The 144,179-nt window shown below is 47.9% G+C and overlaps 1 protein-coding gene across 1 annotated transcript; it reads right to left on the reverse strand.

Moving 5' to 3' along the window:
• Window positions 1-41,556: 41,556 nt before the first annotated feature.
• On the reverse strand, window positions 41,557-106,502 carry MB21D2 (Mab-21 domain containing 2). Its single transcript, XM_035133041.2, has 2 exons — window positions 105,977-106,502; window positions 41,557-46,594 (listed from the first exon to the last, which is right to left on the reverse strand). The coding sequence occupies exons 1-2, from the start codon at window positions 106,236-106,238 to the stop codon at window positions 45,330-45,332; spliced, it is 1,527 nt and encodes a 508-aa protein (XP_034988932.2). The 5' UTR covers window positions 106,239-106,502; the 3' UTR covers window positions 41,557-45,329.
• Between the last annotated feature and the right edge of the window lie 37,677 nt (window positions 106,503-144,179).

A 144,179-nucleotide genomic window follows, 5' to 3' on the forward strand; every position in this document is an offset into this window, starting at 1 on the left:
GGATTTGAGCAAAAGAGCAGCTCTCTCTTCCTGTGGTTTCCAGAAACTGGGATTCAGAAACATTGCTGACTGTGGCTCTGTGGAGGCAGAGCAGAGCCATCCTGTCTAGGAGCCACCGATCGCCCTCTCCTCCTCCTCCTCCATGAATTTGTCCCATCCTCTTCTAAGCCATCTGGGTTGCTGGCCACCCCTGCCTCCCGTAGGAGCACGTTCCATCGTTCAAACTCTGCAATGCATGAAGAAGGACTTTCTTTGATCTGTCTTGAATCCTCCAACATTCGGCTTCACCAGACGTGCACAAGTTCTAGTGTTATGAGGGAGAAAGGCTCACACACACACCCGCTACACTCTTTCTCCATGCATAATCTTACAAACTTGTCGCCTCTCCCTCGCCTTTTGCTCTAAGCTAACAAATCCCAAACACTTCAACCGTTCCTCACAGGGGAGCCGCTCCATCTCCTCGTTCGTTTTGGTGGCCCTATTCTGAACCTTTCCCAACTGTGCAATATCTTTTTTTGAGGTGAGGCCAACCAGACAGAGGCCTCTGCGAAACCCACAAGAAGGATTCGAGCACAAGATCCCACACTCTCTCTGTCCTTTCCAGCAAGCGGGCCGTTTGCTCATTGCTTTGCAGGGATGTGAGGGGTCATTGCACAGGGTTGTGCCTGGGGGAGTCTGCTGGACTTGAATATGCCTCAGATACACTGACTGTGGACTAGTGTGATCTCCTGCCATGCAGGGCTCCTAAAGCAGCAGCAACAATGAGCCCTCTGAAGGATCTTGCCCTTCTTCTGAGCGCATGATGCATGACTGCAAGATCAGCCACTGGGATCAGGCTGGAAATTTGACTTTCTGGCTCCATGCAGCCCGCCTTCCTTCCTTCCTTCCTTCCTTCCTTCCTTCCTTCCTTCCTTCCTCGGGCCAGTCATTTTTTTTATTGCAGCCAAAGGCCGTGGCCAAAGGCCAAGGCATCCCTAATCTCCAGTGTTAACTACTGTTAGCCTTGGCAAAGCTGAGCCCTCGGGATGAGTGAGCTAGAGCTGCATTCTGCTCCATCCCAGCAAAAAAAGCTGCTGTTAAGAGTGAAGAGTGAGCAGAAAAGACAGAGCGGTGCCAAGTCTTCAGAGATTTTGCTGGAGTCCACCGAGGGGGAGAGAGAGAGAGAGAGAGAGAGAGAGAGAGAGAGAGAGAGAGAGAGAGAGAGAGAGGGGGGGGGGGGCAGAAAGTGCAGCCCAGCTGACACATGCTTTTGGCGTGGTCTTTTGTGTATTGCGACTTTGCTGTTGTTTTTACTGATTATAGCCTAGTATTTGGTTCAGGAAGTTTATCGTACTAGCCAGAGGCCATGACAATTGCAAACCTGCAAACATAGTATTAATATATAGTAATACTATAGAACATGCATCCAGAATATAAAGAAGGCATTATGTGATTAATCGGTAATGATTTATTGTAATAGTTGAGATTCACATGACTGCTGCTAAGATATACTGGTTTTGGCTCAGTTTGATGGTCATGTTTTCTCCCAAAAGCAGGTTTATAGCTTTTCCATTCTCCCCAGAGGTCTATAGAGGTTGGGGTGGCACAGCAAAGATCCCTAACACAAGGAGCCTCAGAACCCTCCCCAAACTGGGAACTCCTTGTGTTAGGGATCTTTGCTGGGGAGAAGGGAAAAGCTATAAACCTGCTTGCAGCGTAACTTTAGAACCAGCTTCAGAAAACTGAAGGGGCAGCAGAAGTGTCACACCCCAAATCTCCTCCTTCAACCCCCTCCAGGGCCACCTTCCAGATTTCCCAGGGAAAGATACCTTTCTAAAAAGCAAAGTGTATGTTACATTTCCGAACACAATTCAAAGTGTTGGTGCTGACCTTTAAAGCCCTAAATGGCCTCAGTCCTGTATACCTGAAGGAGCATCTCCACCCCATCGTTCTACCCGGACACTGAGGTCCAGTGCCAACGGCCTTCTGGCGGTTTCCTCACTGCGAGAAGCCAAGTTACAGGGAACCAGGCAGAGGGCCTTCTCGGTAGTGGCGCCTGCCCTGTGGAATGCCCTCCCACCAGATGTCAAAGAGAAAAACAACTACCAGACTTTTAGAAGACATCTGAAGGCAGCCCTGATTAGGGAAACTTTTAATGTTTAATAGATCATTGTATTTTAATATTCTGGCGAAAACCCAGCCAGATGGGCGGGGTATAAATAATATATTATTATTATTATTATTATTATTATTATTATTATTATTATATTAATTTAGCCTGGGGACCACGCTCTTTGCCCTGAGAGCTTTATCCTTAAAACCCCTGGTGTGTTAGAGAGGCACATCCAGACTCATCAGTACTCCTGGGACTCTCCCATTCTTGCATGAACAGACAGGGGAGATATGTATTGAAATGCTGCTATTATTGACAAGGCATGTAAAAAGTGAATAGAAAGCTCAAAATGGAAGGTTTCCCTTCCGATGGAAAAGGAGGCAATGAGGAGCGCCCAACCCAGTTCTGATCTCCTAGCTTCCCATGCAAGGCCCCTTCTCGCCCACCTGTGGCCTGAAATGGTACATTCCGCACAAGGAAGGCAAACTGCAACACCGGCATCATCTGCCTTCGTGTGAAGGGCTGGACAGGTAACCCGCGCAGGATCGACAGGGCCAAAGGTGAGGCCGGCGCAGGCCTGCGAGGCGACTACCCAGAGGGTAATGTGTTACAGAGGAAGGGATGCTGTGGAAACTGCAAGCACTGAAGTTTTGAAATTAATAAATCAATGTACAAGGGAGGTTCTCCTTAAAGAAGCACGAGAACGCTGTTGCTGAAGAGCCGTTCTTGCGCCCTGAAAAATGAATGATGATACAGGGATGATAGGCTGCAACCGAGGAGGCGGAATTCAGTCCTTACAAACACCGCTTTACAGGTTATTAGATGAAACCCCCTTTTAAGTGCATGATCAATCATAGATTGGTCTCTGTGCATGAAATTTGAGAGAGCGAGAATGGAAATTCACCAAAATTCGGGCTAGTCTGGGGCAGAGGTGAGCGCTGTATAGATCGCAGGATTGCCCTGATGTCCTTCTGGGGATCTCACCAGCTTTCATGGTTATTATTCCAACAAGTTGCTAGCCCTTGAGGAGGTCCATTTGAATATGCTATGCGGGAGGGGGTTTCAATGTGGTTGTCAATCCTGAAACAGCAGGCCATCACTTGTAGGGAAACCTGCCTGCTGAAAATAATTGGTCTAGATCCTGCAACCTCCAATCTCTGCTCCAGCCCTAGCCTAACCCTTCAATTCCCCCTCTGATGTGCTCTGCCAGTTCCCACGGGGGCCGGAGAGACGAATCGAGCCCACCCAGCAGACAAAAGTGTCCTTCTTGGGCCTTCCCTTTTGGAACCGCCAAGAAGAAACCAGCAGTTGCTGCCACGCCGAATTCTTTCTTTCTTTCTTTCTTTCTTTCTTTCTTTCTTTCTTTCTTTCTTTCTTTCTTTCTTTCTTTCTCTTTTCTTTCTTTCTTTCTTTCCTCTCCCCTTCCTTCCCCAACGTCCCCGTCCTCCTCGAAGGCCTTATTGAGCCTGTTTCGCACTGAAGATTCTGGCAAGGCGACCCCGCCACCTCCGGGAGAAAAACATACAGTATCGGAGTACCCAAAGCCAAGGATCCCCACCACCGAGCCTTCTCCGCCAAGCCAAGGGCTCCAAGAACTTCTTCGACTGCAATAAAGCGCATCCTTACAAGTCGTGAGCACCGAATTAGGATGGCCAAGCAGAAACCTCGGCCAGATGGCTCCCTCCCTCTCCCCCTCCCTGCTCAAGATACAAGAAGACGAGGGCTATCGCACCACGCCACGCTATCGCAGAATCTCTGGTAATAGCGCTGTTTTGGCTGCCAACGCGAGGGACGAGGCTGCTCGCCTTCCTTCCCGAGGCTGCCTCTCGCTCGCTCGCTCGCTCGCCTGCCCGCCAGCAACACGGAGAGGCATCCATCTGCTTCTGGATGCATGACTATGCATATAATGGGTTATTATGTTCCCCCACCAAACCCACGATTTTTTATGGCATCCAACGTGCAGACGAGCAACACACCTACATCACAACAGGGGAGGAGGGAGCAGTCTGCTTTGAAAACAAGCCTTCATCAAGGTGTTGGAGTCAGTGAGCTTCCCTGGTGCTGCTGTGTTTATATATAATAGAAACACTCATTTTGCGGGGCCTGTTCTGAACCTCAGGTACATCTCCCTTGCCGCTCCAGAGGGTGCGATCCCTCCGTGGGATTGAAGTCGCCTATAATCAGATATCCCCAAACTGCCCTTGATTGACAGGGCAGTTATTAAAACGAAGCCAGGGGTTTCAGAGGCAGCCTCCGTCTTAAAGGAAACCCTGCATACACCAGGTCCTCATTCTTGCTGTATCAGAGCTTCCCAGTCACCTTGTGTAATAAAGGGGGGGAGCATGAGACGGGGGGGGGAGGTGTTAAATAAGAGCAGCGTCTCCCTGCACGCTTTTTTTCCATTGGCCGGCGGGATGGGCCACCAGCAACGTCAATCAGTAATTAATATTTAGAGATTTGGAGAGTTCACGTACTTATGCAAAACGAGCAAAGCAAACCGAATCAGATGCAATTTCTATACGCCTGTTTGGATGCAGGAGACACGATCCCCATCCCCCGTGCGCCCCCAAACCTGGGTGGGTCGGGGTGTGTGTGTGTGTGAAATATTTTATGAGCAAGGATGCAATAATGCACTGCCGGGGGAGGAGGGAAGCTAGATCAAGGGGACTCTCCTTAAGCAGCCAAAACAACATTGCACAGCTTCGCCCTTTCTGGAAGGTGGGGTGGGGGTTCAGCAGTGCCCTCTCCCCCACATGGCGCCCCTGAGTCCTGCATGCAGCAGAAGGCTCGTCGCGTGGGGGTAAGGACCGGGCTTGCACAGCGAGTCTCTTCCCAGCAGAACGAGTCGCCCCGCAACCCTCCTATGACACACGCCCCACAATTTACAATTGCATTAAAAAAATTTAAATAAATCGTTCCCCGGCTCCAGAGCCAGGGAGTCGCCCCGGAAATCCACCTCCGGGAGCTAGCCTCGGCGCTCGGGGCGAAGGCCTTTCCCCGTTCTCGCCCCCTGGCCGGCGTGCAGCCTCCTTCCAAGAGCCCCGCCGCCGCCGCCGCTGCTGCAATGGGCTCTGCCCAGCCTCGACCTCCGCTCGCACTGCGGTGCTCGGGCAAGGAGGAGCCGTGGGCGCCCGCCCGCCCGCCCGCCGCCTTTACCTTCCATGGCCGGGCTGTGCGGGCGCCGCGAAGTTGCCGGGAACTTTCGGGAGGGCTGGTGGGCTCGGGTGCTGGTCCTCCTCCTCCTCCTCCGGCTTCCGCAGCTCCTCCAGCCCGGATCCGCGTCGGGGCTTCCTCTCGGCTTCTTCCTGCTCGGCTCCGGCTCCTCCTCCTGCTCCTCCTCGGCGAAGGCTTTCCCGGCACCCGGAGGCTGCAAGCAAGCAAGCACTGTAAGGGTGAGCGCCCGCAGGGAGGGAGCCGCGCGCCGCTGCGCAACCCGCAGGGACCCCGGGATGGATGGATGGATGGAGGCAGGGATGCAGGGATGGAGGCTGGCGCAGGAGGCGAGCGTTACCTGGCGGCGGAGGCGGCGGGCGGGCGGAGCGCAGAGGAGCTGTCCGCCAGCGCTGGTGCTGCAGGTACAACTGCCGGCTCTGCCCACTCGGCAGCCTCTGTTGTACGCACGGCACAGGCGCCGGGGAGCCGGCAGGGCGCATGCGCCCCCGCCGCCGCCTCCCTTCCCCTCCTCTTCGCTCCGGCCGCGCGCTCGCTCCCGGAGCCGCCAAAAGCGCTTGGCGCGGCGGCGCTTTGGTCCCAGGGAGGCCGCCTCGGCTGGGGAGAAAGCACGGACTGGAGAGCGGAATCCAGCGGGACGGGGAGTGGCCGGGCACTCCGGAGTTCTCCGCGCCCCGGGATGAGTTTCTGTTCGGAGAAAGAGCTGCTGCTGCTCCTCCGGCGAGGCATTTGGCCTCGCGTGCCGGGAGCGTTTATACTACTCTTTTCACGGCGGTGCTCTTGACTTCAGCCCCTGGGGGCGAAGCTCGGCGCTGCCTCAGCATCGCGGCGTAAGAGAACGGACAGCGCTGAGCGGGCAGGCGAGCGAGCGCCACCGGATTGGCATCCGCAAGAGGGCAAGTCGCGGCAGGCTGTGGAAGGAAGTCCTTTCCTTGCTCTGCGAAATAGGCCAGAAGGCGGAATTTCTCGGACAACCAGGCCCGGAGGAAGGAGGGAAGGGTCTTTCCTTGCATTCTTACAGCTGCCACTCTCAGGAAGGCAGAGATGGGCTTCCACAGCTCGATCGAACCGAACCAAGCTTCCAACCGAACCCATTTGCAAGCTCCGCCTCGTCCCAGCATACTGGGACCTCATTGCTAAACTGGAGAAGACAAAACTCCAAAACAGATGCAAGGAGGCTGGAACCAGACTTAAGAGGGGTGGGCAAGGGAGGGGCTCCACCATTCTAACCCAAATTAGCAGTCTAGGCCTGGGGGGGGGATCTGGTACTAGGTTTATTATTATCATCATCATCATCATCATCATCATCATTTAAAGAATTTATATTCCATTTAACTGCAGTTGGTGCACAAGAAATAAAATGCAGAAAGAGGTTTTTAAAAAACCCAGTCAAAACCTGAAGGAGCGTCTCCACCCCCATCATTCTGCCCGGACACTGAGGTCCAGCACGGAGGGCCTTTTGGCAGTTCCCTCGTTGCGAGAAGCCAAGTTGCAGGGAACTAGGTAGAGGGCCTTCTCAGTGGTGGCGCCTGCCCTGTGGAACGCCCTCCCAACAGATGTCAAAGAGGAAAACAACTACCAGACTTTTAGAAGACATCTGAAGGCAGCCCTGTTCAGGGAGGCTTTTAATGTTTAATAGATTACTGTGTTTTATTTTTCTGTTGGAAGCCGCCCAGAGTGGCTGGGGAGACCCAGTCAGATGGGCAGGGTATAAATAAATTATTATTATTATTATTATTATTATTATAAAACAATCAAACCAGAGTTCTGTTAAGATGCCTGATAGAAGACGAAAGGTCTCCCATAGGCCCCAGAAGATCAACAGGGAGCAGGCCGGTCTGATCTCCACTGGAAGAATTTAAGTGGCACACATACCGAGGATGCTCAGTCTGGCATTGGTGTCACACAACCTGCTTGTAGCTCCCAATGAGCATTGCCTCTGGGTGCTCACATGCACATGTTCCCCCCCCCCTCCATGTCCATTTTGTTGTGCTTTCATGACAGTTTCTGTTCATGATTATATGGGGGCAGCCAGGGATCAGGGCAAGTCTATGCCAACCCCTGGTGCATGGCAGAAAAATGGCAGAGTTGTGCCCGCTCATGCTTTGTTGAGGCTGTTTGGACAGTGGGCTTCGGGGGACAGCTGCCATAAGAGCATAAGGATAGCCTGCTGAATCAGGCCAGTGGCCCATCCTGTTCTCCCAGTGGCCAAGCAGTTGACTGTGGGAAGCCCACAATCAAGATTTGAACACAAGAGCCCTCTCCCCTCCTGTGATTTCCAGCAACTGGGATTCAGAATAATTATTGCCTGCAACAGGGGAGGCAGAGCACAGCCATTGTGGCTAGCAGCCATGAATAACCCTTCCCTCCTCCATCAATTGGTCCAGTCCTCTTTTAAAGCCATCTCAATTTGGCGGCCACCACTGCTGCCTCCTGTGGGATAGAGTTCCCTAGATTAACTATGCACTATGTGAAGAAGGACTTAAGTCCTTTTATCTGTCCAGAATTTTCCAACATTCACCTTCATTAGATGTCCATGTGTTCTGTGTTATGAGAATGGGGTAAAAGCTCCCCTGTTCCACCACTAAGTCTCACGCCCTGTGGCTACAGTGTGGCCTTTGCACAAAGGAGAAGTCTCATGGCCCTTTGGACCATGGCTCTCCTGCTCTGCCTCCAGCATCCTGGCTGAAGACTCCTGCAACTTTTCAAGATCCTGCATAGTGAAAATGAGCAGCCATGGTGGCAGCTGTGCAGGTATAGCTCCTCCTCTCTGTCCCTTTCCCCTTGGGTGGGTGGGTGTTTTAAATTGTAAGCCTGTGGGTAGGGACCGTCTTGTTTTAATTGCTGGGGTAGCTCAGTCAGTACAGCATGAGACTCTTAATCTCGGGATCATGGGTTCGAGACCCACATAGGGCAAAAGACTCCTGTGTTGCAGGGGGTTGGACTGGATGACCCTCAGCTTTCCTTCCAACTCTGCAATTCCATGTTTCTATGAATCGATTATTGGCCACTCTGGGAGCCCTTTTGGCTGAACTGAAGAATGGGGTACAAATGCCCGAAATCAATCAATCAATCCTACAGCGATGTTGGTTTAGTGGTCTCTTCAACCCCTCCATCTACACCTGATTCCTTGGCTCTAATTACAGGTAGGTAGCCATGTTGCTCTGCCGTAGTCGAAACAAAATAAAATGAAAAATCCTTCCAGTAGCACCTTAGAGACCAACTAAGTTTGTTGTTGGTATGAGCTTTCGTATGCTTGCCGATCAGAAGGTTGGTGGTTTGAATCCCTGTGACGGGGTGAGCTCCCGTTGCTCTGTCCCAACTCCTGTCAACCTAGCAGCTCGAAAGCACATCAAGTGCAAGTAGATAAATAGGTACCGCTACAGCGGGAAGGTAAACGGCATTTCCGTGCGCCAATCTGGTTCGCCAGAAGTGGCTTAGTCATGCTGGCCACATGACCCAGAATCTGTCTGCAGACAAACACTGGCTCCCTCGGCCTATAGAGCGAGATGAGCGCCGCAACCCCAGAGTCATCCGCGACTGGACCTAACAGTCAAGGTTCCTTTATGGTGCTACTGGAAGTAATTTTTTAATTTTGATTCCTTGGAAAATCACTTGCACGGGCCATGTTTGTAAGAACAATAGAAAAATAGTGTGGAAAGGAGAAAGCTATCAATGGCTAGTAGTCATAATGGCTGGAGGCATAAATGCTTGGGAATACGGTAGCAGTTGCTGGAAACAGCAGGAGGGGAGAGTTGCTTTTGTGCTTGAATCCTGCTTGCAAAAGAACATCTGGTTGTCCACTGTGAGGACAGTATCCTGGACTAGATACTGTATGTCTTAAATTCTTCTTCTTCTTCTTCTTCTTCTTCTTCTTCTTCTTCTTCTTCTTCTTCTTCTTCTTCTTCTTCTTCTTCACAAAAATTCACTAATAAATTATTCTTATAGCAGTAAGTTGCTGCAGTAAGCGCCTATAATACTGCCATGATTTTCTCTCCAGTCATTTACAAAACATGTCCTCCACCGCCATTTCTTTTCTGAATAAAGTTTCTGCAAGAGCCAAATGCTTCAGTAACCATTCCCATGAAGTTGGAAAGTGTGGATTCTTCCACTGAAATGCCCCCAGGATTTCTGATGAGATTAGTAGATTCTTTATTAAAGGTTTCCTTTCCTCTGGAATAGCAGCCTCAATCCAATTAAACTGTATCAACACAGGACTTCATTCCACGGTTATTGCAGCAATTCCTAACACCTATTATTCCCTTCCAAAAATGATACACCACCCGACACCCTCACCAATCGTGAAGTAAGCTTGCATTTGCAACTCAGCCCTTTCCAAGACTTGAAATGTACATCTGAGCAGCTTTTATTAAGTCTCACAAGTGTCAGGTAGGAGAGATATTTTGCCCTGAGCTTATTGTACTGGATCGTGGCCCATGATGCTGTGTAGCCCTGCTTCAAACTGCAGCCTTAGAAAAATGTAAATTGTGATGACACAAACATGGGCATCACACACATCAGGGTGCTGGGATTGGCTGCTTCTCTCTGCTGAGAAAAATGTGTGAAATGACCATGGGATTCATAGCTGGACACTGATTCATAGTCTAGGGTCAAAAAAAAAACCTTCAGAAGGAAGAGAATTATTAAGACTTCATTACAAATTCAACCCAAAGCATGGAAATTATACATTCAGGCACCAAACTTAATGGAAGGTATAGGAGACCCACATCAGGACCTGGGCAGCACAAAATTACTCGCCTTTCCTGTGGTTTCCAGCAGCTCATATTATTATTATTATTATTATTATTATTATTATTATTATTATTATTATTATTATCCTGGCTGGGAGCCACTGACTGCCTTTACCTCCATGAATTCCATAGGATCATAGAATGGCAGAGACCCCCAGTGCCATCTATTCTAACCACCTACAGTTCAGGAATCCTGCCCACCACCCTCCCTGGGTGGGCTCGAACCACTAACCTTCTGCTTAATGACCTGGTGCGCCAATCCACTGTGCCACTTGAGGGTGGAAGTCTCAGGATGGGAGAGTGTAGATCTTGTGCTGGGAGTCTGCCTGCGGTTTTCCCACAATGGGCATCTGATTGGCCACTGTGAGAACAGGATCATGGGATAGATGGGCCACTGGCCGGATTCTGCGGGCTCTTCTTCTTGTCTTAAACAATCCATTTCTGAAGCCGTCCAAATTGGTGGCCATCACTGCCTCTTGTGGGAGTGAATTCTTCATCTTCTTCTTCATCATCATCAATTATTACATTTGTGTCCCACCTTTCCTCCAAAGAGCTTGGGGTGGTCTGCATAGTTCTCCTTCTCCCGACAACAACCCTGTGAGGTAGGTTAGGCTGAGAGAAGGCAGGAACTGGCCCTCAAGGTCACCCAGTGAGCTTCATGGCTGAGTGGGGATTTGAACGTAAGTCTCTCCCAGGTCCTGGTCTGTCGCTCTAACCACTACACCACACTGTGTTTATCATGAGGAGGTGCTTCCTTTCTTACGCCCTGGATCTCCCAGCATTCAGCTTCATTCCTTTCCCTTCCTGATCAGAAGAAGGCCAGCAACTGAAGGCATCTTCCAACGTCTTCCCTTGGGCTTTAACTGGGATTCAGAGTGAGACCAGTTAGAAGATGAGCTGCAGAATGAAGGAGGGGACACTCACACACCCCCCCACACACACACCTTGCTTGACGCCAACTTCTTGTATCTAGGAACAGAAAGTTGTGGACTCTCTTCTTCACGGCCACCTGTCAGGGATTCTTTCACTGTGATTCCCATATTGCAGCAGGACTAGATGACCCTTGGGGGTCCCTTCTGTGTGAATGTTCATGGTGACAGGAGAGGATATATTGTTTATTAATATCGTTCCTAACTTGTGCTAGCAAGTTCCTTTACTTAGCAGAATTTTACAACCCCCTTTTAAATGCACAGCGGGTAGCTGGTTGCAGGCTTGTGTAAGCCTCTCACTATTCGGTTCCTGGTAAGTTCCCTTATATTCCTCTTAAAAGAATAAACACGCCACAATCTTGTCTAAAGTATATAAAAGACGTTTACTCACATCATCAGTTCACGGTTGGATCACTGAAGGCGGACTTAGTTACAAAGTATATATATGTGTGGATCTATCCCATATGGGGATAATCCCAGTGTCCTCTGTTGGCTGGAATCCAACAGAGCATTTCTAGCTAAAAAGCTGCTGGTCCAATGGCAGAGGAAGCCAGAGAGAGAGAGAGAGAGAGTGCTGCGTGCTTTGTCCTTTTGTTACCTGGGCTGGTAAGGTCACACCCACCTCTAGTCACACGCAAAAGGAAGTATGTCCCAGTCAGGAGGAAACAGGAAGTTTTTGACTGGCTGGACCAAACATCCCCCTGCATGTCCACTCTAGGGAAACAAGGAATGTTGTACTTGACTGCTCCTTATGTATCACATCCCAGAATGTTGGGAAATGGTCCAGGCTGTTCACCCTGAAACTTCTGCAAGAGCAAACGGTATTGAAAGCTGGATTGCATATATCTGCCCTAACAACATCATGAGCCCAAATCCTCATAAGGGCACAAATTAAAAGATGTTCGAAGGGGCCCTGACTCTGTGGACCTTGGAATGAGATTGTCTCCCTCCCTGTCTTGGTTCCACAGCTTTTAGGCCGTGCTGAGAAGAGGACCCTTGTGTGTTCCCTTCATGAGCCAGCTGTGATTCCTGCCTTGCAGGGGGTTGGGCTGGATGACCCTTGGGTGTCCCCTCAAACCCTACATTCTGTGATTCTATGACAGGTTTGGGAACTGTGCCAAAGCTACCAATCTCGCTTTCGTCAAGGCAGACTTGGGGAGGGCTTTTTTTAAAAAAAAAAGAGGGGAGGAAGGGGAAGAGCATGGGAATGTGATCTCATTCAGCACCGTGTTCAATCAATGCCAGATCTAAAAGGGGAGAAAATCCGGAAGCATCGAGTCACAGTGTGGTGTCATTTGAGACTGACAAGTGCCTCTGAAGGTGACCCTGTGCTTCTAAGTGCCAGGGGACTCTCTGGATCACGGCAGAGCGACACCCCCCCACCCACCCTACATAAATACGTTTAACTGCAAATGTTTTATGACCATTGTGGCAGGTCAAGGGGCCTGTTCCAGCTTTCCTCAACCTGGTCCCTCGTGGAGGTTTTGGACTACAACTCCCATCAGCTCCCAGGGTGCAGGGCCATTCTATGCTGGGGCTGGCAGGAGGTGGGCACCAAAACTGGTGCTGTGCCAAATAGTTCTCCTGCCTTCCCTGCTCCACAAAATGTTCTCCATCACTAAAGGAGAAAATAAATGGCATTCAAAAATTATCAAGGGGAGAGAGAACTTTGGTGAAGTTCTTACGGGTGTGGCGCAGGGTCTTAGTTGTACTTGCCTTCCTTTTTAGGTGGTTAAATCGTAGAATCGTAAGGTTGGAAGGTGTGCGATGTAATCCACTGGGAGCAGTCAAATACAACATTTCTTGTTTTCCTAGAGTGGACATGCAAGGGGATGTTTGGTCTAGCCAGTCAAAACTTCCTGTTCCTCCTGGCTGGAGCATCCTTCCTTTCCTTTTGTATGTTATAGAAGGTGGGCGTGACCTTACCTGTCCAGGTAACAAAAGGACGAGTCACGCAACACACCTCTCTCTTTTTGACTTCCTTCTTTCTTTGACCAGCTTTTAGCTAGGATTGCTCTGCTAGCTCTCAGCTAGCAGAAGCACTGGGATAATTTCCCCCATATGGGGTAGATCCACATGTACATATTTGTAACTAATTCTGCCTTCAGGGTTCCAACTGTGAACTGATGTATGTAAACTTCTTTTATTGACTTTGGATAAGATTGTGGCGTCTTTATTCTTTTAAGAGGGATTCAAGGGAACTTACCAGGAACGTACAATTCAATCTGAGACAGACTGAATCGTATAATAGTGAGAGGCTCACACGAGCCTGCAACCAGCTATCTGCTGTGCATGTAAAAAGGGAAATGTAAACTCTGCTAAGTAAAGGAAGTTGCTAGCACAAGTTAGGAAGGATATTAATAAACAATATATCCTCTCCTGCCACCCTGAACATTCCCACATGCATCCCGTAGCTTTCTGCTGAAATCCTGTTGCTTTTCCTACTGCAATTAGTTCCTCCAGAGAGCAATGATGTGGGAGTGCCACAGAACAACTAATATAGCAGAATCAATCTGCCTAGACTAAATGCACTTTTATTGTGCAAAGAACGTGTTGCAGAGGACACCCGCAATGAACCAACACTTGATGAGGCCTCCAGAGAGCAAAACAGTGAATAGACTCAGGGGCCTGGGTCTCTTACCCGGGGTCTCTTACATGCCCCCACTTTAAACGAACAAGCAAACGGAGATGTTAACAGAGGTGTTTTCCCTCTGAAAGCCAGCTGATATTTGCAGATGTCTCCATCACCCTCCCTAGCAAAGAGTCAAGCCATTAAAATACCCTCTTTAGACAAGCCTACCCAGATGCTTAGAAAGTTGAAGTAAATTTCATCTGCTTTAGTATTCTAACTTTTGTATGTTTTTAAAGTATAGTTGGGGGGGGGAATCTTGATTTTACTGTTTTATCTTTTGTATACTGCTTGGAGGTTGTTGTTTTGTTTTGTTTTTTTACAATTGAGCTGTGTATACATTTTACAAAATAAATAAACATGTGGCTTCTGTTCTGGTTTATTAGAATTTCTTACCTTTCTGTACATCCCTGAATATTTTACATGAATTCAACCATTCAGTAATCTATTGTTACACCCATCAAAACTTATTTACACTGTGGAATATATATCTTAATGCTACCAGCATTTTTAAATAAACACAATTTTCACGTATATATTCAGTAAACATTTTATGCAAAGTGAACCATGGAAGGAGAAAGGAAGGGAAGTCATTGATTTATGGTTGTTTACATGAATATTTTGAAATGTAATTTAGAAAAATTAATAAAATTTATTTTTCTTAAAAAAAAATATTCTTAACTTTCGGATTCTGTTGATTCAAACAACATGATTTTTTTTAAAAAAAATGCTCAACCACTTTTCCAACTAGGCCAGATACATCTTCTCAGCTGCTGTTCTTAAACTTCTTCCTCATTTATGGCAACTTCACTAGAATAGGTGTGAGAGGTCTCTGCCCCAAGGCTCTTACAGTCTAAAGTGAAACTCTGCAAAATGTGAAATGGAAGCCGGGATAAATAGGCAAAAGAATAAGAATGTAAGAAGAAACCTGTAGCTGGATCCAGCCAATGGCCCCTCTAGTCCAGTGTCCTGTTCTTACATTGACCAAGCAGGGGCCCCCATGGGAAGCCCCAGAGCAGGGTCTGAGCAGAGCAGCTCTCTTCCTTCCTTGCAGCTTCCAGCAAGTGGCATTTAGAAGCCTCTGACAGTGGGATTATTTAGGTACACTTACATTGATACCTTGGTTCTCAAATGCGTTGGTACTCAAACGCCTTGGTTCCCAAACGCTGAAAACCTGGAAGTAAGTGTTCCGGTTTTCGAACATTTTTCGGAAGCTGAACGTCCAATGCAGCTGTCAGCTATTGTTTCCAGACTTCCGGAACAGATTAAGTTTGGCGCTTTTGTTCTTGCCATTTATTTTGCATTTTTGTTTTTGAGGCTTTTTTTGGTCCTTTTGTTTTTGTGACTGTGTGGAACCCAATTCAACCACTGATTGATATTGATTGATTGATTGATTGATTGATTGACTGCGGAAATGGATAAAAGCTCCCCATCCAAACAATGACTATCATTAGTGCAGGTAAGAAAAAAAAATTATTTTTATTATCTACAATACTGTCTTATTTATTTTATAGTATAGTACATTGATTATTGCTTTCATTTAATGGATCAAAGGTCTTGTTGGATATTAAAATTCATGTTAAATTGCTGTTTAATGGTTGTTTTTAAAAGTCTAGAACAGATTAATCTGTTTTGCATTACTTTCTATGGGGAAGCACGCCTTGGTTTTGGAACGCTTTGGTTTTGGAACGGACTTCTGGAATGGATTAAATTTTGGAACCGAGGTACCTCTGTACTCCAAATTAGTAACATGAGGATGATGAAGCATAACTCCTGTAGAATGCATATGAGAATGAAACATTTATCTTAAGGGGGGGAAGTGGTTTATTTTAAAACATCATTTGCATGCATTAATCCTGCATCTTGTCAGCCCTGGCCTTGAATGAATTTCACACCCCCAGCTCCAAGCCACACGCCCTCCCTATGTTGACTGGCATAGCAGGGCTGAAAACAGTACTTGATAAGTTTAAATCTCATTATTGTTGTCCCCACCCCACACCCAGCTCACTTTCACTGAGATTAGGCTCCCTTAAGACATTCTGGAATTCCCACATTAAGGAGGCACAGTTGATGAGAACTCATCTGAACTGGAGTAAGATTTTGGGGTGAGAAGAAATATCCTTTCGAATTCAAAGTTCACCTAGCTTTTCAAATAGGACGGTGCAAAAACGGTTCCAGATTTTCACACTCATTGAAAACTGTCACAGAGAAGGGGTTAGCTGTGGTTACCAGGGGTTGGACTAGATGACCTTTGGAGGAGCTCTCGACTCTATGCTTCTAGGGTGAGGGAAGTCAGCAAAGGCAGAAGAAGCCAGCATGTTCTCTAAAGAGCCAAGCCAGAAGAAGGATGCAGCCAGCACGTAATGGATGTCATAAAAGCAGTAATTGATCCAACAGCACAATGAATCAAATAATGCTGGCAGAAAGAGGGGGTGCCAATCAATGGGAGCCAAATTTTACCAAAAGACAACACACAAAAAGATTTGGGGAGGTAGGGGAACGAGCAATGGAGATGACAGAAAGGATCACCCAAATGATGAAGCGACTCCGGGTCCCTCCAATTCTGATTTCCCTATGAGGAATGGTTGTACCCTTTGGGATTTCTTTTAATGGTTATTGTATTTCCTAGCAGTATTCAAAGTGTTGGTGCTGACCTTTAAAGCCCTGAATGGCCTTGGTCCAGTAGACCCGAAGGAGTGTCTCCACCCCCATCGTTCTGCCCGGACACAGGTCCACCTCCGAGGGCCTTCTGGCGGTTCCCTCCCTGCGAGAAGCGAGGTTACAGGGAACCAGGCAGAGGACCTTCTCGGTAGTGGCACCCGCCCTGGGGAACGCCCTCCCATCAGATGTCAAAGACATCTGAAGGCAGCCCTGTTTAGGGAAGCTTTTAATGTTTGGTGTTATATTGCATTTTTAACATTCTGTTGGGAGCCGCCCAGAGTGACTGGGGAAACCCAGCCAGATGGGTGGGGTATAAAGAATAAATGTATTTATTACCTTGGTTCTTGAACTTAATCCGTTCCGGGAGTCTATTTGACTCCCGAAACAGTTCAAAATGTGTGATGCAGCAGCTAAAAAAGCCAATGCATTTCTGGGCTGCATCAATAGGAGTATAGCATCTAGATCAAGGGAAGCTGGGTATGTTTAGCCTGGAGAAGAGAAGGTTAAGGGGTGATATGATAGCCATGTTCAAATATATAAAATGATGTCATATGGAGGAGGGAGAAAGATTGTTTTCTGCTGCTCTAGAGAAGCGGACACGGAGCAATGGATTCAAACTTCAAGAAAGAAGATTCCACCTAAACATTAGGAAGAACTTCCTGACAGTAAGAGCTGTTCAGCAGTGGAATTTGCTACCAAGGAGTGTGGTGGAGTCTCCTTCTTTGGAGGTCTTTAAGCAGAGGGTTGACAGGCATATGTCAAGAATGCTTTGATGGAGTTTCCTGCTTGGCAGGGGGTTGGACTGGATGGCCCTTGCGGTCTCTTCCAACTCTATGATTCTATGATTCTAAGTAATAGTACCACTGTATTCTGCTCTGGTCAGACCTCACCTGGAATACTGTGTCCAGTTCTGGGCACCACAGTTCAAGAAGGATACTGACGAGCTGTAACGTGTCCAGAGGGCAACCAAAATGGTCAAAGGCCTGGAAAGAATGCCTTATGAGGAACGGCTTAGGGAGCTGGGTATGTTTAGCCTGGAGAAGAGAAGGTTAAGGGGTGATATCATAGCCATGTTCAAATATATAAAAGGATGTCATATAGAAGAGGGTGAAATGTTGTTTTCTGCTGCTTCAGAGACGCGGACACGGAGCAATGGGTTCAAACTACAAGAAAGAAGATTCCACCTAAACATTAGGAAGAACTTCCTGACAGTAAGAGCTGTTTGACAGTGGAATTTGCTGCCAAGGAGTGTGGTGGAGTCTCCCTCTTTAAATTGGAGGTCTTTAAGCGGAGGCTTGGCAGCCATCTGTCAGGAATGCTTTGATGGTGTTTCCTGCTTGGCACGCGGTTGGACTGGATGGCCATTGTGGTCTCTTCCAACTCTATGATTCTATTATTCTATTATTCTAATATTTTTCCAGTTTTCCTTAGAAACAGCTTTGAAAACGCAACCTTTATAAAATATCTAGCAGTCTCCATGAGAGGCTTGTCCTGTCTTTTTTCTTGAGAATGCTCAAGGCGGGGAGAAAGCAAAGCCAGCTTGTTCCATTGCTAAGATGCTCACTTAAAGGATTAGAAGAACAGAGCCACTTTTGCAGGAACAGCAATGGACCGGGTGCATCAAGAATCAATTCAAGGGAGCCACACATTAAAAACACATGAAAGCAGCAGGGAGGGAAGAGATACAAGGCTTCCATCTCTGAAACTACAACAGAAAGGTACTATTGCTTGCCACACCCTTGTTGATGCTCGCTGCAAATACCTGTGCAATGCATTATGCAACTGGCTTAAAAGTCAAGTCATCAGCCAGCCTCCATTAAACTCAATGGGATTCTGTGCATCTGCTGTAATTGCAGCTGGATCTCATCCATTCTGCATACTTTGGAACGCTGCCGGAGAAGTGTTGGGCAACCACCGTTCCTTGTAAAACTCACGAGAGCTGAGCTTGCTGAGCACCTCCCAGGACAAAGTTGCTCTAAGGCTTGGAGAGAGGCAAAGATGAGCACAAGGCACGTTGAAATGTCACTCCAACCCATCCATTGAGATCCCTTCCAAACATCTGGCCAGAGGATACTCTCCAGCACGGCAAGAGATTCTGGGGAGCTGATCTTGGACCCTATCCGGTCCCCTAAAACTACTGCCAATTGTTGTTGTTGTTGAGTCGTTTAGTCGTGTCCGACTCTTTGTGACCCCCTGGACCAGAGCACGCCAGGCACTCCTGTCTTCCACTGCCTCCCTCATGTTGGTAGCTTCGAGAACACTGTCCAACCATCTCATCCTCTGTCGCCCCCTTCTCCTTGTGCCCTCCATCTTTCCCACTCCCGAGGGGTGTGTGGTGCAGAGGGTGCCCTCCCAGGCATGGGATAGCTGCTCGGGTGTCTGGAGCGGCACATGCGCCTTGCAGCCACAGATGGAGCGAGCCGCCCATGGCAGATGTTCGGCACGACACCCACCCGTGACTCCCAAGCCTCCCCCAAGCTGTCAAAGCAAATGGGGAAGGGGGGAAGCCCCCGGCAAAGCGACACAGCTCCTCCCCTTCCCCCGATGGCTTGGGGTAGCCTTGGGAGTCGCGGGCGGGCGGGGCGCCGAATGTCACCCCCCTCAGTGAGGGCACCTGGGGCAGTCCGCCCCACCACCCGCCCCCTTCCTACACCCCTGCGTGTCCCTGGAGGGAATTTGCAAGGATGGTTTACCCTCTGCCATCCTTGTTTTTCATTCGCCGATGCTCCCTTGCTGTCGGTGGTGGTGGGGGCTGCCTCCATTAAGGCAGGCGCGACCAGAAGCCGTGTCAATCCAATTTGGAAGGGATAAAAAGGAAGCAAGGCAGAGACTCTGTGACTGCTCAACTTTCTCTGTTGATGGACCATAGCTTCACTGCTTTGGGAATGACACAAGACTGTGTCTGTGGGACTGACCTCAGGTTTCCCTTTGAACCTTGCTCATTGTGTTTGGCCATTTGGACTGTCTGATGCTCTCTGCTGTTGCCCTCGGGACCAGGGGCACTCTTGGAACCTACCTCTGGCTCTGCCAGGGTTTAGGGCAGCCACCCCCCTTCTGCCACCTCCGCTCTTCACCATCTCTTCATCTAACACTTATGCAACCGACATTTTTGACTGCATGAGCAGAGCCGCCCTTGTACCTTACCTGAAGTTGTTTTTAACTCTTAACCTTCGGCATGAGGTTCCTCCTAAACTGGGTTCTGAGCAGCTTTGTGGTCAGACTGCACTGCAATGCCGGTATTGCTGAGAATGGCTCTTGCATAATTTCTTTCTCACAAGTAAGCATGCCCAATTAAAAGAACCAAGAACAGCCATGCATGCAGGTAGGTAGCCGTGTTGGTCTGAGTCGAAGCAAAATAAAAGCACACGAAAGCTCATACCAAAATAAAAACTTAGTTGGTCTTTAAGGTGCCACTGAAGGAATTTTTTTATTTAGCCATGCATGCAGATAGCCATGGAGGCGGAGGCTTCTCGGTGCATTTTGCCTCATGCCGGAGGGACGTTGTGGAGGTCGTGGGGCAGCACCCTGCTCGCTCGAATGGACCAGCCTCAGTTGTGACAAGTGGGTAGAAAACTCACTTGAACAAACCCACCTTAAATGGGTGCAATAAATATTTTTGAAAATGAAAGCGGGGCTGAAGCTGCCATGAAATAAAGTTTCACAGCTAAAGCACAAGCACAGGAAAAGAGAGCTTGACCAGGAGAGGGGAGATTGATGCGCAGTGAGGCTTGGCATAAAAATTGGGGTACTGCTGACAAGCTTGTCCCTACTCACTTCTGCTTGCAAAATGTTGGAGGGGAGATGGGCCTTTGGCTACCTACATAAGAGGCAGAGTCTCAAGGTCCCGCTCCATCAGATAGGCTCTTCTAAACTCCAGCTGCCTACTGGTAAAATGGAATGGCCCCCACTATCCCCATAGAGTCATCGTGGAGCTGAGAAGAGCAGTAGACACCAGCCTACAATTCTAGGAACCTAAAGGTAAAGGTAAAGGGCCCCTGACCATTAGGTCCAGTTGTGACCGACTCTGGGGTTGCGGCGCTCATCTTGCATTATTGGCCGAGGGAGCCAGCGTATAGCTTCCAGGTCATGTGGCCAGCATGACAAAGCCATTTCTGGTGAACCAGAGCAGCACATGGAAACGCTGTTTACCTTCCCGCTGTAGTGGTTCCTATTTATCTACTTGCATTTTGACGTGCTTTCGAACTGCTAGGTTGGCAGGAGCTGGGACTGAGCAACGGGAGCTCACCCCGTCACAGGGATTCGAACCACTGACCTTCTGATCAGCAAGCCCTAGGCTCAGTGGTTTAACCCACAGCGCCACCTGGGTCCCTTCTAGGAACCCAGATGGCTCTAAAGGAGCCATTGGACAAATTCATGGCGAGAAGGATATCTATGGCTCCTAGCCGGGATGGCTGTGCCCTGCCTCCACAGTGGGAGGCAGTAGTACTTCTGAATGCCAGTTTCTGGAAACCATAGGAGGAAAGAGTGCTGCTCTCATGTTCAAATCCTGCTTGCCAATTTCCTGCAGGCATGTGGTTGGCCACTGTGAGAAGAGGATGCTGGGCCAGATGGGTCATTGGCCTAATCCTGCAGGCTTCCCTTACATTCGAAAGAGAAGATGAGTGGCAAAGTATTTGCAGGTACACGTTTTCAGAAGGAAAGCATTTTGCAGTCCTGTGATGCCCAGAACCCCTCACTTGCTCAAATCCCAGAAGAAACTGGTGCTTTTCGAATGTAGAGAATCTCAGGGATGAGAGTCAGCCCCTGGCACTCTACGCCCCCTTTGGCACATCACTCAGCAGCACCAGAAAGAAACCGCTGCTGGAAGCCCCCCTTCCCAAGGCGCCAGATGTACAAGGGGGCAGTGGTCCATTATTGCTGCCTAATCCCGGGCTCTCCATCTCTGTGCTGATTAAATTACTGGGCCAGGGTGCGGATTATCAGCAAGATGAATAACCAGATGCCATGTTTTATCTGGATAAACCCACATTAACGGGCCACGCAACACAGGATTTGACTCTGGCACCGAGTCTGGGCACGTAAGGGAAAGCGCAGTCAACATGCAAGAAGGAATGCAAGCAAGCTCTGAGCATTCATCAGAGATTGCTCAGAACTGTCGGGTTGGAAGGTACACCCAAGGGGCATCTAGTCCAACCCCCCTGCAATGCTGAGGTCACATCTCAAGAATCCTTGACAGATGGCCATCCAACCTCTTCTGTAAAACCTCAAAGGAGCGTCCACCAACCTCAGAGGGAGTCTGCTCCACTGTCAAACAGCTCTTGCCATCAGAATATTCTTCCTAAGGTTTGGTTGGAATCTCCTTTCTTGTAACTTGAAGCCATGGGTTCGAGTCTTACCCTCCAGAGCAGGAGAAGACCAGCTTGCTCCATCTTCTGTGTGACAGCCCTTCAGATATTTGAAGATGGCTATCATGTCCCCTGTCAGTCTCCTCTTTTCCAGGCCAAACATGCCCAGCTTCATCAACCATTCCTCATCAGGCTTGGTTTCCAGACCTTGGATCATCTCGGCCGCCCTCCTCTGAACACACCTCTTGTATCTCTGTCTGTGCACGGGAGCACCCCATCCCAAATTCTGCTACCACTTGGGGAAATGACTAAACCTGTCCTCCTCTTCAGATGTGCTGTTTCCAGGCTGGGGGGGATGATATGTGGGGGTCAGTGAATCACAAACGGTGGACCATTTGTGCACAGTTTGAAATAAGAGGGGGGAAATCAGAGCTCACGTGAGCCCAAAGCTTTCCTGCCCTGCATCAAGTGGAGACCGTTGGGTGACCAGTTGATAAGCCGTGGTTTTCATGTCAATGCTGATGTTCTGTCTCTTTTTAGGCTTTGTACGTATATATATACTGGTCCCATCACCTCCTGGCAAATAGAAGGGGAAGAAATGGAGGCAGTGAGAGATTTTACTTTCTTGGGCTCCTTGATCACTGCAGATGGTGACAGCAGTCACGAAATTAAAAGACGCCTGCTTCTTGGGAGAAAAGCAATGACAAACCTAGACAGCATCTTAAAAAGCAGAGACATCACTTTGCCGACAAAGGTCCGTATAGTTAAAGCTATGGTTTTCCCAGTAGTGATGTATGGAAGTGAGAGCTGGACCATAAAGAAGGCTGATCGTCGAAGAATTGATGCTTTTGAATTATGGTGCTGGAGGAGACTCTTGAGAGTCCCATGGACTGCTAGAAGATCAAACCTATCCATTCTTAAGGAAATCAGCCCTGAGTGCTCCCTGGAAGGACAGATCGTGAAGCTGAGGCTCCAATACTTTGGCCACCTCATGAGAAGAGAAGAATCCTTGGAAAAGACCCTGATGTTGGGAAAGATGGAGGGCACTAGGAGAAGGGGACGACAGAGGACGAGATGGTTGGACAGTGTTCTCGAAGCTACGAACATGAGTTTGACCAAACTGCGGGAGGCAGTGCAAGACAGGAGTGCCTGGCGTGCTATGGTCCATGGGGTCACGAAGAGTCGGACACGACTAAACGACTAAACAACAACAACAACAACGTATATATACCGCCTTGAGCTCCTTGGATATAAATCACAGAACCATAGAATTGTACAGTTGGAAGGGACTCTGAGGGTCATCTAGCCCAACCCTCAGAAATGCAGGAATCAATAAAGTCAGAAGTAGAGTAGGCAATATTGGACTAGAAGAAGCAGTCAACCAAAATCCAGAAATGCCTTCATAGGTCCAGCTAGAAATTAGGAAGATCTTTTTCTTGCAAAGGGGTGATGAGACCTACCTTGATTTGGAGGGGGGGACCCCTTAAGTTAGGGAGGAGGGGGGGAAGTCATATTTTGGAGCTGCTCGGTGGTGGGAGGCTCCAGGGCAGAGCAGGATCTGCTCCTGGGCCTCCAGGTTGTCAGGATCCCTTCACTGGGAGTCTGTGGCACGGCATGCACCTTGCAGAGAGGAGGCGCTGACCTGCCTGGGATTTAAAGAGGGAGGGGGTCCCCCTCCCCTCTGCTCACTCCTGCTCTGTTCCAAAAGTGAGTCATAAAAAGGACTTTGGTTGTAGTTTTCCACCCTCCCCGCTTTCCCCTTTGATTTTCCCCCCTCACTCCCTCACTCCCTCCTCCTCCTCCCAAATTCACTCAGAAGCAAAGGCGAGTTGTTCTCATTGAGCAAATCTGTGCTGCAGGGTGGGATCAGGTTGCCCTCCTCCTGGCCCCTGGGTCCTCCCGGCTGGAGGCTATCAATAGCTCAAGTTTTCGGTACTGGCAACCTCTCTTGCAACACTACCTGGTGTGTGTGTGTGTGTGTGTGTGTGTGTGTGTGTGTGTGTGTGTGTCCATCCTTCAGAGAAGGGATCCAGGCCCAGCTTGCATTTTGGACAATGGAGACGTCTGGGGCTTATCTCCAAAGCCCACAAGGGTGAGCTGGACAAAGAGATGGGAATGGAAATGTACAAACTGGGTAATGATATGTAGCATTGCGCCATCGGCCATCCGTCAATGCCTTGCAGCCAGCCAGAGGATGCAAAGCAGGAGAGAGGAGGCCTTATTCCCTTTGAGCATGTCACTTGAAGGGCACTTGGTGGATCTGAGCAGGGGTCTGTTGGGGTTAAAAGCAAAGTCAGCAGAAACTGGTTGAGAAACTTACACATAGAGACCAAGACTTAAACAAATGCTTGGTTTAATGGAGAAAGGAAAAATTACAAAAATTAAATTAAATTAGGCTTACACAAAATACCCACACAACCAAACCACCCACCAAGAGCACACTGGGAAAACGCCCAGTACAGAGGCAACACACAACACCCCTGATATACCCTGCATCATCAGCTTCACAGCAACACCTGTAGAGCTGCTCCACAGCTGCAGAGCCCCAGTCTTTAAATCTTTCCTGACTCTTAAAGGTACAGTGAAACAATAATGACACTTTTACACAATCATTCAACATATCCCCTGCAGTTCATTATTGTGAAACAGAGACAAACTTTGTACATGTTTTCCATGCGCAACTTTTGGAAGTGCTTTAGTAAAGATGTCTGCAACTTGTTTGTCACCTGGAACATATTCAAAAACAATTGTTTTGTCAGCAATCAAATTCTTTACAAATTGTAAACGTAATCTCAACACTCTAGTGCGCTGTGTGTTGGTTTCTGAGCACAGAATAGCAAGTCCACTCTGGGAATCGAGATAAACTTTTACTGGGAGTGATACTGGCATCTTTAAGTCTTCAAATATTTGTAAATACCACTCTATATCACGGATGGCCTGAGTACAGGCATATAACTCACTTTCAGTTGAAGAAAGACAATTAATCATTTGATTCTGTGCTTTCCATTCAAAAGGACACCCATTATAAAAATAAACCATACCAGATGTACCTTTGTAATTATTTTGCTCTACAGCATGAGATGCATCACAATATATTTCAAAACCTTTGTCAATAGATGGTGTAAATTCCAATCTGTAATGTTTTGTGTGTTTGAGGTACATCACCACTCTCTTAAGAGCTTTGAAGCATTGAGTAGTGGGTTTTTCTACAAATTTTGCCAGAAAATGAAAAGCATAAGTTACATCTGGCCTTGAAACTCTTTGAATAAAATTGAGCTTGCCTATGGCAGAGCGATACAAAGTTTTGTCAGAGAACGTGTTATTGCCATCTGTAAAAGTAAAACCACATACCATAGGCGTTTCTTTCCCATTTGCATTCTTTAAACATAACATTTCAACAAGATCATCTATTTTTGCAGTTTGATGAATCAGATAAGAACCATTTTTGCCTTCATCAATTTGCATGGATATATAGTTTTTAGCTTTGCCTAAATCTACCACATCAAATTTTTCTTGTAACAGTGACACTATCTGTGTATATTCATGTTTAGTTTTTGTAGAAATATATCATCTACAAACACACATAATTTGGTCACAGAATTTCCATTTTCTTTTGTAAATACACAGTTATCTGCCTTGCCTTGTGTAAAACCAAAATTCAGCAATTCCTTCACTAAAGTCTGATGCCAGTTTTTACCACTCTGATGCAAACCATAAAGAGATTTATTTAGTTTGCACACTACTCCTTTAGTGGCGATTACGCCATCAGGGACACGCATAAAAATTTGTTCTTCTAAATCTGCAAACAAATAGGCAGTTTTTATATCTACATGATAGACAGAATGTCCACGCTGGGATGCATCTTTTAACAAAAGCTTAACAGATTCATATTTTACGCTCGGTGAGTAACACAAATCATAGTCTTCACCTGGGATTTGCTGGAAACCTCTGGCTACTAACCTAGCCTTGTACCTTACAACTTCGTTTTTATCATTCATTTTCACTTTATAAACCCATTTTGAATCAATAACTCTCATGTCTGGGGTTTGTGGTACAAGAGACCAAGTGTTATGCTCTTTTAAAGAAGCTATTTCAGCATCCATAGCTTTGTACCAATTTACAGCTTCATGCAAAGGTAATTTTTGAACATCGTTGTAGCATTTTGGCTCAAAAACTACTTTATTGGCATACACAGTGTATAACTGCTCTTTTGAAAACCGTCTTGGTTCCTGTCTCTTTCTGTCTGAACGTCTTAGTCCTGAAGAAGAGCTAGGCCCTTCAGAATCAGTAGAACCATTTGGACTTCTAGCTTCAGACTGTAAATTGCTATCATCAGACTGATGAGACTCTTGTGGGCTTTTCTTACTTTCAGAAAACTCAGAAGAACTTAACCTTTCTTTAGGTGTCTGTGTCTTTAAATTTTCAAACAAACCACCAGACACAACAGGCTTTTCGTCTTCAGATTCACTAGTATCCCCTGCTCCAGCTTCTCCCTCTTCTACTTCTACTTCCTCCTCATCAGCATTATCTAAACCATCACTATCTTGAAAAATAGCAACTCTATTCCAATTTACAGTTTCAATCATGCTTCTGGTAATATGAAATTTGCCAGTTGCTGGTACATAAACTCTGTACGCCCCCTGCTGGTAGCCCATAAACTTTCCTTGAACACTACGCTCATTCAACTTGTGTCTAGCAGGGTAGTGAATAATAACGTCTGACCCCCAAATTCGTAGGTATTTCAAATTAGGGCGTTTTTTAAACAACATTTCATAGGCTGTAACATTTAAACTAGAATGATAGGATCTGTTTTTAACAAAAAGATAGGCATGAAGAGATTCCGCCCAATATTCTTTCCCCAAATTAGCATCATGCAGGTAAGTTTTAACACCTGCCTGCAAATCACGTTGCACTACTTCTACAATCCCATTCTGCCAAGGACTTCTAGGGCAGGACAACTCGTGAATAGTCCCCTGCGCTTCCAGGAAATGTGAAAATTCCTCAGAAACAAATTCTCCCCCCCTGTCAGAAAACAAATGCTTTATAGGTTTGTTAAAGTGGGTTTTTACCCAGTTGCAAAAAATCTTGTACTTCTCAAGTGCTTGTGACTTTTCAGCAATGGTGTAAACAAAACAATATCTGCTGTACTGATCAATAAGAGTAAGCCAATATTTTGAATTTCCTAAAGAAGGAGGGAGTGGCCCTACTAAATCACAATGCACACGTTCAAATGGCTCTGTTACTTTCCTGCCTGAGCATTTACCCTTTCTTGCAACCTTAATCTTATTCTTACAACAAGATACACATTGCATATAGTATTTACATGGCTTCAAGTTTAGTCCATCAACAATCTTCTCTGTCTTTATCACATCTGTGAAATTTAAATGTCCCAAAAGTCTATGCGCCTCATGAATACATCCGGAGTGAGGTTTTACATTTCTCAGCCCCTGACTTGGCTGGGTTACTCTACAGTTCACAGGTGGCTGTGAATGCTTTTTAAAATATAGTCTATATAAACCTTCAGACTCTCTGGCATACAATACACGCTTTCCCCCTTTGTAGAACTCACATAGTGATTTTGTGAAGCACACAGTTACTCCTTGGCGTGCAAAGCAACTTACTGATAATAAATTGTCCACTGATGGGCAGTAAGTGCAATTTGCTATTGTGATGTTCAAGGAGTCAAGTTTCACAGTACCTCTGCCAAGCGACTGTAGAACGTCGGAGTTGGCCAGATGAATGGTGCCAATTTCCTCTTCGAAAGAAATAAACAGACTTCGGTCGTTACAAAGATGAATTGACGCCCCAGAATCTACTACAAACGATTTCCACGTGTCATCTTTAATTACTTTACGACCTAATTCACGAACATGGAATGCTCGCGGCTCATGTCCATCTTTACAATGTGCTGCCGACTGCTGGGTTGCTGTCTGTGATTTACGAAATGGAACGGACCCTGAAGCATTTTGCTTTTTAAATCTGCAGTCCCTCGCAAGGTGCCCCTGCTTTTTACAAAACCAGCAATGCTTGGAAGTTTTGAAAGCAGATGAATCACCACAGACTTGCATACGGCGTTCCTCATTATTTTTAGAAATAGGAGTGCTAATCCCACAAGCCTCCCTTCTGTCCAGCTCACCCATCAATCTTGCTGTTACCCCTTCCACAGTTAATTGTGCTGGAGGTACAGCAGATATCTGGCTAGCTATGGCAGACGCTGACTCCTTTCTAACGTGCACTGCCGCAAGACTGTCCCACATTTCTTTGGCAGTCTTCTTATTTCTTATATACACAACTTGCTGATCACTAACAGACAAGTTAATTAATGCCCTTGCTTTAGCATCACCTTTCGACCAGGCATCGGTCATAGGAGCAGGAGGGTCCTCGGTCACGTACTTCCACACATCACAGGAAGTTAGAAGTGCTTCCATTCGAAAGGACCATAGACTGTAGTTCTCGGCCGTTAGTTGCGGGAATGTCAAAGCCTTCTCAGCCTCAGCAACACGGTCTGCCATGCTGGAACTTTTCAACCACCAGCCCACAAAACCGTTGCAGCAAAAAGAAGGAAAAAACCTTTCTAAACCTTTCTCCAAAAACTAACATGTGCAGTTCCACACTCAACCGCTGGGCCCATAACCAAGATGTTGGGGTTAAAAGCAAAGTCAGCAGAAACTGGTTGAGAAACTTACACATAGAGACCAAGACTTAAACAAATGCTTGGTTTAATGGAGAAAGGAAAAATTACAAAAATTAAATTAAATTAGGCTTACACAAAATACCCACACAACCAAACCACCCACCAAGAGCACACTGGGAAAACGCCCAGTACAGAGGCAACACACAACACCCCTGATATACCCTGCATCATCAGCTTCACAGCAACACCTGTAGAGCTGCTCCACAGCTGCAGAGCCCCAGTCTTTAAATCTTTCCTGACTCTTAAAGGTACAGTGAAACAATAATGACACTTTTACACAATCATTCAACAGGGTCTCCATCCAAACATACTCACTTGGATGGGAGGGAGGGAGGGAGGGAGGGAGGGAGGGAGGGAGGCCCACTGAGTTTGGAGAGGGTCGTTGTGTGCCATTGAAACAGGCTGGGGAGGGCAGTGGGGTAGAAATTCTGCAAAAAACCATTATCAACGAGGCGAGCGTCACTCTGCGGCAGTATGGCCTGACCTCAAAACTGGTAAGCACCAGTTCTGGAGGAGCCTAATGCTGGCAGCGCGGGTGGCGCTGTCATCTAAACCACAGAGCCTAGGGCTTGCCGATCAGATGGCCGGCGGTTCACAATTGTATATAATAATAATAATAATAATAATAAAGATTATATGTATTGGGAAAAGTTTGGGGAAACAATACGCAGGGTGAACAATATGGAAATAAAACAAAATGGGAGTGTGAGGGAAGTCCAGGGGAGGGGGTAGGAAAATACGGAAAACTGTTAGAGAAATATTGTTAGAGGATGTATATATGGAAAAACCAATAAAAATATTTTTAGGAGGAGGAGGAGGAGGAGGAGGAGGAGGAGGAGGAGGAGGAGGAGGAGGAGGTTGGCAGTTCGAATCCCCATGACAGGGTGAGCTCCCATTGCTCAGTCCCTGCTCCTGCCAACCTAGCAGTTCGAAAGCATGCCCCAAAAGTGCAAGTAGATAAATAGTTACTGCTCCGGCGGGAAGGTAAATAGCGTTTCCATGCGCTGCTCTGGTTTGCCAGAAGCGGCTTAGTCCTGCTGGCCACATGACCCGGAAGCTGTTTGCGGACAAACGCCGGCTCCCTCAGCCTATAGAGCGAGATGAGCGCCGCAACCCCAGAGTCGTCCGCGACTGGACCTAACGGTCAGGGGTCCCTTTACCTTTTTAATGCTGACTGCCAGAGCAAGTCCAGATAAGGAGCAAGGAGGGCTCTGCATGTACAGTAAAATCCACTGTGTTGGGTAAGTGTTTTCAAGGGCTGTGGTTGCCTGAGAGATGGTGAGGTGCTGGGGTGACAAAAGGCGGCTAGCCAAAAATACACGGCCAGGATGATGTATTTTTCTTATCCTGGGTGTGTGCTAATGGAAACGCTCTCGCTCTGGACTCTGTCTAGTGATGCATTACTGAATAAAGTCTGGCTGATTGGGAGTTTGGTGTGGGTCTCTGTACTTCAACCCCCAAAGGGAATTTCCCCCCACACTAGAGACGAGCTTGCAAAATAAAATAAAAAATTCAACCAGAGGACATTAGCACACACTTGGAAACCCTCTTAAGCATATTGGTGGCAAGCATAGAGAGATTGCCCAAGTTTGCCAGGAGACCTTCAGACTCTCCTCCACTCCACCAACCGCCTGAATCCAAGGCTTGCTTGATTGCCTTGCTGCAAAATGAATGAATGCTTGTGGAGAGTATTTTGATGGGCACCTGCCCACCTTCGCTTGACAAACTCACCTTTCAATTATTTGATTTCAATTCTCCAAGGAGCTGCTTTTAACCTCACAACAACCCCATAAAGTAGGTTGGGCCGGGAGATAGTGACTGCCCCAAGGTCAGTGCGCTCCGTGGCTGGGTGGCATTTGATCCTGGGTCTCCCTGGCCTTTGTCCCACAGCCCTCTCCCCTCCCTCCTCCTCCAGCTTCTGGGTGCTTTGCCTGCTTTTGCTCAGTGGTGGAAGGACCAAGCACTGGGTGGGTGGGTGGGTGGGTGTGGTGAGGGGTGCCTCAGGGCCTACCTCACAGGGTTGTGGGGATTAAATGAGGAGATGGATAAAAGCACTGACACCACCGCACATTCATTGGGGGGCAAGGTGGGATATTAATGCAATCAATCAATAAAACACACACATACAATGCTGGCGCCGTCTTCCCCAACAGGGTGTGTTTGTTGTGGAAGACTGCACACAGTGAACTTGTTTCGGCTGCTGGATTCAGCTCCCTCTGCTGGGCCAAAGCAGCACTAAAAACACACACACCAAAAAATAAAAATACAGTGGAACCTCGGTTTATGAACACCTCGGTTTATGAATTTTCGGTTTATGAACACCGCGGACCCATCTGGAACGGATTAATCAATTTTCCATTACTTTCAATGGGAAAGTTCACTTCAGTTTATGAACGCTTCAGTTTATGAAGAGACTTCCGGAACCAATTGTGTTCATACACCGAGGTACCACTGTACATGAATCATGGAATTGTAGAATCTTAAAGTTGGAAGAGACCCTCCAGGGTCATCGGTCCAATCCACAGCAATACAGGAATCTCAGCTAAAGCATCCTTGACAGATGGCCATCCAACCTCTGCTTGAAAACCTCCAAGGAAGGTGATTATGGTTAACGGGTGGCACTGTGGGTTAAACCACAGAGCCTAGGCTAGGGATTGCCAATCAGAAGGTCGGCAGTTCGAATCTCTGTGACGGGGTGAGCTCCCGTTGCTCGGTCCCAGCTCCTGCCCACCTAGCAGTTCGAAAGCACGTCAAAGTGCAAGTAGATAAATAGGTACCGCTACAGCGGGAAGGTAAACGGTGTTTTCGTGCGCTGCTCTGGTTCGCCAGAAGCGGCTTAGTCATGCTGGCCACATGACCTGGAAGCTGTACGCCAGCTGCCTCAGCCAATAATGCGAGATGAGCGCCGCAACCCCAGAGTCATCCGCAACTGGACCTAACAGTCAGAGGTCCCTTTACCCTTTACCTAGTGAGGTTGTCAACTAAAGAACAATGGCAAGAAATATAGAAAATACAACTTAATGTTAGAAAGATAAGAGGATAATAACATTTAAGTTAAAAAAATTAATATTAAGATTTAACAAAACAAGCAGGGGAAATTTGTATGTTAAGAAACCAGAAGAGGAAGTTGAGGGAAGTCGGGGGGGAGAGCGAGAGAGAGAGATTTGGGAAATATATGTTTTGTTATTTGATGTTATTATGATAAAAATGTGAAACTTAATTTAAAAATTATATTTACACACACACACACACACACACATGTGAGGGGCTCATCCAAGAAGAGAAGACCCCCCCCCTCCACCAATAAACTTTGCTGTGTCAAGCCCTGGAGTGAGTGGGAGACATTTGTGTGACTCCCTCCTGCCATTTCCATGCCAGGTGGGCTGAGGGTCAGGGCCTCCACCAACTCCTTTAAATTCCTTAATTGTGCTTCAAATTCCTTAATTAAATCATTCGAGGACAGAGGTCCTCTGGCTGGGTCAGGATGGTATAAGGTTGGGGGACCAACTCCCTTCTCTTGCAGGGGCTCAATTAGTGTCAGTGCCTTCCGTTAAGAGTTTGGGTGTAATCCTTGACGCCTCCCTTTCCATGGAGGCGCAGGTTGCAGAAACAGTCAAGGCAACATTTTTCCATCTGTGCTGTATCAAGCACTTGGTCCCCTACCTTTCCCGCCCCGACCTGGCCACAGTGATCCATGCAACTGTCACCTCCAGGCTTGACTACTGTAACTCGCTCTACGCGGGGCTGCCCTTGAAGCTGTCCCAGAAACTCCAGCGGGTGCAGAATGCTGCAGCAAGGCTCCTCACGGGGAACTTGCCACGGGAGCATATTCACCCAGTGCTTTACCAGCTGCACTCATGGGTGTAGACAGGGGGGGGCAGGAGGGGGCAGCTGCCCCCCCCTAGAAGCAAAAAATTATTGTATTTTACAGACCATAACCAATACTTTGCCCCTCCAAAAACTGAAGTGGAAAGGGCTTTGCTTTAGCAAGAGCAGCTCTCCACTTGCTGGGGGCGGGAACACAGCTGTAACAAAAACACATCAAATAAATAAAGCAAAGTGGCTACCAGTACTTAAGCACTGGTATCTGAAGAAGTGTGCATGCACACGAAAGCTCATACCAAAATAAAAACTTAGTTGGTCTTTAAGGTGCTACTGAAGGAATTTTTTTACAGTACTTAAGCAGTTAAGACAAGGGAGAAGAATATCCCTTCAGGCAAGGTCCACCCTATTCACCCTATTGTTATTCAGTGGGAGTTGTTAATGGGCATTCAGGGATCGCATTAACAGTTCTATTGGCGATTTAATGAGGGTGCAGAGGATTCAATTTGACTAAGGTGGCCCTGCAAGGCTAAAAGGAAGTGAATAAGAAGGGGGGGGCTGTAGCTTTGATAGACACAGTGATGTTTATAAAAAGCATTGGTGTTCCAGTCTGCCCCTCCTCCTGCATCTGTATACTGTAAATCAGGGGTGGCCACCTCCCAAGAGACTCTGATCTACTCACAGAGTTAAAAACTGGGAGTGATCTACCCCCTTTTGGGGGGTTCAGGTCAAAGCTGTTGAGTTTTTTTAAGGAAGGGAAGCCCTGTTTTGGGGGGGGTTAGGTCAAACTTGTTGAGCTTCTTTTAGGAGGGAGGGAGGCCCATTTTTGTTTAGGGCTTCAGGTCATAGTTCAGCTTTTTTTAGGGAGGAGGAAAAATTTGGGTGAGCTTTTTTTAGGGGTGCCAGTGATCTAGCAGTGATCTACCACAGACATCCAGTGATCTACTGGTAGATCACAATCTACCTGTTGGACGTGCCTGCTGTAAATCAAGCAGAGAGAAAGCTGCTTACAAGGCTCCTGTACAGGTGTACCGGTATCTTCCTCTTGCTGCAGAGTTCTAGCATCACAGCGTCACCCAGAGGCACCCACAAATGTGAGTTATCCCTCTCTCTATTTCTTCCTTCCTTTCCTCCCTCTTCCATCCTCAATAAAATACTGGGGGGGGGGGCAGATAAGCCCCACATAGAAAGCCCATCAACATGGGGGGGGGAGGACTCTTTAAAATACAGTATTTACCAGTAATTTCTTTGGGGGGGGAGGCACCTAGGCCTCTAGGAGTTGGCTGCTATGCCTAGGACAATTCAAGAAAGCAGAATCATGCATATGCTATGGTAATATATCAATAGAATCATGGAATTGTAGTCGGAAGGGACCACAAGGGTCATCTAGTCCAACCCCCTGCAATGCAGGAATTTTTCCCCAATGTGGGGCTTGAACCCACAACATGGTTGAAATATTATGCAGCAACGCCTCGGAGCCATCGAGACTGCGGCCCTGTCTTGCCTCGCCCTCGCCTGCCCTGCCACCCCCTCTCCCCTGCCCGACCCTCCCATCCTCTTGCTGCAGAGTTCCAGCTTCACAGCATCACCCAGAGGCACCCACAAATATGAGTTATCCCTCTCTATTTCTTCCTTCCTTCCCTCCCTCTTCCATTCTTAATAAAATATGGGGGGGGCAGATAAGCCCCACATAGAAAGCCCATCAACATGGGGGGGATGACTCTTTCACATACGGTATTTACTAGTAATTGGGGGGGGGAGGCACCTAGGCCTCTAGGAGTTGGCTGCTATGCCTAGGAGTAGGACAATTCAAGAAAGCAGAATGATGCATATGCTATGGCAATATATCAATAGAATCATAGAATTGTAGTCGGAAGGGACCACAAGGGTCATCTAGTCCAACCCCCTGCAATGCAGGAATTTTTTCCTAAGGTGGGGCTTGAACCCACAACATGGTTGAAATATTATGCTGATATGCAGCAACGCCTCGGAGCCGTCGTGACTGCGGCCGTGCCTTGCCTTGCCCTCGCCCACCCTGTCACCCCCTCTTGACTGCCCGACCCTCCCGTCCTCTCCAGCCAAGCAGGGTAGCCGCCGCCGTTGCCAGCCCCAGAAGCACAAGGTGGCTGCTGCCGCCGCTGCCGCCACCACGATGACGCCAGGCCAGCTGGCCCTGTAGCCCCGCCCACGTTCCCACTTTGTGGCCCCGCCCCTGAATGATCATGGCTTGCCCCCCCCCTAGTTTTGATCCTGGCTACGCCCTTGGCTGCACTGGCTCCTGGTGGAGTACCGGGTCAGGTTTAAGGTACTGATTTTGACCTTTAAAGCCCTATGTGGCCTAGGACCCTCGTACCTATGGGACCGCCTCTCCTGGTATGCCCCGCAGAGGACCCTAAGGTCCACGAATAATAACAGCCTAAGAGTCTCCGGCCCTAAAGAAGCCAGATTATCCTCCACCAGGGCCAGGGCCTTTTCAGTGATGGCTCCGACCTGGTGGAATGCTCTGTCCCATGAGACTAGGGCCCTGCGGGACTTGATCTCCTTCTGCAGGGCCTGTAAGACAGAGTTATTCCGCCTGGCCTTCAATTTAGCCTGATCCACTGATTACACCCCACAGAAACTTCACTCAGAGACCTCCTTTTGAGGAAACATTGCAACTAGGTTGGGGTAACACAGCCAAGGTTTTTGTTTTTTGTTTTTGAGGGAGGGATCATGTACCAAAAACACACACTGGAATGTCCCCCATTATGGGGCATTTGGGTGATGCTGCTACTCAAGAGACCATATTCTTTGTTGACTCCTGGACGGCTCCATCACTCGCAGCTTCTGCCAGAGAGAAACTAGCAGGAGTTGCTCAGATCTGCTGCTTTGAAGCTCTGAAGGACACAGCCTCTCAATGAAGAACCCAAAGCTACCAGGCCTCTCAAAATGCTGCTCTTGTTAATCAATTAAGCCTGCATAAATTTGCATAGCAACATAAGAAGCCAAGCTAAGCTGCTGAGCCACTGAGATCCTTATAGTCTCCAAAGACATGCGGAGGCACCCAAGGGGTTCAGACCAGGGGAGGGGGGGGGGTCTTTTCCAGCCTTCCTTGCAGATGCTGCTGGGGATTTCATAGACTTTTAGAGTTGGAAGGGCCATCTAGTACAACCCCCAGCAGTGCCCCACCTGGGGCTGGTGGGAGTTGTAGTCCGAAACCTCTGGGGGGCACCAGGTTGGGGGAAGGCTGCAGCCAGAGAGGAGAGGAGCTGGACCACCTGGAATAGGGAGTCCCATCGGATGGGCACCACCACAAAGAAGGCCCCGTCCCACCAACTGCACTTTAGGCAGGTGTGTAGCCAGGGGGCAGGGGGCAACTGCCCCCCATCAAGTAAATAAATAAAAAATACTTAACTAACTGATCAATGAGGTTTCTCACACCCCCCCAACATAAATCCTGGCTATGCCCAGTGCTTTTTTCTGGGGGGAACGCAGGGGTACGCATACCCCTAAGCATTTTGTGAATCTAAGTTTGGCCTCATTGAGGGGCAGTATTTCAATATGAGCAGGAAAATGAGAGTACCCATGAACATTTTTTTAAGGAAAAAAAAACACTGGCTAGTCCCATGACCTTAGACACCAATTGACCTTTAGAAGACAGGTCGTGGCCTTTTGTCTGAAACCCAAAGTGCCTGGGCAAGATCGTAGAGGAGGCAACCAATGAATATCCAGGTCCCAAATAGCTTTTAAATCAGGTAACCTGACTTAAAAATCAACAAAGGTCCAAGGTACCCGAATGTGGCACCAAGACCCTCCAGTGTCTTGTTCCCTGCAAGACTGCTGCGCTGGGCCAAGGTCTATTGCACCCGCTTGCAACTATTCCAGAGGGCAGTTTTCACATTTTATTCTATTTACTCCCTTTATACCCCACCTCTCCCCCAGGGAGCTCAAGGCGGCATTGCATGGGTCTCCCTCTCCCCATTTCATCCTCACAACAACCCTGTGAGGTAGAACTAGGCTGAGAGGCAGTGACTGGCCCAAAGTCATCTAGTAAGCTTCCTGGCAAAGTGGGGATTTGAACCCTGGTCTCTACCAGTTCCTAGTCTGGCACGCTAACCATTATGCCACATGTCCAAGGAAGGTCTGTTTTATTTTCTTCTGCAAAAACAAACAAACCACCACTTCCTGCTTGGGGGGCCCTGGACAGCGGCAGCCCTGAAAGCCACGGGCAAAGCCCAGAGGCCAGCAAGGCTTACCTGGGGCCACATTCAAGTATCTGAAGAACTGCCACATGGAAGGTGAGGAAGCGTGTTTTCTGACGCACCAGATGGCAACAAGAAAGAGTTCGACTAAACATCAGGAAGAACTTTCTGATGGTAGGAGCCCTTTGAAAGTGGAAGGGATGCCCTCAGAAGGTGATGGACTCTCCTTTCTTGGAAGTTTTTGTGGGAATGTTGAGGGTGGTAGGAGAGGACATATTGATTAAATATTATCCTTCCTCTCTCATGCCAGTGAACTAGTAGCAGAGCACATTCCCTAGTACATAGCAGGAAGCAAGTTGATAGATTTGTTAGAACCATTTGAGTTAAGCAATTCAGACTGGCTTGTCCAGATTGGGTTGTTCCTGGTAGATCCTTTTAAAGGTAAAGGTAAAGGGACCCCTGACCATTAGATCCGGCGTACAGCTTCCAGGTCATGTGGCCAGCATGACTAAGCCGCTTCTGGCAAACCAGAGCCGCACACGGAAACGCTGTTTACCTTCCCACCGGAGCGGTACCTATTTAGTACCTATCCCCTTTAGCTCCCTCTTAAAAACAATAATGACACAACAGTCTTCTTTCAGAAAGTAACAAGTTTTACATACATTCAGTCCACAGTTTGTTCCTGAAGGCAGGCTTGAGTTTTTAGTTACAGTTACAGGGAAAGGGTTTGTCCTTTTGTGAGGAGTGAGCCCATGTGCTGCTGGCTGAGAGCCAGCACACAGCAAAAGTATCAAGATGGCAAAAGAGAAAGAAAAAAAAGGCAAAAGAGGAAGATGGTTGTGTGACTAGCCCCTTTAGGGGGTCTCCCAGGGTCTCGCCCATCTACCTGGTCACACACAGGGGGAGGATGCTCCAGACCAGGTGTGGCTGGGGCAACATTCCCCTGTGAGTCCACTCTGAGAAAACAGGAAATGTTACATTTGACTGCTTTTGTGATGTTACATCCCACTGTTTTAAAGCAGAGAGTGGATGGATGGCCATCTCTCAAGGATCCTTGCACTTTACTTCATACATGATAGTAGCAGTAGTAGTAGTAGTAGTAGTACCGTAGTAGTAATAATTGATCATTTATTCCCCAGCCACTCTGGGCGGATCCCAACCGTATATTAAAAACACAATACAGCATTAAACATTAAAAGCTTCCCTAAACAGGGCTGCCTTCAGATGTCTTCTAAAAGTCAGATAGTTGCTTATTGCCTTGCCATCTGATGGGAGGGCGTTCCACATGAGAGGCAACTGAGGGGATGACACCCTTCCAACGCCACAATTCTGTCATTCAGGCGGTTGCATGGCCACCTGAATGCGAGGGATTCTTTAGCTCTGCTTCCTGCATTGCATGAGGTCGGCCAGCATGGCCCGCATGGTTTCCTTCAAACTCTACAATTCTACAATTCTAGGACCTCATAAGGGAATCTCTTTCACTGGGGATTTTTAAGCAGAGGTTGGGTGGCCAGCCATCAGGGATTCTTTCCCTGCAATTGCAGGGGGCTGGACTAGAGGACCCTTGGGGGTCCCTTCCAGCTCTGGAATTCCGTGGTTCTATGGGAAATTCCGTGGTTCTATGCCTTGATCTCCTTTCTGCCGAGTCACTGCTATTCCCAGCGCCCTGGAAGCCGCCAGGGGAGAGGCAGCGAGGCAAAGAAGTTGCATGCCATGACTTTAATGAGAGGCGACAGGACGTTTACCGAGTCCCTCTCAGCTGCGGCATTTTACTCCCGATTAGCTCCGCGTGGTGCAGGCGCGCACGGACTTCTGCCACCAGCCTTCCCTTCCCAGCCAGTGCTTCCACAGAACAGGCAGGGGCCGGCGCCAGAACAGCTGCAGGGGCGCAGGGGCTGGCAAACTGCCGGTGCTCAGGGGGATTCAGCCCCAATGGCTTTCTTCGAAGACTGGGAGACATTGTGGCCGCCTCGCCCTGGGCTTGCGCCGAGGGAAGGAGACAGCTGCTGGCAAGGCAGATCGTGGAATCCTAGAATCATAGTTGGAAGGGCCACCCTGCCCCAGGGTCACCTGGTCCAAACTCCCTTTGGAATCGCAGCTAAAGCATCCCTGACAGATAGCCATCCAACCTCTGGTTAAAAGTCTCCAAGGAAGGAAGGAAGGAAGGAAGGAAGGAAGGAAGGAAGGAAGGAAGGAAGGAAGGAAGGAAGGAAGGAAGGAAGGAAGGAAGGGGAGGAGGAGTTTGGATTTGCTATCCCGCTTTATCACTACCCTAAGGAGTCTCAAGGGACGCGGGTGGCGCTGTGGTCTAAACCACAGAGCCTAGGGCTTGCCGATCAGAAGGTCGGCGGTTCAAATCCCCGCGACGGGGTGAGCTCCCGTTGCTCGGTCCCAGCTCCTGCCAACTTAGCAGTTTGAAAGCACGTCAAAGTGCAAGTAGATAAATAGGTACCGCTACAGCGGGAAGGTAAACGGCGTTTCCGTGTGCTGCTCTGGTTCGCCAGAAGCAGCTTTGTCATGACCTGGAAGCTGTACGCCTGCAGACAAATGCCGGCTCCCTCGGCCTATAGAGCAAGATGAGAACACAACCCCAGAGTTGTCCGCGACTGGACCAAACTGTTAGGGGTACTTTATTACTTTACCTTTACCAAGGAGTCTCAAAGCAGCTAACAATCTCCTTTCCCTTCCTCCCCCACAACAAACACTCTGTGAGGTGAGTGGGGCTGAGAGACTTCAGAGAAGTGTGACTAGCCCAAGGTCACCCAGCAGCTGCATGTGGAGGAGCGGAGACGCGAACCCGGTTCCCCAGATTACGAGTCTACCGCTCTTAACCATGACACAACACTGGCTCTCCACCACCTCCTGAGGGAGTCTGTTTCACTGTGGAACAGCTCTTACTGTCAGGAAGTTCTTCCTGGTGTTTAGTCAGAATCTCCTTTCTTGCAACTTGAAGCCATGGGTTTGAGTCCTCCCCTCTGGAGCAGGAGAAAACAAGCTTGCTCCATCTTCCATGTGCCAGCCCTTGAGATATTTGAAGATGGCTCTCATATCTCCTCTCACATTTTCTCTCTCCCTGGCTAAACATGCCCATCTCCCTCAAATGTTCCTCATAAGGCTAGGTTTCCAGACCCACCTTCATATTGGTCGCCCTCCTCTACACACACCTCTTGCATCTGTTCCAAGAACTCTGTGTATGAACAGAAGCATCGAATCCCAAATCCTTCCATCATTTGGTGAAGGAGGCTAAACTGGTCCCCCCTCTTTTATCTGCCCTGAATGTCATGTCCATTTGTACATGGCCTCAGCAAGAAATCACCACCACATTTGGACTAGACACTGGTTCAGGTTTGTAACACACTGAGGTTCTTTCCCACACTGAGCTTTGTGTAACGCAGAGAAGCCAATGCTGTGGTCTCCAGAGGTGGTTGAGCTCCCTCCCTCATCAATCCCAGCCAGCAAGGCCAATGGTGAGAGAAGAAGGGCTCCTGTATCTGTCAGTCAATAAAATTATTAATTAATTAATTAATTAATTAATACCCCACCCACCCACTCTGGGCAGCTCCCAGATTAAAAGCAAATAAAACATCCAACATTAAAAACTTCCCTAAACAGGGCTGTCTTCAAATGACTTCTAAAAGTCAGATAGTGGTTTATTTCCTTGACATCTGATGGGAGGGCGTTCCACAGGGTGGGCGCCACCACCAAGAAGGCCCTCTGCCTGGTTCCCTGTAACTTCGCTTCTCGCAGGAACTGCCAGAAGGTCTTCGGATCTGGACCTCAGTGTCTGGGTAAATTGATGGGGGTGGAGATGCTCCTTCAGGTATACTGAGCCAAGGCCATTTAGGGCTGTCAAGGTCAGCACCAACACTTTGAACTGTGCTTGGAAACATACTGAGAGCCAATGTAGGTCTTTCAGGACCGGTGTTATATGGTCTTGCTGGCCACTCCCAGTCACCAGTCTAGCTGCCGCATTCAGGATTAGTTGAAGTTTCCGGGTCACCTTCAAAGGTAGCCCCACGTAGAGCGCATTGCAGGAGTCCAAGCAAGAGATAACTAGAGCATGCACCACTCTGGCTAGATAGTCTGCAGGCAGGTAGGGTCTCAGCCTGTGTACCAGATGGAGCTGATAAACAGCTGCCCCTGGACACACAATTGACCTGCAAGCTACTTCTTCCACAGTTGCAAAACCAGTCGCTGGAGAGACCATAGTCAAAGTTTTGCTTTTTAAATGGGTGGCGGGGGGAGAAAGGAATAAAGAAATGCAGGATGGGAAACAGGGAGAGGTAGAGAAGGGGAGCAGAGAAGTGAGTTTCTGCTTTTCCAGCTGCTCTGGGCCAGGGCCTCGTGCTTTAGATTTTAGGGAGATGTGAGTTTATATATAGCACACCTTGGCCGGCGAGAACAAAACATCACCTGCCCAGGCTTTTTCAGCGCGCTCAGCAACAGCGACCAAAGCCTGACCTGCCGCTGCCACGCTTCCTGGGGCACAGCCGTTTGTTAAAACTGTTCTGCTGGGGTTGCTCTGAGCACCTTTTTGGAGAGGTTTTGTTCCTGGCACAACAGCAGGGGCTCGGCTACAAAGGCCGGAGAGCAAGTCTTACTTCTACAGGCCCTTGCGGCTGGCAGGTGTGTGTGTGTGTGTGTGTGTGTGTGTGTGTGTGTGTTTCTCTCCTTTGATCTCTCTGACCTTCCGATGCCATGTTCTTCTGTGTCCCTGTTTGACCTCCAGGTGCGCACAGATGCCTCGGAGGTGGGAGCCAAGGAGAAGACTTTGCAATTCCAACAATCCTCCCACCCCCTTTTCTATTTTTAACGAGATTAATGAGCATTCTCTGGGAGAGAATGTGGGGTGGAAGGGCCCCAACGAGGGAGGCTGGAGATCTCAGATTTCTTCCGGGGGGTGGTGGTGGTGGTGGAGAGAAACCTTTAAAAAAACCAATAGCATTGCAATGCGAATGGGGTCGGTATTAAGGCTGCCCCTGGGGATAGAATCATAGAGTTGGAAGAGACCACAAGGGCCATCCAGTCCAACCCCCTGCCAAGCAGGAAACACCATCAAAGCATTCCTGACAGATGGCTGTCAAGCCTCTGCTTAAAGACCTCCAAAGAAGGAGACTCCACCACACTCCTTGGCAGCAAATTCCACTGTCAAACAGCTCTTACTGTCAGGAAGTTCTTCCTAATGTATAGGTGGAATCTTCTTTCTTGTAGCTTGAATCCATTGCTCCGTGTCTGCTTCTCTGGAGCAGCAGAAAACAATCTTTCTCCCTCCTCTATAAGACATCCTTTTATATATTTGAACATGGCTATCATATCACCCCTTAACCTTCTCTTCTCCAGGCTAAACATACCCAGCTCCCTAAGCCGTTCCTCATAAGGCATTGTTTCCAGGCCTTTGACCATTTTGGTTGCCCTCCTCTGGACACGTTCCAGCTTGTCAATATCCTTCTTGAACTGTGGTGCCCAGAACTGGACACAGTACTCCAGGTGAGGTCTGACCAGAGCAGAATACAGTGGTACTATCACTTCCCTTGATCTAGATGCTATACTCCTATTGATGCAGCCCAGAATTGCATTGGCTTTTTTAGCTGCTGCATCACACTGTTGACTCATGTCAAGTTTGTGGTCTACCAAGACTCCTAGATCCTTTTCACATGTACTGCTCTCAAGCCAGGTGTCTCCCATCCTGTATTTGTGCCTTTCATTTTTTTTTTTTTGGCCCAGGTGTAGTACTTTACATTTCTCCTTGTGAAAATTCATCTTGTTTGCTTTGGCCCAGTTGTCTAATCTGTTCAGGTCATTTTGAAGTGTGATCTTGTCCTCTGGGGTATTAGCCACCCCTCCCAATTTGGTGTCATCTGCAAACTTGATCAGGATGCCCTCAAGCCCATCATCCAAGTCATTGATAAAGATGTTGAACAAGACTGGGCCCAAGACTCTCGTTCCCCAAAAAGTACTGTTTGCAACACTGGTGCTCTCCAGGTGTTTTGGACTACACCCCCAGGCAGCACAGCCGTATTGTTGTGAGGTGTGTTTTTCTTTTTTTGGGGGGGGGGAGTCAGTTCGGATGATGCCCTGAGTCCCTTCCAATTATCATGGTCCTCTACCCTGCAATTCCTGCCTTGCAACGGATTAGATTATACGACTCTTTGGGTCTCTTCCAACTCTACAGTTCTACAATTCTATGACTAAGGAGGTCTCAGGCTCACCTAAAGGGTGCTGACCTTTTTGAGGCAAAGGTGCAAGCGTGGCATGGGGGGTAGGAAGAAGAAACAATGTTGGGGGGCAGACTCAGGTGCGCTGGAGAACGCAGAGGGGCCTGGGGGGGGATAAGGAGGGGAGTTTGCATAATGCAATGAGGAATTGCACAGTTCTAATCTTTGCACAGTGAGGACCACTGCAGTCTTCCCTGAGCCTTCCTGGGAGGGGGGGATAGTGACCTACCTTTCATGTGTGATGGAGATCAAACAGATGAGTCCCTTTGTCTTTCCAAAGTACAGAAGAAGCTGCCTTTTCATTTATGAAGGAATTTATTGAAAGCCATTTTGACCCTCTTTCTTCTGCCGAAAAGGCTCCCAGAGAGGCGTACAAAAGATCGTTTAGAAAAACAGCGAGACAGCCCCTGCCCGCAGGCTGACAATCTAAGAGACACAGCGCAGAAAGGAAGGAAATGCCTGCACCAGCCATGGCCAGCCGGCTGCTGCTGCCTTGGACTACAACTCCCATCAGCCTCAGTTCCACGTGGCCAGGCTGGCTGACGAGAGCAGCTGTTCAAAAGCAGCGGGGAGGGGGCACATGGCCAGGTGAAAGGCCGGCCTGCTCTGACGGGCAGCAGCTCTCCAGCCTCTCAGGACCAGAATGGTCTCCGCTGCTCCCCATCACAGGATTGCCTTTAAGTGGAGGTCTTGTTGGACGGGCTCCCCCACTGAGTGACGGGGTGGCCCCTCTACGGAGGGACTCTGCCAGGTTGAAATGAGAGCGGGGAACCTCAAGCAGCCACAAAACAGGCCCCTGTGGTCTGCGGCACCCAAAGAAAGCCCTCCCACCCCCCAGCCAGGTTCTGGTATTTCCTGGGGCTGCGGAGCTGGTTCTGCCATTTCTTGTGGTCCTTCTGAGACATGGCCCTCCTTGCCTGAGCCCTGTGGAGTTTATGAGGGCACTTCCTTGGAACTATGTGCCTATCAACACTATAAATGAAAAGCCGGGGGGGCTGTCGTGGCCTTTGGTACCTCCGTGGTCCTCCTCCCCATCTTATTAATCTGCAACTTCAAGGCTAGGCTACACCACTGCCTGCTCCAGGCCAGACCAGACGGCCCTTGAAGGTGCAACGCACAGGAAACTGCCTTTACAAAAATGTATTTTCTGCCATCCTGGGGTCCTTGAGGAGGAAGGGAGGATATAAATTCATAATAATAATAATAATAATAATAATAATAATAATAGCATAAGAGGTTGCCAATGGCCCATCCAGCCCAGCATCCTGTTCTCACAGTGACCAGCTGATGGGAGGCCCCAAGCAGGATTCGAACACAAGATCTCCCCTCCTGTGGTTTCCAGCAACTGGGATTCAGAAGCATGGCTGTCTCCAGCTGTGGAAGCAGAGCAGAGCCAGCCTGGCTAGTGGCCATTGATACCTCTCTCTCTGCCTGCTGCCCTATTCCCAGCCAGGCCTGTTGGGGGGGGGAACCTATCTAGCTCAATATTGTTTGCACTGGCTGGCAGCAGCTTCTCCAAGGGTTTCAGGCTTTTCTCCGAGATCCCAGTGAGGTTTGAAGTCCAGGCCTTCTGCAGACAGATCAAATGCCTGCAGCGACAGCCGTTCCCCTTAATGCAACGCAAGGTTCTAGTCCTCATGCTTCCGAAGGGCTGGTTGACACAGGAAGCCATGGCTCTGCACTGTAGGCATGAATGGCAGCTGCATTGCCAGAGATGCAGTTGGGAGCTGAACTCAGTCCCTTTGGCTCTACCACAGAGCTGGGCTGGGTCTCCCGGGTCAAAGCACCCCAGGCCCCCTCTCTTCCGCCAGCAGGGAGGCCCCCAACGTGGATTCTCTGCGGCCAGAATGGTGAAGCTGCAGAGCAGGAGCTGTTGGTACCGAAAGGGGGCTTAGGAGAAGCTAAGCAAGGAGGCGATTTTATCCATGGGCTCTGCTGCAAAGCCTTTCTAGCCAGGCCACGGGGTCATCCGCCAGCTGGGAGCCAGCAGCCTCCCTCAGTGGATCCAGGAAAGCAGCAGGGACCGAGCACCTGGCAGAGGGATCCCCACCCTCCCCCCAGATTCAAAATCCTTAGAAGAAGCCAGAAGCCGGCAGATGATGTCATTAGTGCAAATTAACATTTATAATGGTACGTTCTTTAATAGCATTTAAATAAGGCTTTGAATAATTACACGCACTAAAAACTAACATTCCAGAACCTTTCCCCCTTCCCCCGCCTGGAAGATGGGCCGAGGCGCTTTTCCTTATGCCGTGAGAAGTCCAAATCTGAGCTATTACATTCAAGAAGAAGTGACTTGGGGGGGTGGGGCTGTGTGGGGGATGAAACACCCCATCGTTTTGGGAAGTTTCATCGCGGTTTGCAAAGCCGCCTTGGTCCTTCTGGGTGAGCAAAAGAGGAAATGCAGCAAATGAAAATGGGACACCCCCCCCCCAGCAATGGAAAGGAAGCCACAACACCCCCACCCCACCCCCCAAAAAAATCCCCATCTGGAACTCCTCACACTCCTGACCTTGGAGTAAAGGGAAGGAGCTCCGGCAACAAAAAGCAACAGAAGATCAACAGGGAAAAGAAGGTTGCAAAAGGAGGAGGAAGAGGGGGAAGCCAGGAAGTGTGGCTTCAAGTTTTCCTTAAAAGCTACACACAGGCCAGAAATGGGCAGGAAAGGGGGAAATTAGCAGCAAACGAAACAGTAAGAAACTGCCCCATCCTGCAGAACCAGGAAGAAGTCTGTCTTTTGTCCTCCGCGAATCCAATCTAAGCTGGATATGTTTTTTTAAAAAAAGATTCCAAAAGGGGGAGTGGGAGGGAGAGGGGCTTGGGGTGGCGGTGAGCCAAAGCTCGAGTCTGAAATTGGGGTAGGGTGGGAGGCCGACCCTCAGAAGAACTTGTCGTCGATCCGGAAGTGCGGCCGCGTGACATCGTCCGGGTTGATGAAGACGGAGATGGACTTGCCCGGGTTCTCGGTGACCAGCTGCTGGAGCTTTTTGGCTAGCCGGTCGTCCGGCTGGCTGGGGTCTCCGCCGTCCGACTGCGGGGAGGGGATGCTGGTGGCGCTGCCCCTCCGCTGGAGCTCCAGGGTCAGCCGGTTAGCCGCCTTGACGTGCTCGATGGCAGTCCGGAGGTGCTCAGCCGGGTCCGAGCGCACCGAGGAGAGTTTGCGGGCGTGGAGCATGGCCGTCTCCTCGGACAGGTGCTCCAGCATGTTGCACTGGGGGATGAAGTAGTTGGGGCACATCTTGTTCACTAGGCAGTGCTGCAGGTCGTCAATGAGGCCCAGGAGGAAGTGGGCCGCGTAGTCCTCCTGCGCCAGGTAGCTGGCGGGCAGCCGGTCGCAGGCCCAGAGCATCATGCTGCGCAGGTGGTAGGGGCTGATGGCCTTGGGGCGCGAGAGCAGCTTGATGATGATGGCCTTGCACGCCTGGTAGGCCTGCATGAGGCTGCCGGAGATGCACTTCTTCAGCTGGACCTCACTGCGGGCAAAAGACAGCCGCCACTCGTTGTCCTTCCGCCCTTTGTAGGAGCAGGCGGGGACCAGGTAAAACCCGCTGATGACCTCCTCCTCGGTGATCTTCCCATCCCAGAAGTGGTTCTCCATCAGCCAGCTCTGGGCCACGGCCGGCCAGCCTTTGAAGGACACGACGGGGACAATGTCGTAGAGCATGCGGCTGCTGCCCACCCCCAGGATGATGGAGATGATGGTCCCGTTCTTCTCCACCTTCTCCACCCTGGGCATCCCCCTTTGGGGCTTCTTCTGGATCTCGGCCAGGACCACGCTGATGGAGTCGTGGAACCAGTCGGCCACCTTGGTGGGGGAGAAGAAGTAGTTGGTGGCGCCGTTGATGTGGTCCACGATGGTGCAGCAGTCCTTCCACTTGCTGATGGTGCCCTCGTCAAAGAGCCGCAGGCTCAGCCACGAGTGGCACAGGGCCGAGTGGCGCATGTCCAGGGTGACGGGCTGGTTGCGGTCGTGGAGCTTCAGGGCTGGCACCAGGAGGGTGAAGTCCATGTCGTAGTCGGTGCCGCGGGCGTAGATGTTCAGGTCATCCAAGTCCAGGTCCACCACGCCTTCCCGGACACCCCCAGAGAGGAGCAAGTACTCATTGGCAACTGGGAGCTTTTGGTCTAGTTTCTGCACCATGCCTGCAAAGAGAGAGGAGGAGGAGTTCAGAAGGAGGTAGAGCAGGGCATCCTCAGCCTAAGATGGCAGCGGAAAGACCTGATGCCTTTCAAGAGCTCACCCTTGTAGGGAGAATTAAAGTATGTCATGGGAAAGAAAGTAAGAAAAGGTACCATGGAAAGGGGAGAAGGGGAGTCAATGTGAATTGTGTATTTTTTTATTTGAAATGTTACTGTTTCAAGTCTAAATGAAAAGGAATTTAAAGGAGAGAGTTTTAACCCTTATGCTGGAGAGGGTGTCTGCCTAAAGGCACATTCCTCCACATGGGGTGGGAATGTCTGCTGCTCAAAGGTTGCTGGACCCAATTTTTCCCATTGTCATCCACCATTAAGGGGCAACCTCTTCACCTAATCCCATGTGAATGGGAAATGGTAGCAACCTAAGCATTAAGCGCAAAGAGTTACAGGAATCGTACACTCTACAGATGCTGCAACGTTTATAGGGATATTAGATCTTGTCTTATCTCACCAGTGCTTTCTCTACAGCTGGGGAAGTCGGGTGGTTTTTAGGTCTGTTTTTTTCATGGCAAATTCCTATCCTACGATCCAGCCAAGTTCCTTGCTGTAGTCATCAAAACTAGGTCACCATTATTAAAGGGAATGTGAGCTCCAAGTTCCAATCGCCTGTATTTTTAAACTATTTACAGATGCACGGAATTGTAGTCCATCCCCTGCAATGCAGGAATTCCAGCTTTAGTATGTCTTAAATTATCACAGTCAGCTTTTTTGGGGACAATTTTATTGTTTTCTCCCTTTTTGTAAACCGCTTTTATACAGCGGTGTGTAAATTTTATACAACAAATCAATAATTGGCAGCATTGGGGAACTCCTGGCCTGCTGGCCAAATTAGGCTGTAAAGATGGGTGCTAGTCTGGACTGCATGCCTGTTTCATTTCGGCGGGTCATGGCATTAGTTCCGGTGGTACGCATCAGATCTATTAGATCAATCTATCTCTCTATCCCGGAGGCACTTTAGCCCCATTTACACACACACCCCAAAAAAAGTCCAAATGAGAACACAGGAACACACCCTCTTCTCACAGTGGCCAAACAGACGCCCATTATGGGAAACCCACACGCACGATTCAAACACAAGAGCAAAATCCTCACCTCATGCGGTTTCTACCCAGTGAAATTCAGAAGGATTTGCTGCCCCTGACAGGAGAGCGAGAAGCCAGCCCTGAGAGCTAGGAACCTTTCTCTCCTCTATGAATTTTCCGCATCCTCTTTTAGAGCCATCCAAGCTGGTGGACATCACTGCCTGTTTCTTCACACGGTGCCTGGTTAAACTCTGGAACTCCCTCCCACTGGAGGCAGTGGTGGCTGCCAACCTAGATGGCTTTAAAAGAGGATTAGAGAAATTCAAGGAGGAGGAGGCGGCTGCCAAGGGCTCCCAGCCAGGACGGCTCTGCCCTGCCTCCACAGTCAGAGGCAGCGATGCTTCTGAATCCCAGTTGCTGGAAGCCGCAGGAGCGGAGAGTGTTCGAATCCTGTTTGTGGGTTTCCCTTTGGAGCATCTGGTTGGCCCCTGTGAGAACAGGATGGTGGACTCGGTGGGCCACTGGCCTGATTCAAAGCAGGCACTCCTGATGTTAGGATAATAACTCAACTGTGCCTTCTTCAGAAGGCGCTGCCACCGTCACCCTCCTCTCTCCCAGGCTGGGCGTCTGAGCAGCATCCACGTGGAGAGTCTGAAAAGCTTGTCAAGAAATCCACCCGCAGAGCTGGAGCTTTGATCATCTGGGACGCTTCCCCTCCCTGCTTTTTTCAATTTGCAGGGAATTAAATCTTCGAAACCAGGGCGATTTCAGGCTCAGAGCTCCACCGATCGATCACAGGCACCCGACTCCAGAGGCCAAGGCCACATGTCAGTTGCATTTAAAACCTGCTCTCTCTCCAACCCATTGACCTAAACTATTTTCTGCAGAAGATTGCCTTACAGGGCGCCACGACCTTGCCCCCTCCCTTTCATCCTCCTCCCTTTCGTCCTCTCGGACAACTTCTGCCAGCTTTTTAACCAGAGCACAGAGCACCAGATTGGTGTGTGGAAAGTCCTGGGTTCAAACGCCGCTGGCAGCATTTGCAGGAAGGGGCCGGGAGAAGAAATCTCTCCCTTGTGACCCTGCAATTCTATGATTCAAGGTGAGCTGTTTTTTGCCCCCTCCAGAGTAACTCAGAAATGACTATTGAAATCTGATGCTCAGGAGTCAGCCTTGCACCTACATGAGAACAGTGCACATTCAGTGTGTAATAATAATAATAATAATAATAATAATAATAATAATAATAATAATAAAATTATGACACCTGGCTTGAGAGCAGTACATGTGAAAAGGACCTAGGAGTCTTGGTAGACCACAGACTTGACATGAGTCAACAGTGTGATGCAGCAGCTAAAAAAGCCAATGCAATTCTGGGCTGCATCAATAGGAGTATAGCATCTAGATCTAGGGAAGTAATAGTACCACTGCATTCCGCTCTGGTCAGACCTCACCTGGAGTACTGTGTCCAGTTCTGGGCACCACAGTTCAAGAAGGATATTGACAAGCTGGAACGTGTCCAGAAGAGGGCAACCAAAATGGTCAAAGGTCCAGAAACGATGCTTTATGAGGAACGGCTTAGGGAGCTGGGTATGTTTAGCCTGGAGAAGAGAAGTTTAAGGGGTGATATGATAGCCATGTTCAAATATATAAAAGGATGTCATATGGAGGAGGGAGAAAGGTTGTTTTCTGCTGCTCCAGAGAAGCGGACACGGAGCAATGGATTCAAACTACAAGAAAGAAGATTCCACCTAAACATTAGGAAGAACTTCCTGACAGTAAGAGCTGTTCGGCAGTGGAATTTGCTACCAAGGAGTGTGGTGGAGTCTCCTTCTTTGGAGGTCTTTAAGCGGAGGCTTGACAGCCATATGTCAAGAATGCTTTGGTGGTGTTTCCTGCTTGGCAGGGGGTTGGACTGGATGGCCCCTTGTGGTCTCTTCCAACTCTATGATTCTATGATTCTATTTATACCCTGCCCATCTGGCTGGGTTTCCCCACTCTGGGCGGCTTCCAGCAAAATATTAAAATACAAATATTAAAATTGCCTTTAGAGACTATGTGTACGTGAAGAACCCTGCACAAAGGTGTGGGTTGTCAGGCGACAGATCAAGTTTCTAGTCCCTCTTAATAGGTGAGTTATCAAATTAACCGAAGCCTCCCCATGCCACCTAGATGGAGGGCTGGGTCTATTCTAGCGCCTTCTCTCTCCTCTGCCTAACCTATCTCGAACTGGAAAGAGAGATTGGCGTGTGCCCCTCACAAGGACTCTCCTCTCTCTCCCCCCCCCCCCATCCCGAAAGCGTATCAATCAATGCACAGACAAACCAGCCCAATACAAATGGCACAAGGCCACCGACCACAATTCACAGCCAGCTGCATTTGGGAAGTATTAAGCCACGAGCCAGACAACTGCAGTTTTAAATTAAATTCATGTTGCTGTCATGTTGCTTGTGCATCTTATAACATTTAGTTGTTTCTCGGTCCTGTCTACGTGGCTTTGTAATTTATTTCTTTTATTTCTTAAAATCTATACATTGCTAGACTGTAACGAAGGCAAACCTCAAAGCAGTTTGCAAAACCATAAAATCAAGAAAAAATGACGACAGAACTTTTCGTATGTTGCTTTCCTCTGTTTATTTTTATTACTTTGTTCCCTGCTCTGGGACTGGAAACACTCAATGAAGAAGAGACTATAAATACTGCAAATAAATTAATACATTGGGGGGGGGAAGGGTGTTGGTTTCTCTGGAATGTCATCCTTCCAGGTTAAAAAACAAAACTAAACTAAACCAGAAGTCTGCTGTGGAAAAGCAGAACTTGGAAGGGGAGGGGAAAGGCATTCTGAAATTTCTCACACAAGAGCAGTGTAGGAGAAAGGGGGAAAGCAGGCAGGCAGGCAGGAAGGAAGGACTCCTTTCTAGGTTCCTACATTGCTGTCTTGGATTATTTTTTTTAAGTGCTGTTAAATAAACATGCCTCTGGAAAAAAAAGAGCCCTATGGGATGGTTTGAAGTTATTTTTGGGAAACTATTTTTAAAATCACATGCCCAATGAATGTGACGCTCTGCTCCCTGCCGGAGATTTTCAAGATGTAACAAAGGGAGCGCTAACACTTGGGCCAGAGGGGGGGGGGGGAATCCTGCCAGCATCCTTCTCCCGGCCCTCAAACCCCGTCCCAAACACACACACACACACACACACACACACACACACACCTCCTGTTCCCACCAAATTCTTCCATTCAGGGGAAGTCAGCAATTTTGCAATGATTTTTTCCCCTAAAATAGCAAATGCTGTTCAAGGTCTATCTTTTTTTATTAAGCCCCATTAAGCAGAATACTCAATGCAAAGCCAAGCACAGGCAGCCTGTTATTTTAGGACAAATAGCCGACAGCAACTTTTGCATCTGGAGGGAGGGAGGGAAAGTTGGCACTGGACCCTCCTGTGTTTTAGGAGGTCAGAAAGCTGTGCTGTACTTTGCAACCACGCCAGGGACCAGTTTAAAGCAAGCAGAATATTTCTCTTGCAGCCTGGTGCCTTATGAGGAACGGTTGAGAAAGTTGGGGTATGTTTAGCCTGCAGAAGAGGAGACTGAGAGGAAAGATTAGTGTCACCCTCAAATATCTCAAGCGCTGTCACATGGAAGAGAGAACAAGCTTGCTTTCTCCTGCTCTGGAGGGTAGGACTCGAACCAAGGGCTTCAAGTTGCAAAGAAAGGAGATTCTGACGCAACACCAGGAAGAAATTTCTGACAGTAAAAGGTGTTCCACAGTGGAACGGTCTCCCTCGGGAGATGGTGGACTCTCCTTCCTTTAACCAGGGAGTCTTTAGATGAGATTCCTGCATTGCAGGGGGTTGGGCTAGATGAGCCCAGGAGGTCCCTCTCCAACTCTACAGTTCTACACTAGGCTCTTTAGACATGCAGCAGAACCAAGCCAGGAGGGTGGAGGACACTATTTCAGGCCATAGATTGAAGTTTGGCATATTTGAACGCTCCCTCGTTGCAAGAGGGGGTGCTGTGGGGAAACAAAGCTTTCTTTATCCAAAAACCGAACACCACCGAGCCTGTTTTCCTTCCTGACATAGAGCTCTCCTCTCTTCAGGGAATTTCTCTATGCACACCCAACCCACCATGTATGTATGGGCACCTAAATCTATGTGTCGCACACAAATGGTGGAGAGAGCCGTCAAGGAGGTGACAAAAGCAAGCCAGAATGTGGTTGGTATGAAGCGACGGGATGCAACTATAAAGGCATCAGTGGGAAATCGGGCCAAATACCCGAAACAGGAATCAAAGGAGGATTTTGTCCCAAAATAGTTCACATTCACAGCTTTATTTTTATTATTTGTTCTTGAAGTAATGTAAATGTAACTTTGCATGTCATTATTAGTATTAAGTTAGTAAAAGGTAAAGGTACCCCTGACCGTTAGGTCATAATAAGACTGGGTATTCAATATTCACGTATCCAGTTGCTTAAATGTAGAAATAATAATTGTCGTAGGATCGTATGAGTCACATTTTGATTTAAATGTCAATACTATCATCATTGGACAGTGTTCTCGAAGCTACAAACATGAGTTTGACCAAACTGCAGGAGGCAGTGGAAGACAGGAGTGCCTGGCGTGCTCTGGTCCATGGGGTCACGAAGAGTCGGACACGACTAAACGACTAAACAACAACAATCATCGTTAAAAGTTTTTTTTAAAAAAAAAAGTACTGGTTTTTGTTGTATCAATTTGTATTCTGCATCTTTTATTGTTCTTTTTTAAAAAATGCAATTCCTGCAAAATAAAGCTGAACTGGTCATAAAGTGACAAAAATAGCTGTTTACTTGGCCGTTTTCCTATGTCGCGAAGGCTGAAATTTCGATTCATTGGAGGAGGGTCAAGATAATAACTGATAAGCATGGAATTTTAGATATAGTTATATAATCCCTATTGGCGTAAGGTAAGACCTTTGGAGCAGGCATTTAAAAAATAAGTTTTTTTATGAACCGCCCTAATGGGCAGCACTCAGGTCTCCCTCTCACGCCACAGGGACAACCCTCCCACTGAATCCTGAATTTGCACCTTGACCACAGATGTGGTCCTCAGACATTCCTGTCGAGAAAGACCTTTTGCCTGGCTGGGGCAGTGCAATTCACGTCTCCTCTGCATGCGGGCTGTGGCTCCTGTCTAGGGGCGAGCGTGGATTACCCTCTTGCGACTCAGTCCCAGGACATCCCATAATCCCTGAAAAATCCCTCCCAGCTTGGCTTGTGCTCTTCTCTGATGCCACCCAAGCCTTGCCCTGGCAGCTTGGGCTGGTTTTCCACATGCCCCCCCCCAATTGCTAACCCAGGCACACGGGTACTTTCTTTTCTTTTTAAAATAATGTTTATTGGTTTTTCCATTTAATAATATACATTCACATCATTCTTATCCACTTTGTCCCTCTGGCTCCTTAGAGCCAATCTACTTCCTCATGGCTTTCAGAGTCAGCCTTTAGATCCTTGCATATTATACATTTTCCAATTCTAATTCGCTCATTACTTAGGACGTTAAAATTTACATTAAAATAAAAGGGTAAAAAAAAACTCCTCCTTACGAGTCTTAAGACAACCCTGCAAGTGATGTTACCTGTTTACAGTGATCTTTCAAATATCGAATAAATTTGCTCCAGTCCTTTTGGAATACTGGATCATGCTGGTTTCTTTTATGTTGAGCACACTCTAAAGCTGATCCCTTAAGGCGCAAGACCTTATACATCCACCCCCATAAAAACTCTTGCCAAGGAAGACAGTTCCCCCTCTTGCCAGTATCATGGCAGACGCTTCTTTCTGCTTCTGCCCCAAGCCAAACTGACTCCTTTCCAGGTGATTTATTCGTGGGAAAGCCAAGCATTATCGGAGCATGGCGGTCAAACACCTTGGCCTGCAGGAAGCGCTGACCAGAAGGAAAACCACTTCCGTATCCAGTGTGTGGACATACATTGACCAGCGCAGAAACAGGTGTCTCTCATTGGCGTCTGACTCGCAAGCCCCTCAGCGCCATCTTGTGGCTTCCTCTCTGAACAACACCCCAAAGGGGTTCGGGGGTGGGCGAGAGAAGAGAGATTTTAAATAAAAAAATTCATTCAGTAGCACCTTAAAGACCAACTAAGTTTTTATTTTGGTATAAGCTTTCGTGTGCATGCACACTTCTTCAGATACATTAAGATTCGGTATCTGAAGAAGTGTGCATGCACACGAAAGCTTATACCAAAATAAAAACTTAGTTGGTCTTTAAGGTGCTACTGAAGGAATTTTTTTATTTTACTTCGACCCAGACCAACACGGCTACCTACCTGTAACCAGAGATTTTAAACTTTGCTAAGATTTTTTGTGTCTCGTTCTAGGTGTCCGCAATCAGAAGGCCTGGCTGCACAAGTGCTATGCTAGATAAAAATTTAAACGTAAACATGCACTCTTACAAAATCTCCAACCCCTTAATTCTTCTCGCCAGGGACCACCTTTCTTTGCCTTTTTTCACCGTCTACTCAGGTTTCTAGTCCCTAAAGCGAGAGGGATTTAGGGGCTGGCAAAAGCCCTGCTCAGTAATCCTGGAAGCTCAGGAGGATCCTGCTCACCACTTTGGGGCAGAAAAGGCGTGGGCAAATAAATAACTAAGAGGCAGTGTGGAATAGTGGTTAGGGTGTCAGGAGAGGACCTGGGAGAGACCAGGGTTCGAATCCCCACGCAGCTATGGAGCTCCCTGGGTGACCTTGGGAGCTAATCGCTGCCTCTCAGCCGAGCCTACCCAACAGGGTTGTTGTGATGATAAAGTGAGGAGGGGAACAGCCATGTTACCACCTTGAGCTCCTCAGAGGAAAAAGTGGGGGGATATTAATGCAATAATAATATTTTTTTAAAAAAAACCAGTAGCAGGCATGTCCCATCCAGAGACAAAATCCCAGTAGTCCTTAATGGAGCAGAGGCCAAAACACATGGCCTCAGGGCCTGGAAACTGCCGGGTCTCATCCTGAATGTCCATCCCTTGCAGGCCTCCATCTCTTTTCAGGAGCATCCAAGCAGCCGACACAAGCCCACCCCTCCACCAGAGGAACTGACAAAACTCACATGATTAAAATAGGACAAAATCACCAAACAGCAGCCTCCTTTTTATCTGTGGGAAACTTCTGCACAGACAGTTTTACTTGGCGCTTTATTACTTTCCGCTGCTGAGGCAGCTTTTCTTCTTTCTTTCATTCTGAGGGGGCCTGGAATTAAATCTGTGATATTTTAAGGGTTTTGCTCCCCCCCCTTGTAACAATATTTATTATTGGCTGCGGTTTAGTGCAGTGCACTAAACTCGCCGAGTGGGCGGCTCGGTTCGGGGGGGGGTGTTCGTGGGCCGGTTAAACGATTCCTGTGGCCCCTGGGCCTTAGGTTGCCGACCCCTGGTCTGGCCGATGGCTTTGGCTGACTAGCTAAGTGCCAAGATTCACATAACCACAGAGGTTGCTCTGTGCCACGGAACAAATTGGGGTGTGTGGGGAAAGAGACTTTCTCTCTCTCTCTCTCTCTCTCTCTCTCTCTCTCTCTCTCTCTCTCTCTCTCTCTCTCTCTCCTCCCCCCTCCCCACAGCCTCAGGGTAGGAGAAGAGTAGCCAGCACTGGAGACAAAGAGACCTGCATTCTCTGTTCTGGATCCCAAGCCAATACTATCACAGAATTGCAGAGTTGGAAGGGATCCCCAAGGGTCATCCAGTCCAACCCCCTGCAATGCAGGAATCTCAAGATGTGGTCTGCCATCCAATTTGAAACCATACCGGACCCTGCTTAGCTTTGCAAATGCGCTAGCAGTTTTATCGCTGGACCATTAGGAGCTGACGAATGGAGAAGCAAGATCTTTGGGGGTGTCGACGCTGTGAGTGTCATTGTGCGCAGGTTGCACGTATGTGCAAATAGGACCCTATACCCTAAAAACACCATAGACTCCGCTAACCTTCATCCCAAGGAAACCGAACCCCAAATAAGCAAAGGAACCCCTGGCCTCGCACCACTCGGGAGACTGAAATGGGGTGTCACAAGAATGCAGGCTTGCCTTCCTGGAGGGTTTTAAGCAGAGCTTGGATGGGCCTTTTTTGTGGAAGCTTCAGTTGCAATTCCTGCATTGTAGGGGGGCTGGACTGGATGACCCTTGGGACCCCTTCCAACTCTGGGCTAGGGAGTCTAGAGTCAGGAAATAATAACACCCTGGAGTAAGGCGATTATAGAGCGTGTGTGCAGTGAGAGAGCGTGTGTGCAGTGAGAGATTTTACTTTCTTGGGTTCCTTGATCACTGCAGATGGTGACAGCAGTCACGAAATTAAAAGACGCCTGCTTCTTGGGGAAACAGCAATGACAAACCTAGACAGCATCTTAAAAAGCAGAGACATCACCTTGCCGACAAAGGTCCGTATAGTTCAAGCTATGGTTTTCCCAGTGGTGATGTATGGAAGTGAGAGCTGGACCATAAAGAAGGCTGATCGCTGAAGAATTGATGCTTTTGAATTATGGTGTTGGAGGAGACTCTTGAGAGTTCCATGGACTGCTAAAAGATCAAACCTATCCATTCTGAAGGAAATCAGCCCTGAGTGCTCCCTGGAAGGACAGATCGTGAAGCTGAGGCTCCAATACTTTGGCCACCTCATGAGAAGAGAAGAATCCTTGGAAAAGACCTTGATGTTGGGAAAGATTTTGAAAGGATGGGGGAGGAGGAGACCGAAATCCTGGAAAACACTCCTGGGTCCAGCTCTACACCCCATATAGGAAGGCAGTGGTTTTCAACCAGTATGCTGTGGCACCCTGGGGTGCCTTGACGGGTGGGCCCTCTTTCCTTCCCTCCCTCCTCTGATGCCCTCTTGTGTCTCTGCCTCCCAAAGGCTTGCACATCTATTTCTTGCAGCAGCCCTGGATACAAGCTCCCCAGGCGAATGGTGCCTCTGGGGCTGGCCAGGGGTTGCTTCCCAGGCCCCTGTGGGGCAATGTGAGGAGGCACCTCTCTTTGGGGTGAGGTGGGGGGCAGCTCAGAGACCAGGGGTGGCAGCAGCGGCTGCCTGGAGGACTCCCAAGGAGAGGGGAGAGGAGAGGAGGCTGTGGGACCACTCTACAAGGGAGGATGTCCGAAAAGGGTGAGGGGCTGCCTGCTCTGCAGGCAAGGGGTGGCATAACTGGGCTCCTGAGCCCCATAGGGGAGCCGCAGAAAGATGGTAGTTGGTCATGGTAGACGTGAACCCAAAAAACTTGAAAACCTCTGTAGTAAGGAGAAACTGGAGGATGAACAGGGGAATGCCGTTGGGACAGGGAGGGAGTCTGAAAACCACAGGGAGGGGTTGATAGAGCCACATAGGTATGTTTGATCAGCCATAAAGAAGGCTGATCGCCAAAGAATTGATGCTTTTGAATTGTGGTGCTGGAGGAGACTCTTGAGAGTTCCATGGACTGCAAGAAGATCAAACCTATCCATTCTGAAGGAAATCAGCCCTGAGTGCTCCCTGGAAGGACAGATCGTGAAGCTGAGGCTCCAATACTTTGGCCACCTCATGAGAAGAGAAGAATCCTTGGAAAAGACCTTGATGTTGGGAAAGATTGAGGGCACTAGGAGAAGGGGACGACAGAGGACAAGATGGTTGGACAGTGTTTCTCGAAGCTACGAACATGAGTTTGACCAAACTGCGGGAGGCAGTGCAAGACAGGAGTGCCTGGCGTGCTATGGTCCATGGGGTCACGAAGAGTCGGACACGACTAAACGACTCAACAAAGAGCGTGTGTGCAGGGCATTGCAGCTCCACCCTCCCAGAGAAAGGGCTGCCCCAGCTTCCTCACCGGGCGACAGCCTACCTGCTCAAAAGGTGAACCTGAGAAAGGGCTCGTCCTCAGAGATGCTGAATGCAGCACAATGAGCTTATCTCGTGCTGCCAGAGAGAGAGAGAGAGATCACAGGTGTGCAGAGAGCATTTCGCATGGCTCTTCAAATTCCTCATTAACAAGCTGATCCTACGGTCTGTGATCCGGCGAGAGGAAAGGGGTGTGCGATCTGCAGCAGAACACCCTCTCACAACAGGGCAAGGGGGTTGAGCAAGTTTCGAAACCAGACAGAGGTTGGGAAAGGGCATGTGGGGACAGGAGGCAGCAGCGCCAACAGGAAAGCACAGGTGTAACCACGTGCCACCAACCAGCCACGGATCTCCTGTGTCGGTGCAACGGTGCCACACCAAAGGATGGCGTGCCAAGGCCCCAAGATGCCCAGGAGGAGGCACAGCTGGCTGGCCCTGATGCCACAGAGGGCTGGTGGGCAGCTACTGCAGCAGCAGCCCCCCCCCCCCAGGGACCAACCCCAAAGGGTGGTTTTGCACTGCAGGAGGAGGTGTGGGGAGCATCCGGCCCTCCCCAGGGCGCTGAACTACAATTCCCACCAGCCCTGGCAAACATGATGATGAATTGAAGGAAGGTGGGTAGATATACAAATCAATAAATGTTGAAAGAGCATAGCTATGATTTCTGCACTGCAGGAAGTTGGGTCTCTTCCGACTCTACAATTCTGTGATTCTATGAGAACATCAGAAGAGCCTGCTGGATCAGGCCAATGGCCCATCTAGGTCAGCATTCCTGTCCCCAGAGCATAGCCAGCATGGCTAGTAACCTTTGATATAGACTTTTATCCTCCACGGATTTCTCCAACCCTCAGCCACCCACGTTGGAGACCATCACTGCCTCCTGCTGGAATGAGTTCCACCATCTAACTATGTCAGCGTTTCTCAACCGCCGTTCCGCGGCACACTAGACGCTGGCTGGTGTGCCGCGACGTGCGGCGACGAGAAGGGCGATTTGCATTGTCCCGCCGGAAAGGAAGCCGGCCGGGTCACGATGCGGGGCGAGCGCAGCTCTCAACAGCCACCACCACGGGAGGGTGGTTTATTTAGACAAACTTAAAGAAGCTGGCTGGATGAGCTCAACCTGAAACTTGCTGAGCAAAGGATTGTGCTGGCAGAGAAATCAGCGACTTGTGAAGCCTTATTACAGGAGATTGCAACCAACACAGCAATTGGCAAGTGTTTCTTACAGTCATAATTATATAGTCAATATAGGGCGGCACAGAGTTAAAATTTTTAACTTTTTTAATGGTGGTGTGCCTCGTGATTTTTTTCATGGAACAAGTGTGCCTTGGCCCAAAAAAGGTTGAGAAACACTGAACTATGTGATGAGGAGGGCAAATGTTGTCCCTATTTTCAAAAGGGGGGGAAGAGAGGACCCAAACAATTACCGCCCAGTCAGCCTGACATCAATACCAGGAAAGATTCTAGAGCAGATCATTAAGCAAACGGTCTGTGAGCACCTAGAAAGGAATGCTGTGATCACTAAAAGTCAGCATGGGTTTCTGAAAAATAGGTCATGCCAGACTCATCTGATCTCATTTTTTGACAGAATTACAAGCCTGGTAGATGAAGGGAACGCTGTGGATGTAGCCTATCTTGATTTCAGCAAGGCGTTTGACAAGATGCCCCATGATCTTCTTGTAAAGAAGCTGGTAAAATGCGGGCTAGACAATGCTACCATTCAGTGGATTTTTAACTGGCTGACTGACTGAACCCAAAGGGTGCTCATCAATGGCTCCTCTTCATCCTGGAGAGTAGTGACTAGTGGGGTGCCACAGAGTTCTGTCTTATTCAACATCTTCATCAATAACTTGGATGATGGGCTTGAGGGCATCCTGAGCAAGTTTGCAGATGACACCAAATTGGGAGGGGTGGCTAATACCCCAGAGGACAGGATCACACTTCAGAATGACCTTAACAGATTAGACAACTGGGCCAAAGCAAACAAGATGAATTTTAACAAGGAGAAATGATTCTATGATACATGAAGAAGACCTTCCTTTTATCTTTTAAGGTGTGCAGAGGAGGGCAACTAAGATGATCAAGGGCCTGGAAAGCAAGCCTGATGAGGGACAGTTGAAGGAGTTGGGTATATTTAGCCTGGAAAGGCAGAGAGTAAGAAGAGATACGATAGCCATCTTCAAATATCTGTCCCCTTAAATCTCCTCCCAGGCCTCAGAGCAGCCAGTCTGGGTGTACAGTCCCTTCTTTAAACAAGACCAGTGATTAAAGGGGCACAGAGAGAAGAAATGGCATGGGGCATCTGCAAAAGCCCCACTGGACACCTTCCTCTGCCCCGGCTGCAACAAAACATGTCTCTCCCGCACTGGTCTCTATGGCCACAGCAGGTGCTGCAAACTTCCAGCGGTTTGTCTTCTCTCCTCCATTGTCTCCTGAGACAGATGCCAACCATGCTTGCTGCCACCGCCGTCTCCTGTCTCTCATCCAGCCAGCCAGTTGTTAAATGCCTGAGCTCAATGAGACCCAGCAAAAAACCAAACAAAGGGGCATTCATTTTTACAGATCAGAAACCTAGAGCCTTGCAAATGACCATCCCTAAACTTCCCAACCTGCAAGTCACAGCAACCTGGTGCGGTCCGAGGCAGGAATCGGCAGCCGCCCTTCCATTTTCAGCCAGATGGTGGTGCCAAGAGTCCAATTTATATTCTGCACTCACCAAGGAAAAGGAGGTTCTGCGGGGATTGGACACCGAGAGGATGCAGTTTGGGACCCAAAGGCAGGAGAAACATTCATGGGATTAGGGCAGGTCCAGACCTTCAACTGCCAGGTAACTATTCCCCTTGACCAGGATCCTGCCTGCAATGGAATTAGCTTCCCACAATCACCATCCAGCAACAGCCTTAACTACAGAGCAAACTTCTGCACAGCCTGAGCCAATATTACTGTACTCCTGACCGAGGCTCCCTGTCTTAGCCAGGACTTGAAAGCAGAGCTGGATGCTTTCAAAAAGCTTGCAGTCCCTCTTAGCATTAACTATGGTTAAGAGCTGGACCATAAAGAAGGCTGGTCGCCGAAGAATTGATGCTTTTGAATTATGGTGCTGGAGGAGATTCTTGAGAGTCCCATGGACTGCAAGAAGATCAAACCTCTCCATTCTGAAGGAAATCAGCCCTGAGTGCTCCCTGGAAGGACAGATTGTGAAGCTGAGGCTCCAATACTTTGGCCACCTCATGAGAAGAGAAGACTCCCTGGAAAAGACCCTAATGTTGGGAAAGATGGAGGGCACTAGGAGAAGGGGACGACAGAGGACGAGATGGTTGGACAGTGTTCTCGAAGCTACGAACATGAGTTTGACCAAACTGCGGGAGGCAGTGCAAGACAGGAGTGCCTGACGTGCTCTGGTCCATGGGGTCATGAAGAGTCGGACATGACTAAACGACTAAACAACAACAACATTAACATGAAGCACTTTCTGAAACTGCAGGAGCACAGAAACATATCTGAGAGTTGAAGTGTTTCACTCTAAACAAAAAACCAATTGCGGTCGTTAACAGTCGTCCACAGGTTTACCACACCTATCAGCCAATCACCCATTCCCACCACCCTTCTGAGTAATACCCCTCCCCACCCTCTCACTATATATAAGGGTCTGGTGACTTCTGTTTCAGTGTATCTGAAGAAGTGTGCATGCACACGAAAGCTCATACCAATGACAAACTTAGTTGGTCTCTAAGGTGCTACTGGAAGGATTTTTTTTTATTTTGTTTCAAAAACAAAAGGAGTTCTTAATGTAATTGCAAAACACCACATTGGCCAATGGTTCTATGAAGCTGCATCTTTCAACGGGAATGTTAGCTGACTTAACAGTGTGCAAGCCTTGTTTCTGGCCAGTCTCATCTCTTGGCTGCTGAGCTGCCACCAGCACCCACGGGTGAATGAGCTCCGGCAGCTGCTGCTTCTGTGCCGCCCCCAAGTTCCCCCAAGTAGTGGGAAGTTCCCGGGACAGCAAGAGCCGGGTTTGGCTCCCTTTAGGAGGAAGAGAGTGTTCTGGAGACTGGTGGGATTTTGCAGTACTAGATTTGGTTTTTTCGTAAATGTTTGACTGCAGAAATGCAGGCAAGCGGGAAGAAGGCTCCTTGCAGGCTGCAGGTATCTTGCCCAACGTCAGGTCTCCAGAGAGGCGGAGACTCTTCCACCCACCAGGTAACTCTAAGGTCACTACTCTCTGCCTCCACAATGTGTTTCCAAACACCTGCACAGGTTTCATCAAGGATTCTCCCCCTAAGTTAGGCATGCCCATGTCCAAAGTCCGGCCTGCCGGTCAGTTTAATCCAGCCCCTGTGGCAGTTGCTCAACAACTACAATCCTAAAAAAATGCTCAACAACTTCGGTTGGCCCTCACACATGTTCACTTCATTAAATCTCACCCTCTTTGGAAAAAGTTTGGGCACCCCTGCCCTAAGTGAAATGGGCACCTTCTAAAGCTCTGCTCCTCTGTTGAATGTACTCAGGACAGATCTCCAGCATATTGTCTCCCGCCATTTGCTCCCACTGAAGCAACATGAGCCAGTCATTCTGTGCCATAATATCCATAACAAAGGAAGGCTGCCCAGTCGCCTTTGTTGTTGTTTAGTCGTTTAGTCGTGTCCGACTCTTCGTGACCCCATGGACCATAGAACGCCAGGCACTCCTGTCTTGCACTGCCTCCCGCAGTTTGGTCAAACTCATGTTCGTAGCTTCGAGAACACTGTCCAACCATCTTGTCCTCTGACGTCCCCTTCTCCTAGTGCCCTCAATCTTTCCCAACATCAGGGTCTTTCCCAACGATTCTTCTCTTCTCATGAGGTGGCCAAAGTATTGGAGCCTCAGCTTCACGATCTGTCCTTCCTGGGAGCACTCAGGGCTGATTTCCTTAAGAATGGATAGGTTTGATCTTCTTGCAGTCCATGGGACTCTCAAGAGTCTCCTCCAGCACCATAATTCAAAAGCATCAATTCTTCGGCGATCAGCCTTCTTTATGGTCCAGCTCTCACTTCCATACATCACTACTGGGAAAACCATAGCTTTAACTATACGGACCTTTGTCGGCAAGGTGATGTCTCTGCTTTTTATGATGCTGTCTAGGTTTGTCATTGCTTTTCTCCCAAGAAGCAGGCGTCTTTTAATTTCGTGACTGCTGTCACCATCTGCAGTGATCAAGGAGCCCAAGAAAGTAAAATCTCTCACTGCCTCCATTTCTTCCCCTTCTATTTGCCAGGAGGTGATGGGACCAGTGGCCATGATCTTGGTTTTTTTGATGTTGAGCTTCAGACCATATTTTGCGCTCTCCTCTTTCACCCTCATTAAAAGGTTCTTTAATTCCTCCTCGCTTTCTACCATACTAATTTTTTTTTAAGTCTGTGTGGAAGAACAAGAAAAAGCCTGATGAATCAGGCCTGTTCTCACAGTGGCAATCCAGATGGATCTGAGCCCAAGAGCACTCTCCTCCACCATTACTACTCGGAACAGTTCTCTGCATAACTTTAGCAAGAGTTTCAAGACCACGTAGAAACCCAGCTAAAATAAAGGGGGGGGAGTCTGCAGTACTTGGGGCGGCCACTAGAGGGCAGGCCTCCCCTGGGATTAGACAACTTTGCCATAAAAATATATACTGTACTGTATTTTCCGGTGAATAACATGCCCCCGTGTATAAGATGCCGCCTATTTGGGGGGAATCAAAATTAAGGAAATGGGGGGAGATTGTCCTCATGTATAAGACTACCCCCCCCTTTTAACATTATTTTTAGTAAAAAACAACAACTTGGTCTTATACAAGGAAAATGACGGTATATTTCTGCACGTGGTGAGCGCTTCTCTTTTGCACCCTTAGGCTTCTTTATTTTAGAAGTTCAGCAATCAAAGCAAAATGGTTTGACATTTCCTAAAGATGCTGGCTGGTAAATGAAAGGTTTGCATCAACACTTATTTATAAACCCATTTTTAAGGAAAAAAACACCACCAGATGCCACGGAAAAGGAAAAAAAGAGAAGCTGCCTACAGTTTTGAAGTCTAATGGAAGGCCAGATCCCTTAGAGAGGAAAAGGGAGGAGGGTCAAAGCTTCTCCAGGAAGACAGAACAGGCATGGAGATCAGCGGTCACATCTTAGAAGCAAGAGGCCTAAAGCAGGGAGTCATAGATGAATAGAATTGCAGAGCTGGAAGGAGACCTCAAGGGTCATCTAGTCCAACCCCCTTCCATGCAGAAAACACAGCGAAAGAATCCCTAGCAAAAGCCTCCAACTCCACTTTCCAGGGGAGTCTGTTCCACTGTCAAACAGCTCTGGAAGAGCAGAAAGCAAGTTGCTCCATCTCCCCTGGTGCAGACCTTCAGGTATTTGAGGATGGCTATCGGCTCACCAGGTGGCACTGTGGTTAAACCACTGAGCCTAGGGCTTGTTGATCAGAAGGTTGGCGGTTCGAATCCCTGTGACGGGGTGAGCTCCCGTTGCTTGGTCCTAGCTCCTGCCAACCTAGCAGTTCGAAAGCACGTCAAAATGCAAGTAGATAAATAGGAACCGCTACAGCGGGAAGGTAAACGGCGTTTCCATGTGCTGCTCTGGTTTGCCAGAAGCAGCTTTGTCATGCTGGCCACATGACCTGGAAGCTGTACGCCGGCTCCCTCGGCCAATAATGCGAGATGAGCGCGCAACCCCAGAGTCGGTCACGACTGGACCTAATGGTCAGGGGTCCCTTTACCTTTACCTATCGGCTCACCGCTCTGTTTTCTCTTCTCCGGGCTAAACATCCCCAAATCCCTCAACCGTTCCTCATCAGGCTTGGCTTCCAGACCCTGGATCACCTTGGTCGCCCTCCTCTGCCCACCTTCCAGCTTGTCAACATCCTTCTTAAATTGTGGTGCCTGGAATTGGACACAGGACTCCAGGCAGAGCCGGATTTACGTATGAGCTAAACAAGCTATAGCTCAGGGCCCCACTCTCTTGGGGGGCCCCCAAAGAATTAAAAGGAAAAAACCCTGGATGTACATTTCCAAAATGTAAGATAAATAACAAATACAATTAAACCTACATCCAGCAACAGGGTTTTGTGTTGTGTAGGCTCCTAGGATGTAAGCCATGGGCCCCGTCTGCCACCCTGCTCCCTAAAATATCACTGGTTTGCTCCTTTCTATATATAGGGTGCCGACTTTCTGCACGGACTGGTATGTACTTCTTAATTGTACTTCACTATTAATATACTCCTTCTTAATTGTATTTCAGTTCAACAGTTACTTTGAAAATATACATATGTGCAAATGGCTTGAGATACCTATGAGGTCCATCAATTACCATCTAACATATATCCAACACAAAAAAACAGCGACAAAAACATCTGGACATATAAAGGGCCCCATGACCTTTAGGAGCCGAGGGCCTCATCAAACCTCAATCCGGCCCTGACTCCACATGAGCCTGACCGAGGCAGAATAGAGTGGGACCATCACTTGTTTTGGTTACCCAGTGAGCTGATCTGCACCTAAGACAAAGGCAAGCAGGTTGCAATCACTTTGTGCTTCTTGCCGCCCTGCTGTCACTGCACAGCTGTGGGTTAAACCATGGTATGTCTTAACACTATGTCTGAACCCAGCTTGTTTCTCGTCTCCCCGAGACAAACCACAAGTGGGAAACCAAGAGCAAACCATATCTATAGTTAATAGCCCCTCTGGAGTGAGAATGATGGTGCTGGAGGAGACTCTTGAGAGTCCCATGGACTGCAAGAAGATCAAACCTATCCATTCTGAAGGAAATCAGCCCTGAGTGCTCACTGGAAGGACAGATCCTGAAGCTGAGGCTCCAATACTTTGGCCACCTCATGAGAAGAGAAGACTCCCTGGAAAAGACCCTGATGTTGGGAAAGATGGAGGGCACTAGGAGAAGGGGACGGCAGAGGACGAGATGGTTGGACAGTGTTCTCGAAGCTACCAACATGAGTTTGACCAAACTGCGGGAGGCAGTGGAAGACAGGAGTGCCTGGCGTGCTCTGGTCCATGGGGTCACGAAGAGTCGGACACGACTAAATGACTCAACAACAACAACAACAACAACAACAACAACAACAACTGGAGTGAGACAAAGCAGGAGCCCCGGGTCCAGACAAAATGCTATGGTAAACCGTGGCTTGCACCTAGAGTCTATAAAATTATATTGAAGAAAATACAGGAGAGAAATGGTGTTGGCTGTAATATAACAACAATCTTTGGGAAGTTTCTGCACTAGAATGGGTGATTAAACCCTGCTTTTCATATACCAAACCACTGGTTATTTAAATACAGTAAAGATTGAATAGTATACTTACAAAACAGCATTTGTGGTGTAAACAATGAAAGAAGCTGCAAAACTAGTCAGGCCATACATGGTTGATTCTGCAAATGGGACTTAAAACCAGGTTTTGCATTTTGCATTCTTTTAAATCTAAGGAAGAGACTGCATTGCCCAGAATGCCCAGAGGGCCGGATGCCCCCCCCCACCCTGTGCACCCTCTGGCAAAGGGCAGGCCTATTTGTGAAATGCCTTCACATGACTCCACCCACAATTACTGAGCTCCTCCTCAATTACTGAGCTCCTCCTCCAGCCTTTCGCACTGTATTTTATATATATATGGAAATTTTGCAACCAAGTTTAACATAATCACTGCTAATAAAAAGAATCACAAATTATATTTTCAATTCACACACACACACACACACACACACACACACACACACCCGGTGACTTCCCCAAACTTCCCTTTCTGGTTTATAACATATTCATTTCTTCTGCTTGTAATTTTATATCCCTTATATACTAAAATTGAAATTGTATCTTATTATTCTGTTCTTAACATTTTAAACTCATATTTATGTTTTGTGTTTGCTTGTTAATTGTAAGTGTCTTAATCAAATCCTGCAAGGGAGTCCATTTCGCCACATTGTTTGTGTGTGTGTGTGTGTGTGTGTGTGTGTGTGTGTGTGTGTGTTGTTGTTGTTGTTGTTGTTGTTTAGTCGTTTAGTGGTGTCCGACTCTTCGTGACCCCATGGACCATAGCACGCCAGGCACTCCTGTCTTCCACTGCCTCCCGCAGTTTGGTCAAACTCATGTTCGTAGCTTCGAGAACACTGTCCAACCATCTCGTCCTCTGTCGTCCCCTTCTCCTAGTGCCCTCCATCTTTCCCAACATCAGGGTCTTTTCCAGGGAGTCTTCTCTTCTCTTTTTTTTTTTTTTTTTTTTTTGATGGTTAAAAAATAAGCTTTATTTCTTTTCTTAAAAACATAACAAATTCATAAACCGTAAACAATTATAAACAATTATAAAGACAAAAACAAACTAACCAACAAACAAAATTATACAAATCAACAATACTCCACATCAATACATTTACATTAAAAAATCGTTCTTCCCAACCAATTATATATCGCTTTCCTTATAAACTCTCTCTTACTTGCAATATCTTTTCTTATTTTCTTACTAAATCTATTTACCCATTTTTATAGATCCCTTACAAATTTAAGTATAAATTTCCCCCCATGTGAATCTAATCCCAACAGATCGCTAACTCAGTCTTAATATTATTTTTCCTAAAATAAAATTCCACACACTCCCATTCTAGTAATAATTTTTGTTTAGATATGTTCCTAATCGCTGCCGTCATTCTTGCCAGATTAACAAACTCAATTAATTTCACCTGCCAATCCTGGACCGTGGGCACCTCCTCTTTTTTCCATCTTTGGCCAATTAATAATCTAGCCGCTGCGCAGGAGTAGAGGAAAATATTTTTCTTCCCTTCCGGTATATTCTCCGGTAAGATGCTTAACAAAAAATATTCTGGTTTTTTCCTGAAGGTGATCCTTAACATTTTTTTCATCTCTTCATATATTTCATTCCACCACTTATTAATCTTTTTACATCCCCACCAGCAATGAAAATAATCTCCCACCTCATTTTTGCATTTCCAACAATTCTTTGATTCATTTTTATAAAATTTCGCTAATTTCTTTGGCGTTAAATGCCATCTATACATTAATTTCAGCATATTCTCTTTGATGCCCACACTGGCTGTGAATTTCATTGTTTTTCCCCATAATATATCCCATTGCATTTTAAAAATCGGTCTACCCAAATCCTGGGCCCATCTAATCATTACACATTTAGTCTCTTCATCCTTTAATTCCCATTCCAATAAATATTTATACATTTTAGATAATGATTTTGTATTGTCGTCAATTATAATTTCCTGTAATTTCGATTTCTCTTTCCCAAATCCAATCTCTTTATGTTTCTTGAATAGACTTTTAAGTTGACAATATTGAAGCCAGCTGGCGCAGGATGTTTTGATTTCTTCATAAGATTTTAATACTAAATCATCACCTTCTTTAACTATTAGTTCTTTATATGTCAACCAACTCTCCTTCTTGCCTTTTCCTCCCATCGCAGTCATCTCTAGTGGGGAGGCCCACCAAGGTGTCCTAGGTTCAATCAAATTTTTAAATTCATTCCAGATACCAAAAATCGATTTTTTTATTACGTGGTCCGAGAAATGTTTAAATTTCCCTTCATTTTCTGCTAAGAGGTAGGCATGCCACCCCATCGTGTTCCTAAACCCTTCTATTCCTAGAAGTTCTTTATCTTCTAAGGAGATCCACTCCCTGAGCCAACAAAGACAGGCTGCCGCATAGTAAATCCTTAAATCTGGGGCTCCCCATCCTCCTCTTTCCTTAGTATCCGTTAATAATTTGTACTGAATTCTCACCTTCTTTCCAAGCCAAATAAAATTGCTCATGTCTCTTTTCCACATGTCAAAGACCTCCTTCTTCCCGATCACTGGCAGCATTTGAAATAAAAATAAAATCTTAGGTAATATTGACATTTTAATTGCGGCTATCCTACCTGTAAAAGACAAATTTAGGCCCTTCCACCTTTCCATATCTCTTTTAGCTTCTTTCCATACCTTTGCGTAATTATTTTCAAACAACTCTATATTATTGGCAGTTATCACCACGCCCAAATATTTGACTTTTTTCACTATTTCCCACTTCACTGTTTCTTTCAATCTTAGCAATTCATTTCCCCTTATATTTTTAATTATTATTTTTGTCTTATTTTCATTAATTTTAAGCCCTGATATCTCTGCAAAAAATTTTAATACTTCTTTTAATTTTATTATTGATTCTGCCGGTTCTTCTAACATTAATACCATGTCATCCGCAAAGGCTTTTATTTTGGAGGTAATACCTTTCACCCTTATGCCTTGTATCTCTTTGTCTTCTTGGATATCCTCTATTAGTAATTCAATTGCCAGTATAAATAATAACGGGGAAAGGGGACATCCCTGTCGGGTCCCTTTCTTAATTTCAAACTTTTCTAATATCTCCCCGTTAAAAATTAATCTAGCATATTGTTTCTTATATATTGCTTTGATTCCCTCCATGAATTTCCCATTAATACCCCTTGCTTTTAATGCTTTTTCCATAAAATCCCATGACAAATTATCAAATGCTTTCTCTATATCTAGAAATATGAAAGCAGCTTTCTTCCCCGGGGCCCAATCTAAATATTCTATTAAATCCAAAATAATTCTTACATTTTTAACCATTTTTCTGCCTGGTAGGAAGCCTTGTTGGTTCTGTCCAATGATTCTATTTAAAATCCTCTTCAATCGATTAGCTAATATGTCTGTAAAAATTTTATAATCTACATTGAGCAAGGATATTGGCCTGAAATCCCCTACCTGTCTGATCTGATCTTCTCCCTTCGGGATTAGGGTTATATACGCTTCCCGCCACGATTCTGGGAATGTTCCTTTTTCTATAATTTCATTTATTAATTTCTGGTAGGCATCTCCCAATTCTTCCCTAAAGGTTTTGTAATGCTGGCTTGACAGCCCATCCGTTCCAGGTGCTTTCCCTAATTTTAATTTCTGGATGGATTCCAATATCTCCTGCTTAGACACTGGTTTTTCAAGCCATTCTTTTTCTTCTTCTGTAATCTGTTTTCTTTCTTTTTTGGAGAAGAACTCTTCCAATTTCCCCTTATCTATATCCTTTTTTTCATATAATTTTCTATAAAATCGCATTATGCTTTTTTGTATTTCCTCTGATTTATTCAATTTTTTACCACCATCCATAATTTCCGTGATTAATCTTTCTTTTTGTTTTTTCCTGAGCTGCCAAGCCAACAATTTACCAACCTTCCCTCCCCACTCAAATGTTCTTTGCTTTGCCCATCTTATCTTATTTTCAACTTCATAACCTATCATTGCTGATAGTTCTTTTTGCAAAACTTTTAACCTCAATATCAGCTCTTCTTTCTGGGGATTTGCCACTAATTCTTTCTCTTTTTCTTCTATTTCTTTCTTGATTAGATTCATATTCTTTTCTCTTTCTTTCTTAACCAAGCTTTTTTGTTGAATATATAAGCCCCGAATAAAGGCTTTGCCAGCGTCCCATATCGTTGTCAGCTCTGTTTCTTGCACAGTATTATTTTCAAAAAACTCTTTTATCAATTTCTTAACTTTCTTAACAAATTTTTCATCATTTAGGATTCTCTCATCTAATCTCCATCTCAGACATTTATTCTTTCTCTGTTCTTTTATTCTAATCGATATCGGATTGTGATCTGATATTGATTTAGCTAAGATCTCACTTTTTACTAAGTTCGTTAATAGCCCTGAAGTAGCCCAAATCATGTCAATTCTGGAAGCTGACTTCCTTGCTCCCGAAAAGAATGTGAATTTCCTATCCTCTGGGTTGTTTTTCCTCCAAACATCCTCCAAACCGTAATTCTCTGTTATATTGAAAAAAACTTCTGGCAACTTCCCTCTGTCCCTCCTCCTTCCATTTGTTCGATCTAATTCAGATCTTATAACCCCGTTAAAGTCTCCCAATAAAATAATCTCTTCATCCAATATATTTTCTCCCATTTTTGTTTCCAATTTTCTGAAAAATTCTCTTTTACATCCATTTGGTGCGTATATATTTACCAAAATTACATTTCTATTTGGCAATTTTAGCCGTAACCCCACCATTCTTCCTTCATCATCTTGGAACAATTTTTCAGCTCTGATATTTGGCTTGACATAAATAACTACCCCCCTTTTCTTTTTCTTATTTAAAGATAAAAATTCTTCCCCCAATCTTTTATTTATCAATACTCTTTCATGATCTCTACTTACATGTGTTTCTTGTAAACACATGATATCCCATGCTCCTTTTTTTAATATATGTTCAATCTTATTTCTTTTAAATTTATCATTTAATCCATTAACATTCCACGAAATAACATTCAAATTAGAATTCATTCTTTATTATATATTTAAAATTTCCCAATTAAAATGAAACAAATTTTATTTTATTTTATTTTTCCGAAAGAAAATGGGGGTTGTTAAGAAAATCCAATATTCCGGGGATACTCTGTGAAAGTTAGGACAAAGGGGGAGGGGGATAAGAAAGGTGGAAAAACAACAACGCACAAAAAAAAAAAAGACAAAAAAACAAAAAACAAAAAAAAAGGGGGAGGGGAGAATTTAAAAAATTTTTGGGAAGGGGAAAACGAAGGGAAATGGGAAAGTAGGTTATATATGTTGGGGAAGAAAAGGAGAAGAAAGGAAAAAAGGAGAGAGAAAGAGGGAGGAAAAAGAAAAAGAAAGAAAAAAAAGGAGGGGGGGAGGGAGGGGAGGGGAAAAAAAAGAAAAGAGGGGAAGAAAGAAAAGAAAAAAAAAGAAAAAAAGAAAAAGGGAGAAGAACAAACAAAACAAAACAATCAGGGTAAGCAAATCAGCCTCTTATACTTCCATACTTGCTATATTTACTACACTGAGCAGTGACAAGTTGGTCTACCACTGGGATAAAAACACACTATCGAACTTTAAATTTGAGATTTGGTATTTGAAATTTAACCAGTCACTTGGGTCTCGTCGTCCTGTTCTTCTTCCCCCTCTTTAAGCACTTCTTTCTTATGTCTGGCCCAAAATCTTTCCGCTTCTTCCGCAGATCTTAAAGTCTTTTTCTTCCTTCTAAATTCAAAGGTGATTCCATTGGGGTACTCCCAAGTGTACCACACTCCTTGTCTTCTTAGGGCGTCTGTCAATACGCTATACGCTTGCCTCTTAAGTCGGAATCTCTTGGGAATTTCTTTATATATAGCCACTGTTCTCCCCTCGATGGTTAGGCTCTCTTGTTTTTTCTTCTGTAGAATTTTATCTTTTAAGAGCATGGAATTCAAAAAAATCAAACAATCTCCTGGTCCCTTGATGTTACGCGCCTTGTCTATCCTCACTCTGTAGATTTTATCTATATCCATCAATAATTGTTCTTCTTTTACTTGCAGCCATTCAGACAGTCCCTGGATTATTTTCTCCTCAATTTGTTCACCTGCTGTTTCTGGGACGCCCCTTATTCTGAGAATCAGCTCCTTCTGTTTCATCTCAATCAGTCTTCTCTTCTCATGAGGGGTGTGTGTGTGTGTGTGTGTGTGTGTGTGTGTGTGTGTGTGTATAGTAAAAGGTTCCCAATCTTTTTTGAAGTCTCTATTGTCCTTATTTTTAAGTCTTTCAGTCAGCTTTGCCATTTCGGCACATTCCATCTATTTTTCTTGCCATTGTTCTTTCGCTGGCATTTCATCGCTTTTCCATCCTTGAGCTAATAAAGTTCTAGCTGCTGTTGTCACGCACAGCACCAACCCCACACAACCACTTGGCTGCCACTGAATCCTACAGATTCTGGAGCTAGAAGCCTCCTAGGAGGTCTGTGCTGGTGGTACAGTCTCTTCTTCAAGGGGATGTGGTTGTGTCAACACTGAGGAATCACAGCTTCCTCGGCTGTGGGCTTCTGGAAGTGTGGGGGCAAAGCCAGGCACTCTTCCCCTCCTTACCCGGTCAAACATGGAACCCTCTATGCTTCAGGTCCATCGGGAGACGGACGGCCGCCAGGCTTGTCACACTGTGGTCATTCACAGAAAGCCTTGGCTGACTCCAAGCGCACTTGGATTTACAAGACAGACGCACTGAAGAGGGAGCCAGGCCAGCCGCTGTCCCTCGCCAAGGCCAGCAGCCAAAGGGGGGGGGATCCCAAAGGAACAGGGCCAGCAGCCAAGCAAGTGGGAAGGAAGGAAAGGACTCCGTCACCTGCCTGGCTCAACCACACAGAGCACAGCCCATCTCCCTGGCTGCAAGGGTGCCGGCTGTGAAGTCCCAATGGGGCAGCACTCCTGCTTGGGCTACTGCAAGGGGATGCACCGTGGAATCTACTGCAGAGAAGGAGGAGGAAGAGCGGTGCCTCGAGGAAGAACCCAAACAGGAGAAGAGGACCAAAGAAGCATCCTTGTGAGAAGGGCAGGTGAGCAGCCGGCTGCCAGGCAAACCTTTCCCCATGGGCTGGGCTCACCTGCCCCTAGGCAGTCATAGAATCATAGAGTTGGAAGAGACCACAAGGGCCATCCAGTCCAACCCCCTGCCGAGCAGGAAACACCATCAAAGCATTCCTGACAGATGGCTGTCAAGCCTCTGCTTAAAGACCTCCAAAGAAGGAGACTCCACCACACTCCTTGGTAGCAAATTCCACTGCCAAACAGCTCTTACTGTCAGGAAGTTCTTCCTAATGTTTAGGTGGAATCTTCTTTCTTGTAGTTTGAATCCATTGCTCCGTGTCCGCTTCTCTGGAGCAGCAGAAAACAATATTTCTCCCTCCTCCATATGACATCCTTTCATATATTTGAACATGGCTATTATATCACCCCTTAACCTCTTCTCCAGGCTAAACATACCCAGCTCCCTAAGCCGTTCCTCATAAGGCATCGTTTCCAGGCCTTTGACCGTTTTGGTTGCCCTCTTCTGGACACGTTCCAGCTTGTCACTATCCTTCTTGAACTGTGGTGCCCAGAACTGGACACAGTACTCCAGGTGAGGTCTGACCAGAGCAGAATACAGAGGTACTATTACTTCCCTAGATCTAGATGCTATACTCCTATTGATGCAGCCCAGAATTGCATTGGCTTTTTTAGCTGCTGCATCACACTGCTGACTCATGTCAAGTCTGTGGTCTACCAAGACTCCTAGGTCCTTTTCACATGTACTGCTCTCAAGCCAGGTGTCACCCATCCTGTATTTGTGCCTTTCATTTTTTTTGCCCACGTGTAGTACCTTACATTTCTCCTTGTTAAAATTCATCTTGTTTGCTTTGGCCCAGTTGTCCAATCTGTTAAGGTCATTTTGAAGTGTGATCCTGTCCTCTGGGGTATTAGCCACCCCTCAAATCTGATCTGCCTCTGTTTTACAGTCCTGTGGTCTCTCCCCTTCTGGAATGTTTAAGGTTTATTTTGACTTTCATAAGGACCTAAGCACAGCCGGCTGGATCAGACCAAAGCGGGGGGGGCATCTTGTCCAGGATCCTCTCCTCACAGTGGACAATCAGATGGGAATCTCGGGGGGGGGGGGTTGGGGAACATCCCTCACCATTTTTTCAAGCACATTTTCTAAACTTCCTAGCTGCACAGCCGGGGGGAGGGCCTCTGCCTTTCCACACCTCCTACCTTCACATTTGTTTGTGCGCATAAGCGCTGAGGAATGTGCAACCGCTCTGCGGAAACCCAAGCCCTCGCCACCTGCAGGCCCCTTTCACAGCTGCTGCTCCTTCTTCTTCTTGGTCCACCTGCTTGATCCGGCCCACAAAGCAGGGACCCACCCAGGGAGAGGCAGGGCTCTCTAAACCCATTAAGAGCAGATTTCACCGTGACTAAGGCGGAGAAGGGGATTACGGACGGGGCTGGGAGGGGCAGGCGGATCGCGGAGCAGAGGGGCTTTGTACCGGGATCGAGGCAGTAAACCTTTAAAGCGGAACAGGGAAAAGGAGGCAAAGGGAGAGAGAGATTGGTGCCTCTGGTCTGGGCAATGGGGCCAGCTGCCCATTTTCCTGTTCTTGCCTGATTCCACGGCGGCACGGCGCTCTCCCAGAAATGAAAAGGCCCTTTAATCCTCTGGTGCAAACAGCGTCACAAGAAGGCATCCCGGGCCATAGCTGAGGGTGTCAGGCCCAGCAAGAGGGATTTCAGGGGTCTTGCAAGGCCAGCTCTCCCCAGCCTCAGTCAGCGACTAGTTTGGCTCTCTCCTGGCCTGAACTGCCCTGCAGGGTTGTTGTGAAGGGGAAGGACTTTGCACAAACCACTGTGCTGCTTGGAGGAGGGAATAGATACCAATATAATTGCTTTAATTCACCTGAAGCGATCATTTTTATGCCATCTCGCCCACAAACATGCCCAGCGCGTGATCTAGCAGCAACATGAATGAATTCCAAAATACTGTAATGATTTGGGGGGTCAGTCTGGATGACACCCCGAGTTCCCTACTGTTCTTGGGATGAAGTAGAAGGTATGAGAGGAAATTTGCCAACCCAGCCCCTTTGTCCAGCTGTTTGGTTATGCGCCACAATTAGCATAACAAAAGAAATCGCTCTGTCCCATACAACAATTTTTTGGGGGGGGGTTCCTCTACCCACCTCATCTCCCTCCATAGCAGAAGAACATTGGCCAAAGAGGTGTGAGAGAGCTGAGCTGGAAGACTCAGCGCTGGAGACACAGTGATGTGCTTGCTATGGACCAGATTCATTGCTGGAACTAATGAAGAAGGAAGATCTACTGGGGTGTTAATGCTGTGAGTCCCTCCAGCTTATTCTCAGCTTATATATGTGTGCAAATAAAACCATACACCCTAAAGACACCACAGTCTCCACTGACCTCCATTCCAAGGAAACCAAACCTGGGCAAGCGCCTGGAACCCCTAGAGCATCTCAACTGCTTGGAGACTGGGGTGCACGCAACAGTGGTGTCAGAAGTGGGATTTCCCATAGGAGGAAGTGTGAGCCCTTCTATTCTACGTTGAGGCTGTATATACGTGTAAAGAAAACCATAAAGCCTAAAAACTGCCATACATCACATCGAAGATGGAGCAAGCTTGTTTTCTCTGGCTCGGAGGGTGGGACTCAAACCAATTGTCATGGCCCAAGAGTCAGCTTCACCTGTTGAGCAGCAACCTGACGGAGCAGAAGGCAGAGTGACTCTACCTGCTGCTGATCAACCTTCTTGCTCCTGATGAGAACCAGCTGGCTCCAGCTTTCTTAAGCAGCATTTCCAGCTTCAGTCAGTTGTTGGATACAACATTTGTTGTTCCTGGCCAGACCTTGTTGCTTCTTGCTTCTAGCTCAGTGCTGACCTCCCTGGCTGGCAGCAGCATCTCCAGGGTTTGAAGGCAGGGAGTCTTGTTCCCAGCCCTTCCTGGAGGTGCGGAAGGGGACTGAGCCCGGGTCCTTCTGCAAGCAGAGCAGCCAAAAGCCTCAAGACCAAAGAAGCAAAGCTCAGCAAGCCCTCCACAACTCAGTTCAGTCTCCAGGGCGCCTGCAAAGTGCAAATCCCTCTAAGGCGGACAGCCTTCCTCCAGCTCAGCCCATGCATTCGCCAGGGCACCTGTGACTCCGCTGCATTGCACAGAGCCCTCCCTGGCCCCCTGAGCCCCCTCTCCTGGGCAAGGTAGAAGGGATTCCTGCTCCCAGCTACCCCCCAGTCCTGGGCCTGGCCTGGGTTTGGGGGCCTCTTCAACAGGCAGCCGGCGACACATTTGTCACTCAACAACTGGTGATTAAGAGCGACTTCACAACAGCCGCCAGCCCAGCCTCCATCTCTGGGCAGAGTTTTATTGCCAGCGAAGGCAGGGAGAGGGTGCAAAGGAACAGATGTCCTCATTGTGCTCCGTTTGTGGGGGGAGGTTGAAGGGGTGCAGGGAACTGGACTAGGGTAGGAAAGAAGAGCGGGGAAGAGCTGTGCGACCCTCTTGCACACCTTCAGCAGAAAGACACACAGACTGCAACTCCCCAGAGTCCGCTTGCATGGACAGAGGGTGGGGGTTAGTGGCAACCGCAAACAATGGCGTATGCACACCCCAGGAAGTCCTGCTCAGGCCAGTCTAAAATCCACCCAGAACAGGATTCCATGATGCCCTTTTACAGGTCTCTGGGGTCCTACCTTGCAAGCGTTGACTGGCCCTGCAGGTCTTGAACCCATGCTAGAAACTCCTATATACAGGTGAAACTCTGGAAATTATAATATCGTTGGAAAGCGCATTTATTTCAGTAATGCAACTTACTATTTTGTATTTGTCTTTTAATTTTTACAAATGCTTTCTTTTGGAAATTCCACAGTAATAAAACAAATAGTTACAATAATACAAAAGTAAACATCGCTGTTACATTTCATTAATTACTTTCCATTTATAATTGACCCGCTTTTCCATTTATAATTGACCCGCCTAATGACAAATAATTACAATTACAACAAATAATAATTACAATTACAACAAATAAAGGCTTGACATATCTTGCTTTGCATGTCATGCATCTATCTCATATATTGGTTTCACCTTTTAAGTTGCATTACTGAAATAATTGCACTTTTCGACGATATTCTAATTTTCAGAGTTTCACCTGCATAAGCTAGACACAAAGTGGCAATTTAAACCTGTGTTGTGGTTGCCACAACAGAATGTCTCTTCACCAGGGGGTTGGGCTAGATGACCATCGGGGTCCCTTCCAATGCTACGATTCTACGATGTTATGCTCTCAACTACATCGCTCGACTGTAGCTCGCTCTTGCAACAAATCGCTTGTCCCAACATGCAATAAGGAGAAACACGCACTGTGGAAATGGAAATGGCATTAACTGTGGACTAAGGCAGAGGTTTTTAAACTGTGGCTGCCGATCTGGCACCCAGAAATCTCCAGGTAGTCGCAACTGGACCCAGGTCAGTAGCAAGATGCACCTGGCACCTGGGGAATTTCAAACACAGCCTTGAACATAAGGTTAGAACCAGGGTGGATAAAAATTAATTATTTTTAAATTAAAAAAATAATTTAAAAAATCTGGGTTTTTTTATTTAACATTGGAATTTTTTAAAATTTAAATTGGTTTTATAAAATGAAATGCTTTTGGAGGGAAAGTCCTTCTAAAGATAGTTTTCTATTTAAGTTATATTATAGTCCAAAGTTTATTCATCAGGAAACAAGGATTTGTTTTAGGTTTTTCATGTGTGCTAAAACTCAGTCTAAGGTTTTGTTTGTTTGTTTTAATTGTTTAACCACATCAGTTAACAAACATGGATACCGTGTTTCTCATATTATAAGACGTGTCTTATATTTATTTTTTCCTCAAAAAAACACGCTATGGCTTATTTTCAAGGGATGTCTTATTTTTTTCCTCCTCCTCCTGCCGCGGCCGGCATTGCTGCTGCGCCTATCACTATGTCTTATTTTCGAGGTATGGCTTATATTCCTTGAATGCTTAAAAATCCTGCTATGGCTTATTTTATGGGTATGTCTTAAAATATGAGAAACAGGGTACATATGCTATAATGTTTTTGATTTAGTTAAATAAATTGTTTAAATTGTTATTAAGGAAATGATCATTTTTCTCCTTCCAATAAAGTACAGCAGAAAAGTGGTCCAAATATAAACAGTTAACTTATTAAACCCCACAATAATTTCATAATTATCTGTCTATGCATTTCTAATAGTATAACCAAATCAGTGATTTTTCATATAACTGATGGATGGTGGCTAACAGATTGAGGTTGAATCCTGAAAAGACAGAAGTACTGTTCGTGGGGGACAGGAGGCGGGCAGGTGTGGAGGATTCCCTGGTTCTGAATGGGGCAAAGGGGCAGGTGCGCAGCCTGGGAGTCATTTTGGACTCACAGCTGTCCATAGAGGCGCAGGTCAATTCTGTGTCCAGGGCAGCTGTCTATCAGCTCCATCTGGTACGCAGGCTGAGACCCTACCTGCCTGCAGACTGTCTCGCCAGAGTGGTGCATGCTCTAGTTATCTCCCGCTTGGACTACTGCAATGCGCTCTACGTGGGGCTACCTTTGAAAGTGACTCGGAAACTACAACTAATCCAGAATGCGGCAGCTAGACTGGTGACTGGGAGCGGCCGCCAAGACCACATAACACCGGTCTTGAAAGATCTACATTGGCTCCCAGTACGTTTCCGAGCACAATTCAAAGTGTTGCTGCTGACCTTTAAAGCCCTAAATGGCCTCGGTCCAGTATACCTGAAGGAGCGTCTCCACCTCCATCGTTCTGCCCGGACACTGAGGTCCAGCACCGAGGGCCTTCTGGCAGTTCCCTCGTTGCAAGAAGCCAAGTTGCAGGGAACTAGGCAGAGGGCCTTCTCGGTGGTGGCGCCTGCCCTGTGGAACGCCCTCCCAACAGATGTCAAAGAGGAAAACAACTACCAGAATTTTAGAAGACATCTGAAGGCAGCCCTGTTCAGGGAGGCTTTTAATGTTTGATAGATTATTGTGTTTTATTTTTCTGTTGGAAGCCGCCCAGAGTGGCTGACATAGCTGCCAAGTTATCCCCTTTTTTAAGGGATTTTTCCCTTATGCTGAATAGGCTTCCTTGCGAGAAAAGGGAAAACTTGGCAGCTATGGTGGCTGGGGAGGCCCAGCCAGATGGGCGGGGTATTATTATTATTATAAAAACTACTCTGAAAATTTATTATTCCAAAAATGAAACCTTCATCTGGTTGTAAATATTAAGATTATACAAGCAAGAATGAGCCTTTCTGTAAAAAAAGAAAAAGAAAAAAAGATTTAAATCAAGTCTTACTGACTAGTGATTTGAATTGATTTGATTTAAATCAAATCCACTCTGGTTAGAGCAAAAGAATAGAGAACCAAACGCCTACGGGAAGCCAGGGGGCAGAAAAGCAGCCCAAGCGCCCTCTCCCCCCCTGTGGTTCCCAGGAACTGGTATTCAGAAGCCTCACTGCCTCCAAGGGTGAAGGGCAGAGTGCTGCCCCCCCCCGCTAGTAACCATTGACCGCCCTCCCCTCCATGAAACAGTCCAAGTCCTCTTTTTAAGCCATCAAAGTTGGTGGCCATCACTGCTTCCTGCAGCAGCAAGTTCCACAGTTTAACTCTGCAAGAATAAGTAGAATTCCATGGCAAAACTTCTGCTCTGCAGGCAGGTAGTGAATCCTGGGCCCTGATCGGCTCAGTCAAGTCTCCTGTTCGGTTTCCATGCTCTGTCCCTTAAACCTCCTGCCCCCCCCAACCCCCCACTTGCATGAAGGTTCCCTGGCAGCAGAGGGCACAGCAAAAATCTCCAGAGCCTTTTCCACCTCCCACCGGCAGAAGGGAGCAGGATGGGATAAATTTGGGAGCAGTGACAGATGATGCCCTTCCTGGAGTCAGGAAAGAACCCCCCCTTGCCCTACCCCACCCCACAATTGGCCAGGTTTTGCAGGCACTTTCCCTTTTCGTGGCTGAGGGTGTTGTAAAACGAGTGCAAAACAGGAACCACAGCATCCGGCTTGGAGAGAGCTGGCCTCACAAACATTTTCTCTGCAGGGGCTGGTAGTAGTTATTCTACACCTACTTATCATTATTTATAGCGTTTAATATCCCACAGGGATGCGGGTGGCGCTGTGGTCTAAACCACAGAGCCTAGGGCTTGCCGATCAGGAGGCCAGCGGTTCAAATCCCCGCGACGGGGTGAGCTCCCGTTGCTCTGTCCCAGCTCCTGCCAACCTAGCAGTTCGAAAGCACGTCAAGTGCAAGTAGATAAATAGGTATCGCTCCGGTGGGAAGGTAAAAATGGTGTTTCCGTGCTCTGCTCTGGTTCGCCAGAAGTGGCTTAGTCATGCTGGCCACATGACCCGGAAGCTGTACGCCGGCTCCCTTGGCCAGAAAAGCAAGATGAGCACCGCAAGCCCAGAGTCGGTCACGACTGGACCTAATGGTCAGGGGTCCCTTTACCCTTTACCTATCCCACCTTTTTTCTCCAGCTAGTTCAAGGTGGCAATAGGGTCCTCATTTATCATAGAATCATAGAGTTGGAAGAGACCAAAAAGGCCATCCAGTCCAACCCCCTGCCAAGCAGGAAACACCATCAAAGCATTATTGACATATGCCTGTCAAGCCTCCGCTTAAAGACCTCCAAAGAAGGAGACTCCACCACACTCCTTGGCAGCAAATTCCACTGCCAAACAGCTCTTACTGTCAGGAAGTTCTTCCTAATGTTTAGGTGGAATCTTCTTTCTTGTAGCTTGAATCCATTGCTCCGTGTCCGCATCTCTGAAGCAGCAGAAAACAACCTTTCACCCTCCTCTATATGACATCCTTTTATATATTTGAACATGGCTATCATATCACTCCTTAACCTTCTCTTCTCCAGGCTAAACATACCCAGCTCCCTAAGCCGTTCCTCCCCCCCCCAACAACCCCGTGAGGCCAGTCAGGCTGAGAGGCAGTGCGTACACACACACACACACACACACACCAGGTCTCCCCAGGGAGCTTCAGGGCAGAGCGGGGGATTCGAACCCTTGTCTCTCCCTGGTCCTAGTCCAACACTCTAACCCAGGGGTTGTCAACCTGGCCCCTACTGCCCACATTTCAGGATTCTCGATGGGCGGTAGGGGTTTTTATGGTACAAGCTGAATCCTCCTTCTATTGAGCACTGGTGGGCGGTAAGGAAATTCTACCATCAAGAAAGATGCATTAGTGGGCGGTAATGCTCTAACCACTGCCCCACACTGGCTTTCTCTCTTCTGCGGTGAAGGAAGCATGTGCAAAGGGCTTCTGCCTTGTGGCACTGAAAAGGGATCTGCAAGAGACAAAGGGGCTTTCACAGCCTCTGCCCGCCTCTTTCAGGCTTGCTTCCTGCAAGCAGAGAAGAAGGACGGCTGATCAGGCACCAGCAAATGTTCAACTGGGGCTGGGGCTGAAAATTCCCTCCAGTTGCAATCCAAAAGTTGCAGTCCAGTTGCAGTCCAAGGAGAAAGTCCAACCACAGCCACTCTTGTGGACTTGTTCATCCCCCCCCCTCTCTCACACACACACACAAAATCCGCATGCTTGCCTCCACTCTCCCAGCCAGAAGCGCCCAACTGGGGCTAAGAGAAGCTCATTCAAGCTGCCGCTGGAAGATTTCCAATTTGATTAAAAGAAAAGGAGTTCACTAATCAAGTTCTTATGAGCAGAAGCTAAAAGAAAACACTGAGAGGGGCTTGAGAGGGGAGGGAGAGCAGGGCTGGCAAGGAGAGTCCCCAGTTAAACTCTGCCATGTCGCCATGTCCCGTCCCCATTCAGTCCCACAGGGAAATTCAGGCCTTGAAAAGGACTATATACAGTATTTTAAAGGGGGTTGGGGAGAGACACAGACAGGCAGAATGCCAGGAGCACCTGTTGCCAGCTAGACTACTGCGCCCGGCTCCACATGGAGTTGCCGACGAAGACCGACTGGGAAATTCAGCTTGTTTTGTAGACCTCTGTGGGCAGAGACCTGGCAGCTTGAGCACCTCTCGTCCCCAGCCTTGGCAAAAGGTTGCTTTTAACCTTTAAAAACCAAAAAAGGGCTCTTGGATTGTGTGCAAGGAAACCCCCCCCCCCCCCGTGCTCTCCAGTCACTGGTATTCAGAGAAATTGCTCCCTCCCACTGTGAAGACAGAGCAGAGCCATCCTGGACAGGGCAGCCCTAAACAGGTAAGTTTTTAACATTTAATTATGCTTATATATTTGTTGCAAGCCACTCAGAATGGCTGGGGCAACCCATTCAAATGGGTTGGGGATACTACTACTACCGGTACTATTACAGTGGACCCTCTGATTACAGATTTAATTCATTCTGGGGGTCCGTGTGCACCCTGAAAAATCTATAACCAGAGGCCTGCTTCTGCGCATGCGCACATGGCAAAGTCCGGAAGAATACACTTCTGGGTTTGCCGCGTTCGTAACCTGAAAGTTACGTAACCAGAGCGGTACGTAGCTGGAGGGTCCTCTGTATTATTATCCTGTCAAGTAGCTATCAAAAGCCTTCTCCTCCTCCATGTGTCCCATCTTCTTTTAAAGCCATCCAAGTCAATGGCCACCATTGCTTCCTGTGGAAGGGAGTTCCACAGATTAACTCTGTGCTGCGTGAAGGAGGATTTCCTTTTTGTGCGTGCCTTGAATCTTCCATCTCTCAGCTTCGTTGGATGTCTGTGGGTTGCAATGTTATTAGAGGGGGGAGAACATTTCTCCACCCACTTTCTCCACGCCACGTCTCATTTTATAAACTCCCACCGTGTCTCCTCTCAATACCTTTGAGTACGGCCGTCTCCACCACGAACTACAACTCCCCCTGGGTGCCCCAGCCAGCTCAGCCACGCTGCTGGTCCAAAACATCTGGAGGGCACCAGGGTGGCATTTGCAGGCGCTGCTGTGTGGCCCAAATGCACCCGAGGTGGCTGTTCCAAGGTTTCTGCAAGTCTCTTCCTTCTGAGCACGAGACAGATATTCTGGGATGCGACGCTGTGCCAGATTTGGCTGACTCATCCGGTATAATAGAAGCACATCTGCTCCAGCCTCATGACCTGGAAAAGCATCTTTTGCACAGCAATTGCACAAGAGGAGGCGGAGGGGGGGGGGAGTTGACACAGAAGCGGTGGTGGCAGCAACAGTCTCTGCATGCCGGGCCCAACAGACAGAGGAGGTCAACATTTATTTTCGAGGCAACAGAAGGGGAGAGGGGAGGAAGAATAAAGGGAGAGAGAGCTTTATTTCCTGAAAAACCACAGGCTAATTCTGCGGTGGCCAAAGCAAAGGGAAGAGGAACAAATGGAAGAGGCGCAGCAAAGGCTGGCAGTTGCCTGAGTTGCAAAGGGTGAAAGTGATTTAATTATCTGGAGCTGCAAAGGGGGGGCGGGGGGCGGGGGCATCAAAGGTCAGGGCTCTGGGAGAGTCACATGACAGGCACCCAAATGTCTTCTGGGGCAGAGACGCTTACCCCACGGCTGCGGCCAGCCCCACTAAAGTCTGACAGCTGGCCGGCTCGGGAAAAGGTTGCAGCGTTTGGGACTTTTCAGGCGACAAAGAGATGTTGATAAAATTGTGATAGCAGGGGGAAAGTGGGTAGAGGTTGTTGTTTTGTCCCCTCCCTCTCTCAGACTAGAACTCATGGGCATCCCAGGAAGCTGAATCTTGGAAGATTTGGGACAGGCAAAAAGAAAGTCACTCTTCGAGCAGAGTTAAACTCTGGAACTCCCTCCTGCAGGACGCAGCGATGGACGGCCACCAACTTGGAAGGAGAGTTCTGGGCCAACAGAAGCCAGTGTGGGAAGAGAAACTGGGCTGAAGGCACCAGTGAGCCACAAAAAAGTCACACCGATTTGGAAGGAGTTGGCTGTTGGGTGCTCGTAGCTTCCCTGCCAGACCAAGGTTGGGTTACAAGTGAAAATAAGGCCTTGTCATCACCAAACAGCTGTGCTCAGAAGGTCTGCCCTGGTTGCCAATTAGCCGCAGGGCAATGCTCAAGGTGGCACTTGTTGTTGTTGTTGTTGTTGTTGTTGTTGTTGTATAGTCATTTAGTCATGTCCAACTCTTCGTGACCCCATGGACCAGAGCACGGCAGGCACTGGTCTTGCACTGCCTCCCGCAGTTTGGTCAAACTCATGTTCGTAGCTTCGAGAACACTGTCCAACCATCTCGTCCTCTGTCATCCCCTTCTCCTTGTGCCCTCAATCTTTCCCAACATCAGGGTCTTTTCCAAGGAGTCTTCTCTTCTCATGAGGTGGCCAAAGTATTGGAGCCTCAGCTTCACGATCTGTCCTTCCAGTGAGCACTCAGGGCTGATTCCCTTCAGAATGGACAGGTTTGATCTTCTTGCAGTCCATGGGACTCTCAAGAGTCTCCTCCAGCACCATAATTCAAAAGCATCAATTCTTCGGCGATCAGCCTTCTTTATGGTCCATCTCTCACTTCCATACATCACTACAGTGGTACCTCTACTTACGAATGACTCGACTTACAAATGTTTCTACTTACGAATGGAGCTCCATCCGCCATCTTGGATGCTGTTTAGATAGGATTTTTTTCTACTTACGAATTTTTAGATAGGGTTGCTTCGACTTACGAATTTTTTCTCCCAATGCATTCCTACGGGATTCGACTTACAATTTTTTTCGACTTACAAATGTATGTTCGGAACGCATTAAATTCGTAAGTAGAGGTACCACTGTACTGGGAAAACCATAGCTTGAACTATATGGACCTTTGTTGGCAAGGTGATGTCTCTGCTTTTTAAGATGCTGTCTAGGTTTGTCATTGCTTGTCTCCCAAGAAGCAGGCGTCTTTTAATTTCATGACTGCTGTCACCATCTGATCAAGTGATCAAGGAGCCCAAGAAAGTAAAATCTCTCACTGCCTCAATTTCTTCCCCTTCCATTTGCCAGGAGATGATGGGACCAGTGGCCATGATCTTGGTTTTTTTGATGTTGAGCTTCAGGCCATATTTTGCACTCTCCTCTTTCACCCTCATTAAAAGGTTCTTTAATTCCTCCTCACTTTCTTCCATTAAGGTTGTGTCATCTGCATATCTGAACTAAAAGAACCCTTAATTTGCCTGCTCATGTTTTTATTGACTTGGGGCCAGAGGGAGGGGAGACAGCTCCTCTTGCCATCTACAAAGCTTCCTGTTCTACTTTTTAAACCATTTCCTCAGAAGAGGCAGCCCTCCCCCATGCCAGGAGCCTATTTCAGAGGGCTGCTTTCTACAGCATTAAGACAGTGTGTGTGTGTGTGTGTGTGTGTGTGTGTGTGTGTGTGTGTGCGCACGCGCGCCCAGGTGGTTGAGAGAAGCGGCGAAGGAAAAGATGTGGCGAGGGTGGAAACATCCACAGGGGGCATATTCCATCTGGCAGATTTAATCTGACAGATTCCATCTGGCTGGAGAGACTGGCATGTGTCGGCTGCGAAAAACCCAGCAGGCTGGGCTCCCACCAGAAGCCATTTGCTAGCAATGATCCCCACTGGGAGATCCTGCTTTCACCAAGGGCTCACCCATACTCCCACCAATGCCACTGCTTTTCTTCTCTTTGCTGCTGAATTGGAGCAAATGTCTCCCTGGTTTTGCTGTTTGCTCCAATTCAGCAGTAAAGAGCAGGTTTTCCTGGGGAAAACAGCAGGACATTTGCAGAATGTCCAGAAAACAGAAAAGCCATTTGCAGCTATGCCCAGAAAGAATGCAGCAAGAAGAAAAACCGCTTGTTGTTGTTGTTGTTGTTGTTGTTGTTGTTGTTGTTGTTGTTGTTGTTGTTTTCTATACTGCTTTATATTTTTAAGGGGGAGGGATCTCAAAGCAGTTTACAACCTACATTAAAACATCAAATAAAACAATCCAGAATAAAGCATTACTGAAGGAAGTCAAATACAAAGTATACCTTTAAAGTCAATTAGCATTCCTTCAAACATAATTAACAAGAAACTAAAATAGTATCCTAAACATTAAAAAAAAAAAACACTACGCAGGGAGGTCTACTGCAGAATGCACATTAAGCAGAGCAAAGTTAACAAAATGCTCCCTCCCAGCCCATAAAATAACTGATCTGTCAGTTGAGGACAGCAGCAGAACAACGACTGGTAGTACTAGGGACCCCCCCCCCAAAAAAAATCTGGAAACCTCTTACGGTGCCCAACAGCGAAGCAACTCAACCCAAGCAAGACACTCTCCTGGCAGGAGGGGGGTCGCTCAGAGCAGGCCTGGTTTGGGCTAGAAGCATCTACTGGACTAGATAAGAATCTTTATTTACTGATTTTCTCCCACAACAGATGGCATGGGGGGCGGGGGGAGGGAGATTGCTGCCAGGTGGGCATCTGCCTTACTCAGGATGGTGCAAAGTTTTGCAGCTCAGCAAAGACTCCCGCAGGGAAGAAGCTGGAAAGTCCCCATAGCAGACGGAAGCTGCTGCAGCCCAGCCATCTCCAATCTGGCGCCCTCCGGATATTTGGAGTTCAACTCCCGCCAGCCCCCAGGCAGCACAGGCAGCAACAGTCGCCTTCATCCGAATGTCAGAGCATCGAAATGCACTTGTGGGCAAAGCACGCAGGGAAACAAGAATCTGCCTGGTACTGAACCTGTCTAGCTCTATACTGCCGGCACTGGCTGGCAGCAGCAGTTCCCCGGGGTTTCAGACAAGGAGATGCTGCTGCCACTGGGGATTGAACCTGGGGCCTTCTGCATGTAAGACAGGTGTCCTATCGCTAAGCTTTGTCCCTGCTCACCATTTCCCAAGACCGCATTTGTGCTGGGCTGGGCTTGACACTGGATTAGAGAGGAGGGGGAAAGATGCCAAGACAGGACAAATGAGGCAGGATTTGAACTCTAGTTGGAACCTGCTCTTTCAGCAGAGACCTCAAGAAGCCCAGTGCGAAGACTCACAGGCAGCAAGAACATACATGACCAGCCCCGTAAAAGCTCCACAGACACACTTTGAGGAAAAACACTCTCCTACATGTTTCCCTAGCCCATAGTAGCGCATATTGTGCCACTGCTTCAAAGGCTGGTTGTGTAAATCACCCATGTTAACAAGCAGGACTAAAGAGGTGGCACTATGCCCGGAAACCTGCTTGGTTAGAAGCAGGCCCCCAAACTTTTGGGGCCCACCCTGCCCCACTTGGTTCCAAAAAAAACCTCATCCCCAGAGACCCCTTGCTCTATAAAAAGCATTTTTCAGAACAGTAGTTTGCACAACCCACTGAGGAAGGCAGCAATACAGAAAAATTCAAAATGGTAACAACAAACGGCACACTTCTGTTCAAAATCCAATTAAAACTATGTGGCTTAATTAATTCAACAAAACTCATGAGCTTGATCTAGTGGTATATGCGTTTTGTTACATAAAAGGGACCCAACAGAAAGAACTTTCTGATGGAGAGAGCTGTTCGACAAGGGAACAGTCCAATCCCCAGTCAGACAAAGCGGCCTTGCCCAGAGAGTCAGCTGTGGCTGGGTAGGACTCGAACCCGTGGCTTGAGGTTACAAGAAAGGAGATTCCGACTAAACATCAAGAAGAACTTTGTGACAGGAAGAGCTGTTCAGCAGGAGGAGGAACTCCCTCAGGAAGCGGTGGATTCACCTTCCTTGGAGGTTTTTAAGCAGAGGTTGGATGGCCAACTGTCAGGGATGATTTAGGTGAGATTCCTGCATTGCAGGGGGTTGGACTAGATGACCCTTGGGGAACCGTCCAACAAGTCTAGGGTTCTAAACTCTGTATGGACTTAGCTGCTCATTTCAATACGGAACTTGGAGTTGCATGTTACTATTCTTCTTCCTCCAAAGCCCAAGATGGAAAATTCTGCCCCCCTCCCCCCCCAAAAAAACTCTCTGCTTTCTTCAGGCCCTGGCAAAGCAGTTAAAACTCAAATACAGTGGTACCTTGGTTTACGAACTTAATCTTTTCTGGAAGTCTGTTCTTAAACCAAAGCGTTCTTAAACCAAGGCATGCTTTCCCATAGCGGTGAGGGACTCAATTTACAAATGGAACACACTCAACAGGAAGCAAAACATGTTCTGCTTCCAAGGCAAAGTTCACAAACCAAAACACAGTTCACAAACCAAAACACCTACTTCTGGGTTTGCAGCGTTCTTAATCCAAGTTGTTCATAAACTAAGCTGTTCTTCAACCAAGGTCCCACTGTAGTTGTTTTCCAGGCAAAGCACAATACCAGTTTTCATTCTCCCCACCCACTTACCCCTCACTGCTCAAATGAAACTCAGCCTCCATTGCTACATATCCTCCCTCAAGTATCCTTGGGCGCAACCGCTAAGCGCTTTCCCTGAAATTCGTTATGAGAGAGGGAGAAAGAGAGAGGGGGGGGGAAGTCCCCCTTCTCCTAAGCAGCAGCAGAACATGAATCCAGCAAATCTGCTTTCCTCCCTCTCTAATCCGCCTCCCGTTTGTGTGTGTGGCACACAGCAGACGGCAGAAGGCTTGCCGGCTGCAAGGAAGGAAGAAAAAGCAATAAGCGGAGGAAAAACTGAGCAAGAACAGTAATATTAGGCAACAGAGCAGCTGACCTTCAAATATTACCATTTCATCTCTCGTTTGTTTGTTTCATAAAATTTATCCACCGCTTGACTGTAGAAAAAGCAAAGTGGTTTACAAAAAAGATAAGCTCAAGAGGAATGCACAAACAATAAGCTCAAGAGGAATGCACAATGCTTTAAAACATACAAAAAGTTAAAACACTAAAACAGATTGAACTTCACACCAGCATTTCTATGTGTCTGGCTTTTACGTCGGCTTGGTATCAATGGGCAGGGAGCTCCAAAGTGTAGTTGCTGCCACGCTAAACGACTGAACTATTGCCAATGCAGAATGGGCATCGTGCGGCACCTGCAGCAGTGCCAATTCCGCTAACCAATGCGACCGTGTGGGCACACATGGGGTTGAGATGACGGGGGAAAGACAGGTGCAAGAGGGAGTACATCATGTTTATTCCCTTCCCAGTGCAGCCCCATTGCAAAGGCAACCCGGGAGGAAGGAAAAGAAAAAGAATCAAATGCTTCCACGGCACATGAACAGCTCCCCTACATTATTATTATTAATTATTATTATTAATGTAGCCACCTTCATCCGACTCTCACGATCCTAGAATCATAGAATGATAGAGTTGGAAGAGACCACAAGGGCCATCCAGTCCAACCCCCTGCCGAGCAGGAAACACCATCAAAGCATTCTTGACATATGCCTGTCAAGCCTCTGCTTAAAGACCTCCAAAGAAGGAGACTCCACCACACTCCTTGGCAGCAAATTCCACTGCCGAACAGCTCTTACTGTCAGGCCTCTTACTTCTTGCAAGGCTAAGCAAGGCCACTTTGGGTCTCAGCATCCGTCAGTGGAGGTCTGCCTTCCCCCACCTGCCTTCCGGACGCTCCACAGCTGCACCAGCCCCAGGCATGTCTCTGGCCTGATCCAGCAGAGAAGGGTGCAGCAGGTGGTGTGGGGGCTTCTGAAACACCCTCTCCCCCCAGATATGGAAAGGCTGGCAAGAAAGATTCCCCCCCCCCCAAAGCGTTGCACCGGAGGAGACTCTGGCAGTCTTTCCTGCCCCGTCCTGAGCAGAGATGGCAGCTGGGGCGGAAGAGGGAGCCATTTCTGAAGAAACAAGTTCAGGAAGTGAGGCCTGGGGCAACCCTATCTATATTCTCTTTGGTTTATGGCTTGATTGTTCTACATATGTTGTATTTGTGACGTTCGGTCATGTTGCTGTTATTTACTGTTTGTGAGCTGCTCTGGGATTCATCTGAATCAAAATCAACAGAGAAAGACAGCAACCCAGTCCAACCCATCAATCCCACCTGCCCCCCCCCCGCCCCGTGCCCTCCCCCATCCTCCTAATCTGGCATCTTCTCTGGGATGGGGGCTTAAGCACGGAGAAGGCTGCCGCAGCAGCGGACCAGGGGAACTGGCGCCAGGGCATGGTAGGGTGATGTTCAAGGAGGGTCAAGGAGCACCAAGGCAGGATTGGCCCAGCAGAGGGGCAACGAGAGGGGCCACAAAGGAGATGCCCGCTTCCACAGCAGGAGGAATGTGCCTTCAGCTCACTTTTTCAATTGCTGCCTTTCAACATTGTTTTATAGATTATAAATGTTTTCTTGATGATCTGTTAATCATATAACGTATGCTGTAACTGTGATGCTCAGCTTTTTACTTTTTTGTTGAGGGTTTGTTCACTGTGCTTTACAGATCATTAAGTGTCTTGCTGGTGTTTTGTTAATTATATAAAATGGCTTGAGCTGTACCTGCGACTCTGGTGTAACTTGGAAAATATCGATCACTTTACACATCACTTGGGAAGACAGGCGAATTAAAGCCAGTGTACTGGCTGAAGCAAAGATCACCAGTGTCGAAGCAATGATTCTTCAACATCAACTTTGTTGTACTGGTCATGTTGTGCGGATGCCTGATGATCGACTTCCAAAGCAACTACTCTATTCCGAACTTGGAAAGTGTAATGCTGGTGGTCAACAAAAGAGGTTTAAAAACTGTCTCAAGGCAAATCTTAAAAATGTAGTATAAACACTGACAACTGGGAAACACTGGCCTGCAAGCGCTCCAGTTGGAGAACAGCCTTTACCAAAGGTGTCATGGGCTTTGAAGAAACTAGATCTCAAGACGCAAGGGAGAAACGTGCTAAGAGGAAGGCATGCTTGGCAAACCCTCACTGTGATCAACTCCTGCCCGGGAACCAATGTCTCCACTGTGGAAGGAGGTGTGGGTCCAGAATTGGCCTCCACAGTCACTTACGGACTCACTGTTAAAACTGTGTTTATGGAAGACAATCTTACTCGGCTATGAGGGACCGCTAAAGAAGACCTGTGACACTATTACGCTATTGCCATTTGTTGTTTCTAAGCAGCTTCAGGATTCGTTTGAAAGGAAAGCAGCACAGAAATGAAATCTCTCTCTCTCTCTCTAAAATCCTTTTTAAAACTAGAAACAAAAAAAATGGTTGAGGCAAGAGGGAGGAGGAGGAGCCGTCAGGACTCTTCCCATCCCAAGTGATGCTCTGATGCTGCCCCCTCCTGCTGCTCTAATGGGGCTTTCACCAGGCAAATAAATCTTTAATTAAATAATGCCGCCAAGAGGGCACAATGAAGGAACTGGCCCACAGAAGCCCTGATGTGCTAGCCCCGCCTCTTTCTCTGGGAAAAGAAAAGGGTGACTGTGACTTGTCAGAGGTCACATTCCCAAAATGCCACAGCAGGGCAGCAAAGGGAGGGGGAGCGTGGAAGGAGGGGCAGCTCTCCCTCCAAGGGAAGCCAGTGGTTTCAAGTTAAGAGGAAGAAGAAGCAGCCACAGGGACTCCCACTCCTGGGTTACACATCCCAGAGGTTGTTTCCTAAGAAGAGCCATTTCATCATCAGGGGAGGAAGGACACAACCCCCACCCTTACAAAAATTCACTTGTAAGGGTATCACAAAGGAGAGGGGCATCTCCAAAGCGCCACACCACCTGAGCCAGGGTGAATGAAGGAGGTCTGCCCACAAGCAGCAAACCTCTGTTCCCAGAAAGAGACTTTGATCTCAAGTGCAGAACCCAAAGAGCAAGGCTTCCGCTTCGTCAGCTCAAGCCAGAGACCCTTGATCCCAAGGAGAGCTGCCGTTTGATCCACGCTGTTCCAGTGGGTGAAAATGAGGGGGGGGCAATTTCACAGTCGCAATCTACAACCACAGCGGGGAAAGCAGGTGTGTGAGTCTGCATCAGCCAGATCTAATAATAATAATAATATATATTTTTTTTATACCCCGCCCTCCCCAGTCAAAACCGGGCTCAGGGCGGCTCACACCAATAAAATTACAATAAAACATAAAAAGCAATTAATTAAAATAAAGATTAAAATACAGTATTAAAATTTAAAATGCAGCCTCATTTTAAGTAGTCCATAAATCCAAGCCACGAGGGAGGAAAACACAGGGGTCAGACTAAGTCCAACCCAAAGGCCAGGCAGAACAGCTCTGTCTTGCAGGCCCTGCAGAAAGATGACAAATCCCACAGGGCCCTGGTCTCCTGTGAAAGAGCGTTCCACCAAATTGGGGCCAATACTGAAAAGGCCCTGGCCCTAGTTGAGGCCAATCTAACCACCTTATGGCTCGGGATCTCCAGAGTATTGTTGTTTGTGGACCTTAAGGTCTTCCGCGGGGCATACCAGGAGAGGCGGTCACACAAAAAGGAGAGGGAAGGGACAGAGATTTAATGGACAAAACCCTCCATGCACCCATTATCCTCACTCCCAGATGTTTCTCTCCCCAGGCAGCCTTGCTCCTGGTTATAGGTGCCTGGTTGTGGGGGGAAGTCATAGAAATGTAGGGTTGGAAGGGGCCCCAAGGGAGCAGGCAGCAGCCGCAAGCATCGCTGGGTGACAATTGCTGGCTTCTTCAGATGCCTCCTACTGTTTGAGGTTGCACCTCCAAGATCTCCCTTTTAAGACACTCCCATCCATCGCAGACGCCCTTCTCTTTGTGCACTTCCATCTGGAATTGCCTCTATCTCAGTGGAACGTGTGAGTTAAAACTATGGAACTCACTCCCACAGGAGGTAGGGGACTTAGAAAGGTGCCAAGACAAATGCACCAAGGAGGAGAGGGCTCTTGTAGGCTGCTGGCCAGGACGGCTGTACTCTGCCTCCGCGGTCAGACCCAGATGGTCCAAGTCTCCCCAGGGAGAGAGAAGAGGCCAAGCATTCCAGGACCAGAACTTAGCCTCAGCCCTTCTGTTTTTTCCAGAACCTCAAGAGTGAGGAGGAACAAAGTTACATAATTCTAGTTACAGGTAGGTAGCTGTGTTGGTCTGCCGTAGTTGAAACAAAATAAAAAAAAAATCTTTCCAGTAGCACCTTAGACTGGAAAGAGAAGTTGCTGAATTACAACTTATTACCAAACTTAAAACCATGGAGAGGGCTGGTCTGAATAGAGACATTGGATTCTTATCTCATTTTACACGATAAAGCTATTTTAGCCATCTCACCCCTTGCTTTTTCCTGTAAGACCAATTGCAGTCGTTAACAGTCGTCAACAGGCTTACCACTCCTATCAGCCAACCACCCATTCCCACCACCCTTCTGAGTAATACCCCCCCCCCCATTCTTTCACTATATATAAGGGTCTGGTGACTTCTGTTTCAGTGTATCTGAAGAAGTGTGCATGCACACGAAAGCTCATACCAATGACAAACTTTGTTGGTCTCCAAGGTGCTACTGGAAAGTTACATAATGTCATCCTTCTTTTTGCTCGATCACCTTGTGGATTCAAGAATGAGGGACCTCAACCCAGAAGCTTCAGAGAGGTTCATCGGTGGAGCAGAGAAAACAAGCCGGACAGTAGACAACAGGACATGAGACAAGAGTCCCTGGCAGAATTGGAAGGCTCGTCAAGCCCTAAATGGCCTCGGTCCAGTATACCTGAAGGAGCGCCTCCACCCCCATCGTTCTGCCCGGACACTGAGGTCCAGCACCAAGGGCCTTCTGGCGGTTCCCTCGTTGCGAGAAGCCAAGTTGCAGGGAACCAGGCAGAGGGCCTTCTCGGTGGTGGCGCCTGCCCTGTGGAACGCCCTCCCATCAGATGTCAAAGAGAAAAACAGCAACCAGATTTTTAGAAGACATCTGAAGGCAGCCCTGTTTAGGGAGGCTTTTAATGTTTAATAGATTATTTTATTTCATTTTTCTGTTGTAAGCTGCCCAGAGTGGCTGGGGAAACCCAGCCAGATGGGTGGGGTATAAATAATATATTATTATTATTATTATTATTATTATTATTATTATTATTAGGCTCATGTAGTCATAGATCCCAACAAGAAATCCTGTGAGCAGTAGCTCACCACTCAGAGAGCTGCAATTCTCAGCCCCCTTCACAAACCGCAGTCCTTTTGTTCTGAAAGCCAGAGTGGAAGGCAACTTTTTGCCCTGTACGCTCACGAAATCAGAGCAGCGATCGACCCGGCACAATTTCCACTTCTGAGCCACGGCCCTCCTGGATGTCCAGCCACGGTCCTTCCTAGGGCTGCTTCTCAATAATCTCTGGAGCAGAGACAGGAGCCAGACAGTCCACCCGCAGAGCACAGGCCCTCCTACTGAGCTGTCATCGCTCCCCTTGTGGCTCAGAGTCGCCTGCTCCTGTCTCGGCCTGGCACGCCTGGTCCTTTCCCCCTGCCAAACCGGGAAAGAGTCGCTGAGCTAAGCTGGCCACGTTTCCTTCCATATGCGAGGGAGAACAAAATCCTGAATGTAAACGCAGGTCGTGTTTGCTCTGCTACGTGCAGCTCAGTTACAGAAAAGGCAGGGTCTTGCTGCGCTCCCAGCCCCCTCCTCCCCTGCTCCAGCCACCACCAAACTGCAAATCCAGAGGCCCTTGAAGTCAAGTGTCTCTAGGGCTTAATCTGCTCGGCGCTTTGTCAGAGATTAGAGGTGCTGTTGGGAAGGACGGAATAGGACACAGCTGGAAGATCCAGCATGGCAGACCAGACAGAACCGCAAACCGAGGGGGTCTGCCTGCCCCCCTGAACCAAAACAAAACCTCCTAAACACAAGATAAGCTCCCAAAAACCTGATATTGGGGTGTACTCGCTGGCCACACCCCAAAGGCATCATGCCACATCTAGACTCTTCCTTAACTATGAAGATCTGGGTGGAGGAGAGATTAGATTAGCAACATTCCTGTGCCAGGCAGAGAACATAAGACCATCAGGAGAGCCTGCTAGTCCAGTATCCTGTTCTCACAGTGGCCAAGCAGATGCCTCAATGGGAAACCAGAATGCAGGATCCAAGCACAAGAGCCCTCTCCCCTCCTGTGGCTTCCAGCAACTCGTACTCTGAAGCACTATTCTGCCAGTTCTGGGCACCACAATTTAAGAAGGATGTCGACAAGCTGGAGGGTATGCAGAGGCGGGCAAACCAAGATGATCAAGGGTCTGGAAACTAAACCTTACGAGGAGCGCTTGAAGGAGCTGGCTTTGTTTAGCCCTGAGAAGAAACGATTGAGAGGAGATATGAGAGCCATCATCAAATATCTCAAGGGCTGTCCCATGGAAGAGGGAGCAAGCTTGTTTTCTCCTGCTCTGAAAGAGTAGGACTCGAACTCATGGCTTCAACTTACAAGAAAGGAGATTCCGACTCAACATTAGGAAGAACTTTCTAATAGCAAGAGCAGTTCAACAGTGGAGCGGGCTTCCTTAGAGGGTGGCAGTCTCTCCTTCCTTGAAGACTTTTAAGAAGAGGTTCGTTGCCCATCTGTCTTGGATGCTTCAGTTGAGATTCCTGCGTTGCAGGGGGTTGGACTAGATGACCTTCAGGGTCCCTTCCAATTGTGCAGCTCTGTGATTTTATGAAGGATTGCTGCCTCCGACTGGAGGCCGAGCACAGCCATCATGTCTAGTTGTCTGCTATAGGCTCTTCCAAGAGTGTCAGTGTCAAAGTGTCAGAGCAACTCCAGTCTCTGAAATGGCCGTTGTTGGTGAAGAAACCTCACCTTGACAAACCTTTGATCTAAAGAGCCAGTACATGCCTTGCTCACCCTGAGACCGAAGAGCGCTCACTATGGAGAAAGACACGTCTGTAAGGGGTTCTTCAGCAACTTGCAGAGTCCTAGACAACGCAGAGAGCTGCAAAACCTCTGTATCACAGCTTAAAGGTGGGAATCTGGCATGTCAAATCATGCAGGGGTTCTTAATCCGGAGCTTATAAGGTTTTGAATCATATTAGAAAATAATAATCTACCAGGGTGTCCTTGAATTCCTCTCCACCCACCCCAGTCCACACCACTGGCCTACGCTCAATTCTCCTGTACACGCAGTAACCTTATCTGACTAGAACATTTTGTCATTTTACACCAAGGCACTGTTGCACCCTTAGGACCTAGAATCATAGAATCATAGAATCGGAAGAGACCACAAGGGCCATCCAGTCCAACCCCCTGCCAAGCAGGAAACACCATCAAAGCATTCTTGACACATGCCTGTCAAGCTTCTGCTTAAAGACCTCCAAAGAAGGAGACTCCACCACACTTCTTGGCAGCAAATTCCACTGCCGAACAGCTGTTACTGTCAGGAAGTTCTTCCTAATGTTTTGGTGGAATCTTCTTTCTTGTATTTTGAATCCATTGCTCCGTGTCCGCCTCTCTGGAGCAGCAGAAAACAACCTTTCTCCCTCCTCTATATGACATCCTTTTATATATTTGAACATGGCTATCATATCACCCCTTAACCTTCTCTTCTCCAGGCTAAACATACCCGGCTCCCTAAGCCGTTCCTCATAAGGCATCGTTTCCAGGCCTTTGACCATTTTGGTTGCCCTCTTCTGGACACGTTCCAGCTTGTCAGTATCCTTCTTGAACTGTGGTGCCCAGAACTGGACACAGTACTCCAGGTGAGGTCTGACCAGAGCAGAATACAGTGGTACTATTACTTCCCTTGATCTAGACGCTATACTCCTATTGATGCAGCCCAGAATTGCATTGGCTTTTTTAGCTATGGGACTGCCTCTCCTGGTATGTCCCACGGAGGACCTTAAGGTCCATAAATAACAACACTTTGGAGGTCCCGAGCCTCAAGGAGATTAGATTGGTTTCAACTAGGGCCAGGGCCTTTTCAGCACTGGCCCCGATTCTGTGGAACGCTCTGTCACAAGGGACCAGGGCCTTGCAGGATTTGACATCTTTCTGCAAGGCCTGCAAGACGGAGCTGTTCCGCCTGGCCTTCGTCTTAGACTCACTCTGACCCTTTATGTGGGATCTGGTATATAAATTTTCCATTGGCTTTTTTGCTGGCCCATGTAGGACCAGCATGGATAGCTGGCTCGGGTGAATACCTGATGTTTCCTCCTTTTTGGTCTTGATTTATGAGCTACTACTAAAATGAGGCTGCATTTTAAGCTGTGTTTTAAGCTGCATTTTAAGCTGTGTTTTAATTAATTAATTAATTCATATTTGGTGTTAGCTACCCTGAGCCACCCTGCTCTCCCTGGCTGGGGAGGGCAGGGTATAAATATTTTTTTAAAAAAATTGTTGTTGTGGCATATGCAAACTAGCATTGAATTTTGAATAATCATTTACGTGTTTCCAGGTGCGCCCCAGCTGAACTGGTTACTAAACTTCTACCGACCAAAGTACAACAGAACTGCCACCCTACCCAAATTAAAAAACACCTAACACTGAACCCAGCGCTGCGAATTCCAACCTTAGTTCCCAGTTAAATGACCACCATAAGATGCAGAAGTTGGTTTTACAGGAAGAAGAGTTGTCTGTGCCTCAACTTACCCATCCATAAGAATGGGAAGAAATGGGGGTTTAACCAAAGACCCATGAGCTACCCATGTGCAGCACCTTCAGGCCCAAGTTTAAGAAACAGTTGACTCTGTGCAGGCAATTCTTCGCCTCCAGCCAGGGGGAGATACCGTTAAATCCCCGTCAATCAGCCAGAAGCTGCCACGTGGATAGACAAGGCCAGTGAACAAGGAACATTTGCTAACTGCCAAGGACAGCTTCCTACTGTCTCAGCACACTCCCAACAGCAGCTCTTCCCACAAAAGCCCTGGGGAAACCAACAGGGACTGTACTCCAGGCTCCTTTGGACAAGAGAAAAATTACTATATTTCCCCTCCCAATCCACGTGGGCAAGTACAGACAAAAAACACTTTAAAAAAGCCAGGATTAATTGTTTAAGTGCAGAGCAGGGAAAATATTAAGTTGCTGAGAACCAAAATGTGACTTTCTGGAACCCAGGCAAGGTGGCCCAGGGGATTTCTCCAGGGCCAGCACCTACCCAGTGGACTGGGGTCCAAAGGAAGGAGGAGGGAGGGAGAGAATTCCACTGCAGGCATAGCATGAATCCATGCAAGGGTCCCATAAACCTCCTCTGGTCTCTCTTGGACGCCCTCAGAAGACGGTAGACTCTCCCCTGCACTGGATGCTTCAAAGCAGAGGTTGGATGGCCACCTGTCAGAGATTCTTTCGCTGTGATTCCTGCCTTGCAGGGGGTTGAGCTAGATGACCCTCGGGGTCCCTCCCAACTCTGCAACTCTATTATTTTCTCAAAGGGCCACTTCACACATTCAAGTGCATTGCAAACACAAGATTGTTTACAGCTGAAATGCCCACCTCCTTTTGAGAAGCACCGGAAAAAGCTCACAAGTGCCGCTTGCCGTGTGATGAGCACAGAGTGGGGACTCAATGCACAAGGCGTAGATCCACAGATCTGTACTGCAGCATTGTAAGGGACCCCAGGGGTCATCCAGTCCAACCCCCAGCCATGCAGGAATCACGACGAAAGACGTGGCAATTGCTCACTTTCTAGTCTACTTGCTGAAGTGCTGCATAATCCACAGGCAAACCTGTGGCAACAGGCGGCGGCATTGCCCCCAGCAAAACTTTGATTTATTGTCTGGCTGGCACATAGCTCCCTCCTGCCACCTTTGGCTGCTGGAAAGAGCCCAAGACCCAGCAGTGCACCAGGCTGGGCTGCGCAGCTCCATTCACCGGGGGCAGGGGCAACTGTCCAAAGAAGTACCACGCCATCCGTCTCTGGGTGCCGGACACCCCGGGACACACCCCCATGGCTTGGGTCCCTGTCACATTGCGCCGTGGATGGAGATTAGAGTGATGCGCCATGACACCCAGAAGCGGCACGTCACAGAGGATTAAAATCATCACTTAACCAGCAGACAGGCCAGACAAGCGACAGAGTCCGCTGTAACAATCGAGGTACGAGACCAAAGGCTTCTTGACACACGGCGAGATTCAGAAGCGTTTGGCTTGCTGCTGGCAATGTGGGAACTCCATTGCACACACAAGCGACCAGTTTCCACAACCCCTTGTTGTTGTTTAGTCGTTTAGTCGTGTCCGACTCTTCGTGACCCCATGGACCAGAGCACGCCAGGCACTCCTGTCTTCCACTGCCTCCCGCAGTTTGGTCAGACTCATGTTCGTAGCTTCGAGAACACTGTCCAACCATCTCGTCCTCTGTCGTCCCCTTCTCCTAGTGCCCTCCATCTTTCCCAACACCAGGGTCTTTTCCAGGGAGTCTTCTCTTCTCATGAGGTGGCCAAAGTCTTGGAGCCTCAGCTTCAGGATCTGTCCTTCCAGTGAGCACTCAGGGTTGATTTCCTTCAGAATGGATAGGTTTGATCTTCTTGCAGTCCATGGGACTCTCAAGAGTCTCCTCCAGCACCATAATCCCTTACTCGGAGGCAAAGCACATCAGAATCCCAGCATCTCTCTTGTGCGCTAGAGACCCTTTCAACTCATTTCAGGCTCGTGGGAAAGTTTTCGGATTTTGCAGAGTAACCTAAACACACACTGCAAATCACAGGAGGAACCCGTAGCTGAATTGCCCCCTTCCTCCCTGTGCACCAGTGTGGCATCGGGACGAGGGCCTGTGAGAGACCAGGGTAGATCTAAAGCGCGGTGAGCTCCTGGCTCTCCAGGAACACTGGCCTGATCCAGCAGGCGCCTCTTATGTGCTTACAAACATTTAAATAAATAAAACTAAAAATTGATGAGCAGCTGCAGAAGTGACAGCAATAGGGATGGGGGAGAGTAAATGCTTCATTGATTTTAATTACAGTAGTGCCATGGTTTACATCGAACTTAATCCATTCTGGAAGTCTGTTCTTAAACCAGAGTGCTCTTAAACCAAGGCGTGCTTTCCCACAGCAGTGGGGCACTCAATTTACACTCAACTGGAAGCGAAACATGTTCTGCTTCCAAGGCAAAGTTCACAAACCAAAACGCCTACTTCCGGGTTTGCAGCATTCTTAATCCAAGTTGTTCATAAACTAAGCTGTTCTTCAACCAAGGTACCACTGTATTTCATAAAAGTTATACCCCGCTTGCCTGGAAAGGAGAGAGCGAGAGAGCCCTGGCCCTTGATATGGTTTGCTCACTTTCAGCCAGCTATCGAGCAATAACCCTCACTACAAGTAGCATAAACACTCTTATCTGCAGCCAGATGTGCCACAGGTCAAAAAACTGTTGCAGCACAAAGCTCATGGCAACCCCCTAGGCACCTCTGTGGAGCTGAGTTTCTGATCCCCAATACAGAACAAAGAACAATATCGCTACTGGACCACGTGACACGTACTCCTTTTAAAGAGGGCTCTGGATCAGATACAAAGTGTGTGCACTTGATCCAGGAAGGACGGTGTGAAAATCCTGGCTTTCGAACTATGGGAAGCGGCCAGATAGTTTCTCTCCCCATGGGCCCTGTTTGACAATCCATATGCTCTCTAAGAAAAACCAGAAGAGCGCTGCTGGATCAGGCCAATAGCCCACCGACCCAGCATCCTGCTCCCACAGGTGCTTATTATGGGAAACCCGCAAGTGGGACCCAAACTTTGGCCCCCTGCGTCTTCCAGCGAGTGGCATTCAGGAGAAGCCTTGTTGCCTCCAGCAGAGGAGAGCCAACACGGCTCGTGGCCATTGGCAGCCCTCTCCTCCACAAATAACGGCCTTGTCTTCCACAGCATAACAAGAACCACCTGCTGGATCTGACCCACAGCCCGCCTCACAGGGGCCACCCAGATGCCCATTATGGGAAACAAGCAAGCAGAATTCAAGCGCAAGAGCAGCTCTCCCTTCCTGCGGTTTCTAGCAACTGGTAAAAAGGTAAAGGGACCCCTGACCGTTAGGTCCAGTCGCGGACGGCTCTGGGGTTGAAGTGCTCATCTCGCTCTATAGGCCGAGGGAGCCGGCGTTTGTCCGCAGACAGCTTCCGGGTCATGTGGCCAGCATGACTAAGCCGCTTCTGGCGAACCAGAGCAGAGCACAGAAATGCCATTTACCTTCCCGCTGGAGCGGTACCTATTTATTTACTTGCATTTTGACGTGCTTCTGAACTGCTAGCTTGGCAGGATCTGGGACCGAGCAACGGGAGCTCACCCCGTCGCGGGGATTCGAACTGCCGACCTTCTGATCGGCAAGCCCTAGTCTCTGTGGTTTAACCCACAGCGCCACCCGCATCCCTTTCTCTAGCAACTGGTACTTGGGAACATTTCTGCCTCCAATTGTGAAGGCAGAGCAGAGACACCATGGGGGGGGGGGGGGAGAGAGAGATTATCTGTGATAAGATAACACAATAACTAGGTCACTTCCATAAGCTCTTTTCTCCAAGCTCAACCAGCCGCCGCCACCTCTGCAGCCCCTCTTGAAGAGCCGAGAGCCCCTGCAAAGCACACACACACACACACACACACAAACCCAACACCCCACTGTACCACCAACCACAAAGTGAGACACCTGTGGGGTCGCAGATGAAAGGAGAGGCCAGCAAGTGAGGATTCCCTAGAGATATAAGGGACGTTCCTAGGAACCCCTTGAGACTCTCTCCGAAATCTCCTTTGGGCAGGGGTGGGAGAGAGGCAGCCGGGGTGCCAGGACGTTGCTTTGGTTATTCATCTTACGAGGCTGCTTATAATCACTCTTATCCTTCATTGTAGAACTTTCCCTTTAACCGCCTGCCTTTTCCCAGCTCCAGCATTTAGAGAGAGAGAAGGAGGAAGCCGATTATGAGGAAGATGCACAGCTGGATTCCAAAAGGGAAGGAAGTGCTTCAAGTTCATTAACCCTGTGCATACTGTACGGAATGGCTCTTTCTTTCAAGTGTGAGCTCAGGCAGAATCCTACCGGTATCAGGCTTTTTCGCAAGGCGGGGTGGGAGTGCGGGTGGGGAGGAGAGAGGGAGAGGGAGAGGGAGAGAGAGAGAGAGAGAGAGAGAGAGAGAGAGAGAGAGAGAGAGAGAGAGAGAGAGAGAGAACCACCATTAACGGTATCCTAGTTACCATTTGTAGATTTATAATTATGTGCCATTGGCAAGCACATGCCTAGACCTTTTTCTAAAGGCATGATTTTAGGAATATTCGATTTCAAGTGGGAAAGGCAGCCAACGGAGAGCTCGGCCAGGCATCCTAAGAACATCAGAAGAGTCTGCCTGCAGGATCAGGCCAGGACCCCTGGTCTTACAGCCGGGAACCAGCAAGCAGGATCTGAGCGCAACAACACTCTCCCCGTGGCAGTTTCCAGCAACCAGCATTCAGAAGCATGGCTGTTGTCTTACTCCATTCTGTTTCCCTCATGCTTCTCTCCCCCTCCCAAACAGAAGCTCAGCGTTCGGCAGCCATTGTGCATGCTCAGTCTAGGTGGGTCCTTTGTGGGGGGGGGGATGTGTCGCTCCCTTGGGGTTTTATTTTCAAAGGGCTTCCTATTTGTACTCCTGCAATCCTAGGGGTTCCTCTGAGTGAGCCAATCCAGTTGCCCCCAATAAGGTTCTAATCCTGCAGGCACTCGCCAGCTAAGTTCTCTATCAAGCGGGAGCAAGTCTTACTTTAAAGAAGAGAATTGCTACCGTAACATAGGCTTCTCCAGCAACCCTTGGCGGTTTCCTCCTGGAGCAAGTCTAGCCAGGACAAGAAGAGTCACGTAAAGATTACGGGGCACACGCCCAGCCTTTGCAAACACTTCCTCAACCCTCCGGCGAAGGTGCGGCAGAAACATCCAGCCGGTCTACTGTTGCTAGAGAATTTGTGCACCTGCAGGGCACATTCTTAGCTACTGAATGACAGGCAAGTTTACCTGAGCAGGGTTGGAAGTCCTACTTGCTACAACTGCCACAGGAAATGACCTTTAGCCAAGCTGTGCAGAGAAAATTGCATCTAAAAACCGCTTCCAGTCCTTTCATTTCTATCTGTCCACCTCCTCAAAGACCCAATGGGAACATTTTAACTTGTCGGCTCAAATCCATTAGCAAGGAAGACAGACGGGCGTCCCTTGGCGAGAAGCTGCGCCATCTCGGTGCCGCTACTGAGAAGGCCCTGCCTTGCATAGCTTCCTACCACCCTTCAGATTCCAAGTCAGGTAGCAGCTCAGCATGGAAGTCAAGCAGCCCTTCAGATATTTCGGGCTTTAAGTCTCCATAACAGCCCTTTGAACCGGCCCCAAAACTGGAGCCAAGTTGATCCGATATCAGAGCAGCAATGCTTCACGTGCTGAGCACATCACTTGCGGTTGCATTCTGGACCAGTTGCTTGTCCCAAAAGCATCTCCAAAGGTAGTCCTGTTGCAGGAGGCAGGTTATGGAGATATTGCCAGGGCACGAGTAGCAAAGGGCCAATCCTGCACCAGGAAAGCTGGTGCAGTGAGAGAAGGCGCCTCAGGCCACCACAACCATCTGGGCATCTAGGGAGCAGCAACACACCCAGAGGCACCCCCAAACCTGAGCCTTAAAGGGGCGTGAGACCCTGCCCTAAACTAGTTCTTCAACCAGTTCTCGGGTCTCTTGCTTCTCACATGCTGGCAAACAAGCAATGAAGCCTGATGAGCTTAGAACCAGATTCTCTCTCCTCGGCACATCACATGGACACCCCTGGAGAGGGGCTCCCAGTTTTACCAGCTTACTGTTGAACTCGTGAAGCCGACAAAGTCCTCACCTGTGAACCACTTCGCTAAGGTAGTCACTCCTCACAGAAAGTCATGGTTAAACACTGCAACCTTCCCCACAGAAGCCATTTCTGACTGGTACCTCCTGCCCCCCAGTTCCCCCAGACACAGGCCAAAGTGTCCTAAGGAGTCACCACTTAGTTGTTTTTTGAAATACTAAGCAGTATATATGGAAGTGTTTCTGATTAAATCGTGAAAATGTGGGCCACTCCCTCTGCATGCTCACGGGCTTCTCATGTTATCAAGCAGTGCTGAAAGGAGCAGCACTTGGGGGCCTGCCCCACAACACTGGATTTAGTGTGGCTACCCTGTCCTTCACTGAATCTACTAAGCATCAGGGGAAGGCAGCTGGGGCTCCAAAAACAACCCCAAGGTTTTGTCTGGCTTCTAAGGCTTGGGGAGGAATTCAAGCACTCCCACCCCAGAGCGACAGAAACCCTTTGATGCAGCCTTGCAGACAGGCTACTAGCTCACTGCCCAGCCAGCCGGTTTCAGCCAAGCTGGAACGAAAGGGGTCATCATCAGGAGCTGAGATGTGGCTTGGTTTGCAGGCTGAGCGCCAGGGAGTGTTATGCTCTGGCCAGTGCCAAGTCGGAGTGAGGGCGGCAGGAAGTACCCTCTGCGACCAGGTACACCTGCTTCCTGATCAAAGGCCCTGTGCTACACGTAGGGCAGTTCCTCCCCAAGCACTGGCAGCATGAGCCAAGCCAGGGCAGGAACGAGATGAGTGACAGAAGAAGGGAAACGGTCCAGGTCCTCCACACCAGAAATTAACAGGGAACTAACTGTTGGGCACCTGCAACTCAGAGCTGCCTACCAAGGCCAGAAAGACAGGAAGCAGCAAACAAGTTTCCTATGAGCACCTTAGCAACAGGATCATCACGAGAGATCACTAATCCTATCAAGTCTTCACAAAGGCCCCACAGCAGGCCACACTAGGCATCCCTGGGACTGCAAAGCTCGTGGCTGTTCTGGGGCTTTGCGGCTCAAAAGGCTGGGTCCAGGTGCTACACGGTTCAGCATAACATGCCTGAGCCTCAGACTCTCCCCCTGTCCATTTTAGCCTGTGCCCACCGACCCCCACCCACGACAATCCTCCGGCACAGCCACAAGGTGACTAGAAGCTTAGCTCCACTCTCAGGAACATTTCTGGAGGGAAAGGGTGGGGAGCCTGATTTACTGGCTGGAAATAAAGAATGGCCCAAGCCTTGGTCATTTTGTTTGAAAGGTAAGACCACCCCCTCAAAAAAAAAAAAAGAACACTTTGTGTGTTTCCAAAAGTTGCTGAACTCAGTATATCCTTCCACGTTTGCAGAGAGACAAGGGGGGGGGGGTGGAGGAACTCAGCCTCATTGTGACCTTTGTTTGTTTGAATAACCTGAAGTTTGTGTAGTTTGGACCCTATGCTAGAGGGCAGTTAATGAAGAGCAGGGACAGAAAGGAAAGCTTCCAGCTGCAGAACCTGCAGCTCCCTCAGGGAACCACAGCTGAGAGCAGCCAGCCTTCAGGCCTATGGAATGCTGCAACAGCCCCCCTAGGCCAGAGGAGCAGGGCTTAGTCGCCTGGCTTTGCCAAGCACTCTTAAAAAGCAAAACCAAACAAGTGGTCTTATGCTCCAGCCAGGATTAAATCTTGCAGTTTCATGCAGTGCTAAGAGGGAGAGGAGAGACCTTGGGGGATCCCAAGGGGACTCTCCTGGAATCATTGCTCGGCCTGCAACACGCTCCAGCAGTAATTTATGTCCATTCCAATACATTTCAGACTTCGTAATTAGGAAAGGAGGTGGGGCTCTCCCCCCTCCCCCTTCCTCCCTTCCCCACACAATCCTGCCAGCTGATCTGGGTGGAAAGCACCCATGGCCTGAAGGCTCCCCGGTTGCGGGGGGGGGAGCGCTGTTCTTGCGCACCTGCGGGAGTGCGGCGCCCACCCCTCTCCCTCTCTGCCCTTTGTCTCAGCTGACGGGGCGGGGGGGGGGAGCCACAGCCCTGGCCTCGCTGCCGAGGTGAACGGGGCGGGTTCTCAGAAATAATAAGCAGAGGGAAAGTGCGGCTGCCGTGGGTGGGAGGGAGGCGGGTTTCCCCGCTTGCTCCTTGGAAAGAGGGACCAGCTCCGGCTCCCGGCTAGCCTTCAAGGGCTGCCCTTCCTCCACAGCTGGACAAGAAGCCGGAAGGCGCGGGAGGCTTTTGCCCAGCGGTGTGTCCCCCCATGGGGGACGCATTTCTGCCAAGCTACCCACGGCTTTGGGAGGCGGAGGGAGGGGGAGCTAGGGGGGCATCCTGGCTTCTGGGAGCATGCTCTATTGGGAATGGGAGGTGCGCAATTCCGATTCAGGGGCTGCAGGCAAGAGCCCACGGGGCCGCCCGTGCGACAGGTGCCAGGCTCCCTAGCCTCATAGGGGGAGGGGGACAGGATCACGCCCAGAACTCCCCCCCCCAAGTCAGGGTGCTTGCCCTCTTCCTCTCCCCACCCTATTTCCATTAACCCGAAACTGGGCTCCAGCCCCGAAGAGGACCATCCCCACCTCCCCGACGGGGGGCCGGCAGAAGGGCAGCCCGGCGCCCCCGAAGCCGCGCCCGTCTTGCCGGCGGGAGCCTCCAGGAAGCGCCGCGCAGCAACTGGTCCGGGCAGCCGGAGCCGGGCGCGGGAGGAGCCTCGCCTCGCCTCCGGGCTCTCCGTCCTTACCCAGCATGGAGAAAATGAAGTCCTTGGCGGTGTGGATCTCGAGCGCGCGCTGGTCGTCGTACTCGCGCTGGTCATGGCGCGTGAACTCCTGGATGAGCCGGTTGAGCTCCTCGACGCGGGCGCCCGAGCGGAAGTCCAGCTCCGGGAAGGCGGCGGCCGCGGAGGAGGACACCGACGAGCCGCCGGACGACGACGAGGGAGCCCGGCCCGGGCCAGGCGCGGCGCCCGAGCCGGCCTTGGCGGCCAGCGGAGGAGCGGCCATCTTCGCGCCGGCCAGGAGGAGCAGCAGACGCAGCGCACCGAGAAGCCGCGCCCGCCGCCCGGCCAGCCAGACCGCGAGCGGGACACCAGGCAGGCGCCGCGCAACCAGGAGACGCCGCTGCTGCCGCCAGCGCCCAGGCAGCAGCCAGGCAGGCAGGCAGGCCGGGCCTGGCGCTCGCCGGCTGCCCGCCCCGCGGCGGCTGCTCCTCCTCCTCTCCTTCTCCTCCTCCTCCGCCCCGGATCCCGGCGCCCGGGAGCGCGCGAGTGAGCGCGGCTGCAGGCGCCGCCGGGACGCCCGACTGGGAATCCCAGCAACGGCGCTCCTAGTGGCCGCGCTGCCAAGCCTGCTCCGCGCGCTCCCGGGCCTCGCCGCCGCCGCCGCCGCCGCCGCCGCCGCCGCCCACACCGCGCGCGGCAGCTCCAGGAGGAGCCGCCCTTCGCGCCCGGGTAGACTCGGCACAGGCGGCAGGCTGTTGTGCCACGCGAGCGCTTCGTCGCCGCGCGCCCGAGCGCACCCGGGAATCTTCGCCGGGAAGGGAGGTTGTCAGGAGCTTTCGGGGCGGCACAGGATCCGTCCCGCCGTAGAAGCCTCGAGGCCGGGGCGCACCGAGGGGCTAGCCAGGTTGGACCCCGCCAAGGGCGCAGCCCGAGCAGGGGCGCAAAACTCGCGCTTCCCGGCTCTGGCAAGGGCGCAAGGGAGTCCAGGCACGCCTCTGCCTTGAGGAAGAGGCTTCTTCTCAGCTGGCTCGGGGCCTCTGTTGACCCCGGAGGCAGCTGCCATGATTTCGCGCCGACTTTGATTTGCTTCTCTTTGAGGCTGGGTGCACGTTAAGGCCAACGGGACACACTCTGGCCTGTAGCTCTGAAATGAACATGATTTATTCCAAGGCAACGTTTGGCCGCCCACCAAGTCTGCCACTGGCCAATGCAAAAATGCTCCTTTGGTGCTGGATTTTACTCATCTTTTCCCATTAAGTACCATACGCATCTGCTTCATCAACGAAATTAATTGATATGTTTTATTTTATTGGCGGAGAAATCTGAAAAGCTACACAGAACTCTTTGGCCTGGTCAAGCATGGATAGCAGTGTTCTGTGTAGCTTGGAAGCTGACACCCTCCTCATCTTCCAAAGCAACTACAGTACTCCATTCCAAACTTTAAAATGGAAAGTGTAATGCGGGTGGTCAACAAAAGAGGTTTAAAGACTGTCTCAAGGCAAATCTTTTTAAAAAATGTAGTATAAACACTGACAACTGGGAAACACTTGCCTGGGAGTGCTCCAATTGGAGAACAGCCTTTACCAAAGGTGTCATGGGCTTTGAAGACACTCGAACTCAGGACGCAAGGGAGAAATGTGCCAAGAGGAAGTTACGCTTGGCAAATCCACACCATAATATAATAATAATAATAATAATAATAATAATAATAATAATAATAATTTATTATTTATACCCCGCCCATCTGGCCGGGTTCCCCCAGCCACTCTGTGCTCGGATCCTGCTAGGCTAGGGGGTTTCTCACTGGGGCATCTGGCTGGCCATGGTGGAGAACAGGATGTTGGACTAGATGGGCCATAGGCCTGATCCAGCAGAGTTCTTCTTACCGGTAGGTTCTTTTGAGGAGGAGAACTGATATCAAATGGTGCATTGGAGTTTTCCTCTTTGGCGATCCCTCGTAGCCGAGGAAGATTGTCTTCCATAAACACGGTTTTAACAATGAGTCCGTAAGTGACTGTAGAGGCCAATTCTGGATCTGCATATCCTTCCACAGTGGGGACAAAGCTTTCAACACTAAATCACAATGCCCTGTGGACTGTCCTCCTGAAAATTAGCTGCCCAGATAAATTTGTGAACATCCTTCGGCTCCTCCGTGATAATATGGCACCAACAATCACTGATAACAATGACTTTCAAAGTGAACCATTCACAGTGGGATCAGGTTTAAAAAATTTTGTGTTATTGCCCCGACTCTATTCATTATTTTCATTGCCATGATCCTACACTTTGTCGACTGGAAACTCCCCATCGGAGTAGAAATCATATATCGAACAGATGGAAAGCTCTTTAATCTGAGCAGGCTGAAAATACAAAGTAAGGTTACCGTAACTTCCGTCATAGAGCTTCAGTATGCTGGTGACAACGTAGTCTGCGCACGCTCAGAGGATGACCTCCAAACCATCCTAAAGATCTTTGCAGAAGCTTACGAAAAGCTTGGCCTATCACTCAACATCCAAAAAACCAAAGTGCTGCACCAACAAGTACAAATTAACCCCTCTGCATTGCTCAGAGGTAATCCCATGGGGCTCAGTGGGCCTTCCTCCCAGTAACTTTGGGAGCTGCTTGACAGTGGAATGGACTCGTTTCCTTGGAGGCCATCTGCTAGGGATTCTTTAGCCAGGATTCCTGCATTGCAGGGGTCAGACCAGATGAGCCCTGGTGGGGGGGGGGGGTCCCTTCCAACCCTACAAGTCTGTACTGTAATTCTAAGTGTGTATATATATACGATTTCAGCCTTTATGAGAGCTCACTTTGAAGGGCAAGGTGGCAGCCAGAATTTGTCAGAATTCATAGGTGGGTAGAACACGCGTCGTCCAAACAAGCGGAGTGGCATAAGACTCAAGTTTGGAAGACGTTTGAACAAGTACCAACGAAAGAACAATGGCAAGAAAAACTGATAAATCATGCAGAATTAGCCAAGTTAACAGATAAACTACATGAAAAGGACAATAGAGACTTTTAAAAAGAATGGGAACCTTTTAGAACTTAGCTGCAGAAACAACAAAAAGAAATGGACTCATTGGCAGGTTTCGAATAAACATTCACAACTTTATTCAAATAAAATTTGAAGGAAGACAATGTAGTAACATTTAAAGTACATTGATTTTTGTCTTCTGCATATTAATATAACAAACCAGAAAGGAAAGATGAGGGAAGTCACCGGGGAGGGGGGGATTAGAAAATGTAAAATTGGATAATCATTTGCAATTTGTTATAATAAAAGAATTATGGTGCTGGAGGAGACTCTTGAGAGTCCCATGGACTGCAAGAAGATCAAACCTATCCATTCTTAAGGAAATCAGCCCTGAGTGCTCCCTGGAAGGACAGATCGTGAAGCTGAGGCTCCAATACTTTGGCCACCTCATGAGAAGAGAAGAATCCTTGGAAAAGACCCTGATGTTGGGAAAGATGGAGGGCACTAGGAGAAGGGGACGTCAGAGGACAAGATGGTTGGACAGTGTTCTCGAAGCTACGAACATGAGTTTGACCAAACTGCGGGAGGCAGTGCAAGACAGGAGTGCCTGGCGTGCTATGGTCCATGGGGTCACGAAGAGTCGGACACGACTAAACGACTAAACAACAACATAATAAAAGAAAATTAATAAAATATTTTTTTAAAAAAAAAAGACTGTAGTGGATTTAACACTGGACTCAAAGGCAAAAAATGCAGGATTTGTGTGGACAAGATGGGGCACCTTGCAAGACCTTTCCACCTGCTGCAAGTGATTCAGGTCTCTTCCTCACATCTGCCAGCCCTATACTGTATTTTTTAGTCTTACATGGCTAGCGTGGGTGTCCACTGCTGCCCCCTCTTGGTTACGACTGTGAATGCCAAGCAGGTTGCTTTGTTAACATGTCCCTTCCCAATTTAATAATAATAATAATAATTAATTAATTAATTAATTAATTAATTAATTAATTATCCCATGGACTGCAAGAAGATGCATTCTGAAGGAAATCAGCCCTGAGTGAAATCAGCCATGCTCATGTCCCACTTGCTGGTTCCCCCCCCCCCAGGCATCTGAGAAGAGGATGCTGGACTAGGTGAGCCATTGGCCTGATCCAGCAGACTTGCATTATTGCAAGGAAATTCTGAAGGAAATCAGCCCTGAGTGCTCACTGGAAGGACAGATCGTGAAGCTGAGGCTCCAATACTTTGGCCACCTCATGAGAAGTGAAGAATCCTTGGAAAAGACCCTCATGTTGGGAAAGATGGAGGGCACAAGGAGAAGAGGACAACAGAGGACGAGATGGTTGGACAGTGTTCTCGAAGCTACGAACATGAGTTTGACCAAACTGCGGGAGGCAGTGGAAGACAGGAGTGCCTGGAGTGCTCTGGTCCATGGGGTCACAAAGAGGCGGACACGACTAAACAACAACAACAACAACAACAATTTATTGATACCCCGCCCATCTGGCTGGGTTTTCCCAGCCACTCTGGGCGGCTTCCAACCGAATACTAAAAACAGTGCAGCATCAAACATTAAAAACTTCCCTAAACAGGGCCGCCTTCAGCTGTCTTCTGAAAGTAGAATACAGTAGTTACTGATTGCCTTGACATCTGCTGGTAAGATTACCTTGAGGGCCACCCTACCCAGACTTCATAGAATAGTCGTTTGGTGTCAGGCCGTAGCTCATTGGTAGAGCATTTGCTTTGCATGTAGAAGGTCCCCGGTTCCATCTCCAATGGCATACGCAGGTAGGGAGACACTCTGCTTCTGAAAGCCCGGAGAGCCATGGCTGCCAGTCAGTGCAGGCGATACCGAGCAATCAGGTACTTCGTTTTGCAGTGCATGGTTAATCTACGGAACTCCCTCCCACAGGAGGCAGGGTTGGCCAACAACTGGGACGGTTACAAGAGGATTAGAATAAAAAAATTCCTTCAGTAGCACCTTAAAGACCAACTAAGTTTTTATTTTGGTATGAGCTTTCGTGTGCATGCACACTTCTTCAGATACAGTGAAATAGGACTCCTATTTCACTGTATCTGAAGAAGTGTGCATGCACACGAAAGCTCATACCAAAATAAAAACTTAGTTGGTCTTTAAGGTGCTACTGAAGGAATTTTTTTATTTTACTTCGACCCAGACCAACACGGCTACCTACCTGTAACAAGAGGATTAGACAAATTCATGGAGGAGAATAAGGCTATCAATGAGACTAACCACTATAGCTATGCGCTCCCTCCGCAGTTGCAATGCTTCTGAATGCCAGTTGCTGGGAGCTGCAAGAGGGGAACGCGCTCTTGTGCTCATGTCCCACTTGCTGGTTCCCCCCCCCCAGGCATCTGAGAAGAGGGTGCTGGACTAGGTGAGCCATTGGCCTGATCCAGCAGACTCTTGCATTATTGCGAGCAAAATGGGCCACTGGTCTGCCTTCCTAGGTTTCCCTTCTTCTTCTTCTTCTTCTTCTTCTTCTTCTTCTTCTTCTTCTTCTTCTTCTTCTTCTTCTTCTTCTTCTTCTTCTTCTTTGTGGTTCTGAAAATGCACCCTTTGGGGAAAGGTCAAATGCTACAAAGGAACTCGAAGGCATGAAAAATTGATCAAGGCCCCACATAGGGAAGAGTTGACGAAAGGTTCTGCAACTGCACAGTCAGCAAACATGGCGATGGAAAGGTTTCAGCAGCTGCCCCAGCGGGGAAAGAGGGGCTGCATTGCCAGGCAACATTCTTTAAACGCTGCACAAGAGTTAAAAGGGGCTGGAGGAAAAACAGAGGGAGGGAGAGCATCTCATGTGACGTTCACTTGAAAAATGAGAAAGAAAGGCCCATGGAATACCTATCCTCTTCTTGCCATCTTTCCTAACCAAGAGGCTTTTATCTGATGTCCTGAGCAGAAATGCCTGAATAACTCAAGAAATCTACAAAAGTTCCAAGAACTGAAATAATCACCTAAGAATGTGGACTTTGAGCCTTTGTCCCATTGAGATTCAAGGACTGTTCACATTCTGTTTTGGGAATGATTCATGTTCTTATGTTGCTGCATTGTTTTATACATTCTGGTTGCCCCAGGGTCTTTTATAAGTCAAGCACTGCTACATATAAGTTGCTTCTTTTTGTTTCCCTATGTATTTCTTACCAATACGGTAATAATAAGAAGAAAAATCATTATGGTGCAAGTAATTGTTTATTCTGAACATGTGCCCCAGAGAAAAAAGTTTGAGAACCACTGTCCTAGCACAACAAACACACCTTTTTGGAAAACCAGACTTTTTGCTGTAAGGAAAGTGAAGGGGAATGCTCAATCAAGACTGGGTGTTGTCTTAACTTCTGTGTAAGAAATGAAATGAGGAAGGGATGCAGAATGACTTGGATGATGGGCTTGAGGGCATCCCGATCAAGTTTGCAGACGACACCAAATTGGGAGGGGTGGCTAATACCCCAGAGGACAGGATCACACTTCAAAATGACCTTAACAGATTAGACAAGTGGGCCAAAGCGAACCAGATGAATTTTAACAGGGAGAAATGTAAAGTACTACACTTGGGCAAAAAAAAAATGAAAGGCACAAATAGAGGATGGGAGACACCTGGCTTGAGAGCAGTACATGTGAAAAGGATCTAGGAGTCTTGGTAGACCACAAACTTGACATGAGTCAGCAGTGTGATGCAGCAGCTAAAAAAGCCAATGCAATTCTGGGCTGCATCAATAGGAGTATAGCATCTAGATCAAGGGAAGTAATAGTACCGTACCACTGTATTCTGCTCTGGTCAGACCTCACCTGGAGTACTGTGTCCAGTTCCAGGCACCACAGTTCAAGAAGGATACTGACAAGCTGGAACGTGTCCAGAAAAAGGCAAGCAAAATGGTCAATGGCCTGGAAACGATGCCTTATGAGGAACGGCTTAGGGAGCTGGGTATGTTCAGCCTGGAGAAGAGAAGGTTAAGGGGTGATATGATAGCCATATAGAGGAGGGAGAAAGTTTGTTTTCTGCTGCTCCAGAGAAGCAGACACGGAGCAATGGATTCAAACTACAAGAAAGAAGATTCCACCTAAACATTAGGAAGAACTTCCTGACAGTAAGAGCTGTTCGGCAGTGGAATTTGCTCCCAAGGAGTGTGGTGGAGTCTCCTTCTTTGGAGGTCTTTAAGCAGAGGCTTGACAGGCATATGTCAAGAATGCTTTGATGGTGTTTCCTGCTTGGCAGGGGGTTGGACTGGATGGCCCTTGTGGTCTCTTCCAACTCTATGATTCTATGATTCTATAAGCAGGTAGCTTGGAGAAGCCCAGAGACAGACTGCATCATGGAGGGAAGCCTGAAGGGTTGTAGAGAGCCCAATAAACCTTTTGGACACCAACTGAGCCACGGGAAGCCTGCAAATTCTTTCTTTCCGAGAGCACAGAAAGAGCCATTGTTGTGTCCATCTGTCTCCAGGTCCCAGATTGACTGTTTGGGATGTTTGCCTCCTGCAGTGATCCTCCTCTTCCCCCACTGTCTCCCCACAAGTAGGACAAACGGGAAAATGTTACATCAGCCTGACGAAACTGGAACCTTAACCACACACACACACACACACACACACAAAGTCCAGGCCAGGAAGCTCAGGCTATCAGCTCCTGATAAAACCACCATCACCCTGAGCCAAAGCTGCTTTTCATAATTGGTAGCATCCTTCTGTTTTAGTATGTTAAATTGCAAACCCCTTTGGATGCCTTGCCAGAAAGGAGAAATATATATGCAGTAAATAATTAAATGAGCAAAATGCATATTTGTGCAAAGTGCCCACAGAATCCCCGCAGTGGAGTCCATTCTAAGGCTTCATTTGCTGAGCGTCCACTCTCCGGTGTAAGACATGAGGTTCTGGGCTGCTCAGAAAATCTTTTTTGAAAAGGCCATTTTCTGTAACTACTAAAGGAGGTCAAGGTGGCATAGGTGGTTCTCTTCCTTCCCACTTTATCCTCACAACAACCCTGTGAGGTTGGTTAGGCTGCAAAACTGTGACTGGCCACCAGGTTCACCCATAGCTGCCAAGTTATCCCTTTTTTTAAGGGATTTTCCCTTATGCTGAATAGGCTTCCTCGCGAGAAAAGGGAAAACTTGGCAGCTATGGGTTCACCCAGTAAACTTCGTGGCCACGCAGGGATTTGAACCCAGGTCTCTCCCAGTTCCTAGTCCTGCACTCTAACCACTACACCACACTCTCTTTCCCCCTCTCTCTGAGCCCTCTGATTTAGATCAGGAGGGGGGCACAGCACTTGGGGAGGGGAGTGAGACACTGCGGCAGAAACCCCTGGAGGTACCAGGTCAGGCATAGGCAAACTCGGCCCTCCAAATGTTTTGGGACTACATCATCCCTGACCACTGGTCCTGTTAGCTAGAGATGATGGGAGTTGTAGTCCTAAAACCAGGGCCGTCTTAAGCATATGGTGGTGCAAAGATCCCCCCGGTGCCCGCCCCCCCCCTGGTTTCCAAGAGTTGTCGACCTTTTGGCTGGCGGGGTGGCATGACACAGGCCCAGGACTCCCGTGATGCAGGTGGCAATAACCAGAGGCGTAGTAAGGTCAGGCCACATCTGGAGGGCCGAGTTTGCCTATGCCTGTCCTGATAAGGCAGGAGAGTGAAGGCCTGCCCCTTCCAAGCCTGGGGAGCTTGAGGGAGGAAAACTTGACCAGTCATGTGCTGGTGACAGCAAAGCACCGTGGGCATTTCTTTTCCTTGCAAAATGATGCCATGCCCGGGGTGCTCTGGCCCACCCATCTGGCGACCCAAGGGCAACCATGTCTGCTGCAAGGCAAAGGAAGCCAAGAGGCAAGGCAGGAACGAAAGTTGAAGCCTGCCGTAGGGTCAGCCTTTCCCTCATCTCATGCACGTGAAAGGCATTACTGGTAGGAGACTGCCTTCCGTTCTTAATTAAATCCCCAGACAATTGGCTACTGTGGTTGCCACAGGGTGCGAGGGCAAGCAGGGAGAAGGGGCTGCTCACCAAGAGGAGAAGCGGCACACGAGGCTTTGTGGCAGTTGGCTCCTGAGCAGAAATTGATTAAGTGTGTGGCTGATCCTGAGCTCTTTAAGAGAATAAAGGGATCTGGTGCCCACGTCACTCGGAAGCTGTGTTTGGACAGCAAGCTAGGAGAGGGGCTATTCCTACAATCCTGGGCAGAGGGAGGCATTGTGTAAGGCAGGGGCAAGGATCCTGTGACCCTCACCATGTTGTTGGGTGCCAGCTCCCATCAGCAAAAACCAGCCAGGACAATGGGCAAGAAAGAAGATGGTTGGAATTCAGAAACTAGAGAGGGACCTCCAGTAGCACCTTAGAGACCAACTAAGGTGCTACTGGCAGGAATTTTTATCATTATTTTGTTTTGACTACGTCAGACCAACACGGCTACCTACCTGTAACTAGAGAGGGACCTGCTAGACTGTAAGGCTAAAGTGATGTCTAAAACGTATCTTCTTCTTTGGCGATCCCTTGTAGCCAAGTAAGATTGTCTTCTATAAACGCAGTTTTAACAATGAGTCTGTTAGTGACTGTGGAGGCCAATTCTGGATCCACACGTGGGGACATTGGTTTCCGGGTGGGAGTTGATCACGGTGAGGGTTTGCCAAGCGTGCCTTCCTCTTAGCACATTTCTCCCTTGTGTGCGTGTATTGGAATGGGAGAAAAAAGATGAACAAGTGAGATCTTCAATGATACGTTGAAATGGAGGCATGGGGCAGACTGTGGAACACGGACATAAAATTTACAGCATGTTATGGTTTAAGAGAAGACTATGTGAAAATGTTATACAGATGGTATCTAACACCAAGCAGGTGGGCAAAAATGTATAAATCAAAATCGAATATGTGCTGGAAATGCAAAGGAAAAGAAGGTACCTTTTTCCATATTGGTGGTCTTGTAATAAGGTTAAAGCTTGCTGGGGAATGATATATAATGAATTTAAAAAGATGTTTAAGTTAACATTTGTGAAGAAGCAAAATAAAAAAATTCCTTCAGTAGCACCTTAAAGACCAACTAAGTTTTTATTTTGGTATGAGCTTTCGTGTGCATGCACACTTCTTCAGATACACTGGAAACGGAAGTGTCAGACCCTTATATATATACAGAGGGTGGTGGGGGTGGGTGGGAATGGGTGATGGGCTGATGGGAGTGGTAAACCTGTGGATGGCTGTTAACGGCTGCTGATGGCTGCAATTAGTCCTGGGGGGGGGGGGAAACAAGGGCTGAGGCGCTAAAGGAAGTTTGATCATGCATAATGAGATAAGAATCCGATGTCTCTATTCATCCCAGGTGGCTCCATGGTTTTAAGCTTGGTAATTAGTTCCAATTCAGCAACTTCTCTTTCCAGTCTGTTCCTGAAATTTCTCTGTAATAAAACAGCTGCTTTGAGATCTTGTATAGAATGTCCTGGAAGATTGAAGTGTTCTCCTACTGGTTTCTCTGTCTTATGGTTCCTGATGTCAGATTTATGTCCATTTATCCTTTGGCGTAGGGTTTGGCCTGTTTGTCCAATAGAGAGAGCTGAAGGGCACTGTTGGCATTTGACGGCATACACAATGTTAGAAGATGAGCAATTGAATAGTCCTGAGATGGTATGTTGGATGTTGTTGGGGCCAGTAATGATGTTGTCCGGGTGTATGTGGCAGCAAAGTTGGCATCTGGGTTTATTGCAGGCTCTGGTACCATTTGTGAAGAAGAAGAAGAAGAAGAAGAAGAAGAAGAAGAAGAAGAAGAAGAGGAAGAAGAAGAGGAGGAGGAGGGGGAGGAGGGGGGGAGGAGGAGGAGGAGGAGGAGGAGGAGGAGGAGGAGGAGGAGGAGGAGGAGGAGGAGGAGGAAGCTTTTCTCTTTTCTCTTGGGAATTATGGGATCAGAGTTTCCAAAACACTATTTCTGTATGCCGCAAGAATGATATCCATCCAAAAATGGAACAAAGAAGAATTCACAACGAAAGAAAAATGGCTATAGAAATTAATGGAATGTGCAGAAATGGCAAAACTTATTGGAAGAATAAGAAATCAAGACAACAGACTTTTTTTTATTAAGGAATGGAAATCGTTTATTTAATATTTACAAACAAATTGTAAACAAATTAAGACATTAGCAAGATTACTGTAAAAACTTGAAGTTTCTAAAACATATATGAAATAGATGAGGAAAAGAATAAATAGAGTTAACTGGGAAATGCAGAAGTGTGGGGGGGAGAGAAGGTAAATTCATGGAACTGCTGAAAGAGGGGAAGGGAAGTTGAAGTGCGATACTGTATGCGATAATTGTTTTAATTTCTTTGTTGAAATGTTTCTTTGTTATAAATTGCACTGACTGAACACCTTCCAGGACAAGATCTTAAGAGGAACCAATAGGTTGTTAACAGGGCCGGCGCATCCATAAGGCGAACTAGGCCTAGGGTGCCAAAATGGAGGGGGCGCTGGCACGATGGGGAGTGCTGCTGGCTTTGCAGGACTCGCTCTGCCATGTGGCCGCTGCGCCCCAATGCCACCTACCCGCGTCCAGCGCCGGTGCAGCCCAGGCATGCCCGGAGTGCCGAGGGCAGCAGCGTGTGGGGAACACGTGGGGCGAGAGCAGCCCCTTCCTGCGGCACGCGCGCGCTAGAGCCAGGCCTTTGACTCCAGGCGCCGTTGGCGCGCTCTACTTCTCGGGCAGGCGGGGGCAGCTGCTGTTGCACCCGGGGGTCCATGGCTGAAGCCCGAGGGCAGCCAGAGCAACCCAGCTGTTGATGTCGCAGGTAAGTGAGAGGGGCGCTGGGAAGGGAAGGGGGTGAAGGCTGGGCCAGGGAGGAGGCAGACGCCCGGGGGGGGGGGGGAACGGGACGGATGCCATAAGGTAATCTCGCATAGGGCGCAAAAAAACCCTAGCACCGGCCCTGGTTGTTAAAGAGCTCCAGTTTCATCAAGACACAGTCTAGAAGTAAAGAGTTTTTTAAAAAGAAAAGAAAGAAATTCAGAAAGGTCACAGGTGCCCCATTGCTGGCGTAAGGGGGTGGCCAGGTAGGATCAGGAGAAGATGCCTGAGATTTATTTCTTCCTTTCATGGTATCTGAAGAAGTGTGCATGCACACGAAAGCTCATACCAAAATAAAAACTTAGTTGGTCTTTAAGGTGCTACTGAAGGAATTTTTTTATTTTATTCCTTTCATACATCACAGTTCCTCTCAGAGGATGTTTAAGGGCAGCGAAGGTTTTAATTACAGATCTTAAACGCATATTGGTTAACTGGGCAAGGCGCTAGCTTTGCAGAACAGTCTTCTTTTGTGTTCTGAATGTTGAACAAAGGAACATGGAGTGCAAAGAGAAATTGTGCCCGGGTCTCGGCCCCATCAGTACCTCATAAAAGGAGGCTCAGAGCAGCTGATAGCGTGAAGAAGCAATCACATCCCTCGACCTCGCCAGCAGCAACAAACCAAGGCATTCATGACTGAAGAACACTTGGCTTATTGGGAAGGGCAGAACGCCGGCTCTGTTGCCTTGCCTCGTCTCTAAAATCACCCGTTAAAACACACACAAATCAAAAACACATTTGACAAAAAGGAGCAACAGTGTGTCCACCCCCAGACAATGGGTTGTGAATGAAGATGGGGCTTCAAATACAGTGGTCCCTTGGTTCTCAAACTTAATCCGTTCCCAAAGTCCGTTCCAAAACCAAAGTGTTCCAAAACCAAGGCGCGCTTTCCCATAGAAAGGAATGCAAAATGGATTAATCCATTCTAGACTCTTAAAAACAATCCCTAAAACAACCATTTAACATGAATTTTGCTCTCTAGTGAGACCATTGATCCACAAAATGAAAGCTATAATAAGACAGCATTGTAGATGATGAAAATTAAAATTATAATTTTTTCTTACACTGATGATAGTCATTGTTTGGATGGTGGGGTGGGCTTTTATCCATTTCCATAGTCATACAATCAATCAATAAGTAGCTGAACTGGGTTCCACACAGTCACAAAAACAAATGAACCGAAAAAGCCTCAAAAACAAAAATGCAAAATAAATAGCAAAAACAAAAGCGCCAAATACAGTGGTACCTTGGTTCTCGAACTTAATCCATTCTGGAAGTCCGTTTGACTTCCAAAATGTTTGAAAACCAAGGCGCGGCTTCTGATTGGTGCAGGCGCCCCGGAAACAATAGCCGACAGCCGCACCAGATGTTTGGCTTCCAAAAAATGTTTGAAAAGGGGAACACTTACTTCCGGGTTTTCGGTGTTTGGGAACCAAGGCATTTGAGAACCAAGGTACCACTGTACCTTTTCTATCTACAGTGGTGCCTCGCTTAACGAATGCCCTGCTTAACGAAATTTCCGTTTTACGAAAGGTTTTTTCTAGCGGAGGTTGCCTCGCTAGACGAATTCGTTTTACAAAAAATTCGTCTAGTGAATCGCGGTTTCCCATAGGAATGCATTGAAATTCAATTAATGCGTTCCTATGGGCAAAAAAAACAAAAAAAAACAATGCATTCCTATGGGATTCGCTAGACGAATTTTTCGTTATAAGAAAAGACCCATGGAACGAATTAATTTCGTCTAGCAAGGCACCACTGTAGTTTGCAAGCTGCCACCACCACCCAAAATATTGTGAGAAGGTCCCTTGGGCGACATCTGGCTCCCAGTCTCATTCGTCGAAGAAGCAACATTAGCTAGAGATACAAAGGAACTATCTCCTTATGGGATAGATTCCACATGTATATACTTTGTAACCTAAGTCTGCCTTCAGGGATCCATCTGTGAACTGAATGTGTGAGTAAATGTCTTTTATACTCTTTACACAAGATTCTGTCGTGTCTATTATTTTTTAAAGGGGAGTAAAGGGGATTACCAAGAATCCTATACTGAGAAGCTTAAATGAGCTTGCAACAAGCTATTGGCTGCATATTTTAAAAGGGAATGTTAAAACTCTGCTAAGTTATAGAATTTGCTAGTGCAAGTTAGGAAGGATATTATTAAATAATATATCCTCTCCTGCCTCCCTGAACATTCCCACAATTTCCACCCGCAAGAGCCTTCCTGTCGCCCTCAATTACCGTCTGTCCTCTCTTAGCAGCTCCTCTGGGCATCATCTTAAGGCTAGGCAACTTGATAGCTACATCTCCAGCCCCAGAGCCTGCCTGGGGTCTTTCCAAGTGCCCTGCCCATCCATGCAATATTATCTGACATGCTGACCAGTGACAAAATGAACTACCAGTGGCACAAGGACAGGATGGAGAGCAGGGGGGCAGAAGCTTTTACAAAGCTGGCTTGTGCTTATTACCCGAAGTGCTTTCCCTTAGAAAGGCATCCTACTTATTCAGGGAGGGGGAGGGAGGCATTAAGGACCTTTTCGCCATCTTCCCATTTATTCAGAGCAGTTAACAGATTAAACCAATTCATTAGCCACAAAGTAGAGCAAAGAGTAATGTGGTTTAGGAAGCGGGCAAATCTCTCTTCGGATTTTCTTGTAAGTGGGGAACATCGGATTTCAATCTGGCCTAGGAGGTGGAACAAGGAGGAAAGCTCTCAGACCCAGGATAAGACAGAGGTGCAGAATACGATCAAAACACAGATTAAACGAAAGTGTGGATGAGCCCCATGAGGGGCCATTTGCAAGCCAAGGCAGAGAGGAAAATTCAGCCTGAAAAGCTTTTCCAGCCTCTCAGAAAAGATGCAGCATGTACCAAATGGCAAAGTACAAAACAATTGAGAACCAGAGAACAGCAGGTTCAAAACTATTAACAACTTTGGAGCAACTTAGGTTAGCATGGGAGGCAGTGGCTGTGAGCTGACTGGCATTTAGTCCACATTCAGCATGTTCCCAACCGCTGGCTTGTGAAGCTGCTCTATCCTGTTATTTCTTGAGAAATATTAACATGTTGACGCATTTTCCCTCAACCACATTTGATTCAACTTAAAAACGTAGGTCCCATCCACCAACATCTTCTGGTTATGTGTCTGTTCTGCCTCCACAGTTGAAGGCAGAAATGCTTCTGAATACCAGTTGCTAGAAACCACAGGAGAGGGAGAGTTGCTCTTCTGCTCAAATCCTGCTTGCGGGTTTCCCATAATGGGCATCTGTTTGGTCGGTGCAAGAACAGGGTGCTGGACTTGATGGGCAGTCGGCTGATCCAGCAGGTTCTTCTGATGTTCTCTGCCCTCTGCCATAGACAGTCTGAGGGCAAGTTGGGAACGCATTCAACCATACTGAGTTACAAATGTGATTTGAAATGCACGGGGGTGCTCAGACAGCAAACTCGCCGAGTTTTCATCACCATCCTCTGTTTATTTGTACGCCACTTTTCCACGAAATTGTGCCCAAAGTGGCAAACAACATCTCAACAATTAAGTATAACAGTTCAAAAAATTAGAAGCAATTAGAAATAATAAAACCAATTTTAAAAAACCAAAAAGTTGTAAGCTGGCAATGTGTACACTGCCACACAACACGTCTCTTGACTTAAACCATGGGTAAGCAAACTAAGGCCCAGGGGCCGGATCCGGCCCAATCGCCTTCTAAATCCAACCTGCAGGCAGTCCAGGAATCAGCGTGTTTTCACAAGAGTAGAATGTGTCCTTTTATTTGAAATGCATCTCTGGGTTATTTGTGGGGCACAGGAATTCGTTCATTTTTTCCCCCAAAATATAGTCCGGCCCCCCACAACGTCTGAGGGACAGTGGACCGGCCCCCTGCTGAAAAAGTTTGCTGACCCCTGACTTAAACACTTCCCTGCATCTTTGGTGATCCCTGTATTTATCAGCGCAGTGGCGGGAGGGTGGTTAACCTGCCTGCCGTCGGGCTGTTTCGCCCAGCAGCCATTAGCATGGAATCAATATTTTCTCGTGGCCTCCAGTGAGTTTCCTCCGGCATCAGTCAAAACAAAAGTGGCTCCCCGTCACAGTGAGAAAAATGCACATGGACGCACGCACTTTCTAGTGCAGCCGAACAAAAGGTTACGCATGGCAGAGCATTACCCCAAGTGGCCAATTCCTTCGCCGTGGAAGAGAGCCAGGCAGAGCCTGACGTACTTCAATTATCCCCAAGGTTATTCAATTATCCTCTTCCTCCATTTTCCTCCCCCCACCGCCATGCTGGAGTGTGACTGAGGTGACCTGGCAGGTGGGGAGATGGGGCACAATTGAGGCATCTCCCGTTGCTCCGGGAACTATGCGCGACATTGTGAAGAGAGATGTCGGCACACACGAAGGCTTACCGTTGCGCTCCTGACTCCCTTTTCCCAGCAGAGGTGCCTGTTTCCGAATCAGCAACCAAATCGTCTGACCTTTAAGAGGGAAAAACTGGGGAAAGAGCTGAGGCAACAGACCTATTTAATTTGCCCACATGCAAATGACCAATTAAAACTGCTAGCCCTCTGGGGATAGAGAGCCATTTGCCTACACACACATACCCTGTAGGCTATAAATCTTGACAAATAAATATACACTTCATTACAGCAAATTAACTCTGCAGAGAAGAATGGGGGGTCTTTCCCAAAAGGAGAACATAACCATCGTCTTCTCTGTCCCCAGAACACATGCTTGTCCCCAATACTCTTGCCCCCGACCCAGATTTATTCACAGAGTATGTTCATTTAGAGACGCGGGTGGCGCTGTGGGTTAGACCACAGAGCCTAGAGCTTGCTGATCAAAAGGTCGGCGGTTCAAATCCCCACGACGGGGTGAGCTCCCGTTGCTCGGTCCCAGCTCCTGCCCACCTAGCAATTCAAAAGCATGTCAAAGCACAAGTAGATAAATAGGTACAATGCTGGCCACACGACCTGGAAGCTGTATGCCCGCTCCCTTGGCCAATAACGTGAGATGAGCACCGCAACCCCAGAGTCGTGACTGGATCTAATTGTCAGGGGTCCCTTTATCTTTACCTTATGTTCATTTTGGAAAGCCAAGTTGCAGCTATATGGGTAGAAATGTCTCCCGGCCTTCCCCTCCATCCATTCCTTCCTTGCAGAAACCCTCTTTAAATTCCACCTAAAGGTAAAGGTACCCCTGACCATTAGGTCCAGTAGCGGATGACTCTGGGGCTGCGGCACTCATCTCCGTTTACTGGCCGAGGGAGCCGCCGTTTGTCCGCAGACAGCTTCTGGGTCATGCGGCCAGCATGACAAAGCTGCTTCTGGCGAACCAGAGCAGCGCACGGAAACACCATTTACCTTCCCGTTGGACTGGTACCTATTTATCTACTTGCACTTTTTGGCATGCTTTCGGACTGCTAGGTGGGCAGGAGCTATGGGAGCTCACCCCGTCGCGGGGATTCGAACCACCGACCTTCTGATCGGCAAGCCCTAGGCTCTGTGGTTTAGACCACAGCGCCACCCGCGTCCCTGCTCAAAGTTAGTATCAGGCTGGAAATGGTTTAACCTTAACGGGAACTTCTGTACTGGACTTCTAGTGAGGGAGACAGATGCTCCTTACCAAGGAAGGCATTCAAATTAATAGCCAGGCTAACAAAACTTGCTTTCTTGCTGGCGAATTATTTGGTATCATTTGTGTGTTTGTAATTTATTATCTGCTCATTTGTTGCACTTGCCTGACCCCTTTCTTCCAGGTAGCTCTGGTTTTACACACACACACATTTTATTCTAACAACACCCCCGCCCCGGTGAAGTAGCAAGGCTGAAAGAAGATTAGCCCATTTGCTTCAGATTTCTAAAGTGGGGATTGGAATCCGCTTTATGAACCTTCCCCATCTGGCTTCATGTTCCATGTGGCAACCTTTTAGATATCTGAAGATGAAATACCAGACCCTCCGTGTCACTATTTTCCAGGGACATACCTGTATTTACAGAAGCCACCGCAGTTTCTGGTGTTCTAAGCAAAAATCTGCTCTTATTCCCTTATGGGGTACACAAGAGCCTTATTGGGTTCTCCATCGATCGGAGAATATATAACAGAGGCCAACCAGAGAAGTTTGAGAAGCAAAGCCTTTATTTGCTGTTGCAACAGGGTCCTTCCCCTCACACAGGAGAACAAGGAAGGAATCCAGAACAAAAGAGAACCTCCACTTTTATCAGTTTTCCCATCACCAAGAAACACCCCCAATACATCATTCCTACATCACAGCTATGTAATCAATACCTCACAAAAAAGGAGGGTTCAAGGTAGAAATCTGAGCACTTTTGACACCTCTCCTAGTCCTCCTATCACCCCTCCCAGGTGTGAATTCCTAAACACAAAGAGAAATTAACATTTTCATAAGAGTTGATCAGTCTTTTGTTCCATTGTGAATGAGATACCATTGACAGGGAATTATGGCTCCCAAGTTGCTAGTCATGTGGAAATGTGTGCATACGCTGATCCTTAAGCCTTCCTTAAGGCAGGGTTGAGTCCAAGCGGGAGGGGTGAGGGTCTCTGGAGTGGAGCAGAAGCGAAGAAGGTGGTGTTGCGAGGGATTCTGGGTAACTGCAGCTGTCAGGTTCGGTCACCCCTCTCTGTTCATTAGTAATGGTGTCCTGCAACCCCCTTATAATTTTCTATAACACTGGTTTGATCCTGGAATGTTCCGTTTTTCCACCTAAGGAGATCCCTATTTTCATTGGAGAAATGTTGGAGGGGAAAGAGGTATGAAATCCCTGAGCCAAGGAGATAACTAACTACATTTAGAAGACATCTGAAGGCAGTCTGTACAGTATAGGGAAGTCTTTTTAATGTTTAGTATTATGTTTTTCTATATGTTAGAAGTCACTCAGAGTGGCTGGGGCAACCCAGACAGATGGGTGAGGTATAAATATTGTTGCTGTTGCTGTTGTTATTATTAAATTGTTCTTGTTTAGTCATTTTGTCGTGTCCGACTCTTCGTTACCCCATGGACCATAGCACACCAGGCACTCCTGTCTTCCACTGCCTCCCGCAGTTTGGTCGAACTCATGTTCGTAGCTTCGAGAACACTGTCCAACCATCTCGTCCTCTGTCGTCCCCTTCTCCTTGTGCCCTCCATCTTTCCCAACATCAGGGTCTTTTCCAGGGAGTCTTCTCTTCTCATGAGGTGGCCAAAGTATTGGAGCCTCAGCTTCAGGATCTGTCCTTCCAGTGAGCACTCAGGGCTGATTTCCTTCAGGATGGATAGGTTTGATCTTCTTGCAGTCCATGGGACTCTCAAGAGTCTCCCCCAGCACCATAATTCAAAAGCATCCATTCTTCGGCGATCAGCCTTCTTTATGGTCCAGCTCTCACTTCCATACATCACTACTGGGAAAACCATAGCTTGAACTATACGGACCTCTGTCCTTCTAACTACCCACAAGTCAAGGGAGGGCCTTTCCATTTTCTTCTTGCACAGAGCCCCTTCCTTTGTTCCCCTTAATGGCCCATCCCCTCACCAGGAAGCTATCCTGGCTAGTCCAAGGGTTAGAAGGGGGCCCAGACACTCAGCCTAACCCCCCACCCCCCAAAAAAACATCTCCACTATATCATCATTTGCATTGTCATTCCAGAAATATAAAAGCAAGCCCCCCCCCTCCATGCATTTGTTTTCTTGATTATTATGTAAGGTATTCCTCTCACACATAAGTTTTATCATTAAGATAGTTGGCCAGGTTTCCCCATAGCCAATCAGTAGGGGGACCTTTATTTTTCCATCTTGGTGCAATGCACTGTTTTGCTGTTGTTAGCAGTGTAGCAATCAGCTGTAAATCAGTATTAATGACCTTGGGAAAGAGAGCATTCTTATTCAAATCTCTGCTCCATCAATGAGCCAGGGAGGAGGAGCAGGGAGGGGAAGTGGGTGGGGAAGGGAAGGCTCAGGGGGAAAGGGGGCGAGGATGAAAAGAGGCTGAATGGAACCCAGCCAGGTTCTCATTGTGCCAATTGAGAGCAGGACAAAGGAGCCGCTGACCAGCCAGATCTGCCTGGTCAGCCGAGGGAGGCCTAAATCCACCTTCTGTGCCGAGGCTCATCAATGAACTTCCTTTCAATGGGCTGAAGGAGGCGGCCTGCAACTGACTTGGAGTTAGATCTGTCGGAATGCATAGCTGCCAAGTTTTCGCTTTTCTCGCGAGGAAGCCTATTCAGCATAAGGGAAAATCCCTGTAAAAAAAGGGATAACTTGGCAGCTATGGTCGGAATGGGCTGCTGGCTCCGCTGCTGGCGCCAAGCGTGGGGATGGACCCAAGTGTGCAGAGAAGAAAGCAGCCCCCCCCCCTCCGTGGACGATAAGGTGGCAGGCTTGGCAAGGGTACCATCTGAACACGTGCCTGGCTCTCCCAGTTGCTGCTTGGATCCTGTCCACCAGGCTGCAAGCTAAATATCCCCAGATCCCTTCCCCGTTCCTCACAAGGCCTTGTTTCCAGGCCCTTGGTCACCTTCCTCTGCCCACCTTCCAGCTAGTCAATATTCTTCTTAAACTCAGATGCCCAGATCTGGACTTTGTAAATATGTAAGTAAAAAAAACCTGCTCCTTTTCCCTTATGGGGTACCCAAGAGCCCATATAGAGTCCTTTTGTAGGTGCTCTATTGGTAGGAGAAAATAACAGAGGCCAAGCAGAGAATACAGAAGCAAAGCAGCTAATAAGCCTGATCTTTATTGAACTGTTGCAACAGGGTGCTCCCCCACATGCAGGAGAGAGGAGGAGGACCCAGAACAAAGGTGTGCCTGCCCTTATATAGACATTTTAAATTGCCCGCCCTGGAGTCCAAGACCACCCCCCAGATACACCATACCTACATCACAGAAAAGGCGGTCTACAACAGAAATTTGAGGGTGTTGTTTATCTCATGTGTGAAAAGTTACCTGATTGCATTATCTGGGTTTTGGCCACTATTTTGTTATTATAACTACTTAATTCCTGAATCAGGGAAAAGACCCTGATGTTGGGAAAGATTGAGGGCACAAGGAGAAGGGGACCACAGTGGACGAGATGGTTGGACAGTGTTCTCGAAGCTACCAACATGAGTTTGACCAAACTGCGGGAGGCAGTGGAAGACAGGAGTGCCTGGCATGCTATGGTCCATGGGGTCACGAAGGGTCGGACACGACTAAACGACTCAACAACAACAACAACAATTCCTGAATCTAGGTCACAGGTCACAGGCTCACACCCTGTTCATATCTTGAATGTGCCCTTAAGACAGGATTTGTGAGGAAAGAGACAATGGGGAGGTTTCCCCCTTTGACCTGGCAGGGAAATATTTGAGGTCAATTTGTTCAGGACCTAATCTGTGGGGTTTCAGACGTGTGGCTCTTGGGTACCCCATAAGGGAAAAGGAGCAGATTTTTTACTTACGTCAGGGGCATCAGAAGCTGCCTTATCCTGGGTCAGAACCAGCTGGTCCCTCTAGCTCAGGAGCGTCTACACTGCCTGGAAGGGGCTCTCGGGAGTTTCAGGCAGGAGAAGTCATTGGGTCAGTCCACCCATGGGGCAGACTGAAGGAGCTGCCTCAGGGGGCAGAATCCCAGGGGAGCAGCGTGCCACCCGCCCCCGCCAGAGATGCGTGGAGAAGCGTTGGCAGCAGGTTCCAGTGAGATCTGGCCACTGCCACCACTTCTCTCTTCTCTGTCCCCACCACAGGCACCTTCCATCCTCCTGCCGCCACGGGAGAAGCAAGGAGAACCGTGTCAGGTTCCAGCGAGATGTCACCTGGAAGGTGCTACCGCTTCCCCCGTGGCAGGGTGGGCCCCGTTGCCAAAACCCCAGTAAGCAAGATTTGAGGTGGCACCTTATGATTTTGCCTCAGGTGGCGAAATGGGACCAGCCCCCTCCCTGCATTGGGGATTGAACCTGGAACTTTTTGCTTGCAAGGCAGATGCTCCGTCACTGAGCTAGGGCCCTTCCTTGAATTCATATTCATTCTTTTTCATCCATGTCTCTCATAGTCCTCCTCCCTCCCTCCCTCCCTCCCTCTCTCTGCTTTTTTACCTTCTCTTCCTACCTAGGATGCAGAATTTCCTGGCACAGCTTGAGCTCCAGCAACACAGAGAGTGCCTGATGTCATTCAGCCGTTTGCTCCAGGCAATTAATTCAGCCGTGAGTCCACCTCATGCCAGAAGCAAGGAGGAGCTGCCCAGAAACATTGCTGGCAAAACCCACTTTGCAGGCCTCATCCATCTCAGCCAAAGTGCAGAGCCTGGTGCCTGGTGCCTCCCGTATGTAGGGTCTTGGAAAAGCCCCAGGAGCAAAACTGCCACTTGCTGCTGGATGAATTGTGCATGTCGCTCAGGGACTGAGCTGCCGCCTCAACTGTCCTCAGCCTGGCTGGAGTCCAGAGGTGGCTTGCTTTTTTTCTTTTTTCTTTTCTTTCTTTCTTTCTTTCTTTCTTTCTTTCTTTCTTTCTTTCTTTCTTTCTTTCTTGGGGAAGAGAGAAGGGCAGAGAAGCATGTCGGTCGCAGGATCCCAGCCTTTGAAAAGGCAAGAGCGACCACTATTCAGAGTGGTAAAAACAGAAAACGACTGCAGAAGGGGCTCCAAAAGGATCATAGAATCATAGAATCCTAGAGTTGGAAGAGACCACGAGGGCCATCCAGTCCAACCCCCTGCCAAGCAGGAAACACCATCAAAGCATTCTTGACATGTGGCTGTCAAGCCTCTGCTTAAAGACCTCCAAAGAAGGAGACTCCACCACACTCCTTGGCAGCAAATTCCACTACCAAACAGCTCTTACTGTCAGGAAGTTCTTCCTAATGTTTAGGTGGAATCTTCTTTCTTGAAGTTTGAATCCATTGCTCCGTGTCCGCTTCTCTGGAGCAGCAGAAAACAATCTTTCTCCCTCCTCCATATGACATCCTTTCATATATTTGAACATGGCTATCATATCACCCCTTAACCTTCTCTTCTCCAGGCTAAACATACCCAGCTCCCTAAGCTGTTCCTCATAAGGCATCGTTTCCAGGCCAAACTGCACAAATCCAGTGGCAAATGTGGCTCACTAGATCAAGACAAACCATCCTTGCTGGACCAGGCACTGCTGAGTCTCAGCTGGTAGCAACTGATCAGGGAAGAGATCTGTCTGGGGCACATCAGCTCAATGAAAATCAGGGTTAGCTGCATCAGTCCATAACACACACACTCCTAAAATCCACTGATGGGCAATACCTTTCTTAAAGGTAAAGGTAAACGACCCCTGACAGTTAAGTCCAGTCGCAGACAACTCTGGGGTTGCGGCGCTCATCTCGCTTTACTGGTTGAGGGAGCCACTGTTTGTCCACAGACAGTTTTTCCGGGTCATGTGGCCAGCATGACTAAGCCGCTTCTGGCAAAACCAGAGCAGCACACGGAAACACTGTTTACCTTCCCACCAGAGTGGTACCTATTTATCTACTTTCACTGGCGTGCTTTCAAACTGCTAGGTTGGCAGGAGCTGGGACCAAGCAACGGGAGCTCACCCCGTCAAGGGGATTCAAACTGCCGACCTTCTGATCGGCAAGTCCAAGAGGCTCAGTGGATTTGACCACAGCACCACTTTCAAAGTGTTGGTGCTGACCTTTAAAGCCCTAAATGGCCCCGGTCCAGTATACCTGAAGGAGCGTCTCCACCCCCATCGTTCTGCCTGGACACTGAGGTCGAGCACAGAGGGCCTTCTGGTGGTTCCCTCGTTGCGAGAAGCCAAGTTGCAAGGAACCAGGCAGAGGGCCTTCTGGGTAGTGGCGCCCGCCCTGTGGAACGCCCTCCCATCAGATGTCAAAGAGAAAAACAGCTACCAGATTTTTAGAAGACATCTGAAGGCCGCCCTGTTTAGGGAGGCTTTTAATATTTAATAGATTATTGTATTTTATTTTTCTGTTGGAAGCCACCCAGAGTGGCTGGGGAAACCCAGCCAGATGGGTGGGGTATAAATAATAAATTATTATTATTATTTTTTCTTAGGACTAACTTAAAGGCCACAAAAGTGGGGCAAGCTTTCAAGTTCTGTAGAACTCTTCATCAGGTAAGTTGTCACACAAAACCAGGCAGTGGGCGAAATTGAGGCTGATGTAGCCAGGAGGTCAGTTTCTAGACTCAGCTCCAAGACGAATAGGCCCCCACAACCCTTCCTTGGCCACAACCATCACCCTGTATCCATCACTCGCCCTGCTGTGGACCCTCCCTGAGTGCTTTTGTGTGCCTGGAGGAGTGTGCCCCTGAATTGTGACAATGTCTCCTGCTTGCTTGGAAGGAGGTTGGAGAAGTCCCTAGGTGGGCTGTGGCAGCAGAAACCTCTGGCTTTTGTGTGGCTGGAATGCAGTCCTCGTGCTGTACAGAGGCAAGAGTCACGTCCATTGCTCTGCCCACTCTTGTCTCTGGCCCCTCCCACCACGGGAATGTGGTCCTCAGAAGGTTGCTCACGAGGGAATGTGGCCCTTGGACTGAAAAAGTTTGCCCATCTATAATCTTTTCTTTAAAAAACCAAACTTTAAAAACAGAAGTTGACAATATCTGTTCTCTCTCAGTGTATCAGAAGAACCATCAAAACAAAATAAAAAAATTCCTTCCAGTAGCACCTTAGAGACCAACTAAGTTTGTCATTGGAATGAGCTTTCGTGTGCATGCACACTTCTTCAGATACGCATGTGTGCATGTTTTTATGTGCATGCTTTTGTATGTTTAGCTTGGAGAAGAGAAGGTTAAGGGGTGATATGATAGCCATGTTCAAATATATAAAAGGATGTCATATAGAGGAGGGAGAAAGGTTGTTTTCTGCTGCTCCAGAGAAGCGGACACGGAGCAATGGATTCAAACTACAAGAAATAAGATTCCACCTAAACATTAGGAAGAACTTAAACATTCCACCTAAACATTAGGAAGAGCTGTTCGGCAGTGGAATCTGCTACCAAGGAGTGTGGTGGAGTCTCCTTCTTTGGAGGTCTTTAAGCAGAGGCTTGACAGGCATATGTCAAGAATGCTTTGATGGTGTTTCCTGCTTGGCAGGGGGTTGGACTGGATGGCCCTTGTGGTCTCTTCCAACTCTATGATTCTATGTGTGCATGCTTTTGTATGCATGCACACTTCTTCAGAGGCATACGAAAGCTCATACCAATGATGAGCTTAGTTGGCCTCTAAGGTGCTACTGGAAGGAATTTGTTTTGTTTTGTTTTGACTACAGCAGACCAACACGGCTACCTACCTGTAAGAACTGCCATCGGAAAAGATATGACCCTTAGACTGATTAATCTGTATTTCTGTTCTCTGCCAAAAAAATCTCACATTTCAGCCCGTTACTGTATCATTGAACTGAGGTGCATTGCAGTTCCTGATCAGAAAACCACCATTTCCCCCTTCATTCTCTTTCATCTTGTGAGCTCCTCCAGTGATCTCATGTCTCCTTGAGAAGCAGCTGAGGTTTTCAAACAAGAGGCTATTGCTTTGCTTTCCATCAATTAGGTAGAAACTCCAACTGTTTCCTATGTGCTCAGAGCACATGTTTACTGCGCAATTGAGCATGGACCATTTCTCATTCCAATCCACGAGCCGTTGTGGGACCATTAGAGTTCACACCAGAGACCCACGCCACTCTCTCCTACTCCAGACAAAACAAAGTTTGTCTCTTTTCTCGGAATCCTCCTGTTTTGTGCCAGCCCTAATCGGAACAGGGAGGCGGTCAAATGCATTATGCAACATGGTTTCTTGTCCATGGGAGGTTAACATAATGAGGAACAAGTCATTTTCAAAGCTTTTAATCTCAAGGACACATTGATGAACATCAGAGATCACACACATTTCCGGAGGTGAGAGCCAAGCCATGTGTTTTTGCCTTGCCTGGTGAAACCTCGCAGCTGCAGAAGGCAGCTCAGAAGAACCTCCGCCCTGGTCCCACACAATGCAATCTTGCTCACAGCAAAGGTGCTCCAATCCTTAAGGATGCACTCCTAACCATCCTTCTTTATTTCTGTACTGTATTTGCTTTCGAAATGTGTTTTTTTAAAACCACTTTCCATCAAGAGTCCCAGGGCAGCTTCCAGCAGTAAGGACAATGCAAATGAATAACAAATGCATGTTCTGGACTCCTTCGGGACATGGTGTGCTCCCCTTCCTTGGAGTTTTTAAAGCAGAGGTTGGGTGGCCATCTGCCAGGGATGCTTTCGTTGAGATCCCTACATTGCAGGGGTTGGACTAGAGGACCCTTGGGCATTTTGTCAAAGAATGGTTTGCGTTGACTGTCCATTGTATTGACAGTAATCGATGGATTTGATGGTGATGCATCTCCTCAGCAATTACAAGAAAATAGTTGTTTATTTCTGTGTTGGTTTGGTGTTTTTTTAAAAACACCAATTATGGTTCTGGACTTGGACCTTTGCTGCATGTCTACTGCAAGGGAAGCAGGCAAGAAAGCAGCCTCCGGGTTGGAAATGTCCTGCTTATTCACCACTGGCCAGAGGGAGAAGTTAATGCCTGCCTCTGCTCTTCTGTGTTACTCTTCCCTTCCCGGTGTCCCCTGTGCTGCTCTCATTCTGCTGCTGGCTTCCCAGGGATGGGCAAACCCTTTCCATTCATCTGCGAAGCCTGGAAACCCTGGGGTGTCTTCAGTGTGACATGATCTTGTGATGAAACCCAAGAGTAAGCAACTTCTGCAGCTCCACTTGCCGATGTACAAGTGTCCTCATCGTATTTCTTGTGTCGTCTCAAGTTTTAGGAGTCGTTGTTGTTGTTGTTCAAATGAGGAGGTTCTGATGTTTCTGAGGCTTGTCCGACAGGTGGCAGCACAGAACTGGCCTTTTGCTTTCCTTCCCTTTTCAGACGCTCCCTTGTCAGTCTCAAGAGGCCTTTCAGCAGCAGAGATTGTGGTGGAGCAATAGATGGGAAATTGCACGACGTGAAAAACTGACCTGTTACACCTGGTTTTTGAAAGGAAAAGCAAAGGTAACATCTTTTGTCTCAGTTTGGTGGGGTTTTATTGAATGCATAAAAAAGAGAGGTCACATTTATCTCTTTCACAAGTCTCTCAATTAATTTGGGATTGTTGCCATGGAGTGCCCCTTTGGGGGTGAGGTCAAACTGTTTGAAGGTTGCAGCATCTGCTGTGACTGTAGAGACTGATACAGGAGAGACATGTTTTGTTGCAGCTGGGGCAGGCAAAGGCATCCGGTTGTGCTGCTGCAGATTCAACATGGCATTTCTTCTCTCTGCCCTCCTCCCAGCGGTCATTCCTCCTCTGGTCACTGCTATGGATGCCCAACCTGACTGCCTGTTTCCAAGCACTGTGGTTGTCTGCAAGGGATTCCCACATGGTGGGAATTGATGTTGCCAGCCTCCTGTCACGTTTGCAGACATATTCAGATGTTATTCACCCCAGTATTTATAATGCAGAGCTGGCCACACCTGTTGTTCTCTCATTTCTCATGACGGTACTTTCCTCTTACCGGTCTGTATCCTATTGCAGAGATCTGGATCACTAGCACCATCATTTTTTCTTGTGAATGTAACTTCTCATGCCAGCCTTGGTTCGGTTCAGTTTTTATGTGTTTCTCTCATCAAGTTCTGTTTTGTTATTTGTGCTATATGGAGAGAATTTAATTTTAAAATTTCTTGAGAGAGAGCAGAGATTGCAAACAAAGTCAAAGTGAGCTGTATGGCGGTCCCTGTGGGTTCTGGCAAGGGCTGGTGGGTGTTTTGGTCCACCTGGAGAGCAGCAGGTTGGCAAAGGCTACCGTGTACCGTAGTTCAAAAGAGAAAACTCTGGGAACTGAAGAGGCAGAGCCCCAGCCATGAGCGAGGCTGATCTCTCTCTTCCATCCACCACCTGCTCAGGGCCGTAATGAAACGAAAAGCACCTGAGCTGCAGGAAAGAGCTGAGAAGTCACTGAGGGTTACCCACTCCACTTCTCCTGTTCCTTTATTTGACAAATAGTCCCATTGGAAAGTTTTGAGGACGTCTCCAACAGAATTGAGGACGAGAAGATGCTTCTCTCCATCTTACATCACCAAGAGGAACAGCAGCCAGCCAGCTTACTAGTCATCCATTATTTTTATTTCATGAGGTGAATGAACGACCAACGGGGCAACATGCAAATGTACTGCTGGAAGCAATTCAGGATGAATGATCAATAAACAGGAGGAGCCCAGCATGCCCACGTCCCTGGGGCTAGCAAAGCAGCTCTGGATCAAAGAGAGTCCTGCTCATTTCTGCCTGAAGGCAACTGGCATGTTCTGAAAACTTGTGACCCAGCTAGTAGCTGGCCTGAGGCAGCTCTCCCCAACCTGGTACCCTTCAGGTATTTTGGCTGCCCAGGGCTGACGGATGTTGTAGTCCAAAACAACTGGAGAGCCCCCAGTTGGGCAGCATTGGCCTGAGAGAGACCATCTCCCCCTTTTGAGATCCTATCTGGAGGGATGCTGCCGTTCGGATGACAATTCAGGGAAAACAGTAAGCCTTTTAACGCCATTGATGGCAGAGTCAGACCACACGACCATTCTCTCTGTTGAAACCCATGTAAATGAGCTTGTGTGTATGTGCAATTTGGCTATGTGTCAAAAAAAAATTCCAGTGAATTCAGCCCTCTTACACACACACACAAACACACTGTAACTTACCATGTTGTGCTTCCCCGACACCCACGACTTGAAGGATCTGTATGTACTGGACCTTTCATGAGACTCAGTTGAACATGTGCAAATCCAGTGGGAACAGCAGATTCCTGGGAGATCCGCACAGGTGGCGTGGGGTTTGGGTTCTTAGTCATCATTCTAGATTTGGCCACCAAGCCCAACTTAAAACTTCCCTCTGCACTGGGACCCTAGTCCTGAGAGGGGAGGTAGAAATAAGGGGTCTTCCTGAGTGACAGCCACCTTTCCCTTTTTCGCTTGCTCACACCTGCCCAGACGGGTTTTTATGGCCGCCTCTGCTCAGCCCAGCTACTCTTACGGACAGGTGACTCCGAGAAGGTGGCTGTGACAGGTGGCGTTCTCACTCTGCTCCTGGCTTGCAAAGGCCATGGATTAAGATTATGTTGAGGGCATCAGAAGGAGTTTTTAGTTCATCCAATGCAGCATGGGAGCCCTGCAGCCTCTCCAGCTTATCGGGTTTCTCCTCTGCCTCTCGGTGACAGGTATCAAAGGGTAAGTTATTCTGTCTCTCACATCCTGAGCTAACTATCTTTCTGCCAAACATAAAGTGCACTTTTCCACTGTCCATGTCAAGGAGCGGGAATCATCCTGTTTCAGGAAGGGCTGGGGGGCAGACCCTCTTCTTCTTCTCCCCACTTTTCTGAACCTGTCTGGGGGAAGGAGAGAGGCCAGTGGCTGGCTGACAACTCAAGTCCAAGGCAGCCCCTGGATGTGCTTTGGAAGGAGGACATTCCCATCCCTTCCGCTGAGTCAACAGCCAAGTTACCCATTCTGTCCAATGCTGCTGCCTGTTCTATTATTTCTGCTTCCTGACTTCTTGCTTTAGACAGCTTTAGACTCTGGGCACAAAAGGACTGTGTTTTTTCCTCTCTTTTTATGGCATTGCATGTTCTGCTTCTGTTGTGCATTGTATCCTTCCTTGCAGTCAATCAAGATGAAGGATGGCCATGTCAATATTGTTAATAAATAATAAAGAAACAACCACAGGTGCTTTTCTACAGATAGCTGGCAATGTGCATTTTGCCTACTGCTAGTTAACAGTCTGGTTTGCCAGAAGCGGCTTTGTCATGCTGGCCACATGACCTGGAAGCTGTACGCCGGCTCCCTCGGCCAATAAGGCGAGATGAGCACCGCAACCCCAGAGTCAGTCACGACTGGACCTAATGGTCAGGGGTCCCTTTACCTTTACCTTTAGTTAACAGTCTGCATACGGTGGCAGAGAGCAAAAATTCATGGCTAAGTGGCATGGCCAACGGTCCCCTATGTGAAAGATATTCAGCTCTCCTCACATTTAACATAGTCTCCTGTGGCATCTTGAAGACAAATGTATGACATCATAAGGTGTGAAGGAGTGATATGAACACCCTCTTCTCCAATGGCTTGTTAAATCCTTGGAGGCAAACTACACGGCCACATAAGGTAGGGTATAAATACATCTTTTGTAAAATAACAGCAAAAAAAGCCAGCTACACGTGGTTTTGCTCCAATGCCACGAGTGGGAGTTGGCTAGACCTGATGATGGAGAAAAGAGAGAATATTTACTGCAGCCGTTTAAAGATTGGAGAAATGTAGCGAGGACAGAGGGAGAGCCCAGGCAGGCATTTCTTGGGGGGTTGGGTGCTGCTGATACATCCATGCAACGGCTGCTGGTATCAAAGCGCCACGTTAACACTCCCCTCCTTTAATCCAAAATCCCCCCTGCCCTAAATTATACAGCTGAAATGAAGAACTGCCGGGGTGCTAGTTTTGAGTGGAGATACTGGGAGTTGCATTCTGTCCCGGTACTCAAAACAACCCCACATTCCTAGCCTGAAGCTTTCTTCATTCTCTGCGTGTGTCTTTTATACCTGACTCTGGTTGTTAAATCTCTGGGTTCTAATTAAAAAAGCAAAGCGATTCCTGCAAGTCTGCCTACACCTGACCTAATCTGTTTACATCTCTCCTAGCAGGGCAGAAGAAAGAGTCCCAACCCTTACTAGGGAAGGCTGGGCTTATGGCACAGGTAGGCACCTCTCTTGGCAACTCTCCTTTCCGTAACGGCTCTCGTCGCTCCTGCCCAGCGACCCATGGAGCCCCACGCCTCCATCTCATGATGCTTCTGTGCAGGGCTGTCTTTAACATATGCGGTGCCAGGGTGCAAACATCCGCCCTGCGCCCCCAAATTTAGTTCAGCCCCCAAATTAACTTTTATTATGCTTATGTCAGACACCACGCTTATGCCTTATTTACAAAAGAAGGGAGGGAAAAAGAAACAAACTTTTTAATTTGCTCATTTCTTTACAATACACTTATACTTAAGTATGCAACACCACCACACTAAAACTTATAAGTTTTGTTTAGGCACCAACTCAGGAGAAACATCAGTCGTGTCAAAGGTGCCGCTGACTCACCACGCTGCCTCACAGCAGCTCAATACAATACGTAACATAATATTTCGATGTACGAGTTAATGTCGTGTGCACAGCGCCGTTGAGAATGACAAGCGCCACCGCTGGCGCGCCATGTCTTTGTGAATGAGTGCACAAAGTCAAAAGTCCTTTAGTGAAAGAGGAGGCATACACATTTCAGTAATACCTAGGTATATATGCATTTTGTTTTTCTAGCTTGATCAAAATGATTTATTATTTCATAACAGATAGATAGCTAAGTGCTTAGGTGGCTTCAGTGGCAGGCGCCTGGCGTCCCCCAGAATTCAGCGCCCGGGTGCCCCACGCCCCTTGCACCCCCAGGTAAAGATGGCCCTGCTTCTGTGTTCCAGGCGACCTAGCCAGCTGCGACTTCAATGACAACCTCAAGCCCTTTTGCAACTGGAAACAGTATTGTAGCAGTAGCCTCGGAAGCTGGATCCGGAGTAGAGATGCCACGCCGACCCTCGGAAGAGGGCCAGAGGGGGATTATCCTGATGGAAGTAGGTGTTGGGTTTTGGGCAATTTAGCCAAAGATCCACCAAAGGGGTGGGGTGGGGTTTTTGAGGGAGAATATATGGGCAAATGACCTGGAAGGAGGAAGGAAGGAAAGAAGGAAGGGGATATCATCCAATCTGCAGATGACACCAAACTGGCAGGGGTAGCTAATGCCACAGATGACAGAATTGGGATTCAAGATGACCCAAACAGATTGGAGAACTGGGCGCAAGCTAACACAATGAATGTCAATAGAGGCAAATCTCAGGTTCTGCACATAGGCAGGAAGAAGCAGTTGCACAAGTGTAAGGTGGGGGACACCTGCCAGTTGTACAGGTGAAAATAAGTTTGAACAATAAGTTCTGAGGCCTCTACTTCCTATAACAGTGGTACTTTGGTTCATGAAGATTCTACCTAAACATTAGGAATAACTTCCTGACAGTAAGAGCTGTTCGGCAGTGGAATTTGCTACCAAGGAGTGTGGTGGAGTCTCCTTCTTTGGAGGTCTTTAAGCAGAGGCTTGACAGCCATATGTCAAGAATGTTTTGATGGTGTTTCCTGCTTGGCAGGGGGTTGGACTGGATGGCCCTTGTGGTCTCTTCCAACTCTATGATTCTATGATTCTATTCTATGAACTTAATCCGTTCTGGAAGTCCATTCTTAAACCAAAGCATCCTTAAACCAAGGCGTGCTTTCCCATAGAAAGTAATGGAAAATGGATTAATAAGTTCCAGATGATGAGAAACAACCCCTAAAACAGCAATTTAACATGAATTTTACTATCTAACGAGACCATTGATCCATAAAATGAAGGCAATAATCAATGTAGTGTACTATAAAACGAATAAGACAGTATTGTAGTTGATAAAAATTAAAATTATTATTTTTTCTTACGTGCACTGATGAAGGTCAGCACCAACACTTTGAATTGTGCTTGGAAATGTACTGGGAGCCAATGTAGGTCTTTCAAGACTGGTGTTATGTGGTCTTGGCGGCTGCTCCCAGTCACCAGTCTAGCTGCCGCATTCTGGATTGTTGTAGTTTTGTCAGCAAGGCTTCCTGTTGTCAAGAGACCCCTCTGCCTGTGGCTCTTGCATTCTATCCCAAAGCGCTTGCGCTCCGCTTCCAAACAGAGGCCCCCAAAGGAGAGTTGACAACCTTTCTGTGTGTTTCATTTCTCCTTTGCAGAGGGTTACTTCATCTACCAAGAAGCCAGCAACCTCCTTCCGTTTGACACCACCTCCCTTGAGAGTCCGGAGCTTGTAGTCTCTGGGGAAATATGCATCGATTTCTGGTATCACATGTTTGGCTCAGAGGATTCAAACGAGCTGAAAGTTGTCATCTTGACCGATGAGGACGAATTCATGTTGTGGCATCGAAAGGGGAGCCAGAGCCCGGACTGGCTGCATGGATACATCTCCGTGCATTTCTTGAGAGAGAGGGAGATCCAGGTAAGACATATGAAATCACTCTGAAAGCAGAATGTTGTTTGCATGTCCATCAGGTACATTAATTGCCTTTTTATGTAGTGATATAGAACAGGGTTGAGTTCTGTGGGGTTCTCATAGGCAGACCCTCTGGGCCTGATCCAGGAAGTCCCTTCTTGTGTTCCCAAGGTAGATCAGGAGCAACTCGTAGATATTTGTGTGTGTTTGAAGTAGGTTGGCAAGATCCTCTGTCTCCACATTGCCGGAACAACAGCAACAAAATAACCTTCTTTCCCCTAAATTACATGGCAGAAATTGTTTATTTGGATAATTTATATATACCGCTCATAATTAAACAAAGTATAAGTTTTCAATGTAACGTAGATAAACAGCAAATATTTTTTAAAAGCACCAGAGAGTTTCCACATTCTGCAAAGCATCAACTTACACATTGCTAGAAAAATCAGCTACAAAGTTGCAAGAACAACGAAGTTGCAAGAACAATTAATCCACTAAACAAAATACAAATCAGGAAATAAAATATTACAATTGAAAATCAGCTAAAAAGAATTCCACATTTTAAAATAGCATGATTGACAATTAGACAAAGAAAATAATAGAATCGTTGAATCATAGTTGGAAGTGACCCCAAGGGTCATCTAGTCCAGCCCCCCTGCAATGCAGGCATCTCAGCTAGAGCATCCATGACAGGTGGCCATCCAACCTCTGCTTAAAAACCTCCAAGGAAGGAGAGCCCACCACCTCCAGAGGGAGTTCCTCCTACTGCTTAACAGCACTTCCTATCAAAGTTCTTCCTGACGATTAGCTGGAATCTCCTTTCTTGTAACCTGAAGCCATGGGTTCGAGTCATACCCAGCCATAGCTGACTCTCTGGGCAATGGTGCTTTGTCTGACTGGGGACTGGGCTGTGTTGCTTTAACTCTCCTTCACTAGGTGGGCTTTGTGGCGATCCGAGGGTTGACGGAATACTGCGACACGGCTCTGGACAATGTGGCTGTCAGGAGTGGGCCTTGCGGTAAGCAAGCTTTCCCTCCGGGTTTCAATCCTAACTGGAATAGGAATAATTTCATAACGTTTGCCTCACAGCAAGGAGTTGGTGCTTAGTGGTTGGCTTTGAAAAACAGAAGCAGGAGATCAAAGTGCCCTGATTATATCAGAACATTCCTGGAAGTTACCCCACGTCCTCATGAAAAAGAAATCTCTTTCAGGAGAACGCAGGGTTCCTCTGTCTACGCCTTTGTGGATCACCTAGAGCAGAATAAAGGGTGATTTGGAGGAAATGAGTAGCCAGTCCTGTGGCCCCACCAGCACTTAAATTTAGTGGAAGTAAAAGTTTGGTACAGTGATCCCGTAAAATTTTTGTTAGTTGATGCTAACCCACAAATTACCCATGTGGTCTTTGTGATGAAGGCCATGAAAGCCAGGGAAAGATTTATGGATGATAAAGTAAAGACCCCTTCGTCGTCTGTTTAACTCATTGCTTGTTTTCCTTCTCTTCCTGTTTTGTGGGGTGAAGGTTTTGTTGAGATAGTATGCAATGAATTTTAATATTTTTAATTATTGTTGTGTTGATATTTGTGTACAGGCATGGTCCTCACAATAAACTGTTTTGTTGTTGTTGGTGGTGGTACAGTGATCCCTTCGTTCTCAAACTTAATCCGTTCCAGAAGTCCGTTCCAAAACCAAAGCATTCCAAAACCAAGGCACGCTTTCCCATAGAAAGGAATGCAAAATGGATGGAGACTTTTAAAAACAACCCCTAAAACAGCAATTTGACATGAATTTTACTATCTAACGAGACCATTGATCCCTAAAATAAAATCAATGTACTGTACTCGGTCCAGTATACCTGAAGGAGCGTCTCCTCCCCCATCGTTCTGCCCGGACACTGAGGTCCAGTGCCGAGGGCCTTCTGGCGGTTCCCTCGCTACAGATGATAAAAATTAAAATTAATTCTTTTTCCTACCTGCACTGCATTGTTTGGACGGGGGGGGGGGGCGGCTTCTATCCATTTCCACAGTCACACAATCAATCAATCAATCAATCAATCAGTAGCTGAACTGGGTTCCACACAGTCACAAAAACAAATGAACCAAAAAAGCCTCAAAAACAAAAATGCAAAATAAATAGCAAAAACAAAAGCGCCAAACTTAATCTGTTCTGGAAGTCAGTTTGACTTCCGAAATCCAAGGCACAGCTTCTGATTGGTGCAGGTGCCCCAGAATCAATAGCTGAAAGCCACATCAGACATTCGGCTTCCGAAAAATGTTGGAAAACCGGAACACTTACTTCCGGGTTTTTGGCTTTTGAGAACCAAGGTACCACTGTATTCTAGATACATTTGTAAAGGTGTTTGAGGAAACTGAATTCACATATTGGTTACAACAGAGCATGCGGCCAGTTCCTGGGATAGCTGCAGCAACACCTTAATGCTGTTGTTGTTGTTGTTGTTGTTTAGTCGTTTAGTCGTGTCCGACTCTTCGTGACCCCATGAACCAGAGCACGCCAGGCACTCCTGTCTTCCACTGCCTCCTGCAGTTTGGTCAAACTCATGTTCGTAGCTTTGAGAACACTGTCCAACCATCTCGTCCTCTGTCGTCCCCTTCTCCTTGTGCCCTCCATCTTTCCCAACATCAGGGTCTTTTCCAGGGAGTCTTCTCTTCTCATGAGGTGGCCAAAGTATTGGAGCCTCAGCTTCAGGATCTGTCCTTCCAGTGAGCACTCAGGGCTGATTTCCTGAAGAATGGATAGGTTTGATCTTCTTGCAGTCCATGGGACTCTCAAGAGTCTCCTCCAGCACCAGAATTCAAAAGCATCCATTCTTCGGCGATCAGCCTTCTTCATGGTCCAGCTCTCACTTCCATACATCACTACTGGGGAAACCATAGCTTTAACTATATTGACCTTTGTCGGCAAGGTGATGTCTCTGCTTTTAAAGATGCTGTCTAGGTTTGTCATTGCTTTTCTCCCAAGAAGCAGGCGTCTTTTAATTTCGTGACTGCTGTCACCATCTGCAGTGGTTGAAACATATGTAATTATTTATGTAATCAATTGCACGATTTATGTTATTGATTACATTATTTACATTTCAAGAGAAGGGGGACATCAGAAGCAACATGGAAAAATAATGTAATTATTTGCATAATGTTTGCCAACTGAAAAAACAACAATAGCAAATGCTACTTGTATTCACTTGGGTGATTTCTATTCCTGACCTTGAATGATCATGCAAAGCGCAGAAATTTCTGCTGGCATTTCCATTTCCAAGAGAATTCTCCAAAATCTGCCACCTCAGCTCACCTGTGACTTTGCAACTCTAACAAGATACCCAAATACCCACATCTCTTTTGACCAATTTTCACATGGGCCTTAAATCAGTTTGTAATTGCTGGGTCAAAGGATGGGACTTTACGAAATAAGCTGACGGACATAATAACTGGCAAAACAAAATTTAAAAAATCCTTCCAGTAGCACCTTAGAGACACTTCTTCAGATACATGCATGCACACAAAAGCTCATACCAATGACAAACTTAGTTGGTCTCTAAGGTGCTACTGGAAGGATTTTTTTTATTTTGTTTCGAGTATGGCAGACCAACATGAAATAATAACTGGCAAATCATTTTGACCAGGTCAGTTTCTTCAACTTTCAGTACATAATAATTTTCTTTATTCCTCCAGATGTCTCCAGTTCTACGATGCCTCCTACAACAATCCCCAAACCAAGTGAGCCAGAGATTTTGGGGGAAATGTGCACAATTATTAATTCAAAGATGGTCAGAGGGAACAGGCCTAAATCCTAGATTAACTAGTCCATGGCCAAGCCAAGTGTCAGGGTCAGTCTGGAAAGACCTGGGTTGGAATATCTACTCAGCTATGAAGCTGATTAGATGGTCCTGTGACCATCATGCTCCATGCTAACCAGCCTCAAAGGCCTGCTTTGAGGATAACATGACGGTAGGGTTGAAGAAAATGGGACAATACCCTGTACTACATGGGTGGGAAACAACTGAAATGAAACAAAGATCTGGCGTGCCGGAGACCGAGGAACTGAGTGCTAGTACAACAGGGGGTGAGTCCCTCAGACCTTGGGGGGGGGCTGTACTATATTTTGGGGGGGAAAGAAGAATGAAATCCTATGCCCCACAAATAACCCAGAGATGTGATTTAAATAAAAGGATGCATTCTACTCATGTAAAAACACCAGGCAGGCCCCACGATTTTAAATAATGCAATAATGCAATAAATTGCATTAATAATGAAATATTGCATTCAATAATGCAATAAAAATGCATTTTAAATAAAAGGACACATTCTACTCATGTAAAAACACATGGATTTCTGGACCGTCTGCGGGCCGGATTTAGAAGGCGATTGGGCTGGATCAGGCCCCTGGGCCTTAGTTTGCCTACCCATGAGTGAAGAGAACAATGCAACAACGAGGGGCCTTTTGCTTGCTTCCCAGTTTGTCAGATCCTTCTGTTCAGTGATTTCTCCTGTCACGTTGATGTGGCCTTTCCATTAACAACAAGTTAAGAGAACTAGGTAGCGAGTGGGGACTTCTCACCTGGTGACCACATACCCCTCATCTGTCCTAGTTGGGGACACCCCATGTTTTCATGGCAGCCATTTGGGGTGCCGTGCTCTCGTGTGATTTTTGGGCTGCATTCTTGCCCCCCCCAAAGGACTTTTCCAGAGCTGCGTTCTTGTGCAGCACCCCAAAACACATGTTTTGGGGCACCATGCCTTTAAAAAGCACTTTCCGGGGCTGTGATCTCACGTGGGTCATGTGACCTGGAAGGTGGTGTCCCGGTTTCTCCCTGTGTTGCTTTGGAGCGAGCCTATCTGAATCCATCTTGGGAACATAGGAATCTGCCTCCTACTGAGTCAGGTCCTTTGTTCATCTACCCCAGTATTGTCTGCACTGACTGACAGCAACTCTTCAGGCAGGGGACTCACCCAACCCTACTTGGAGATGCTGGGGATCGATGCCGGGATCTACTGCACACAGTGCTCTGCCACTGAGCGACAGCCCTTTGCCACCTTTTAGTATCCCACATCAGTTGAGGTTTTGGAAATGCCCAAATTGAAGTGATCAATTAATCAGTAGAAAGGTGGGAGGCTGATCAGCTCAAAGACGCATCCCTAAATTGACACTGTCCTTCATTCTTCAGCTCCTCTCCTCACCACCCCGCTGTGGACAGTCACGCCAACTCATACGCCAGGTATGGGGACACGATAATAATAATTTATTATAATTTATTATTTATACCCCGCCCATCTGGCTGAGTTTCCCCAGCCACTCTGGGCGGCTCCCAATCGAGTGTTAAAAACAATACAGCATTAAATATTAAAAACTTCCCTAAACAGGGCTGCCTTCAGATGTCTTTTAAAAAGAGGATAGTTGCC

This window comes from Zootoca vivipara, chromosome 5 (genome assembly GCF_963506605.1).
Source record: "Zootoca vivipara chromosome 5, rZooViv1.1, whole genome shotgun sequence".
In the NCBI taxonomy this organism is placed as follows: Eukaryota; Metazoa; Chordata; class Lepidosauria; order Squamata; family Lacertidae; genus Zootoca; species Zootoca vivipara.

Bases quoted from the DNA above. Each gene is read 5' to 3' on its own strand.
- MB21D2 (XM_035133041.2), bottom strand. From the start codon at position 106,238: ATGGCCGCTCCTCCGCTGGCCGCCAAGGCCGGCTCGGGCGCCGCGCCT. The intron at 46,595-105,976 runs GTAAGGACGGAG...CTCTCTTTGCAG, and splicing joins CTTCATTTTCTCCATGCTGG to GCATGGTGCAGAAACTAGAC.